The sequence below is a fragment of the Phasianus colchicus genome, chromosome 1 (genome assembly GCF_987193195.1).
Source record: "Phasianus colchicus chromosome 1, bPhaCol1.hap1.1, whole genome shotgun sequence".
Classification (NCBI taxonomy): domain Eukaryota; kingdom Metazoa; phylum Chordata; class Aves; order Galliformes; family Phasianidae; genus Phasianus; species Phasianus colchicus.
The window spans coordinates 104,093,105-104,237,283 of NC_143436.1; the positions used below are offsets into that span (position 1 = coordinate 104,093,105).

The window sequence follows — 144,179 nt, forward strand, 5'->3', positions numbered from 1 at the left end:
CATGTCATATGATTACCTTGATTTCCAAATTCATTAAATTCTAGTATCAGATAATCATTGCTCTACACCTTCTCTTCTATAACAAATTTATTCCTGCTTACAAAAAAAAAAAAAAAAATCTATAATCCTCACCACTCAGAAATTTAGCTTTCCAATGATAAAGCATGTAATGATTCTGTTTTATTGATCAGGTCTCAGTCTCAATCTCCCATTAGTAAATTACTAGAAACAATTTGCAGCATCCTATTAGGAAATAGTTATGCTTTTTAGCAGGGACATTATTAAAAGGGTTTTTCTTACAAGACCAATATAACCGCTAATAGAGAAATATGACCAAATTTATGCGTCAAAAATATCCTGAGAGTCAAGGCTGAATCCCTGGATGCATATAGATCTTGTAATCCTATTTAAATTTTGGGATTAAAAAATAATAACAGAAACAAACTAAAACTTTTAATTCAAATTTTCTGATTTAGCAAAATAATTGTGTTTTGCAGACATCACTGGGGTTAGGAAAACTCTTAAATACTTCAGATGCACAGGCATATCTAGACAAGTGTCTTGAATTTTGCCAGTTTTCCCACCCAGTCTCCTGCTGAACAACTAAGCTGAAAAACTTTCCAGTGTTCTCTGTTCTATACAGCCCAGTTCATGACTTTCAATGCCTTTCTATTTCCTTTCACCAAGAATGTCTAATCTTTGGGATATTCTAAATCACAGAGATACTCAATTTCAATAAATGTTAGAACTTGAACAGTACCATAGACAGTGAAAGGTTTGACATGGATCTTTTTAGACTTTCTCTTAGCATGACTACTCAAAAGAACACAAGTTTTTTATATAAAAAAGACAGTTTAGGTATATGCAATATTTTTGTCTCTTTTTGAAGAATTCAGAGACCTATAGGTCCCGTACAGCAAAAATATGTCTCAGAAAACTGCATCTCTTGAGGCACTGAACCTTTCAAACAAGTTCATTTTTATAGCAACAAAGAATTACCAAAAAAATTCTGCAATGAAAGCCCTGTAGTCTCTGCACTCCCTATTATTCCTAACCCTACCATTACTTTATATGGGAAATAACTGCCAAAAATCAGCGTGCCAAATGGGATTCTACCTACTACAGCTTTTAAGTTGTTAAGAGTTTTAAAAATATTCAGGCTGATTTCCATTTCTCCTTACCCGAACCAAGCTACAACCTGACTTGCAACCCTTCACTTTGGGGTACATAGCGCAGCAGTCTCACGGATGATACCATGATTCTGATGTTTACACAAGAATTCAGCTCTCCATAAAATGAATCAATGCTTCATCGGTAAAAATTGCCAGCCTCTCATTTAGACTTTCAAAACCGGTAAAATGAGACTCTTCACTCTCTTCCTTAACATTTAATTAAAATTAAAAAGACAAGCCTCTTTCAGAGGGCACATCTTTCCAGATTGTGGGACTTCCCTGCCAGCCCTCCCACAATAATTTCAGCTGCAATATTCTCAGGTACCCTCTATGTACTCTGTGGCTTTTTCAGCTACTTCTGGCACAAATAGTGGAGAAGCCAACTTCAAACTTGATGTGAGAAGGCTCCCTCTTCTAACAGCTGTGTTGATTTATTTGTCATCAGTATTGCTAGCAGATGTTCAGCAGATCCACCTCCGACACCTGACCACTGCACTGGTCTGGCAGAGAGGATTTCAGAAGGACGCCAGTAGACAGCTTCATCAACCCCTTCCTCTGTGCCACAATCCTGCAAGCTCCCATTTTGGACCCCTGAAGATGGCAGCCCACGAAGCAGCATTTTCTTGCCCTTCAGCCTACTCAGGTCTCCCTAGTGTAAGCTGCGCCAGCAGCTTGAAAATCTGCACCATTCACCTGCACAGCTGATTTAAGATGAAAGGCTGGGACCATCTTCAGAAAAAGAAATGTTTTGTGTGCAAGGCAAGCCCCTCCAACCACAGTGCCAGGCCTGGGCAGGAGGAACTCAAGCCGTAATACCTGAAAACCCTCCGCCTTCCACTCCAGGGCCCTTTTCAGAAAGTGCTGCAGCCTCCACTGGCAGCTTGCTCAGGTTCCCAAACTGATTCCATGATGACCTTCCCGACATGCACTACTTCACTCGCATAGAGAAATACTCTTCAGTAAGCAAGGAAACCAATCCAAACACTGCACCATGCTTGACCAATTGCAGAGCACAGGTCTGAGTGGAAGGGTAAAAAGGCCCTGTGCCATATGCTCTGCAGAAAAAAATAAATTTTTGAATGTTATTTTAAGATAGGAATCAACTTCGTAGGCATCCTATTCAGACTGGTGGATGGCAGGAAGTTAGAATTTTCACAGGAATCACTTTCACTTAGCCTCAAGCAGTTTCAGTGTGAAATGCTTTTATTTGGCACAGCAAAATCTTCTCATTCCTTCTCCAGGGAAGGTTTCAAGCTAGCACGAGGAAAAAGAAGAACTAGAAAGCATCAGCAATATCGGGCAAATACCAGATGGTGGAGTTTCCAGCTGATGCTAGCAGATCCCAGCATTTCATTATCTTTTAGGTAGTGTTTGGGGCCAACTTGGGGGTTACATACAATAGGAAAGGCAAAGCCTCAGTATTTCACAAAGTCTAGAGGGATTAAGTGCATTGATGGCATTATCAACTCACATTCCCTCTTTAGGGAGCTGCAGAAGCCTAGAAATTAATAGTCTCTACTCTTACTGCAAGTTTGAGGTCATTTTTGTCTTAGTAATACAAGCTTAAAGGTGTGCTTTGGAGAAAGGAAAAGGCTAAAGTGTCCTAATTCTTGCAGTGTTCTGCAAGCTGCAGTGATGAAAATGCAAGACTGGTATCAACAATCACATCTCTCTCTTATATCTATGCAGTACCTGTTGAGGACAGAATGTTTCTCTTCAGATAAGCTGCAGCTTAAGAAAGGACATCCTGCAGAACCTGAAATACCACACTACCCTTTCTCATTGTTTTTGCAAGCCTGTGAACAAGAGCAGCTACTCACACTCTCATGTGCTGTTTATGAATAAAACACCAATACTCAGATAAAATGAGTTTCTAAAGCCCAGGTTAATTTCATTCCTACAGCACCCAAAAAACAATGACTTACACACTTACTCTTCTGTGAATAACCCTAGGACCACGTAGAGTTATTCTGCAATTTTAGTTATGTTCATCTAAATGAAGGTTTACACCTGAGCCAAGTAGCTAAACCCTCCCACAGCCCCTCCCCTGAGCCTGACCTAGGGACTTCCTTTTCTTTCACTGTTATAGAAAAATCACTGTTCTGAAAGCAGAAGTTTCAGATAAAAACACTGCTTATCTGTTCTTTTTTTTCAGGCATTATGATAAGCTGCCTTTAGGCGCACTTCATATCTCTTTAGTACTTAATGTTTAAAGTATATATCTTATCATCCCAAGTAGTAGTTACAAAGAAAAGATCGCAATCTGATGGCAAATAACAAACATATATGCCAACCTTTTAAGGATTAAGGGAATGACAAAACTGTAAGCTGTTTATAAACTATTCAATTGATCTAACTGTTGGTTAATGCACTTGTAGCAGTGAGTGATTATAACCATGGGAGTCTGAAAACTGATACAGTTTATAGGGAGAAGTAATATTTTATTCTACGAATATGCTCTGACATAGCTGGGGAAAAAAAAAAAAAAAAAAAAAAAGCAATTCCTCAGTAAGGCAAGCACTTTTTCAGCTGTATTGTATTCCTACAAGATTCAAAGCATTCAAAGCGTACGAGAAAAGTAGGAAAGGTCAACGAAAGAAATAATATATGAGTGGATAAAAAGTTAAAAGGCATATGTAAAGATAGAGAGAGAGGGAAGTAGTGCATTATAATATTCTGGGTAAAAATATAAAAGGAGAAGTAATGATCATGTGAAACCCTTAGTAAGGTCATGAACAGCTTTGTTACTTGAATTTATACAGCAGAGACAACAGGTATACACATACCCAAAAACTGCACATGAATCTGAATATGTAAGAGATTGCAAACATGAAAGCTGAATTGAATATATCCATACTCCAGAATTAAATTAAAAATAAATAATAAAAAAAAAAACATTAAAAGAAGTAATGATTGGTTTTCACTTCCCTAATGCCAAAACCAGCTTAAAGTCAAGACTCCGCATTCAAATCAGAGCTCTCATTTATTTCTTTAAATTCTTAAAAATGACACCACATGCTTTTCTTTTTAAGTGTGCGGTTATATCAAAATTATTAAACACACAACTGATACTGACGAAGAAAATGGTCTTCAGAAAAAAATATGCACTAACTTTATAATTTTAGCATTTATCAGCTCCTAGTCACATAGCTTCCTGCGGTAGATCTGGTTATAGAGATTAAGTAAGGGTCCTTTATCTTAAAGAAGTATAAGATTCTCATTGGAAATAAGATTCTTTTTTATTTCAACAACAAACGTTCCTATCTCTTTAAGAAGTATGCAAATCTATTCTATCTCCGAATTCACTTTTTTTTTTTTTTTTTTTTTTTTTTTTAATTTGACAGTTTTACTAGCACATACAAGCACCCTTCTTTGTTTGTTTTTCTGAGCTGCTGCAGTGGAAGCACTGTTTTCAGCTCTGAAAACACACACTGAAATCCTATTTTGGGCTCAAGCACAAGAGCAGTTTATAATTCCATTCCGAGCCTGCCTTGTTCTCACAACAAAAGGCCCTCCACCATTCAACTTGACTCGCAGGCTCTGCTTGTCACAACATCAGTAGCGCAAACTGCAGCTGAGTCACTGCATCACCTCCCCACTGCTGTCAAAGGAAGGCAATGCTTTCACATGCAAAGGCGGTAACAGTCACAACACTAAAATCTACTCCCTGGGAGTCAATAAGACACCTATTACCAGGTCCCTAGAGCCAGCCCTCAGCAGAGGGCAGCTGCAACCCTACCATGGCCCACAGGAACTTCTGTGTGCATCACCTCCGCCCCTCTGAGACTCAGAACAATGACACGATTTTTTCTAGGTCTGACTACCTGTAGCAGCCTCCATCCTTCACTCATATGTGAAGCAAACACTGCTTCTTTACAATGAGGCAGCGTAAGCACCAGCAGGCTTCCCTGCCATGTTTCTCATGCTTTTAAACCTTTAGAAGGAGCAGAAGGAAAGCTGAGAGCACAGAATGTCAGAGTGAGTACAGCCAGAACCACTCACATCATCAGTTTGGGTCACTTCCACTCTTTTGCTATGAGAATTGTCTTTAAGTATTAATAAAGGGAGCATCTCAATTCTTATTGAGGTATTCAGGAAAATAAAAAAACATCACCAACTGTAACAAAACACTGAATGGAACTTTTTGTCCTGATATTATGGGAATCTGTCACACTTACTTTGCAGACATTGTTAAAAAGATGAGAATTACAGGCAAAAGATTATGTCATTTAAATCTAATTAAGCTTTTAATAAATTCAATATTTCCTTGTTAACCATGACACATTCTCTTTATTGCCCAATCTCTTTGCCTACCCCCAATAAAGAAAAATGTTTGAAGACAGAAAATTGAGGCCATGACACCATATAAATTTGGTATGTCAGATGCAAGAAGAAATGCTATAAAGACAGTACGTGCCTAGAATGTTTTTCACTCAACCTAATAAAATGCATGTGTAAAAACATTTCCAACTACTATTATTTTTCCTGTGTAGACATTATAGCATTTGTAGGCAACATCATTTTGTTCTAATTGAAGACAATAGTGAGAAAAAGTCTGTCATCAAAAATAACTGCAAATTATTTCTCATTGTTCATGATGAAATTTTTATAGTATTTAATATGATGATTATTGTCACAAATTAGTTGTGGTGGAATCAAAGCTCCTTGCTAAAGGCTGGAATGATGCAGCTGTGAGTAAGATACCCAAAATTACAAGGCAGGCCTTCCAGACACTTTCATATGCAACCTATTGTAGGGAACCTGCTTTAGCAAAGTACTGGACTCAATGATCTCTAGATGTCCCTTCCAACCCCTACAATTCTGTGATTTGGTGAAGGCCAGACAGAAACTAGCCCTCATTCCCACCCCTATGGGATGCTGTGGAGTGCCATTGTCCTTGCATGTCCTTTTTCCATGCAGCAGTCAAAAAGACAGCAGCTCAGAGGTTGGAGTGCTGCATTGTCAGCCCCACTTAGTCAGCAAGGTTCACTAAGTCATGTTTCTGAACAGTGCAGGCAACCAGAAAACTAAGTAGTCAAGTCAGGGAGTCAGGAGTGAGATCTGTTTCTGGCTTCTCCCATTCAATGACCTGCAGTGCCTCAGCTAGAAACCAATGGCTGTAGGCCCCTTTCATGGGCAGCAGAAAGCAGGCATCATCTGCAGTGCCTCAGATTAGGGAAAAACAACCATGTCACAGATTGAGCAAGCCATTAAATGAGTCTAGGACATGTTTACAGAGAATAAAGAGAAAATAACATTCATTTCTGCAGGTGAAATAACTCTGTGTGCACTTGGAGCTTCCCAAAGTAGCTTGCAGAAATATTTATAAAACTTAAACTTTTCCAATAATCTGATGATTCAAAACCTTTGATTGATTTTAGGAAAGTCGCCCAAATGTAACATCTCTACAGTAACACTCCATTCTGGCAGGACTAATTCCTCTGTGCCAACCACAGAGATGCAATTAATTAAGTAGAAACAAGATACTTCCTAACTGAAATTATTCATTTATATAGTGCCTGTATTCTTCCTTAGGTCTTGCGGCATTTCCTAAAATTTCATTATCCCAACTTCACCTGTTTAAAAACCAGAGTTCTCACATCGTACAGAACAAGCGCAAGGCTTGAAAGCAGACTATAGTCAAGATACAAACAGACACTAGATTATCTTGATTTTAATACCACGTATAATCAAGGCAAGTTTATTCCCTTAAGAGTGCTTAATGCTATTCAAATGATTGTGCTGTGTAAGTTACAAGAAATCAGTAACACCTTTACCATGTAATTTTTCTTGTAAGATGAAGCATAGTAGGAAACATGAAGGGCCTCCTTCTCATTGTCACCTTTAATTTGATTGGAAATCTAACACTGCAAACAAAAGGTAAGCTTTAATTTACCAGCTCAACACACTTTGTTGGAAAATTAAATCATTTGGGAGTCTACACCAGCAAAACAAAATTTATCATCTGTAATTAACTAACCTTTACAAAAGCCCTCCTTAAATTTCCTCTTGTCTAGATATCTGGAAGATAAAACCATGACAACTGTTTCCAGAGAAAACACTATGTCAGAGTAAGAGCTCTTATAAATGTTAGGTGGATAATGCAGCTAAGCCTTCAATTAATGAATTTCGTCATTATATGATCTCTATTTAGATGTAGAGAGATAAAATCATTGTTGCATAATTGCATCTGATAATAAATGGTCCAAGTTATGACTATTCTGTACCAGGAGTGCACTGTATATTGGTTTTGGTCGTCTTATGAAAAAATGCAAACTACTCCCAAGTTTAACAAAAAGATTGAATAATTTTACATTCTTCAAGTCCTCTGATAGAAGCAACCAGGGATTTTTGAAGAACTCAGACAATGAAATCTGTCAATCTCTAGCCTGCATTTTTCTATTTACAGTAAAAGTGAGGTCACTGCACAAGATTTTAACAAGTGCAGCCCCTTCTCTTTCAGTTGGGTAGAACATAGATGAAATCAGTGTTCTTGTTTGCTGTAAAAAAATCGTTTAGCTCTTATATCAAGAAGAGGCACCAATGTCACTGTGTTACATCTCAGAGATAAAATCCTAACAATATGACTAGCCAGTTGCAGTAGTTTAAATAGGGATTTACACTACATATAGATCAACCACCTCCTGTTTCAAAAAGTGTGTTTTTTTTTTTAATTAATTTTGAACAAAAAAAAACTTTTATTTAGAAAATCTATGTACCATATTATTAAGACTAAAGATATTCCATCCTCACATATGCTTCAAAGGTAGATGTATTCAATATAGTCTACCTTCTGTCTTGAAAAAAGAGGGACCTCTCAGGAATCCTATCATTGTCAAGACAGGCTACAACTCTCCTTTAAAGAAAACTTGGGGCGCTTTATAATAATAAAACCATTGATCTGGGTATTCAGAAAGACCATAAAATATATGGAGAAAACTAATGTGTCTTGTCTCTTATTGCAGAAGCGCCTTTGAAAGTGCTATGGGTGCAACATAAGAAAGTCAGAAAGAATCAAGGAGATGTCCAATAAAAGGTAGTATTTTGAATAAACTGGATGGATTTTTAGAGAGCCCAGATTTTAATGAGGTCAATGGAAAGACAGCCAAGGCTACCAAGCACTATGGAGTCTGCTTGAACAATGAAAGGAAAAGTGAGCACAGCTCCAAAGGCAAGTCTCAGACCATAGGATCTATGTACGCTACTCTCTCTCCCTCTCCCTCTATTTTGTCGTTGTTGTTGTTGTTGAATATTATTGCATGTTTATCATTTGTTGTCATATGTTCATGCATAGTTATGTTTAGGAAAACAACATTTTTTTTCACTTGAAGAGAAAAAACCTCCAGGGTTTGGTAATTTCTGTACTATACAGAGTACAGGGACATCATGTCAAGTAACAACAAAACATACCAAGTTGTATACATTTGTATTACTACTGGAATATTCTTGTGAATAATTGTGTATTTGAAATGAAAGCTTGAATGTCTCTTTCTTGTTTTATGCTATTTTCCATCTTTGCACTTCTCCTTAAATAAAGAAAATAAAGACTCCATTTTTTTTATTCTGACACATCAAATTACCCATTTTGTTATTATCTATTTTAGATTCCCACTGAACTGTTTCCCATTTAATTGGTGCTATGCTTTGTAACTGTTACATCTCCCACTGATAGTTCACGTGATCATCCTATATACTGACTCCCCTAATTCTGACCAAATTAATGTCACATAATTTGTTATTAGTTAAATAATACAGCTGCTGAATCAGTTTAACTCTTACTGCACTTCAGAACAATTCCAGTACAGAAGATAATTAAAGATGCTTACTGACCATTAACGGAGCAGGTACAATTTCTTTATAAGACAATATTGGTAAAATCTCTCGGTATATGTTCATTTCTCATATACTTGTTACAACACAAGAAGATTTGTACAAGCATGAAAAATTTGCAAATGCAAGTTGTATGCAATGTTTAAAAAAAAAAAAATGGTGACAGGAAATCAGCAGGAATTAGAATTTTATAGTATTTCATTCTTTGATGGGGTTCATGGTTTAAGGAACTCATATACTATCCATTTCCCTTAAAGTCTCTGGACTTCAAACTCTTATATCCATGTCCAGTGACTACTGACTTGCAAACCTGTGGTAGTTCTACATCAGCTTTCTGAAAATAAAATGCCTTTAAAAGCTACTGTCATAAATACGCAAACTAGTGACCTCTGCAAAATATTTGAGGCTTTATTTTTTAACTGAAATCTCTTTATCACTTTCTTACAGTCAATAATAGCTTCAAAACCTAAATGCTAAACCATTACTTTTTACTAGATGTCAAAATCTGCAGTTAAAGTGGGAAAGAAAAAAAAGTTCATTTTTCGAACCAGTGATCCTATTTACCTTTGTGACTGGTAACTTCATTAACAGCAGGCTTAGCATTTAGCAGTGCCTTGATGACCTTTAATTTTGGCTTTACTCTCTCTCTGACCTATGAGTAAAACTCCCTGATGGAATCTGAAATTTAATCTTCAGTGAAATTCCCCCTTCCAAATCTTGAGCTGTTTGTTATGAACTCAAGTTTTCATCACATGAAACAGGCTAAAAGGAGAAATCCTGCTTTAGAATTCTAGTATAAAAAGAATTTTTTTTTTTTTTTTTAAATGATAACATAATACTGCCACAATCAAATTATTTTATCCAGCAACTTTCTATAGAAACATCGGAAGAAATGAAGGCAGCAATACATGAACTGTCTGCAGAGACTGCCATAAGACAGTTCTTAATAGCTGACCCGTGCACCAGAATTTGTTCCTCCTCCACTCATTACGTAAAAGCAAGTAAGTGATAGTTTCCCAAGTTGCAGATCCCAAAAGTTTTTAACATAGACAGATAAAGCAGAGCAGAAACACAGCTTGTTTTCCAACTCCAAAAAATAAGGAAACTTTATTGTTTTCACAGTTTTTAAGCTAAACTTGACAGGAAAAACTAAGAGGATGTTAATATGTAAAAATAGTATAATATATTTTTTCCCTTCATAGATTTACACAAGTCATACCAGGATTAGTGATGTTCTAACAGTGACAGATATTGTATCATTGACTTGCATTTTGAAAAAATAGCAAGAAAAAAAAATAGAGCTTTTATTTAATCTCATTAATTCTCCTCTCAAAATGAAACACACCAAATAATCACAATAGTTCCCCATATGAATTCAATTATTTTCAATAAGCTTTGGGGCTTTTTTGTTAGGATCTCTTTACTACAAACCTGTAAAGACACATTCTCATATCAGGGCAAGATTTTCAGCCTGGTCATATCTGCAAATCAAGGTGGTGCTTTAAATTCTCACGGAGGATTATGTTAAGACCATGATCTCCTCTTCTAGGACTTTGAAAAGTCCTAGAAGATCCACCTTTTCCTTTACTTTGAATTTTTCCCCTTTTTGAAGGCTAACAGGAGTTGAAGTCCTGATGGACTGAATCAGCATCCAATACAAGCTGTGTAGCACACTGTTACCACAGACTGCTCTCAGAAAAAATGCTATTCTCACTCATCAGGGAAGTCTGTATTAAAAGTTAATAACCAGTGCTAAACAGTTATACATCCTAGTCTCATAAATATCCCAACAGTTCAATCCCATCAAGACTTTGGTGTTGCAATTTCATTGCTACATATGACTTTCATTGTCGTACTATGTTATGAACATAAAAATACTTCCATTAAGAGTAAATTTTTATGAAAGAGCTTAAACTGCATATTTAATGCACAATTTGTCAGGCTCATTTACAACCCTGCTTTCAGTAATTCAATCATCACCATGTGTACATATAATGCATAATTTAATTTAATTTCTTTTCATTGCTTAATGAAAAAATCCAATGGACATTTTGAATGTCAACTATATAATGACAATTATTTGTTCAGTTTTTATTAACCTTCATAGCTAAAGATGATCAAGCTTAGTATTATACAGAAAGAAAAAAAAAAAACAGCTCTAAAATTAATTTCTACTTCAGGCAAGAGGAAGCGTAGGTATTTTTATACAGCTAACTGCAGAACATTTCTCATGGAAGATGCAAGCTGAAAGATTCAACTGTTCCCTTATAGATCACTCCTCATATGGACAGTTTTAGATAATGAATTCTCTGCCACTTTTTTTTTCTTTTTTTAACGCATATTTATAGAATTTTAAACTTGATACAGGAAATTAAATCATGGTTGCCTGAAAATGGCAGTGCATTACGTTTGCTAACTGAAACAGGTAACCTGTGACTATCAAACAGTGTCCAAGACTACTGTTACTCGTCTGAAAGGGAGACGGTCTTTATTGGAAGACTCCAAGAGGTAAAGCATACATTATTTTCTTCAGAATGTCTTCAAATGTTCACACTTTCTGCATCAACAAGAACAAATAACAGAAGTCAGACCTACATTCTACACCAGTCATGTAGTTTCAACAAACAGACAAGCTTTGGTAATCTTTTTTTTTTTTCTTTTTTTTTTTTTAACTTCCCCATTTGTATTTGAATAAGCCTAAAATCCTTCTCTGAAAAAAAAAACTTAGTTTCATAACCAGTAAGCTCAGTTATTTTGGTAAGATGTGATTAAGAAACAATTAAAATATTGCATAATTGGAGTTTATGCAGATAGGATTAACAAGGTTTTTGTTTATTTAAAATATCTACAGACTAAAAAGCTAGTGCTTTTTCAAGTCAACATCAATGGTATTACTTCGTGAAATCATCCTCTTTTTTTTTCCCCACAAATACCAAAGTGTATTTAGATAATGAAAACAGCCTTGAGCTTCAGTGAAACTATTTCAAAGAGAAACATAATTTGTTATCAAGCAACAGGAACTTGCCTGTTGACAGCTGGATTATGTTTGACATTTTAGTGTGGTTTACAAGAACTGACAGTGTCAGGAGGGCTGCTACAGGAACATAAAATGCACATTCAGTTTTTCTGCCGAAAAGTAATCTAGTCTTCTGATCAACAAGGAAACTTACAAACTGTCTCTGGACATAGTAGCAGACAGAAAATTTGAGAAATTCCCATACGATCGCATTGCTAAGCAACAACATGGTTACCACTTATACTTAGAGGATACTTTAAGGGTTTGTGCAATTAAAGATGGCAAAGTACGTTCTTTTCATGATAGCAACTGCAAGTGCTAACAAACTGGTGATCTTATAAATACTGGAAACAGAAACTTTGCTCATGACCAGATTTTTGACTTAACAGTATGTGAGGCATCAATCTTAAAATCACTCAGTTTTCTCACCATGTATATTCATTTATTTTCTGGAGACTATAGACACCCTCATTAAGACAATGGCTCTCCCTCATTCACTGGAGTGTACAATTTCCTTGCCCCACTTTCAGCTATCCTTAAGGACGGAAAACTCATTATGTATGTGTGATTCCATCAGAAGAGGGGTGGCCAGCAGGGACAGAGAGGTGATTGTTCCCCTCTACTCTGCTCTTGTGAGGCCCCATCTGGAATACTGCGTCCAGGTCTGGAGCCCCCAGTACAAAAAAGACAGGGAGCTGTTGGAGAGGGTCCAGAGGAGGGCCACGAAGATGATCAGGGGACTGGAGCACCTCCCCTATGAGGACAGGCTGAGGGAGCTGGGCTTGTTCAGCCTGGAGAAAAGAAGGCTGCGGGGTGACCTCATTGCAGCCTTTCAGTACCTAAAGGGAGCCTACAAAGAGGAGGGGAATCAACTCTTTGAAAGGGTGAGTGACAGCAGGACAAGGGGAAATGGTTTTAAGCTGAGGGAAGGGAGATATAGGTTGGATGTCAGGGGGAAATTCTTTACGGAGAGAGTGGTGAGGTACTGGAACAGGCTGCCCAGGGAGGTTGTGGATGCCCCGTCCCTGGAGGTGTTCAAAGCCAGATTGGATGGGGCCCTGGGCAGTCTGGTCTAGCATTAGGTGGAATGGTTGGTGGCCCTGCACGTGGCAGGGGGGTTGGAGATTCATGATCCTTGAGGTCCCTTCCAACCCTGGCAATTCTGTGATTCTGTGATTCTGGATAATTGTAGTTAAAACTAAGAGAGTGCAAGAAGGACTCTTTTCTCATGCTGACTGGTAGCAAAACTAGCTGCTGTGTTGACAGCAACCACCACTGCTGCCTAAATTCTGGCAGAGGGACAAGTCTGCAGCAGTAGCTGTATCTAAAGAAAGCCTAAAACAGCAAAGTTTAATAAAGAGTAAAGGAAATATTTTGCCTTTTAAAAGCACGTGTTTACATTATTAGCCATGTCACTAAAGTGAATTTGATTTGAGAACAAAAAGTAAATACCAAATAAAAGTAGATCCAAAATAAAGAAAACTCATGTATTTGTGCATCTGTTAAAGAAATGGAAAAATGCCAGAGGATTACATATAAAACCAAACTATGAACACTTAACATTAGTTGCTGCAAAGCAACGTCTAAGAATAATTAAAATGCCAGAAGTGAAAAGGGTTCCAAACAACTTTGGGTAGGCAGGAAATCATTGCTCAGTTTCCTGAACCATGAAGGAGGAGAATCCCTATGCCTTGTTCCTTAAATATGTCTTATTTATAACTTCCTCACAATTTGATGGAGCCTCGCCAAGTTTATTAAGGTGGAAAAAAAAATGAAAAACTAATTTGAATATTCTGTTGCTGTTCACATCTTCATCATATCTCATAGTAATTTAAATATGTTCTATGCAGTGATGTTACACACTAGTCTAAGAGGGATAAACTAAAAAAAAAAATTCTGTTGTATTTTCCAGCTACCATTATTTTCAGAGCTAGATGACTAGATCTCTCTCAGAAAATGAGAGTATCATCAAGCTATTAGCTGGAAATTTGAATTACAAATAACTTAATATACAAAACACACATGGATTGATAAAAGAGAATTGCCTTTCCTAGTAAAAAAATCCATACACACTATTATAAGTTTTCCTGAAGTGCAGAACATAACTTGCATTGTATTCTTGGAAGTTTGAATTATGTTCCACTTATTCTCATATGACTGAATTTATTTATGGGGGTTTTCTTGTCATCAAAGATAAATCTCTACCATGGGAGTAAGGGTATTGAGAATAAAAACCTATAACCAATGATCAGTTAGAGACATTTAATAATAAAATTACCATTATTAGAGATACAAGTTACTCACTGTTACTCTCACTTTAAAATTATTATATCCCACAGAGGGATATGGACAATTCCTTGATTTTTCCAAGTGGATTTTATGAAGTCTGATTTTTACTAGTGTTAGCTCTATGTATAGTTTTCACTTTTCCCCTTGCATTACTTTGATTTAGTAGTAGCAAATAATTAAGTCATTACTCTCTACATAAGGAAAGCCCTACAACATCAGTGGTGGTATCAAGTCTGTGTGCTCTGTTATCAAACTACACCTGCACCTTGCTGTTCAACACAGTCAATCTTACATTTATAAAACTGTTAATGAACTGAGTGGATCACCTATCTATGTAAGCATTCCCTGACTATTCTACTAGACTACCAATGTCTGCTATTTGGAGGCCACAGTCATTTTTGAAGTACAACATTCTGTCCACTAAAAACAATTTTCAGTTCCTGCACTGCTCAGTCCTTTTTGTTTACAACACGTGTTACTACTCTGCATTTGCAATTCCAAACTCCTGTTCTCTGAATGGGAAATATGAATTTCCCCAGTTCTTTTACCTCACTTTTTTTTCTATTAATTTGACCAGAGTGAAGATGAGAAAATCATTCTACAGAGCAGCTCATGAGATGATCATGACAAAAAAATGTCAGGCATTTGCAGATAGAATAATGTATTGCCAAAAATAAAATTACTAATATCTGCTGCCTGTATATGGATGAGAGATTATTAGTGTTTGGCATGTGGCAGCATGATCATTTCCCAGTATCTGTCCCCTTGCAGCAGCTGCTACCAGAAACACTTGCACAGGGAAAGGCTGAAGCCCACTTTTCAGTGATCCATGGGCAAGAGAGAACTGGAGTCAGTGGCTGCTTTCCTTAATATCTTTCTTGTCTTCCCAATGGCCACGCCTGGCAGGCAGCAAACAGGAAGACACTGGGTTCAGTTCCTTACAATATTTTTTTGGCAGTACAAGAGCACCCTTGTTCTTCCCTTTTGCAGCAGTTGGGATAGCTGCTGTTTTTTGAGTCTGGCTCCAGCGGTAGCTTCTAAGGAAACCAAGAAAGACATAACGCTTTGAAAGCAACATTGAAAAGGCTGTTCACAGGACCTCAAATTTTAGATTTCATTATGAGAACTATTAACAGATAAATCTTGAGTGGGTTAAGCTCTACCACACTTACCTTCTCCTGGGATACTTTTGCTTCTTAAATGATGCGTAGGATTTAAGACAAAAGAAGGCAATTACTTTTCTTCCCTTCCCTTTTTCTGATGTGCTGATGGGGGATTAGCAGATAACTGCAAGAAATCTGTGACTAGATCTTCCTTTTGCCTAGATATTTAAAAGGAAAGATTTCAATAAATGGCATGGCTTGAAATAAAAGCATGAAATATTTATACCAGAAAATCCATAAATCTAGGCATAATCCATGCAAAGGCCATTTTAATGTTTGTATTAGCATGGACCTAAGAAGGCATAAAATATTCCCTTACTTCCCATATCTTTAATGCAGAAAACAGCTTTTGGAAAGTGTCACTAGCTTTGCCATGGAATTACATTGGTATCTCACTGCCCCAGCCTGCAAATCTATACCAGCTTTAGACTTAGTCACTCATAGTAAAAAAGATACCAATTATTTCAAGTACAGAGAAAGCTTGGGATGTAACTTTCCATCTCTGCCTCAAGATCCCTTTTCTTGCTTGTACTGACCCAACAGCAGTGTATTGCCCCAATATGCTAAAGTAGTAAAACTACAGTGTTTTAACAGTGACAGATCTTTTAATTAATATTTTGCTAATTTCTGTTAATACTGAACTAAGTCTTTGGTCTGTGGCTTAGGATGTACATTCTTCTAATACATTCAGGTCTAATAAATATAGGTATTACAGCATAACAACTTCCTTCCTCCTGCCTTTAAAGCTGCTGTATAGATGAGACAAAGGCCATTAGGAGCTCAGGCTATAAGGATGACCTCATGTCAAACTGACAATGAAACAGCGTATTGGAAAGGTTCCAGAGTTGATCAGAAATTAAATGTTTTGTTCTTGTTTTTGTTTGTTTGTTTGAGGGTGTTTTTTATTTTGGGTTTGTTTTTGTGTGTGTGTGGTTTTATTAACTAACTTAAATTCTACTCAGTACCAATCTATAGAAGAACTCATGTGGAATATGTCCAAATCATAACTCACTGGAAATAGAGCTCAACTTAGTTTGCAAATAAAGAATAAAACGACATAGCAAGGGACAAAGGCACTAGAATGTAGGAAAAGAAGATTAAACCTCATTAAAATGTCATTCCTTGGCATTAGTAATAGCTCTATAATTAATAACAAAACAGTTGACTGCACTAAGCAGTATAACAGAAATTAGATTTCTATTTATGTATAAGAATAATTAAGTTCCATTAAAAGTCTGAGGGATTGATTAATTTTTTTATTATTATTATTTTTATTTACCCTGTACTGAGGATTACTTCTTTTTCGTAAATTCATGCTCAGAAGTACAAATACGTTTGACTTTGTGGAATAATTCACTAGCTAACACCACTTTATTCAAGACTGAAATGACAGTATGAAATGGATGCAGTTCCTGTTTTGCCATCATATTCAGGACACTTGAGCCATTTAATTTCTAAGTAAGCACCAAGGAAAATAAAAGCTTCAATTTTCAGAGATAAAGTGTGGTGTAAACTGCCACAATAATTAAACTTTACATTTTTAATATGTAGCATTTTTTTCCTAGCAATAAAACTTCTCTGTGTGGTGTTGTCATGGCAGTTGATGAGTGTAGAAGCAGTACCCTGAAAGGGCTATTCTGCTTTACTGAGTGCAGACATTTAAGACCAAAGCAGAGCAGTAAGAGTAAAAAGAGTACTTAAATGAACCTCCAATCTCTGAGCCGCAGGCTAACATTTCATAGCTTTTTTCTGTTAGGTTGTCACAGTAACACTATTTTAAGAGTATGAAATTTCTAAAGCTCATAGGCTACGCCGAATATTTACTTTGATTCCCTTCTGACATGCATAGGGCAATACATCAGACAGATGTTTTGCAAGAAATAATAACATGTTCTGAGTGTTATGTTATTTACAGATATATTCACATCTCATATGAAAATCATTTCAGAAGTGTTTGATTAATAGGTAAGTAGAAAAGGATATGAATAGATGTGATAAATACCCAGTACAATGAATATCTTCACTTACATATGCTTCTTTTCAGTATTAGTCAAATTCTGTAAGGATTTTTTCCTTGTTATGGAAGGATTTTCAAAGAACAGTAAGTTATTTCAGCTGTCACTGAAATGATGCCTTTTTCCAGATCTCAGTTCTATTCCAACTCCTCTTCATCCACTGCCCAAATTTGGACAAGATTTTTCTACATTTCACATCCCAATTCTGCCCCTATTGGAGAAATAGTTTAATATTTACTTGCCTTTGATATGTATGGAATGGTAATTATTAGTCTTGTATGAACAAAAGCAGTAAGCAAGAAAATATTCCTCACTTACATAAAAAAAGTCTGTGTTCAGAGCTTAGATAGCCATAATTTGGTAGAACATTATCATATCAATTCATATCGATTACCCCAGCATTTTTGAGTACTTATTCCACCAGATCACTCAGTAGAGCTAGGAAGCTGTTTTAACTGAGCTTTAAGATCTGTATTCCTAGTGAACTCAGCTGGTATAATCAACAGAGTGGGAACTGTGGCTCTTTCACATAGTTGTTGGCAAGGAAAAGGAAGATGATTTTTTTGATGATGATGATGATGGTAGTTTCCCTGTAGTTATACTTCCTAAGAGTTTTGGCTTTGATTTTAAGAGCTGTAAATCACATCAGTTTAAGAAAGTATCATGAAGTTGACATGTGTTCTCATTGCTAAAATATTTTTCAGTACAAGCAAATGGTTTACTGGAGCACTCGGGGGCCTGGCATTTAATAGTGCTAACTGATCAGGAATTTTCTTCAGAAGCTCCTGAGAAGCTGGAAAAGGAGATATTTGTTTCTGTATTTTCAAGGAAGGAGCACCTTATCATTGTTAAAATATCAAAAGGTATAGAAGCAAAGAGTAAGGCAACAAAAATCTGCCTATTTATTAGCTTACTCCATCTGTGTATTTCAGATGGATTCATAGCCCTTCAGGGAGAAGGCCTCAATTTCTCTCTATCTAATTTTCACCATCAGTGAAAATCACAATCTGTTATCCACTGAAAATGCTATTTGCTTGGGATTTTTAAATTTCTTTTTTTTTTGCCCAGGTGCCTGACAGACTGATTAAACTCTTCTCAAGAGGACACCCAACGTAATCTCTCAGTAGCAAAAACAGAGTTTTGTTCATTGACCAACTGGCATTATAATTTTCTTCAGGCACTGCCTGAAGCCCAGGCAGCAGAAAAAAAGCTCGGATTATTTTTAAATCTTAGTAAGAAACTTGTCTATCATGACTATCTGTATGAACATTAGCAGAAGTATTTCCCACTTGATTTGCAAATTTCTTTTCTCTGTTTTTGTGTATATTGAAACTTTTGAGCATAAGTAAGCCTTTATCTTCTCCTGTTGCTTGTATCAGTATGACACACTGTTAAGGACACACTTCATTCATACTCAAGGCTTAATTCTTCACAACCTTCACAACAAACAAAAACATTGTTTTTGCATGGCAACAAGAATATATCGATGATTGTACCTCTGTAAAATGCTACTCTAATTTTTTCTAATTTTATTATTATTATTTTTTCAATGCTAGCACATTTCATCTTTTCAGTTTAATACCAAATAAAAAAGATAAAAAATATTGTATTGGTGTGTAGCCTGACTCTTGAATTTTTGTTCTTTCAAAACACACAACAAAAATCATGTTCATTACTTTTTTAGGATATTCATCTGCAGCTTCATTCAAAAAGGTCAGTGAGGAAAACTAGTTATTACATATCAGGAGGAAAGTATTTCAGAAAACTTGATGATTACTTAATAGGAATCCATCTGGTACTTCAAAGAAACCCAGATAATCTCTGAAAATTTGAGACCTTTTACACTTAAAGATTTTATCTTTCCTTTCTCATTTCTCATTTCAACCCTTCTGACTCATATTTTTAACACTTCTTCCTTCATAAAGCAAACCTCTCTAATGTCTTTGTGACAGGTCTTCCTTGGTCTAGGAAACACTTACCCTTCCAACACTAGATGTTTTTCCATAAAAATGAGAAGAGGAGCTGGCAGGTTTATGCTGTTATTATATTTCAAAATCAGAGTTACATTTCAAAGCACATCAAGCGGTATTGAGAAATTTGAATCTTTAGTTTTCCAGGGGAGGGTATAGAGTGGATGAGAAGCAGCAGGAGGGAAAGTGGTTATTTATAACCTTGCAGACTGGCCAGTTACTTTCTGTTGCACTCAAACTGATATATTCACTTTCTATTCATCTCATGGAACATTCGGTATTAAAGATATTTATATATTTCTCATTTCTCTAATCTTTTACAACTTTTCAACCATAACTGTAAACCAGATTAAAATTAACCATCTTCCAATTTGTCCTACCATGTAAATGCTTGTTAGTTTTATTGATTGTATAACACAGAGCTTATATTGCCTTGAAAAATGGTATACAGGGACTATAAAACAAGCCCTAAAATAGGCCATGAAAATTTGCCTGCAAGTCAAGCTTCATTGCCTGCTAGAAAATGCACTTGTAATGTATATTACATATATCCAGAAGATAAGGGCACAATTTCTATATAGCTTTCATAGTCTTTAATGGAAAATTAACAAGTCTTTGCATGGGAGAGAGATTCAAAAATAAGATTATAACCAGCTCAGATTCATTCCTTACAAAGTACATTCGATATTCATATGTTTTTTCAGACTCCATTATTCAAAAACTTTTTTTTTGCTTATTTGTTTCCCGCTGAAACTTCTTATTTATTATATTTCAATTTGTCATTTTGCTCTTGCTTTGATAGGAAGTGCTGGGTGGATGAGAAGAAGGGCAAAGTTGGATGAATAGAAGTTCATCTTTCCAGGTCTTGATCATCCTCTTCACCTTTCTTGGAAAAAAACATTGCACTTACTCTCTTTTCAGGATTTATGGATATTTACGCTCTAATTAAGAATTAAAGTACAAGAGATTTCTTTATGATATTCTCCCAACACAGTTTTCTCTGTTTATATTAAGTGTGTATTAAGCATAAGCATAAGTGGTGTTATTTACTCATCCCTCTCCTAAAATCTGACCTGAGTAGTTCAAGAATGTTTGTTCTAAAAGAAGACAAGCAATTTTCTCTCAAGTCAGAAAATGCTGTGAGATTGTCAAATATCCTCTTCATTAACCTCTAAATAGAAATCACTATCTTCTTTGACTAAGTTGTGGTCCACTGAACATGACCCTTGTGCTATGGATGGCAGACACAAGAGCATAACACTGCAATGCCACTAATTTTTATCTGTTCCTCTACACATTTTCCTCCTTGACTTTGGCTGCAATCATTTATGCTGTGGTGGCTTCTATGTATCTACCTTTTCTTTCCAGTCCACTGACTGCTGAAGTCATCTCATCACTTTCTCCAGATCTGTTTCAAACTAGTGATCTGATGTTGCCCACCAGAATTTCTATTTTCATTACCTTCCTCTGTGCCATATTTCATCTCAAGTTTCATCTGGTTCCTTTTGCTGCTTCTATTTTTCCCATACTCTCCCGTCTTACACTCCTTCTCACTGTTACTTGATATTTTAATCTGCTTACCTGTTAACATTTATTAGATGCAGTTTCAACTTGAGACAGTCTAATTTTTTAAGCTATCTGGGTTTAAAAAAGAACCACCAACTTCTTTTGCATCCCTCAGAATTTATAGGTAATATCTGATGCCTCAAATTTTGCTAGAGTCATGGTCCACAATGCACATACATGAGCTGAATAATATATGGTGAATAAATTTCTTTTGTGCTTACAATTTTGTAAAGTGTTAGATATTATTAAAAATAAAAAACAAAAGATCAAATAATACAAAACAGTCTGAAAATGGAGATGAGAAGGTATGTACGGTTAACACAGGTGTTCTGCAGCTGCCTTATTTCCTATGTACAACTGGAAAAGTGCATGTTCTTTGAGACTTACAGATAGCAGTACATCACAAGAAACTCTTGTGACTTAAGTCAGCTTTAAAGGCAAGAAAGATGTACTTTCTACTGTCTATAAAGAGCTGCCATGGGTATTCAGGGCCAGCAGTGTTGCAGTTAATGGAAGAGTTGTGAAGGATGTGGCAAAGGAAAATGAATTCAAGAGGAAGACAGATTAAACTGAATTAAATTTGGCTGCAATAATTGTGCAGTTCAGTGGTTCTGTTCTGCCTTCCTTTTCAACAGCCTAATTCTTATTTTTCAGATGATTTTGCCCCCTGTTTTGATAATTGTCTTTCAAGAGGCATGATTTTCTGTCATTTGTTCTGGACAATGGTAGCCAGTTTTTTGCTTCCGCCTGTAATCAACTGTGCTGACTATCATTATGCTAGAAAAGCACCTTTCTACAAGCCATTGCAAACCACTGCTGTGAAGAACAAACCACTTCAAATCACACAGTGAAGCTTACACAGCAGTTTTTTTAAGATAATTTGTTTATTTTTACTGTTAACCAGATAATGTTCTGGCAAAGTGCTGTAATATTGAAATGTCATCATTCATTTATGAACCATAGCAACATGCCCTAAATGAACCAAAGCAGTAGAAAGCTATTTGTATGCCTAATCAGATTCATAAATTCAAAGAACACGTAATCAATTAGCTATATCTGATTCACCACAGTTAAAAAGTTTCCTAAATGATCTCAAAAGAAAAATAAGCAATGGATCATAAATTACATATTTTTTTTATATATTAAACAGCTACAATCATAGTATTTTGTGTTTCAAATAATGAATAAGAAATTCATTGCAAGGAAAGAGTTTGTAAAACTATGTCTTACATATCCCTGGAATTTTTTTCCAAAGTGGGATGTATGATAAAAGTAAAATGTTTGTTTTCTGTACATATAGCATTTTGGCAGGATTTAATATACTTTTTTCAGATTAAAAAAAAAAGAGAAATAAACTATTTATTCAAGACCCTTTAATATTAGTAGAGTTCCCCAGTAGATATATTCTAGCAATTAAATGGAATTACATAAGGTTTTCTATTAAAAGAAAAAATAGATATCAAATTGCTACAGATTGTTCATGTATGTTTGTTTTAGCAGTTTTCACTCTCTAGTTACCAGCAGTATTAAAACAAATATTATAGTGCTTCTTTCTTTTGTTCTATTTTTTTTTTAAAGGAAAAGATCAACATCTCCGTATCCTTTATGCTACTGTTCAAGATGGGAAAGTGGAGCAATAGCGTAGCTCTTGATTTTGGCAAATAAATTTTATTAAATATTCAGAAATAGAAATTAGTTTGTCACAGGCCTCATCTAGTCCATGTCACAAAGACATAATCAAATCCATGCCATTGCAGGCATTTTTGTAGACAGCTGTTAATCGCTACCAATACATAGTACACTAATAACTCCACAGACTACCTATACTTGTCTAACTTTAATAGTAGAAAGACAATTTATATTCTCAGTCTTCTTGGCTGCAGCTAAAACCTGTTATTACATACATAAATAGAATTTTCTTCCTTGTTTGCAATGAGTTTACATACTGTAAGTTTGTTGCAAAAGACTGTAAAAAAACCTATCCTTGTCTTTTCTGAAAAAAAAAAAAAAAAAAAGTCTCATTTTGTGCAGAGTTGTTCACAGATTATGCTCTGTAGACACCTCTTTCCTCCTGTTCTTACATGCATTCCAGCAGACCCACCTAACAGCTAAATCTGGACAAAATATTCCATCTGAGTTTGAGTGAAATAAAAAGATCATTTTTATCTTGCCCATTATGCTCTGTTTTTTTTTCTTTTTTCTTTTTTCTTTTTTTTTAATCTATTTTTGAGTTGTCTGCCTTTCCTGAAGTAGTTTATAGAACTGATGAGTGCTATCTCAATTATGGTTTTTTACAACACATAATATTTTATTTGTTTTAGAACAAGCTCCTCAATCCTTTCAGATCAGTCTTTTCTAAATAGGAATAATGTGTATTTGTTTTTTTAGAAAGCATTGTATTCCTTCATCTTGATGTAAGATTTTACTGAATTCTCATCCTGATACAACGTCTTTATATTTTTCACTGTCATTGCTGCATTTAACAAACATCATCTCTTTTTTCATGAAAACAGTGAATGTTACCTGGTCCAGGACAGTCAGTATTTCCCTCCTTTTGATGGCAAGCCATGTTCATTGCCTTCCAGGTGTGATTTTCCTACTGGTTTTGATGTAGCATTTTCAGAAATGCCCTGCTTTCATAAATTGCTTTTAAACACGTCAAAGCTCAAGACATTTCAGTGCTCAAGACCTCTACAACATTTCTCCCATCCTCAAGCTGTCACAAAGAAGACTTATTTGTTTTTATGGGATTTGCTGTTCAAAGATTGCATTAAGTGTTATTTGTATCAATAACATTCTCAGCTACTGTCATACAAAAATACCAGATTTTCCTGGGAACCTGAGTTAAGCTAAGTCTGTAAGCCCATATATTTATCCATTGCATTTTATAAGTCACCTATCTCACAAGTTTTGAAACAAATATGTCTGCAATTTAGTCAGAACAGATGGTGTTCTATGAGCACATCACCATAGCTAAATATACAGAAAACTGTTTTGCATTATTCCAAGGCTGAAGTCTTGCTGTTTCATCATTGCTATTACCTGCAAAAGTCAACCAACTACAGCTGATCTTCTCCAGAAACAGTACAGTAAAAAGGCAGATATTGTAATTTATTACAACACAAGTAAAAAGAGGTGAGAGAACAAACATTTCAACATGAGAAAACTGCAAATGAAAACTAAATTTGGCATATGTCAAAAGCTTGTGATGAGGAATTCATCAATAAAATAACTAAACCAAAAAACAATCAAAACTTCCGCAACTCCATTGCTATAAAAGAATATAAGAATGAACCAAACAACAAACTTGACATTAAAAAAAAAAGGAGTTAGTGTTAAGTCAAAAATTTAATTTCCAAATTATTAAACCTCTCAGAGAACATTTTAACTTATAACCACTGAAACTGGAAATATATGAGTAACTTTTAAGTTTGGAGATATTTCTGAAACACATAAATCCTAAGCGGAGTACTTTAAAAATAAATACTTAGAGTCTCATAAAACAAGAAATAAAATAATGACTTCAAGATCAACAGAAATATTTGGAATATGGATGAACAGTGAAAATTTGCAGTCAGGAGACTGGAAGACTCAGAAAACATTAATTATAAGACCAGCCTCAGAACAAAAGCTTCATACAGTAACCATCATGTGCAAAAAACAACTTATAATGGGAACCAAAGGAGACCTTCAACCTCATTAAAAGAAGCTCCAGAGCTGCCTCTCACATACAACAAAGCATCACTTAGAAACATGCAGTTCTCCCTTCCTTCAGAGAAATGCTCATAAGTGAGTGAGTCCATATGACCACAAGCACAGCAGCCATACGGATGCTGTGTAATTTAAACAGAACTGAGAGTCGTGACAACACTTTCAAATCAGTACAATCCTAGTCAGTACATGTCATTCTTCCTTGTTTTGCTGAAGTGAAAAATAAAATTTCTACTGTCAGCAGTGGAGACATAATTTCATGATATATTAATAGTGAACAGTAGTAGATGCAAAAATTCTCTTATCTATTGAACCACACTGTCATAGATTCCAGCAGCTGGAAATCAAAGCTAGCAAAATTCATTGTGGAAATGGGTTGATTTTTTTTTTTTCTTAATAAAACTACTAACTACTACCTACTCAGGGACAGAGTGAATTCTCTTTCATTTTAAATATTTCTTGTCTGTCAGGTTAGATAGGAAATTTTGTTTGTAAGAACGTAAGATGTAGGAATCACTGAGTAGAGATACAGGTTAATATCAAATTGAGTCATTTTAGCATTCTTTTCTGTTGCCGCTCTCTCTGCAACATTCGTTTTCCACCCCATAAGATGCTGCTTTGCCAGCGAAACCGACCCCATACCAGGTCGGGGCCAAATGCTCACGCAGACCCCAAGTATAGGTGAAGCAAAATGGCGTTTATTAAAATGTAGCAGGCACTTAAATATTCTTGTCCTGCTTTGTCTACACCCCTTGCATACACGCTGTCCTATTATGGGACAGCACCTGGCAAGCCCTGAGCATAGGGAACCTGACCCCGTCACACACCGTCTCCTCGCCACGCCTACTACATCTCCCCCTCCCTATGCTCAGTAATATCCCGTAACAGCGCGAACGCAAACGCTACAATTGTTCCCGATACCTGTGATACTCTATACTCTATGCATTGGTCCATAAGCTACTACATAATCCTTAGCAAGCAATTCTGAAAGCACATAATCACACACGGCAGAATAGCGGTAATACATACAATTACTAAGAGTGCTAATACTATGTCCTTAACGATCTTCACAATCCAACTCCCGAAGTTGCCAAACGTCTTCTTGAACCAGTCTCCGATGGGGTCGTCGTCCACCTGGATCCTCTCCGTATGGTCTCGCAGGGCTTTCAGCGCTTTATGGATGGATACGCTGTGGTCGCTAAGATTGAAGCAACACATTCCTTCTAGGTCTTCACATTCATGCCCCTGTGCCAGGAGCAAGAAGTCGATGGCAGTTCTGTTTTGCAGCACCGCATGCCGAATGCTGTTTGTGTCTTCTAGCATCGCATTCAATACTAATGTTGTTAAATTCGCCTGCTTAACTGACCAACATGCTAGGCGTTCTATCTGAGCCAAGCTCTGTGCTGCAGCAACCCCAGGGTCGTTCAGAGATTTTATCAAACATGCCGTTTGGCTAGCTAGATCGGTGTTGTTACGGCAGCTGGAATGGTTTGTAGTGTACCTCGCAAAGGCTTCTAACGTGTATTGAGGGATGCCCATTAGGCAAGTGCAAAAAAGTGAGGTTGCCGATTGCAAGCTAAAGCAAAAGTCGTTTTGGCTCGTCTTATTTACCTAAGTAACCCATAAATTCCCTGACAGTGACAAAAGGTGAATTCCCTCGCTCCCTGTGATAAAGCAATAACCACCACACACACTAAACATAGCATTTGCCTGATAGAAACGCGTTTTCTCGTTGGCAGCAACGGTTGAGTTTCCTCCACGCTTCTCCTGGCCTTCTTTCGGGGTTCCTGGGCTGTCTCCTTCTTCGGCGTTCACAGGAGCCATACCTGCAAAACTCAGAATCCCTCGTTACTGTTCTCTTTCATCAGATCTGGTTTGACCTTTCTCGCCGGGATCCACATGACACTTCCCGTATTGACATGTTTTACAGCAGCATACCCTCTACCCCACACTAGAATCCTCCATCCTGGCTCCCATATTCCTGCCTCCGTTCTTATTTTGACTAGAGGGCCTTCCTCTAGAATTCTGGGTCGCCAATGCTTTTCTACTGGTGCCCTGCTGGCATCCCCTCTTTCATAGTGATTTAAGGCAAACTGAGCTTTGGCCAGTATCTCTCCTTGTCTTGCTATTGGGATTCTGTCGTTATATCCCTCCCCCTCCCCAAGAACATAGATCTTTTCTTTGAGGAGGCGGTTAGCCCTTTCAACAATGGCCTGTCCTTGTGAGTTTCCCGGAATACCCGTAGTATGCTGAATTCCCCAGGCCTCTAACCAATCCTTGGTGGACCGTGATGTAAAACATGAGCCGTTGTCCGTTTTAATTTGCACTGGCAAGCCGAGGACCGCAATAGCCACAGCCCAGTGGGCCTGGGCCGAGGTAGAATTAGCTTTTCCGTGTTGGGTAGCCACGATCATCGTGGAGGCTGTGTCAACAGTAACTGCCAACCACGACCGAGGTGACATTCGCGGCTCCCACGTAAAGTCCGTCTGCCATATTTGCAGCGGCCCTAAGCCGCGGGGGTTGACCCCCGCCCCAATAGCAGGAGCTGAATTACAGTGAGGGCAGGCCTGCACCACATCCCTTGCAGCTGTAATGGAAATACCACAGGCTCGAGCGAGTGCCCGGGCACCTATGTGAAGCGTGGAGTGGAGGTCTCTGGCCTTTCGGATCGTCAGGACACGGGACCCTGCAGCCGCATCTGCGGCTGCGTTGCCCTCTGAAAAGAATCCTGGTACATCCGAATGACTTCTTACATGTAAAATTGCTATAGGCTCTACTCGGGTGCACAAAGCATCTTCTAAGATAAGCGCTGCTTCCGTACTAGGGATGCCTTCTTGGCCCATTTTCAAAGCGAGCTTAGCTGCAAAAGCAGAATCTGTGACTATGTTACAGGGAAGGGAGGGCCAATAAACAATCGCCATCGCAACAGCCCTGACCTCGAGCATCTGAACGCTGGCGCCCGGATCTGTGAAGATTATGGAATCCCAGCGACCATTTGTTTCCCACACTACTGCCCCTTGCCCCGTTGATGATGATGCATCGGTAAACAGGGTAGGCCCTTCCACGGGCGAGTCTTGCACCCTGCACCGTAACGACAGCTGCAACGGTCTCGCCAGTTCGAAAATAGGGGGCGAGTCCGCAAATGTGAGGGAAGCTGACGTCCCTTCCAAAGCAAGCAAGATGGGCTCTGGGAGCGGTAAAGAATCACGAAATGATGTAGGGAGATAGATAATAGAAGGTTCTTGTCCAAAGATTCTGACAGCTGTATGACGGCACTTACGAAGAAGCCTAGCCAATATTTCCAGCCAGGAGGAGTACGCACGCGTGGGCTGAACGGAAAAATGCCACCACAATGGTTGCGGTTTGGCTCCCAAGTCATGGCCTATAACAGCAGCCGCCCCACTCTCGCATTTACAGGCAGCCACTTCCAGCTCCCTTCCAGGATCATATCGAGACAGAGCCGATTGACAACAGGATTCTGTTATTTCCTTCCATGCCTCTGCCATTTCGGGCGTGATGGAACGCGCCTCGTTCGGATCCGAGCCCTTAAGCTGCTCATAAAATGGCTGCATGAGGCGAGGAGGGATTCCCAGTGCCCCTCGAATCCATTGTAGGGCTCCCACTAGCTTCTGCACATCCCATAGCGTGCGTATCCGGGGTTTGATGTCAACCCCGACTGGGTGGACAGTTTTGTCTCCCAGCCGATATCCTAAAAACTGGACCCCCGATCCTCTCTGGATCTTTTCAGCAGAAATAGTGAAGCCGGCTGATGTCAGGAGCGTCACCACTTGGGCTTCTAATGACTGGAGCCCCGATGGGGTCGGGGATGATAGCAGTAGATCATCCATATAGTGCAGCAGGAGGAACTGCCTAGGGGACTGTCGCACCGGACTCAGGACTCTGTCAATCACTATCTGACAGATCGTGGGAGAGCACGCCATCCCTTGTGGGAGCACTCGCCAGTGATACCGACGAGCCGGGCCTTGGTTATTACGGACAGGAACCGTAAAGGCAAAAGCCTCCCTGTCTTGCTCAGCCAGGGGTATGGAGAAAAAGCAATCCTTCAAATCGATAACAACAACCCCCCAGCCTGCAGGCACGGCGGATAGTACAGGCGCACCCTGCTGAACTACACCAAAAGGCACTAACTGAGCATTAACTGCGCGCAAGTTGTGCAGCAAGCGATAGGATCCTGACCGCTTCTTTATCACAAATACAGGAGTGTTCCATTGACTAAGAGAGGGTTCTATATGACCTAAGCGAAGCTCTTGCTGTACTAATGCGTGAAGTGCTACAAGCTTTTCTGTCGGTAAGGGCCACTGATCCACCCAGACAGGTCGCACTTCCTGTCTCCAGCGCAGTGGGATCGCATACTGCGCTGACAATTGACAGATCGTGGCCCCCACTATAAATTTGTTATGCGTGCTGCCCCTGTTCTGCTGTAGCAGAACAGGCCTTTCCAGGGAACCATCCCTGCTGATTACGATAATCTCAACCATCTGGGCGGACCTCCGGGTGGGCGTTGTTCCTCCCACTCCCGCTATCATCTGTGCCGCCCCTGTAGGCCATGTAGAGGGCCAATCGGATTCCGCAATAACCCGATGCGATAGAGAAAGCGCCCGTGTTTGTAGGGCTAACTATAAACGCAGCTGGATTCGCTAGGCCCTTTTCTTTCGCTTTCTCTTTAACTTTAGCCCAGTCAGTAACCAGGCCCCCCCGCCGGCGCGGGCTCCCCCCCCGCCGCGGGCTCCCCCGCCCCACTCCGCCCACCGCCCTATCGCGTTCTTCAAGGGGCGGTTCTGGCTGAGACGTTTTGTCCAAAGAAGGGCATAAAGACGGGACAGGGTAAGGCGGGGGCGGAGCTGTCGGCTCACATGACTGACTCGGCGACTCCTTCTTCTCCGTCTCTCCGCCTCCGCTCTCTGCCGTCGCCGCCATCTTGGCCTCGTCGGATCTATGAGAAAGCAAAGACCCGCTCCCGGCAGCCCCCGTCACACTCCGATCCTCCCCGAACCCTCCTTCTGCCTTTGCCGCTTTAAGAGCCTCAAGTATCAAGCCCCACGTTTTAAGCTCTGAGGCTTTTTGGTCGGACATGGCGCGCTGGCACAGCGCCGAAGTAAGTGAATCCCACTTATTTGAATCGAGCACCTGTTGAGGGGAGTCCAGCTCACCCTCCTTTTCTAGCCGCGATAACACGGCCGCGATCTCCTTCTTAGAAGGAACGGTCTTACCGCAATAACTTTTACAGAAATGTAAAAATACCTTAATTACTTGATCCATAGTTACACACGCGACCTGCCAATACCCCACAGGTTCCACCGCAGTGTGTCTTCCGTAGGCGACCTGCCGCCACCTCACAGGTTCCACCGCCTTACGGGCACGCCGGGCAGCTACTACTCACAGGGTAGATCACGTCGGGGTCACCACTTGTTGCCGCTCTCTCTGCAACATTCGTTTTCCACCCCATAAGATGCTGCTTTGCCAGCGAAACCGACCCCATACCAGGTCGGGGCCAAATGCTCACGCAGACCCCAAGTATAGGTGAAGCAAAATGGCGTTTATTAAAATGTAGCAGGCACTTAAATATTCTTGTCCTGCTTTGTCTACACCCCTTGCATACACGCTGTCCTATTATGGGACAGCACCTGGCAAGCCCTGAGCATAGGGAACCTGACCCCGTCACACACCGTCTCCTCGCCACGCCTACTACACTTTTCTTTCTTTGAAACCCAACAGCTTATGAAAGCAAGATTATATGTGATATTTTGAATATTTTAATTACTTTTTTTTGAAAGTAGGGTGTGAATGAGAACACTGAGTTGCCTTTTAACTTTCCAAATTATGACAGTGGTGTACACAACTGGTCATTCTTCTTCATCAGCACCTCAGAGCCAGACATTTGCTTAGCATATATATGCAAATTAACTGTGGTTGTATCTCATCCCCCAACGCACAATTTAGCCATTTTGTAAGGAAGTTGGCAACCTCTTTGTTTCTAGTTTTGTTTCCACCATACCCATACTATGTAATGCAAAGCAGTACAGAAAATTCTCCACATTGGTATCCAGAAAGTTTCAGAGCAAATAGAGCCGCTTTGTCAATATCAGTTAAGTTTTTAACATGCCCTACTACTTTCAGGTAAGTATCAGCCTGAGCACTCCAGCGTGTTTTGCTAACATCCAAGATTGTAAAAGATAGTTCGAGGGGCTTTGAACTGATACTAAACATTGCCACTTAAACATATGGAGTTTTCCCAGTATGCAGTTAGTACTTTCAGCATTCCTGTATCCTGAATATTAAGTCATGAGGTCAAAAGTCCTTTAAGAAATGTCAAACCTTTAATAAAATGTAACTATTATTTTTATCTAATAACATTCTTCCTCTCATCAGTTACAGTTTTTGAACTTTTTGCCTAATTTCTTTTTTTTTTCTTTTTTTTTTTTTTTTGTCTATCATTAGTCTAGATTGCTTTTCTTTTCTTTCCAAAGATGTTGCATTTTATCACATTTAATAGTATCAAGACTTTCCACAGTAGGATTTACATTTGGATTTTGCACAAAATAGACAATTCTTAGGGCAACCCATAATTCCAATCCATTAGGCTAATGTATTGCAGCTGCTGTGAACAGTGAGCATGTCATCTTTTGTATAATGATGCCTGGTACAGCACAGAATATAAAGTAAAACAAACTGAAAAAATTACTCTATGTCCAAACAGTGTAAGTTGTTATTTTCACCCAGCTCCTTCATCACATTCTCAACAGAAGAGTCTGTTCTTTGAGTGAGTAACTACATATAGCTTACCAGTAACATATATAGAAGTAACCAGTACTCAACAGTGGTTTTCAGTTAGGACTTCTTTTAGAAACAGATAGAATTTACATCAAACTCATTTACTAATTCCACAAAGTTTTATTAATTTCTACTTTAAAAAATGAAGCTACTATCACAACGAAAGCCAGAACAATTCTTTGTGGTTGAAGATGGGCTATTAGTAAATCACTTATGAATTTACATATGGATTTATTTTTGCTTCTCTTTTCTTGCTGAAAGAATCATCCATATTTCCCAACCTCTCAGAGTGCCATTGCCACAATATCAGTCACTGTGATGTGACTCCAAGATCTCTTGTTGATACTTACATGGTATATTAGTCTGAGAGAAAAACAGAAAAAAATAACAAACAAAGCCTTCCTAATCTGCTCACTGAGTTACCTCCACAGAGCAGAACCCTGTCCCTACATTGTCACATAGAGGAAGGTACTAAGTCACACACGCTACAGCATGTTCTAGCTTAGTGATCAGGATAGTTCCTCACAAGAAAAGCAAAAAAAAAATTTAAATGTTGAATATCAGCTGCTGTAAAACCACGAAGAGCCATTTGCTTCAGTGCCACTATGATAATTTATGCCAGCAATGGCAAATATGGATGAACTCACTCCATAGAACAGTTCAAAGAGCCACTATAGAGCTCCCTAACTAAGCCCTTCTGCATGGCTAGGATGTCTTATCTTGCTTCATGACGCTGTACTCTGAAATGTGAATGATAGTAGCAGACTGGCAGAAGATTCTTCTATCTCAGTAAGTCTTTTACTGTGAAATATTTGTATTCCAGTGTACAGTGGAGAGAAAGGATTGAAAAAGAATATTTCTTTTAGCTTAAAAAAAGAAGAAAATTGGTAATGAAGCAAAAGGAGAGTGTTTATAAGATATGTGAAAAAGAATGGCAACAATGAAAATTTTAATTTGGGACACAGGATTTTAGCATTAACAACTTTAGCTGCAAGAGAGCTTTTCAAGGAAGGTAGGATCACCACTAGCCTACAAGTGGCTTGTGATGGTCCACGTAGGTCCATGCTTTGTTTTTTTTTTTCTACCATTTCCCAAAAATGCAGATTCTGTACTGTGTAATCAGTCTGAATAATTCTACTGTAATATCATTAGTCTGCACTTTAATATTGCTTCTTTCATCTTTTTCCAAAAATTTACAAAGTTTTACAGCACAAACTTCTTGCATATTTATTTTAAAGAAATTCAAATGACCCGTAGTGAAACTATGGAAGAAGTAGTTAACTTGTGGGCAATGATATTACAAGAAGCTAGTTTTTTAGAAAAGAATCTTCTGAGATGTATTTAATCAAATTGTAATATAACAACATGTATTGCATCCCTAATTACATTGTATCGTTTAGTTAATTTGGTTACTTCAATTATTAAAATTCATGATTTATCCTTATGAAATTCAAATGATCCAACATACTTGATAAAGCCACTTTTAGAAATAGATTAAGTCATTTTCTTCCATCATGTAATTATGCTACCACTAGGGTTCATTTTAATTATGACTGAGTGCTACAGAAAGTTAAAACACTGCATCAAATACAAGAATCAAACAGAAGAACTAAAACAACCACAACAATTTCTTATTAATAAACAGTAAGTCAAAAATTAGATGTGATACAGAAACAATCACACTACATATAATTTCAAATATATGTAGGTTGCTTTTTTTCCTATAAAGGGCAAAAGAAAGCTTTAGTCACTTCTTAAAGTATGCTTCTTTTTATCAGAGAAATTTATCATCATATTTTAAACACATATACATGCAGTAAAATATGCTCCTTTCAAGCACATCTCTTTGAAAGGAAATTCTGAAAAATGAGATTGATTGCTCATTTTCTTAATTGATGCCACTACATTTAGAAAAATGTTATAGTCATTGAAAGATAAATTGTATTAGTGGCACTGGCAATTAACTTTACATCTTTCTGAATTTTATGAAATATGAAACATAGGTACTTCGCAGGCATTTCCAGTAGATATTCACAGGTGTACTCCTAACTTCCACTGGTAATTTAGAATCAACCATCAGAATTTAGAAAAGAACCATAGACCAACTGCTGTTACATTCATTTTGCATTTGTTTTTTTTTAATAAACTTGTTATCTTTGCTTGCATGAAGCTTATGCAGAAGTATCAGCCCAGCCAGTGTTCTCTGTGTTCTTGGTTAGTCAGAATAAAAGGCCACCCACATTGCTAGTCATTGCAGTAACACCTGACAAGAAAGGAAAAAACAAAACAACCTTTTATTTCACAATAGCGAACCATTTCAAACACCTCCAGCTGTCTACACATTCACATTATCCAATAACACATTCACAAAACCAAAGTAATCTTGGGCAATAATCAAGTTATTGGCTAGGATGCTAATGGGAAAAGTCAGCATAGACTATGCAATTACATAGGACACTGGATTCCCCACAGCACAGGCAAGCATGCCACGAGTTCATACTGAAAAGTTATTCTTGAAATTTATGGGGAAAAAAAAGCAGATAGAATCATAGAAAAATTTATGTTGGAAGGGACTTGTTGAGATCATCTAATACAACCTCTGGTCAAAACAGAGTTAACTTTTGTTAGATCTGGCTGCCCAGGGCTTTGTCCTAAGAGGCTGTTTATAGGAGTCTGCTAGTGCAACCTCTTCTATTGATTAACCATTCTCATTATGAATGTCTTTTATTTTTTTCAGGTCCTTTTCAAATTTTCTTGTAGCAACCTATGATTTTCTCTTCTCATCCTTTCAACATGCAACTCTGAGAAAAGCCAGACACCATCTTATTTATCGCATTTCCTTATTGCATTCTTTAATCTGGGCTAAACAAATCCAGTTCCCTCAGCCTTTCCTCATATGATGTATGCCTCAGTCATACATCTGAATATCATGGCCATCCTCCCCTGTGCTTTAATCCCTTAATCCTCCCCTTTGTACTGGGCAGACACACAAACAAAAAAGAGTTTTAACTGCTTTACTTGTAACAGATCATTTGACAGAGAATTAATATGAAGTTTTAACTTGCGATCATTTCCCACAATTATGTTTGCAACATTAGAAAAGATACATTGACAGATACACAACCTTAAACCATGCTTTTGTTCCCTGGTGTGTTTTTTTGTAATAATACTCTTTAGAAATTGTGTTATGCATAAAATGTTCACTTTGTTCCTAAAAGGAAATACCCTTTTTCCTAAATAGCAAAGAAGCAGAGAACTATCAGAAAAGGGTCCTGCTTCATCATCTTTCAATTTAGGGATCAAAGAGGCACCCAAGCTAACAGGAAAGTTTCTCTAACATCTGACTATAGTCAGTAGACAAGACAAGTCATCTCTAGATGGGATCCATCCACCAACATCTGGCTCACACCAGAAACTCCTATCTTTAACTCAGAAGGGAAATATAGTGAGAATGTCTGAAGTTAGGCACCTTTTCAGAATATGCAAACTACCTAATAAAAAAAACATTTTCTAAGAAAATAAACTGCTGTTGCTTCTTATTCATATTCACTTATTCACTTATTAACTAGGCCTTAAGAGCCATACAAAACAAACCTCTTGCCTGTATTCTGCAGTGTTAAAACATGATATCTTCATGGAAGTACACAAAAATCAAAGTTGCTGTAAGCAAGTAAAATGGGTTAGTGAGAGACAAGATCGGGAAAAAAAAAAAGCACAGATATGAGCCAGAAAATTCCCTAAAGAGATACTGAATTGGAGAGAAGAAAGGAAGGAGAAAACACAAAGAGATACACCCAAGACTGGAATTTGAAGAAGGAAAGCTCTGACAAATTAAAAGTCACTTTACTCAAGCAGCGTCCCTTATGATCCCTTAGATATGCCTGAGTCATAAACAAATCATGATGACTTTTAAAAATATGGAAGGGAAGCCACACGTATAAAGTGTTCCCTATAAGTGTGGTTGAATTACACTGAGTGTTTTAATTACAGTGCAAAAATTACAGAGAGTTATGTCTTGTATTATTATACATACATTAAGAGGTGTTAACCTGTGCCAATAGCTGCAAAAGTGACAGTATGACCACAATCCACAGAATGATTCTTTTATTACTGAAAGCTCACTGCTTTTTGGTCAGAAACCAAAATGTCATTGAAGCATGTAATATCGTACAGGAATTTGCTTTGTTTGATTGCTGATCATTGCCAGATCATTGACTTGAAATTACAGACCCTGGCTACCCAGGCACTAAAATATTCCTCTGCTCACATCCACTTGAGTTTGGCTGTTAACTTACAACCCTACAAAATAACTCATGGAGATAATAGAACTTTACAGTTACTGCAGCTAGAATATCATCTTGACCTCAGGAGCCATGTAACAAAAGAAAGACAATTCTAGAAAATAAATGTTTCTTCCTAAAGCATATTTTTCTTCCTTGTACTTAGAGCAATATTTTAGAATGCATTTGCATGGATTTAGAGGTCACCGGTGAATGCCATTGCATATACAAACTAGTGAAGGTTGCCCTTTTCTGTTAAGCATTAAGGCTAAAAAGTGTCCTATTTGCTAATGTGTGTAGTAGAATATATCTCCCTTCTATCATCACCTAGATAGAATTCTATGTAACTGAAAGCAAAATGCAAAAAAGAACATTCCTTGGCACTCATTCCCCCAGTCATTATTACAGAGATAGCAGAATTATTCTGACCATGGTAGCAGGTGATTTATTATTTTGTTGCTGCAGAAACAGACAGCTGAAAAGGGGTTTTGAAATGGAAATTGCGACATTTACTGAGTAATAATCTTATACCGCCATTTACAGGAAGCAGGTGGTAGCTGTTTACCATTGCAGACAGATGGAAGTCCTGCAGTGGAGTTATTTTTTTCTGTTAGATAAATTAGCTTAAATAATTCAAGCATTTTTTCCTCTGCCTGATTAGCGTTTTGTGCAAATTTAAGTATTTAAAGACTGTTTTACTATCGAGCAAAATGTGGCACAGCTCATATTGTTTTTCTTTCTGAGCCCCTCTGAACTAGATTTAGTTTCCTATAAAGCATATAATAACTATTTAGCATCCCCAAAGGAGATGCTGCTTCAGGGCAAGTAGCACCATGAAGAATTCTGCTCATGTTAATCTGAAAAACAAAACTGACTTCCAAGTGAGCACAATTCTGTAGAGTTTTATCCTGAGTGCCACATTCTCTACATGATAGTCAGGAGGATGTGCCAGTGATACAAATCACATAGATACTCCTCGTTGTCTCAACCCTACGCTTAGCATTTTCATTAATAAATAATTTTAATCTCTCTTGTTGAAACAAGTATTTTTCAAAACACGATAAGGTGTCTTGAAAGTTGCCACAGTTTGTAGCACAATTAACTCATATGCCTAACACTACATCTCCAATGGTTATATCTCATGGCCAAGAATGATTTGCAATAAACCTCAGTTCAGAGCAGGATTCTGCTTTTTTTTTTTTTTTCCTTTTTGGCTTGGTCCCTAGTTCTTTTCTCTGAGAAAGGATGGGAAGAAAAGAGGCACAAATGAGGAAGTAGAAACTAAGAAATTACACTAGGAAAAATAAAAAGCTTTTGTTTTGTAATTTAATCATTTTTAGCTCACGTATATCTTAGAAGTAGCATGGCTAATAAACTTCAGTATTTATTAGTAAGTCATATTTCAACAAAATCTTAGTACAGTAATACATTTTACATTTCAGTTTAAAATGCTGGAGTAATTGAAAGTCCTCAGTGTTGAAGTTTTGTGTAGCTTTCCAGGAGCACTTAAATAATTTGAGGTACTAAATGGGAATTATAAATATGGAGAAGCGTGTATGAGATGCTGGAAACATTTTCAGATAATTGACAGATTATCCAAACCCTTGTCAAGTATTCTGCATACATTATTGATATTGGGGATCATCTAACAATTGTAACAGCCATAAATATTGATCTTGTAAACAATGCTATCATGAATCAACTCACTTGCAAGAAATAGGTAGGTGAATTCTTTTAGTAGCTGTATCACATTGATACCAGCTGTGGATCCTACTGGACACAGGAGCAAAACTCCTACTTTCAGAGGGAGAAAATTTTGTCCCATGATCTTAAAAAGATCAGTTTTCAAACTTCACTAATTTAATCTCTTTTTTAGAAGTTTGTAACAGTAATGACCCTAATAAATAGAAGATACAAGCTTAGACTGATACAAAAAAAAGAATCAGTGTGTGGGTATAACCCTAATGATTAATGTAACAGTACATTTAATATCTTTCAAAAAAGAAAAGCTGTATAGTTCTGATTCACTGTTTCACATTTTCACATATACTACCAAAAACATGTGGTCTAGAAAATCCAAAGTATTCATCTCCCTCATTTTTACAGAAATTGTACTGCTTAATGCAGGCAGTATTTTCTGTTTAACAGAAAATATGCCATATTTCATCTCACTTTTTCTTTTCCATTTGTGCAGGACTTTTATCAAGATTCTTTACTGTCAGATTTGATGAGCTCCTGTGGGTAGGCAAATATAGGTCTTTCAATACATTTTTAAAAGGCAAAGAAAAGAAACTGACTACATTTCTAGATGTAATTTGCCAAGACAGGAATTTATGCCCTTAGAATATTTCTTCCTGCTTGGTACGCTGCCTACAACAATTTTGTACTTATGCAAAGCATTCAATGTGTTTCAAATATCCAAGCTGAATTTATCTATCTCTGTAAACTTGCAAAAACTTACTCTTGCTCCTCACACTCTAAAAAAGTTCTACTTTTCTTCAGTCTAGCCCTTGGCTGCACATAATGTAGCTTAAAAAAATATGTTTTGAGGGCAAAAGGATAGAATATAATTAAGAGGCATTGTTGAACAGCTAAATTCTTGGTGGCTTTGGGCCTACATGAATGAGCACTGAAACAAGATTTAAAAGATTAAAGTATTAAAGTTCAGTTATTCTTTTTTACCAGCATGACTATACCAAGCCTATTTACTAGTTCTACAGTATTTTAGAGAAAAATCTGCACTAACAAATACAGAAATATTTTATTTTATATCTATGTGATGTATTTGGATGTCCACATAATGAAACAGTCTCTTCATGCTATTCTACCTTTTTCTTGTTCTAAGAATTAGAACAACTACTTTGTTTTCCTCAAGATCATGTATTTTCCTCTTTATTCATGTATGAACTTTATAATATTGACAAGTTGTTTATATAGACAGTTTAACAGGCATTCCAATACACAATGAAAAGTCATAAATCTCTTTTTGGGGTCTTTATTTGGCTTACTCTTCCACACTGCTATTCTCACCTACATTCTATCACTGGTGGTTTTGATGATATAGTTGATTTGGCCCATTTTGAGCCTTTTATGTATGAGGCAAATGTTAGAATACAAAAGCAAATACATGAACTGTCCATGTTAAATAAAAGATGAAAATTATAGTAAGACTTTTAGCTATTATTATCATAAGTCTCTGGAACAAAAAAATTCTTTCTGGTAAGTTAGTGTAGCAGAAAAACAATCTAATGAGAGTTTCAGATGAAACTTGATACAGTTCTGAATCATGATGTGATTGTCGTAGCAGAAAATTTGACTCAATGGTTCAAAAATTCAGTTTTACAACCCCACCCACTTTTACTACAGTAAAAGAGTGATGAATTTTTTTTTCCTAGATATCCATGGGTTTATTTTGCACTGAAATCTTTGACATTTCTGCATTTTCAGACATCTTCTCTACCACATGCATTATGCCTCACATGGAAAATTCTGTCTGATCCTGATCTTGTGCATTTTATGAGTAAAAAGAAAAGCAGAAAAGGACGCAATGCAGTGGATGCTTTCAACTATGCGAGAGAGTAGTAGCCATTTGATAGTTGAGCTCTACTCTAAAGTAGAGTAGAGTAAAACTCTTAAGTTTTTAAAATCCAATAGATTTTAAAGTAACATATTTGATCTATATAAAACATTTTATTTTATGTAAGGCTCAGGAAGTACTAAATATTACTTCCTCTTTTTAAAAGTACAATTTCAGTTAGGTTACAAGGGTGATTTCAATTAGATCACAAAGGTGATCTTATGTATAAATCCTGAATCCACAAAAACTTTCCCTAAATCTTTTCAATATATACTACTTAGCATAGCAGAGTATAGCATTATAATACTATTGTATCATAGCATTATGTAATATCGTGATAAAATACTTGATTCAGAGCTAAAATCATTTCACGAGAAAAACTCTGATGAGCAGTGCAGAATAAGTAGAAAATGACTCTTAGTAACTATTTAAAAAAGAATGTCTTGTTTTTTATCAGGGCAGGTACAGCTTTACAATCAGCCCTACTCATATAGACATCACTCTTCCTTGCAAATTTGATCCACCCTGAATGGTGTAAAGCTACAGTCTCTCAGAGCTTCACTGATTGCCATTAGTAGAAGCATTAATGCTCATTCTTGTTAACAATATCAGCTAAAAGCAGGAAGCGAATCAAGAATGAAGATTAATATAAGGGAAGTCAGCAGCTGACAGTTTGCAGAGCTGTACGGTTCCTAGCCACCAAGGTATTTACGGACTAATCTTTAAACACGTAAGTACACAACATGCTTAAACATGATTAAATACTTATTGAACTGTGAATTTCAAATTTATCATATTTTTTTTAATTTAGTTTTGTGTTGGTTTTTTTTTTTTTTTTTTGAAGACTGGGAAACTTATTTTCACTATGTTCTAGAATTCCATATTTGTTATTGTTCCAATAGTAGCAGTATCATTTTAAATCACTTTCATATACAATAAGATCTATTATAAATTAAGATATATGAGAACATGAGATTTTACACTTAGGATTATATATAATAAAGTAAATATTTAAGGAACTATGCTACAAAGACTCACAAAATATTCTATCAAAATAAAAATTGTTGTTATTTTGTAAATATTTCATGGTCACAGGACATTAGCATACATTTTTATTTCTTTTCAGAGACGTGAATCACAAAGATTGACTCAATATTTATTTGTAGTTTTCCTAAGCCTTATTTATGTACAATCAGCTCTTCATTCCAGAATGCTTTACAACTACAGAACAAAAAAATAGTATTTAGGGGCATTCAGAATCATCACAAACACATTCAAATCATTAATTTCAAGAGGTTGAAAGGATCATTAGGTATTGCTACTCTTTCACATTGCTTGTTAGGCTAGATTCTTCTATAGTTTCCACCACTACAAAATTATGTTGAGTCTACTCATTTCACAGTTAATGTGCAATAATATAATGAGAAGCAGAATCTGTATGACTATATTCTACAGTTCTGTAGTTGCAGTACGAAATTTTGCTTCTCCTAACAACTTTGCCCCAATTTGTTTCATTATTATTTCTTGTTATAAACTTTCATAGCATTTTCACAAATGATTCATTTTAGCCAGCATCTACAAGACAGAAGTAGTTCATTTGAAAGCAAAAAATAAACTGTTTTCACAGAACCACAGGATTACAGAATTGTAGGTTTTGGAAGGGACCTCAAGAGATCGCCTGGTCCAACCCTAAAGCCAGTTCTCTACAGTCAGTTGCATAGGTAGGCATCTTGAATATCTCCACAGAAGGAGACTTTGAGACATGAAGAAGTTTTTCTTCATGTTCAGATAGAACTTGACAAAGCACTCATCTGCTGGAAGCCATCACAATGACTTTAAATTTGCTCAAGGTAACCAATATTCATGCCATTCAGTATTCTAAAAATAAATGGTCCTATCAGTTCATTTAAGTATCTTTACAATCACAACATACAATAGATTACATTTCCCCCAGTTTAGCATTCCTAGTCTCAACTAGTAAAAAATAACTATGACTTTGTTACTTTTAAAATCCTGATTGGATTAAAAATAACTCAATAATAGACATTTTCCTAAAGCCTATACAGGCAGCAGTTTGAATTTATCAAAAGGAACAATGTCCCCAGTTCAACCAAACCAGAATGTCAATCTACTTCAAAACCAGCAGTTGTATGACACTATCACTGCAAGTTTGAGAACTTATATTCTATCATAGTCATCTGAAATAAAAATTAGCTCCATTGCTTACTCTCACCATAAAAAAATAGCTTTTCAATATGTATGTTGTCAAGGGTAAGCATATTAAGCTTAAACTCTATCATATCATTTTACAGGGAGAAGAGGATGCAAACAATTTTTTAAGGATATGAACAATTTTTTATTGTCATGTCAAGTATCAACACCAGTGTTAAATATTCATCTTTTATGAGTGGATTGGAGTTTTTACGTTACTTGGCCAAGTGATAATTCAAGAGACACAAGGTGCCCCACAAGCATGAATTGACCATGCCCAGGTGGCCAGGAAGGTCAACTCTATCCAGTAATGCATCAAGCACAGCACTGAGGCCACACCTTGAGTACTGGGTTCAGCTTTGGGCCCCTCACTACAAGAAAGACTTTGAAGTCCTGGAACTTGTCCAGAGAAGGGCAATGAAGCTGGTGAGTGGTCTGGAGCACAGACCTTGTGATGAGTGGCTGAGCTGAGATCGTTCAGTCTGGAGAAGAGGAGGCTCAGGGAAGACCTTATCACTCTACAACTACCTGAAGGGAGGTTGCAGTGAGGTGAGGGTCAGCATCTTCTGCATAACTAGTGATAGCACAAGATGTAATGGCCTTGAATGGCACCAGGGAAGGTTCAGGTTGGATATTAGGAGCAGTTTCTCAGAAACGGTCGTGAGGTACTGGAAAAGTCTACATAGGAACATGGTGGGGTCACCATTCCTGAAGGCGTCCAAGAAATATGTAGATGTGGTACATAGGGACATGGGTAACAGGCAATATTAGTGCAGGTGGACGGTTGGACTAGATGATCTCAGAGATCTTTTCTAACCTTGATGATTCTATGTTCAAGAGTAATCAGCAAATCAACTTTTTTCTGGAAAAAAGTTTTTGAAATCCCAGTCTGAACAAGTGGAAAAAGTTGAAATAACAAGGACTTTGCCCTGCATGAGTATCTACTTCAGAGAACAGAAGCCTGAGGACAGTGTTTGTGAAAGAACTAGTTCAGATGACACACTTCTGTAAACATCCTGACAGCTTTTCAATTGAGTGAAACAGACAAAAATTTATCTGATGGTAGATGAAATTAAAAGTCTTTAGTAGCCATAGATGTCACATATCTCCATCTGAATGCAATTACTTCCTTACATATTACATTTAGCGTAGAAATGGATATGTAATAAATTCATGTTGACTTTACAATATTAAAAATATTTAATCTGTTCCCAAGAGAGTGCCAATCCTGAGGGTGCTCATCTACCACGCAGGTCCCAGAGCTCCAGGAGATGTTGTGAAGTTGCTCAGAAGCTCTTGGCTGCATCCAGATTCATTCAATGTCACAGTTCATGCAAATTAAAAGATTGTAGAAAGTACAGCAAAATAATACCTAAATGGAGGCCGCTGCTGCAAATTAATGCTCTTTTCCATCCAAATACATAAAAAGTGACACAAACTTTCAAGGGGTAAATAAGCTATTAACCAACTGTGAATAATCAAAATTCAGTATTTGTCCCAGTTTTCTATCTTGAACTCAGAAATGATCACCTGAAGAATAAGATATCTTCAGAGTGCTTCAACCTGCTTTCTTACAATTCACATTTTGTCAAGACAGCTGCCTCTTGGACAAAATTTTAGGCTCTCTAGTTTGCATGTGTAGCTGGTTAGGTGACTTATATTTCAGAAATAAATTCTGCAGCCTATTTTTTTCTCTCGTTTATTTTTAAAGGGTTTACATACATCTTACTCTTGCAACTAGACCTCCATCCTCCCTAGAAACCTAACAATTTCAGTTCATTTAGAGGATGTAGTTATGTAACACTGACTCTTAACGGAACCCACTGGTATTTTCTCAATTGTTTGTTGGTTTTCTTTAAACTATGATGTGGAGGATAGAAATATAAGTATTAGCAGATGTTCAGAGCCAGCAAAGCAATGATAGTTTTAGACTACATTAAGCTGTTTAGGTAAGGAATGAAAGATAGAGAAAATCTGACTGGCTAAGCTTGGTATCAACTTGTCTTCACAGTCATTGTAAACACTTAGTTAAAATGCATGAATTACATGTTAAAATATAAGCATCTCTTTTAAAAATAAAACCATGGTTCCCAGCATATTTTCTCTCTAACTGCTACTATCTTTCCGCCTATCGTGCCCTTTAAAAACATCCATCATTACCCTGTGACATTATGCAACTTATCACTTCTTACATGAAGTGCAAATAAGCACTGAAGACAAACATTCAACTATGCAGGTCCATTAGATTCCTTTGACTGTTATTTTACAGACAGAGTTGATGCACTGAACAAGTGTGATGTGTGCTAATGCATTTGGGGTCTAAATAATACTCTCTTCCTTCTTTAGCAGTACTTCATCCATACAGAGGAGTACTTTGACAAATTACCAATTGTAATTTAAATAGGAGTAGTGTTGCTTTTGAAGGAAAACAAAGAAGGAAGGAAAACAGTTCATTTTTGAAGGACATGTAGCTTCAAAGTAAAAATAAATAATAATTTTAAAAAGCACTTTGAATTCTAGGAATATATATATATATATATATATATTTTTTTTTTTTTTTTTTTTTTTTTTTTTGAGGGATGGGGGGCTTTTTGTTTGCTTTTTGATAATGTACATACTTTTGAATATCAGAACAGAAAAATTGCCATTCACAGATCTGGAGAATCTACGTTATGTGTTTGGGTCTAATGTTGCCTGCAGAGTAAAGAGAGAGTTAAAGCTCTCAAGCATAGATTTTAGGCATTCTGACAAGACTTTGTATTTCCAATTGATTTTATGTATTCTCCTTACAGACAGCTCAGTTTCCTATTGCAAACATCTTAATTATATATCTCAAGTTAGTCACTGCAAATGTGCTTTGTGGCAACCAGATTCGAGTCCATCACTTTTTGAAATAAAGCAAAAATACATCAGAGAACGCTACAACAGATCCTAAAATAGTTAAGGTTTACAATTACCTTTTGTACTAACAATTCTTCTAGCAAGCATTAATGACAATTTTCTCAGCCATAACTCAGCTGGTGTAAAGATAAGTGTTATCATTTCTTTTGTGGCATGGATTTTCTTTCCTCTCCTCTGCTGATTTGTCATGTCTCTTTTTGACAAGTTTCTGAACATTTCATAAATATTTGGTTCCCAGATTCACGTAAAGGCATCTGTACTTTGATAGGCATCAGGTTCCCAGGCCCTTTTTTTTATTGACATAAATTATCAAGAGATATAAAACAGTTATTAAAGTGTATAAAGACCATCATAAAGCAGTTCATGCTTTTTCAAGACACAGGAGCAAGTCAAGAGGGAATCCTAATTTCAATCAGGAATTTGCAGTTTTGTGTTCTGCAGAGGCTCTTCTTGGGAAAATATGTATGACATGAATTTGAGACCAGTTGCATTCATAAAAAGATAGAATCATTAAGGTCAGATAAGACCTCTAAGATCATTTTGTATAACCATCAGCCACTTCCACCACATCCACTAACAACATCCCTCAGTGCCACATCCACACGGCTCTTGAACACTTCCTGTGATGGTGACTCCACCGCCTCCCTGGGCAGCCTGTGCCACTGCCTCACTGCTCTTGCTGAGAAGAAATTGTTCCTAATATCCAACCTGTACCTCTCCTGGCACAACTTAAGGCCCTTACCTCTTGTCCTATCACTGCTACCTGAGAGAAGATGCCAACTGCCACCTCTCCACAACCTCCGTTCAGGTCATTGTAGAGAGCAATAACGTCTCCTCTGTCTCCTCTTCCCCAGTCTGAACAATCCCAGTTCCCTCAGCCACTCCCCATAAAACATGTGCTCCTGACCCTTCATAGCTCTGTTGCCCTTCTCTGGACTCGCTTCAAGGCCTCCATGTCTTTCTCACAGCAAGGGTATGAAAACAGATCCAGTTTGGATATTTTCTAACTCTAACTACTGAGTTAAAATTCAAACTTTTAAAGACTGGAAATAAAGCTGCACCATTTCTACTTTGTAAGGGCATAAATTTAAGTACTATATTAAAAATTCATATGGGAAAAATGTTTTGCAAAGCAAGAACCTAAAATCCTGAGTCTGAGAGAGCAGTGCATAACCCATCATGTTTTGCTGAACTCTAAGAAATACAAGAACTTTTTAAAGGTCAATGGCATAATTTTGCCCTAAACAGAAGAACCTTTGATACAATGCAGTGTAAACATAAATAACAGGAACAGCATGATTATCCCATAGCTAAAATTAACAGGAATGGCTGAAATGCTATAGATATTTCCTGATATTAGTTATATATTGCATTTAGAAATCTAATAGACATCTATTAGATAATTAGATAATCTATTAGATAATTCTAACCATTATGTTATCATCAACCAAATTATATCTGACTCTTACTATGGAATCTTTATTTGACTGGTTAGATGGTTTACTTTATTCTAAAAATACTGCTTAGCATTTAAAAGCCAGTTTGGTTACTTTGAAGCACAAATCTAAATGGCTTCTAATATAGTGTTCTTCTGTTTTGATTGCAGGAAGGTAATAGACTGACGAAATGGCCTGATATTTTTTTTTTTACATCCTAGTCTATAACATGGATTATTTAGCTTCAAGTCACTTCTCAGAAAAAAAGAATGACATTAAACAGGATCTCTGATCAACTGTCTGATTAAAAACATCCATTCAAGGACTGAGCTGATCCCCTGATAAAAAGATGTGAGAGATCTGATGATACTCTACTTTCTCAGAAGTGATCTATGGATTGTGGTTTTTTTGGTTTTTTGGTTTTTGTTTTTGTTTTTTTTTTCTGGATTTGTACAGCCACAAGTGAACTGTTCTTATGTTACAAAAGTATTTAGTTAGTGGACTTAGGGATTCTGGAGTCAACTGCCAAATTTGATCTCAACTTTACCTGAGTTTTTCAACATCATTAAGATGGACAAGCACTCTTTGCCTAAGAACAAAAAGGTGATGGACCAAGTACAATGGCTCAGCTATCAGATTTTAGAAAGAAGCTTATTTCCTGGACATGCTAAGAAAACCTAAGACAAAGGGTTTACAGATATGAAAGCTGCCATAGTGTGGGCTATGGTAGCACACATGGTCCCAACAACATTAGAAACGCTTCCTGTGATCCTCTGTCTCACTCCTTACTCCTTATTATAAAACAGGATTGAGTAATTCCAGAAATCTTCTATGGAAATCTGGACCATATAAAAGTACTAGCGCTGTATTACAGTTAGGAAATAGTTTCCTGATATATAGAACCTCTGTCCTTATAAATCAATTCAAAATTTTCTGTACATTATATACTTCAATAATTACACAGAAAAGATTTCACTTTATATCTAGCTTTCTGAAGTGATTCTAAAATAGCTTCTGTCACACATCCAAAATAGGTTATTATACTTCAAAGATACCATAGTGTGTCAAGTGCGAGATAGTTCTAGACAATCATCTAAGCAAAAGTCATAAAAGTCGATACAAGTTCACTTGTACAAGCCTGCAATTTTTATTGAATAATATAATCATATTGCTATCACAGTATGATCAGCATAAGCAGAATTAATTTGCAAGTAGAGATTTTTTGAGGGAAGAAAACCTCACAGTGATAGAATGTCACTTGTGTGTTACCTACAGAATCAAGACTGTCTTTTTTTACCTCACCTTAGAAATTCACCATACTCAGTTTAAGCACTTGGCAGACTAGAATCTCTTTCACTGGCTTTAACTGGCATGTTCATTACAGTATTATACAGTTTCTGATCTTTTCCTATTTCACTACTGAATGCTCCCTTGTGTTTTATATGCATCACAAGCTATAAATCAACTGGTGTAAATGTCCATAAAGACTGGGTGCACTCAAGCTTTCTCCTCTCCCCCCCAAGCACTCAGCAGCTTACTCCTTGATGAAGCGTAGAAGAACATCTGTGGTGGCCTTCGCTTAAATTTACTTTGCCAGATTTTCATTAAAACAGTGACTCAATAAAAATGTTGCTTATCCTAATAAAGCTCTTTGGAGCTTTGAAAATTTGCATTTAATACTCTTTAATGTCATTACAGTATTAATAATCTGTGCCTAAAGAGCAATAAAACTTTATATTTTCTGGTTTATGAAAGAAGCTTCATAAACCCTTGATTTTCTTGTGACTCAGCTTCAGCACACCATAAATAGAGACACAAGCAGGGAAGCTGTATGACACCACTGATTTGTATAAATTTACGGCTTAGTCCTCTGTTAAATATTTCCTATTTCAGGGATTATATATAAAAATTTATAAAATTTAGTTGTGAATAAGCATATCAGGAATAAATTGATTGAGCTTTAGAAAATGAGCAAGTTTTTAGTACATGACGAATTTCCGCTCCCTTTGGCAGCCTAATTTTGTTTGCCTTTGTGGAAGAAAAAGACATTCACAATGCCTGGAAGCAAACCAAGAAAAATCCTCAACTGAATCTTCCACTGGTATATTTGCTGCAGCCTCTTCAAATACTGTCTCAGAAAATATTTGTCATTTTAGGCTACCTGTAGGTTTAGAGAGTGTTATGTGTAAAGGACATTTCCAATAACGCAATTTAGAAACAAGAGAATCATTATGAGGATTTCAGTAATGTCAATTTAAAGTGAGTGCATGTGGAAACAGACATAAAACCGAGATCTCATTTAGTCCTTCAGAGCATTTGAGCTGTTGACTGATTAAACAACATTCCAAGCAACATCAAATTTTGACCTAGATACAAAGATTCAGATTCAAACACCACTTGTCATCCAGTAGTCTAAACAATATTCAGGCTTATTAGAATATCTGGATGATGAGCTTGAAAAAAGTCAGATCAATACCATGAACCAGTGAAAAGACAGAAAATGCATTAAAAGTACATTTTTTAATAGAAAATGTGACTTTATTAAGTTTTTAGAGACTCATTCTCATATGAATGAGTGCAAATGTATGAAAACATGGGCGAATTGAAGAAGTCTAGGATTTTATCAAATCACTATTTCCCAAAGCTGTTAGGAAAATAATTTGTCACTATTCTAGGAGTAAATCTGAATAATCCACAAGATATGAAGCACTAAACGTATGCCAGACTGAGGATGAACTACTTTGCCTGACTTTCCAGAGAAATTGAAAATTTTTATAGCAATTTATCCCTCACAAATAGGAAAATAAAAATCAGTTGTCTGTTGTCACTGTGGTAAATATATGAAACACATCCATGATTCTTTGGGAAATTCAAAGCAAAAGAAGCAATTTCTTACAGGATTTTATTAGCACCTACCCTGCCAAAGAATGTACCCAAGACTACACAAATGCTCCAGAATAACTAAAAACCAGTGCTTCTGTAAATGTTATTCCTCAACTCTTCCACTTAGGTCTCTTTAAAAAGAGTGATTTTGAAGAAATCCTGCATATTTGCCTTCGTTAAAGGCATATCCTCAAGATACCTAAGAACATTTTGAATCCTACTTCCAAGATAATATCCATTTCTGATTGACCTAAACTTCTAAATATACACATGCTTTTCCAGCATTCAGATGAAAATAAATGACTTATTTATTAGTAGTAGTAATAGAAATTTATTATCAGCATCAGTAAATTTACTGGAAATCAAACTGACCTGCCTATGATCATTTAATTGTAATGGAACCATCAGACACAGTTTTTTTTTCAACTTTCATTCACAAGACATCCTTACTTTGGGAATGGGTCCACTGTTCTTTATTTTCCTCAGGTCTATTCAGTTTCTAACTGATCATCTTATACTTAATTTCACTTAACAATCTCAGTTATAACGGAAGGCTATAAATGATCTCAAAATGGGTGGGGAAATTTTCTGAAATGAAGTTTCATGAAGAAAGTGACAGAATAATAATGATGACCCCCAAAAAATCTTTCCTAACCTCTTCCCTCCTTCCCTTCTCTATCTGTCTAGATGAGAATTTATAGAGGGAAATGAAAGTGACCACTATTTTAGAACTGCAGAATTATCTTTTCAGAATAGTGGGCCAAAGAAAGGCCCCGTGGAAACAAACTCTGCAACATTGGATGCACAACTATTTGTAATACTCATATTAAAGTGACAATATGCTAAGAAAAATCTTCACAGAACCACAGAATCACAGAATGGCCAGGGTTGGAAGGGACCTCAAGGATGATGAATCTCCAACACCCCTGCCACATGCAGGGCCACCAACCTCCCCATTTAATACTAGACCAGGCTGCCCAGGGCCCCATCCAATCTGGCCTTGAACACCTCCAGGGATGGGGCATCCACAACCTCTCTGGGCAGCCTGTTCCAGCACCTCACCACTCTCATAGTAAAGAACTTCCCCCTGACATCCAACCTAAATCTTCTCTCCCTTAACTTAAAACCATTTATTCTACGATCTTGACAATAGAGCAGACTTCTTTTTGTTTTCTTAGACTAAAATAAGTGCCTTAATTAATTTACAGCCTTAATTGATATTTGGTGCATGGTGAAATATGCCCTCCTAGCTGGTGTAATTTGGTACACATCTTTGAAAATAATACTTGAAGACCATCAATTCCCACAGCAGCAAGTATACCTCTCTTTCTAATCTGAATAATGATGTGTTACAGGTAATACTCATCAGTTTGGCGTTTTTTCAGCATGACCATATCTGAAAAATTGAGACCAACGTGAACTGAGTAAAACATTGCTGTAATAGTCATTCCCTCCAGCCTATTTCAAATGTAACATTCTTTATGTTCATAGTGCATCATGCTCATGGTCAGAAAATGTATTTTTTGAAACATCAGGTAAATCTCAGAATGTCCTTAATTCGGCTACTTTTGAGAAAAGAAAGGATATTGCTGAAAGAAGAATCTGTTTCATAGGCAACTTTCCTAATATAACTTTAACCCATCAAACATATATATATATATGTTCCACATATCTATATGTCATACAGACATCATGTGAATCTTCATAAACATAATTCTAATCAATACCATGAGCCTGCAAGACAGAAATGGACTTTTCATCAGAATTTATTGTGAGAGAGTTCACATATATTCTTTTGGAAACAGGAGAAAATACAGCATAAAACCCCTCTATAATCTGTTAAAAGTGAAATCTCAGCAGTGTGCAATGGCAAATGAACTAATTTTAGTTGATTAAATGCAGCTGAACAGATCATTTGCTTTTACTAGCAACAATAAACAAATGTTATAATTCTCATAATATATATAAGTGAACATAATTTTTCTAAATATGAGGCCCCTTATAATAAACCCTCCTTCTAATACACTGTGACAGCTAAGGCAAAAATAATAAATGCATTGTTACGAGAAAGGAGATAGTTCCCTCGTGATGTTTGCAGCTTTGTATTGGAAGGCATTTTATAGTGACAGTAAAAGATAAATACATTTGCCACTCAAGTGAAGCACTGAAAGAAACTGATGATACAGTGGCAGTTTTCATTTAAATAATACATAGGCTTTACTGTTAAAATTGCTAGCTTATCTCAATTTAATACTCAGATAACTGTTCATAAAATGCCAGAAAACCAGATATGTAGTTGGATTCTAAGAATAAGCAGCAATAACACCTTTGGTTTTTCCGTTATAATCTCACTAAAAAAAAGACAATATACTAAGACACTTTTCTCCAAGATCCTTTGGAGCTCTTATTTCTGCCATTAAACACTGTTGCTCTTTTTTATTGCAAACAGCAACCAGGCTGTTAGACCCTACTGATCAATAACACTCAATAGTGCTTAACCTTCAGTTGAAATGCCTTGAATATTCATTCTCTTTAAGATAATTAAAGATGCTTTGGTACTGTACGTCCAAGAGTATACAGAATAAAGCTTCCTGCAAATAGAGGGAACTTCTGTCCCTCAGATATCAGTTATTTTCTTAGTATTACAAACATTCAATACTAAACAATTTTTTTTTTTTTTCCTCATGCAATTTTTAGTGTTTTGTAACAGTCACCAAAAATGCTCCCCAAGTCAAGGGAACAGCCACTGGTGTCAACAGTCCGGACTTCAGAAGGGCTTTTGACATGGTCCCCTGTTCTTCTCTCCAAATTGGAAAGATTTGACATGTGGCTTGTTCAGTGGATGAGGAGCATCATACCCAGAGAGTAGTGGTTAATGGCTTAATGTCCAGATGGATACCTGTGATGAGTGGAGTCCCTTGGGGGTCAGTACTGGGACCGGTGCTTTTTAATGTATTCATCAACATTCACAGTGAGACTGAGTCCACTCTCAGCCAATTTGCAGATGACACCAAGCTATATGTTTGCAGTAAACACACCTGAGGGAGAAGATGTCATCCAGAGATACTCAGACAGGCTCAAGCAGCAGGCCCAAGAGAACCTCATGAGGTGGATGGCAAGCTGGACATGAGCCAGCAATGTGTCTCACAGCTCAGAAAGGCAACCATATCCTGAGCCACATCAAAAGAACTGTGGCTAGCAGATCAAAGGAGGTGATCCTGCCCCTCTACTCTGAGCTGGTAAGACCTCACCCAGAGTACTGCATCCAGATGTGGAGTCCTAAATATAGAAGAAACATGGACCTGCCAAAGTGCATCAGAGGAAGGCCACAAAAATGGTCTAAGGGATAGATCACCTCTCCTATGAGGACAGGCTAAGAGAGCTAGGGCTGTTCAGCCTGGAGGAGAGAAGGCTCCAGGGACACTTGAGAGGGACTGTAAGAAAGAAGGGGACAGACTCTTTAACAGGGTCTGTTGTGACAGGACAAAGGGAAACTCAAATGGTTTCAATCAAAAGAGTGGAGATTTAGAGTGGATATAAGGAAAAGGGTTTTACAGTAAAGGTAATGAAGCACCAGAACAGATAATCCAGAAATATGATGGATAACCTAGCCCTGGAAATATTCAAGATCAGTCTGGACAGGGTTCTGAGCTACCTAATTTAATGTAGCTGTCCCCGTTCATTGCAGTGGAGTCGGACTAGATGACCTTTAAGGATCTCTTCCAACTCAAACATCTCTATGCCTGACAGTAAGACAAAAAAATGAGTCAAAATCAGAAAAGATGCTATGTTCCTATGTCTTATGCTGGAGATGCTTGACTGAATTTAATACCACAATACAGATGTAAAAATGGTAGAACATATAATAGAATTAGATCCAGTAGTTTTATTTTAAAAGCAACAACTAGCAGAAGAGTCCATATTTTCTTTTAATATTCATCCAAGGATGAAAAGCTGTCTTGCAAAACATCACAACAGTTACTTTTGAGGTCTACCTTTATCGGATTATACAACTTTTTTTCTAAACTCTGCAGCAATGGTGATAATTTAATTCTGCACATTTTCTGGAAGGGACATTTTCTGAAGGAAAGACTCCTGACTAAGCCTAGCATGCAGAGAATGAACATGTGCCTCAAGAAACTACTACCACCAGCAAGAGAAATATACACTTTTGAAATATTTATGAGAGAAGTTAAGCCAGCAGTGTTTCTCTTGCCTATTACTAGTTTAAGCTGGAAATCTTTTCAATATTTATTGCAGAAACACCTAGCCGTACCCCATTTTTTATTCTTCAAAACATATTGTCTTTAAATGCCAAAATGGAAATTGATGAGCTCAGAAGGTCATTTCATCCACTGCATAACTGGGACATTCATAACTCCAGTCTGTACAAATCTCCTTGTCCTAAAAAGAGTCAATTCTGAAACAATTTTAATAACGATGACTATTTCATCCCATAGACTTCAGCACAGGAACTCATTGGCAAGAACTGATAGCATACCCATTAGAGAGAGTGCCAACATACTTCACTGAAATCAGATTATGTAATTTTATTAGTCTAAACAAGCACCCTGGTTGCAGAACTGGATCTGGAAGTTGCAAACTGCTCAGATAGCACCCTGAATCCATTTATGCATTTCACTTCATTTGAACATTCTGACTTATGAGTCAATTGTTTCTTCTTCCTAAACGACTATCAAGAATGATCAAAGTATCCATGCAGATTATTTATTTCTGCATTAATACTCACATGAAACTGCAAGGAGATTTAGATTTTTGCCTCTCACTGCTACTTCAGGGACTGAATTACACCTGAATGAATTTATATTCATTTGTGGAAGTGAATATAAAATAATTGTGAATATCACTGAACACAGTTCAGCACTTAGCATTGAATATTTGTGAACATTTATTCTAAAAAAGTACTTTTTAGTACTCCTTCTACAAGAAAGTGCAGTACTCTTGCAGAGATTTTCATAGTAGTGAATTACATTCTTTCTAGAGGTCACATTAGAAAGAAATGCAGGTGGTACACTCCTCATCTTTTCTCTGGTTCATTCCAGTATGCTCATTTTTTTCTAATAAAATAGCATATAATGAAGAAAAATATGTTTTACACCTAAACTTTTGGAAACTACTTTTCAGAATTAATATCCTCTTAGCTAAAGGTAGCATTTCTTACCTCTTCAAGCTACTATTTCACCCAGTCCACAGATTTGCTGACGGCAGTTCATTTTTTGAAGCAAGCTTTTGTCTACAGACAAGTTATAGATCTCCCCCTCCTTTTTAATAAAAGCTTTTGCTCTACAAAACTTGAAAAGTTACTAGGTAATATGTCCATACAACACACTGCTTCACTCACAGTTATGTTGACAACACCACAAATCTGAAGTCTTTTGGTGGTTATCTACTATGTGGTTTCAGGAAAAAAACTGGTAGTATTATAATAAAATAATTTCTAGCAGTAACCAGTGAAGGCTTTTCTACAGTTTTCAAACACAGTATTAAAAAGAAATAGAAAATTTTGGAAAACATATCAACTTGGCTTATTTTATATTGATACTCTCTGGAAAAAAAATCATTAATGAATACACAGATAATACATTGAATGTCATGTTTTCAAAGAAAAATATTGTTTACTAATAAAAGCAGACAAGTAAAAGTTAACACACACTGATGTGCCTCCAATCAACACAGTAGCGATAAAAGAGACATTTGTTTCAAGGTACCATGAATTCAACAGGAGCACCGTATCCATGGCATATTGGAATATTGCAATTTTATTTTGAAGCGGGGAATATGAATTGGGGAAATTTCTAGAAAAAAAAAATGCAGCATTATGTAAAATACAATGTTATTCTGAAGCATACTTGTTAAAGCTGATACAATTTCTAATAGTGCAGTTGCCTGTTCATTTCTAGCTTCAGATATTTTAATGGAAGGTTTTAAAACTGGGAACGTCAGCCAAAAAAGTTGATTTTTTCATCCTCCTCTACTCACACAAGAATTTCTTGAAGAACCACTTTTCTGTTGTGACTGCACGTTTTACAGTCTTGTTAGATGTTTAAATCTTCTGCCTATCACACTTGTGGATGCAGAGACTATCATCTCAAAAATCTCAGAGCATCACTACTTCTGAGTTGAGATTTAATCAAGGATAACTGTATTCTTCTATTTCTTCTTCTAGTGATGGATGTAATGTGGCTAGCAGTATATTATGCTATCAGTCAATACTTTTAGTCACAAAAATCAAAAAATACGCATGCTTTTTCTTCTTCCAGTTCACGTTCCTGGCTGAAAGAATCCTCTCCACAACTACAGTGGGGAGTTCTGTAAATCTTCTGAAGATATCCTGAGCCAAAAAGGCTACACACCATACATAAATCCCCATTATCTCATTTTTGGAGACAAATCACAGTTCTTTAGAAATTACTTGTCATTTGTGAGCTACATAGGAATATATAAGCTTTTCTTATATCTGAATGTTAATTTTATTGCTTCCCACCTAAACTCACACTCTTGTTGATTTTCCTAAGTTAAGCTTTCAAATTTCTATTCTTTTTAACATTTCTACCACAAGTCTCACTAAAATGAGTATTATGAAAAATTGCGTTCAGTTAGGTAACATTTTACAATAAGTATAGGTGATATCGTATAATTTCTATCATTCTCCAAACTGAGAATTCTTTCTTATAACTTTTTTGCATATTTTTAATTTCATTATATCCTAGTGATATGAGTTATTTTATATATATATGATGATTCTCTATATATCCTAGATAGTTCTCAGGCAAGCAAAATTTGAAAAGTTGCCTATTGCAATCACCATTCCATGTTGAACTACATGGAATCAGGTTTTTTATATTATCTTTACAGGCAGTCATTATTACCCAGGAAACATAAACAGCATAAGTTAAAGCATCAGTTCATAATCATGGTCTGCTGAGCTCTCCAGTCTCATTCTTAAAGACATAGGCTACACCTATCTGGGCCTAAAAGAAGGATGGATGCTGGAGTATGGATATAAAGCCATATCAGGTAAAGTATCTCCTGATTAAACTTAGGAGCTACCTGGTCTGAACTAAGCCCTGCATAGACCAGTATCTATCTACAACTCAACAAAACACAGATATAAAATTCCTCAAGAATTACCTGAATTTTTTTTTTTTTTTTTTTTTTTGCTTGCACAAGTGCTGACAATATTATCAATATTGTTGCAAGCCAGCCACACTGAACATGCATCATCTGCATTCTGTGCACAAATGGAAAAGCTGTGAATGCAGCAGTTTGCACCAGTGAGCAAAACTACAGAAAGTCAGTCTGGTGAAACTCAAAAATAATTTTTTTTACAAAAACAATTCTGTATGTATTAGTAACATTCTAACCCTAAACATTACATATTTGTAACTGGTGAGTGGAAATGAAACGCAGTTAGGTTATTGATGTACAGCATCTTCTCCTCTGAAAGCTAGAGATAAGCGTCCAAATAATATAGAGTGTTAAAATTGCTAATCATTTCAAAAGAGTATTAAAGCTATGATTTACCAAGTCTTTTATACTCAAATACCATTGACTTTCAAGCCTTTGTACTCTGATGTTTTTAATATAACAAATTACTGTTGTTAACACATTAGCAATGAAACAGCTCCATACAAGCATCAAGTAAATGGTTCCATTAATTGCTAGCTTTGTGCTCTTTGCATTTCCTAGCTTTGTGCTCCTTCTCCATGAAGCTTTCTGTCTCCCTGCCTGTAAGCTCAGAACATGGTCGTTTTCCCTAAGAAGCTTACCAAAAGAAAACAGATGTTGCAATTTCATGTAACTCTGGGCATGAGCAACTAGACTGCTATAGCCAAAGCATACATCACAGCTCAGCCATTTCATTGCTCTCCCCTCAACAAGGACACTAATCTGGGTCACTCATCTATTCAGATGATCATTTTCATCAAGCAGGTAGAAAAGTAATTATCCTCGATGTCTTCTCCCACCCCCTTTCAAATTGGCAATAGATTTAGAAGTTACTGAGGGAAAGAGAAAGCAGACATGAAGATAGCAATTTAATATGCCTCATTTCCTTCACTGCCAAGAAAAACAGAGGATAAATAAGATAATGGAATCTGTATAAAGATACCCAAGCCTGATCTTGCAAGCACACAATTAGCATCTTTTCACTTAATTGGAAGTACTAACATGGAGAAAGTGACATGCCTGAAGAAATGGAAGGAATAGAGCATATTAGAAAGGTGGCTTTATTTGACCCTTCAGTGGGTCAGATGTAAATTTTTAAAATTATTTCCCCTGGTATTCTTACCTTACTTAATTAAGACTAGGATTTCATCTTTAGAATAATTTTTCCCAAGATAAATAGCAACATAATCTCCTTAGACATTAATCACACAATACAGAAGACAATTCTGAAGAAGAATGCAAAGTAACCCTAGACTGTCCGAAATGGAAAAATATGCAATACAGTTAAAAGGAACATTAAACTAGAATCCAAATCCAACTCTATTTCCATTTAAGAGGGATGCAGCTGGCCTTGGCTTTATGTAAGAACACGAGAATGTATGAGTTTCACATGACGTAACATTCCCAAGCTTTAGCAAAGCAGAAAAGATTGCCTTCTGCTGAAATTACCCAAAAGACTGGCATATTTATTATTGATTTATGGTATTGTCAAGATTTAAACCTAAAGAATGAAAATCACATCAGTTGCAAGTTCTCTGGAAGGCAGAACCTTCCCTGCCTGCAAATAAGGTGCAAGTTTTTGAACAGCTGAACAGGACACAGTAGATTCTCCTTTATTGTGCAAGCGATTTCTCAAAACATGCATTACCACAAAACTTGTATTACAAGTAAAAGGGATGGGGCAGGGTGGGGTGGGAGTGTTATGAGAAAAACAGTGATGATTTGTATTAACTTTTCAAAGGTTCTTCTTCTGTTATAGGGAAAGAAAACCTGCAAAGTACAAAACACTACCATTTTTCTAATCATAGTCCAACAATTCCCTTTAATATTAGTCCCAAATTTCCCTAGCCCTACAAAATGACCAGAAGGAAAAATATAAAAAGAAATGGGAAAGTACACACCTTTTTACTTTTGAAAGTAATTTATTTGCCTCTTCTCTATTTAAGTATATTTTCTACAGGCTCTGTGACAAAAGTAGACAGATAAGTATGTAAATCCCTAACTGTACGTACATACTTATTTATATTTTTTCTTTTTTACTTTGCACTCAGCTATTTTCATATTTTCACATCTATCCCCATCAAACAGGAGATAATTTTCTATAAAAAACAAACTTTAGTAGAAAAGAAATACCCATCTCTTTTTTTAATCTTATCATGTACTCAGGCAGATGAAAGTTACTATATATATTTTCAAATAATCACATAAGTTTTCCTCCACTGGATTTTGTCAGATTCTGCTCTTGTAGTATGCTACAAACACATTTATTTAAAGGCTGTGAGAGCTCTGCATAGTGTTATATGTAATCCAGAACATCTTCCCTTGGTCCACTGCACAGCTATCTTAGAATCATAGAATCATCAACGTTGGAAAAGACCACTAAGAACACCGAGTCCAATGTCAGTCCATCACCACCATGCCCACCAAGCCATTTTGAGATAAACTAAACTACATGAAGCGGCTTCAGAGGAGCTGGGTCCTACCTCCTCTAGAACTGTCAGGGCTGGCACTGCAGGCGTCCAGAACCAGAACTGCACAGGGCCTCCCAGGCCTGCGGTCTCTTTCTACAAAGACAGTAGTCTCTCATATGAAAATTCATGCTAAACACAACAAAGAAATGTTTGTTTGTTCAGAAACATTCAGACAATCTGAATTCCAGAAATTCCACATTTTCAAGAGCAGACCAAGAACAATTCTCTCCTGACTGTATCCCATCCCCGGGAGTCATTCTTTTAGAAATGTGAAGTAATTTTTGTGAATGATGTCAGCCAAGTATTGTTTTATTTATACATTGCCACATGAAAACAAGGCTGCCAAGGAAAAGATAGGACAGTCAGTGCTATGTAGAGTCTGGTCTTCATTAGACATAATTTTGTCATTGCTCTTTTTTCTGTTTATGTGCTCACATACCTTGGCTGTTGTCAGCACTAGATACTGCTTGAAAAAGATATGATTTGTGTTGGCAAAAGGGTGGCCTAGCTGACAAAATCTATACTTAATGTGCACAGCAGCTACTGAAGGACAACACGGCATCTGCTGTGTGTATTAGGTCTGCACCACACTCTCTGTGACTAGTGACGGCCTCCCAGGCTCTCAACAGATGGCTACTATGCAGATTCAGGACATCTATCAACCCAGGTCTTGGAGTACAGCCAGGAGCAACAGAGCAAGTATACTAGGTGGGCAATCAGCCTTTCTGTAAAAAGAATTAAGCTAGAGCCTTGCAGATACCGTAGCAGATTTCTCCTTTTCACCATGGGGTGAATCAGCTTCTCACTGCAGTCCTCATTTGCCTTCAGGGGTAGTTTGGTACGGTCATCTCTGCAAGGGAAAAGGAGGAACCTATTTCTAGTGTGGCATTGCTAAAGTAGTGAGCTCTCCACAGAGTCCTCTTAGGAGTTGTTCCACATGTGCAGGAAAAAGCACGCTGTCACACAGTATATGCTAGAGGATGTGATGAGGATTGGTGGAGTTGGGGTGCAATAACTTGTGTAATTACAAACCTTCCCAAAAGTAGCCAGGGCCCAGACCACTTTAGCATATGTATACTGAACTGGCATCCGAATCTTGGAAAGGCAGATTGCCAAAAGACTGAAACATACACAGCAGAATTATAATATCACCTGTGACAAGGGAGAAAAAGTAGTTCAAAACTGTGCTTTTCAAAAGGCTATTTAGTTCAAAAGCATGAAAAACTGTGAGCCAATAGCTCTCTGTGAAATAGTTCAACAGCTCAGCTCTGCTCCACAGAAAACTGTTCAGGCTCCCCCTTAGAATCCTTCAGGAAAAAAAAAAAATTATAAACTTCATATTGAACTTCATATTTTTACTTTTGTTAAGGTTAAAAAGGAAATTGAGGTATCAAGGTCTTTCTAAGATAGGGAAATGGGAAGAAGTATTGGAAGGAGGTTCCTATTAATTTACAGTAAGATTAGGGAGTTTTTGGAACTGCTGTTCAGTAAGTCTCACCGAGAGAGATAAATTAAGCATTTTCTACAGAAAGATTCCCATGTATCCACTGGAACAAAATTTGCTTTACAGTGGTGGAGAGGAAAGCTAGTTAGAAATTGCTAGAAAAGGTTTTATGACTAACACACATACACTTTAAACAGCCCTGCCAGGCAGTAAACCCTTGCAAAACAGCTCCTCTCTTTTGACCTCTGACTTACGGGATTGTGCCGGTGAGGCAATGAAATGGCAAAACTACAGACAAGTTCTTTGAACACTAGACCTTCTGTTTAATAGAGATATTCTGCTCCAAACTTTTGCCAGAAAAAAACAGGAGGCAAAATGGAACAGCATAGTGAAAAATTTGTCCATTCTGCTAAAAGACTTTTATTCAATGATCAGCATAAGTAGAGTGAACAAAGCAAACTGAGTATTTTAAATATGGTATCGTCTTAATTTGGATCACTAAAAACATTTGAGAAAGTACAAAGTGGATTTATTCTAGCAGTAGCCAATTTTCCCTTTAATTCAGAATATGTAGAAAGCACTGTTCCCTTGCCAAAGCAAACTCCTTTCTCCCTCAATGGACACAATAAACCACAATAGCCCCATAAGTCAGAAAAAACCTTGACTCTACCAAAGGAACACATAACTCCCCCTAATGGGGAAAAGGAGACTCAGGACAGTGACACTGTAGTGCTGCCACCTGATCTTATCACTCAGAAAATATTCAACTCATTTATAGGTAAAAGCCTGTATTTTTGGAGTAAAACAAACAAACAACAAAATTAAATTCCAGTGTTTTTAAATGTTCCTCATTATAGCACTTATGATCGCACAACCAAAACCATAATAAATGTGTGTTGTTTTGTAACAGTACAGATGTTACATTCCATGCACTGGCCAATTTACAACACACTTCGTCCTTTAATTATCTATCAGTTTCCAGAGGAATGTGTCATGTCCTTATTAGCATAAAAAGTATACTGAAAAACAGAATGGTAACTAGAGACACTCACCCTAGAAAAAAATGAGATTTTAGTAAAAATTGTTTAAACAGACCAAAATATTGTTACAGCTGTCTTTTCCTGCATTAGTTTTATGCCAGAGTATAGGGTAACACACTGAAAATGGCCATTCAGTAATGGCATTCTTAAAGACTTGGGGATCAGATATCTTATATAAACAGACATCCTTCTGCATTGGTAATGACATGAGTTTGGATTGCTGTTCTTACTAGTAGTCATATACTACTAGTATTTGGGAAACTGGGAGGGGTGGTATATTAGCAACAGTTAGATCTTTTCTATTTAACCCCACTATTTAACTCCTTCATACTAAAAACCTAGTCACTGATTATAAAATACTCCTTTTTCAACCACATTTGTGATTCTACATTCACTCTTCTCTTTCTCAACATAGATTATTTCACGTAAGTAATTTTCCTCTCAGTTCTCAAGTTCTTAATTTTCTCTGCTGGACAAATCCAGTTTCTCTTCTGTATTTTCTCTTATTATTAACAACTACTTGTCTCCTCCAAAGTCAAAGTTTACATACTTGGCTATGGAAAGCCAAGTAAAGTAAAGTAAAGTATAACAGTAAAGTATGGGGTTCTGTTCAGTTTCAATATAAACAATATAATCCACTTTGGTTTAAGCTAAATGATAGTGTTAGGAATAAACGAGCCAAGCAGCTCATTCATATTAAATTTACACATAAACCTGAATCTGAACTCTAGCTTAAAATATAACCATTTTTCCTACTAGCTGTAACCCAGCACTAAATCTTTCACATCTTCTATTCCAACACTGGACCTTAAAAGACAAGGTGAGATACAACAGATATGCACCTTGAAAACCTCTTTCTACATGTTTCAGACTGTTTGTTCCTCATCCTCCAGCAGAAGATCAAGTTATTCTCCTCTCTGAACATCAGCACTGAGACTGACCTTTGCTTAGCTGATCTTAAAAGTTGATGATAAAGAAGAAAGTGGGAGGGAAGGACAGGTTCACTGTGTTACACCAGCTCAGAGGGTCAGCTGCCTATGAGCAAGGATCCAGCTCTGACACAGCCCAGCTGTGAGATCTTGGCCCAAACTTCTGATGAAATTGCCTAAGCTGTAAGAAAATATGTAAAGCACAGACATGCAAGATAAGAAAGCTAAAATTGCAGAGGTAAGACTGCTGAGATGGAGAAAAGTAGTAGCTCGAGGATTCAAGAGGAAAGAAGCCAACATGAGAGGTATATAATCCTAAAGGGGAAACAGGGAACTGACAACTGTTCAGTAACCTTGAGGATCAGCTCACTCCAGAGAGCAGAATGCCATCCCTCCCTACCTAAAAACTGCGAGGTCAGCTGGGACTTGTCAGGCTTGGCAGATTAACTCATTGATTTTGATTATTTACTATGTCTGTGCCAGTAAATTGTGTTATGCTTTTAAGATGTGTTATCATACTTGCAGTATCTATACCTGCAGCAAAAGTGATCCAAAACAGAAATAAAACAGTTACTTAGGAATTTCTACCCTTTATTTGTTTACAATTTCTTTTTCTTTTTTTTTTTTTCTTTTTTTTTTTTTCTGTGGAGGGCTGAGATTTGTTAGGAGCAGGTAAAGAGCTGATGATTCAGTATTCTGCATCCATGACTGTGGATGCAAGAGCAGCTAGCATAAGCTAAATAAACCAAGGTACAAAGTTCACAAATTAGGACTTACGAAATGCTATGAACATACTAAGGAAAAATAATATGGAAAAGAATAGATAGAAAGAAATTCTTAACAGTTGCTGCTACTGACACATTATAGCCTTCACCTCTCACTCACCTGTCAGAGTTCATCAGTGATCACTTTTTGTTGCAGCACTTAATTACAGTGAAGTACTACAGGGGTCTACTGTGGAACCTGTTCTGTTTAAAAACTTTATCAACAGTCTGCATGAGGTAATGTGGTACACAATGTAAGTTTGTAGATGATGCTAAACTGGACAGTTGATAAATTTGAGGGAAGGCTACCATTCTGAGTGGCTTGGAGGAGCTGGCCAACAAGAACTTTATGAAATTAAACAAGGATAAATGAGAAGCCCTGCCTCTGGGCAGAAAGAAAACCCCAGGCAGTAGTACAGGATGGGAACTGACTGAGTGGGAAGTCAGCTATGCAAAAAAGGCGTTGGAAAGTTGGACTGACAGCAAGCTGAGTATGAGCCATCAGCTTCCCCTGGCATTAGAAGCCTCCAGATGCCACAAACCTCATCAGAGACTGATACTCCTGCCCTGCAAGGAGTTCAGACTGGGTATAAGGAAAAGCTTTTTCCTGAGAAGAATAAATTGTTTAGCAAAGCTGTGTAATCTCCATCTTTGGAGATTTTCAACTCTTCTGGATACTACCTCGAGCAGCCTGATCTGATCCTAGGGCTGGCCTACTTTTACAGTAGGTTGGATTAGTGACTTCCTTGAGAGAATCTTCCTACTTGAGTGGTCTTGCCATTGCTCTGCAGGCTCTGGTCAGAGCAAATGGCCCCTTTCCTGATCTAGCTCTCCCAAGGAAATCTTCCTCATTCTCTCCACATCCCACTTCTTCAAACCAGTCTGCTCAACCAGCTCAGTTTAAGGAAGAAAATAAATGAGTGAAGCTGGGTTTTGTTCAAAAAAAGAGTTTAGATTTGTAACCTCAGGCCCTAATACTTCTAGATAATATATTAAAATAGCAGCATTTATTTTTGAATAATTATTGTTTTTAACAAAACTACACTCTTTGAAAGTTATTTTATGTTACAGTGAACTACTATGTTTTTTGCAGGGAAGCAAAAGAGACAATTAGAGACAATAATAACATTACACAGCTTTATCTACAAGCCAAGTATGGTAAAAGCAATGTCTATATTGCATAAGCAGGCATTTTGCAGGCTACTTAATGTGCAGCAATTAGGAAGTGAGCTGACATATTATCACATGGAATCACAATTCCTCTGGTAGTAGGATCATTTGAAATCACCTTTTGTATTTATTTTGCTAACAATTATTTCAACATCATCAGGATAAAGACAATATACTAAGAAGTGCTGAACAGGATGCCTCGCAGATTTTATCTTTGCAGAGCAAACTGTGCTTCAAGAGGATTGCTGGTAGGAAGAAAAGAGATTGCATCCCTCTTACATCAAGGCAACAGTTTCACTGACATTTTTTTAGATAGACGTATAGGATATATGCTCATGTAAGTTTTAGGTTTGAATCTATCTCCTTAGGAGAGTATTTGGTTTTAAAGGCTACTAAAGATGCATATGCAGACCAACCCACACATAGACATACACACATACTGACACACCCTAAAAGCTTTCACTCTAAGACCTTTTACAAACTTTCATAAAATGATGCCATGCTAATCAGGGGATATGCTAGTGCAGCTTCTGTCATTAGGATCTGCTCTCATGGACTACACAATCTAGCTGAAATTAGGGAATTATATAAAAGTAACAGGTCTCAGGAAAACTTATTGTGTGGTGAGTATAGAAGGTATACTCTAGTATTCTCTCTATTGTATCATGCAAGCAAAATATTCCTACTACTGTATTCACGTCGCAGCCCTCTAAAATCAGAGAGACAACAATAGTTACATTTTTGGAGAATTTTTGTATTTTAATCCTGCTAGCCTGAATGAAATTAAAATAATCTTTAAAGTCTCTAGAGAAAGGACTGTTCTATAATTTGAATCAGAACTCAAATGAAAGCCCTGAGGGTCAGAGTTGCTTGGAAGCTGTAAGTTTGGGAGTACCTTCATATCATATGGTTCTTTATAGATAGGTGACAGGAAAAGAAGCTTGTGACAAAAATCAAAACAGAAACACATGCACTCACAAGGCTTTGCTATATCACAGTTTGATAGTGAGGAAACTGAAATGATCCATGTCAAATATCAGGAATTTAATATCAGCTTTCCCAGAACCTAAACTAGTACTGAACAAAACTTATTTGTCTTCATGTCCAAAGGTCACTGACTTTCAATCATTTGAAAGTTATGCTTTCCTTTGACTTTCCCACTTCATTTTTCTCTTTTTCCACATGCATACATAACGTCATTTCAAATTCTTCCCTCAGGTCACTTGCTTTCTATATTAAACATCTTTTGAGAGACATACATCTTCTGTTAGGAAAAAAAAATACTGCAAACATAGAAGGGCTTTATCAGATAAATTGATTTCTTTTTTTTTTTTTTTTTCCTAACAATAATGAAGTTAACTACTTTGCATTCTGGAGAAACCTCTGAAAATACACTTCACATTCATCTACTATTTCTAAAGGTTTTTGATTTTTAAGGAAAATAAACAGTATGCACATGAGTATTTCCATCAATTAGGTATTCTAAAGAAAAAAGGATACAAGGAAATATGAAAAATTACTCCTATTTCATCATCAATTTTTCATACACTAACCAAACTTATCTTGACAATTTTAAATCTATTTTTAACTGCAATGTGCTTATAGTCACTAGACCCACAACCTCAAGAAAACCACTGAGAAGCATATATTTGATGATATTTCAAGTGCACATACAGAATCAGGGGTTTCATCTTCAAAGGCAGCAACTCTGTCCCAGCAAGATTTTTCACTCAAAAATGCCAGTAACTTGCCCACTTATTTCACTCTGTATTTTAAAGAATATATTTTTCAGTTTCCCAGTTCTAAAGTAAATCCATGGCCCCTTCTGGATGATAGCTTAGATTTTGTACATATTATCTTAGTATTCTTCTCTTTCTCCTTTATTTTGGAAATTTCTTCTACCTACTTGTTCATTTACTTTTACTTCACTTGGAACAATGCCAGACAACTTCATGTGTATGTAAAATATATTACTCTCATTGTATTCTAATATAACTCATTTCTCTTTATCTTTTTTCTCATCCACATTTCTTTTTATTCCAAACTAAAGGCAGAATGGCATTTTCATTTTATTTCTTCCAAACTGGGGAATTTTAATTGATACGCAAAAGATATTAGAATGTCCTGAAGATAAGCAGTATAGCATAGAATCGTAGAATTGCTCAGGTTGGAAAATGCCTTTGAGATCATCAAGTCCAACCACAACCTAACCATACTACCCTAACTCTAACAACCCTCCACTAAATCATGTCCCTGAGCACCACATCCAAATGGTTTTTAAACACATCCAGGGATGGTGACTCAACCAGCTCCCTGGGGAGTCTATTCCAGTGCTTAACAACCCTTTCTGTAAGGAATTTTTTTCCTGATATCCAACCTACAGCTCCCCTGGAACAGTCAAATGCCAATGTCAGCTTTTATACTGCTTTCTGAGTGAAACAGGATCAGTGACTCAAAGACTGGAAGAACTTGTGGCCTTATTATTTAATTTGGAAACAATAATTTCTACTTATCCAATCACTATAGGTTAAACAGTTCCTGTTTTGATGTTTTATCTGTATCATGACAAAAGAGTGCCACGTTTTATTTGGTTTTCAGAAAGCCCTGTGAAAGGTAGTATTAATTCTCAAAATACGGGTTTTGAAAGCTTCTGGGTTTTTTAGATTTCTCACTAAAATTAAAATTTGTAAAAATTTAAGTACGAGTAAGCCAGAAGGCAAAATGACTGGTGTTCTGTTTTCTCCTGTCACTACTCTAATCATATGAAAACCACAGGAAAGAAAAAATAACACAACCTACATTGTATTGAAATTGTAAAATCAATGTTATGTTTTGCCTTGTGTTAACATGAAAGATACTTAAATTATGCAACAACTGAAAAACTCAGTTGCCCTTGTCAAAAACACAGAAAGCCTGCACACAGTACAAGTTAACTTGTAACCATGAAATCAGACTGCAGCTTCATTGGTAAGGAACCTAGGAGGAACTCTTCTGTCTATAGGAGCTACAATTGAATTTACTGAATAATACAAAGTGGTTAGAAGATTAGTGCAGATCAAGTAGAGGAGGGTAGCTGAGGCAAGATTTTATATTCCTGGGAACTGTCTGCTGATGCTCAACCACCTTGACCAGGACTGCAGTGGGTACAACAATAGCTAGGTTTCTGTAAGCAGCTACCAATGCAGTATAAATTATTTTTGAGTATTGTTTCTACTACCAAAGCAGTCTGCAATTAGGAGGCTGCATAAGCATCAATGAATATAGTCACAATACTAAGTAGATTTTAAATATATTTGAAAACCACCTCCAATCACTACAGATTCATGGGCTAAGTTATCAAGACATTTATTCTAACTGCTCAGTGCTGAATTAACCAGGTTAATTTTTAATTCCTCAGTTGCTAAGTGCACTTGTCACACAATCATCTTTAAGAATGTGCATCTCAAAAGGGAGCACAAGAGTACTAGATAATGACTGACAGTTATGTTTCCTGCTGTACTTCCTAAGATACTACAGAGCTGAAACTAAATCACCATTCTGCATTTAAAGTTAAAATTCTGAGTTTTGTGTGATTCTTTTCCTGTTCAGGATCAAGCTGAACAGTGAATAAATGAAAGATTGGGCCTAAAAAAATACATATGCTTGGTTTTAAACTCTTTGAGTAGAATGTGATTAGTAGTTAGGTAATAAAGTAGCCTCTTACTGGCTCACAAAGATGAATTTAGTGCTAATCTGGGAAGAAGTATAGGAAGAGCTCTATTCCTGCTGCCCTCTAGTCTGTTGGAAAATAGAACAGACTCATCTAGTACTTTTCATAGTCAAAATTTAGGGAACATAAAATTTGTCAACTAGTGATTTAGGGTGCCCTCCCCAGAAGGAACGTCTGTGTATACATACACACAAACTAATGATCTACTATACACTAAATAAGGAACCACTAAAGAAAACTCATTTGAGGTCTAGCTAGACTCTTTGTAAGCCTAGATTTGGGTGCCCTACAATTCTCTAATAATCTAATATCTTGAAAAAACTTCATCCTCACAAATGTAGACATTTAGTGATCATGCTCAGAGGATTTTGGAATAAAAGAATAGCAAGCCATGTGTACATAGAGTGAATTTATGTGTGTATAAGTATATGCACGCGGATGTGTGTATATGTATATACATATATATACTTCTTTAAATTTGAAATTTGGAAGTTTTCTAGTTTAATAAAACCAGGAAACTTTAGCAGACACCTTATTATAAAATCCTATCCATACCCATAGCTGTTAAAGATGAACAAAATTTGCATAGTATACGCAAAAAAAAAAAAACCTCTAGACAGAGTATTTGTAATTCAGATTTGGCTTACAATGTATTCATTTACATTTTATAATGACTTTAGCAGACAAAAAAGCCAAGAATGAAATAGGTTTTTTCCACAGTTACCAGAAAGTAAAAAAGACATATTCAATGCACTGGTAGTAAGAGCACAACTTCAATTTTGATCGCCATCAACAATAAGAAATAGTACCAGACAGATTAAGTACTTATTTTGCTCTAGGCACTTTATGAAACGTAGGTTCCCTGAGCACCACCCTGCTCTTAAAAACTGACATCTGAAATTCTAATGAAATCTCAATGAATAAGGGATTGGTCCTTTTTCCTCCAAACACGGTAACGCTATATTCATCCCTTCACCTAAAAACTCATTAAAGTTAATGGGAGTTAAATGCACACCTAAGAGGGAATAGCCCCATAAATACTTTTAAAGGGTGTGTAGAGTGTAAAAGAAAAGTCTTCACCAGCAGATTCTTTTCTTATGATGTAAAAATGTTGCAATTTGGGAATAAGTTTTAAACAGGAAGAAGGAGCAGTGGGAGAAATTTCCCACCTGGCTTTAAACTACAATTGCAGAAAATCAGGCTACTTCTTTCAAAACTGGAGATAATAGCAAGTCAGCAGAGTATATTTCCCTACCATTGAGAATAATTTAAGCAAATTTCTTTCAAGATAGTGCTGTGGACCTTGAGATTGATGAGTTTGACTAACCCTTTAAATTCGTACTTCCAATAGACTTTCTTCCCATTTTCCAGAAAATAGGACAGCACGTTTAAAATAAAATCTCAAAGTGTTCTGAGCATATTTTCAGTATTAACAGTAGTTTAGGTAAATGGCCTTTACTTCTGCTCTTCTTTTTGCTCACAGAAGAAACCAAAAGCTAAGAAGCTGGTTTCCTAGATTTGCTATTGTTTGCTGAGTCCCATGGATGTAAGTAATAACCATGTACATCCATCACTGGAGAAGAAGGGAATGGCATTGTGTTTTTCACAGAACTATGGAAACCAACTCAATGAATAATAAATGTATAAATTTCATAATGCTTCACTGAATCAGAGCCTATATTACCTCTATTTCCATGTTGGAAAAATGCCAGTACAAGACCTTACTAGTGCACAGGACTAAGAAACAACACTTATCATATTCAGAAGGCTGGCTGAGTGCTTCAAAATCCAAGTTTGTTGCTGCAAGAGTGGAGCCAGCCTTCTCTCTACCCTCCCAGGCCCTTCTTTTATCTTCAGTCTTTTGACATCTAGATCCTAGTATTCCTTCAAAAATTGCCAAATCTTAACTTTTCTCCAAAGGCTTATACTAGCCCCACTGTTCTGCTGACCTCAAATTTTCATTAAGACTTACTCTTCCTGTACTATTACAAGATCCTTCAGCCCTTCACTCTCACGGCACAACAAACTCATCTGATTTGTTTTGTTCACCCAATTACCACACTTTTCCAAATGAAGCCTGCACAAAGTGCCTCCTGCTTTTCCCTCCTATATATTATACTCTAAAACATCACTATAAATCTCCCAGTATCTCTTTGAGGTCTACATCTTCTACATTCTGATGCACGGAAAGAATGGGGCGGGGGGGGAAAGAAAAGAAAAAGAAGAAAACTCCTTGTTTTCTATTTCTATGTTCAGTCACATTGCAACTGGAATAAGGAAAAAACTCTCCAGGGAATTTTTCTGACCCAGCATGCCTGGTACAGAGAAAGATCTTCACATATGAATTATAGTGCATTTCCACTGCCATGTGTAGACTTGTCTCTAGTGAACATGGATAAACTAACTTTTTTTCCAAAGCTTTGTACTTTACCTAGATTAGGATAGGTTTGTTTGGTTGTTGAATTTTTTTTCTAAAGCAGAAAAAAATTACAACTTTGTCTTAAAGCCTAAAACCAAATGTTGCATCTTTGCATTAGCCGAAATGTCTGCTAGGACATCACAATTAAAGGGCTGTAAAAATGGTGACAAGCAATGTGTTTTTCCCCTAAGTTCACTCCTCTGAAATTGTTGAGCCATTTTTGCTGAAATTGTCTCAAAATATTCAGCCTAATTGAATACCCAATATGAAAAAAATGTACACATGGATAGGCAAAGTAAAGCAGCAGAAAATAAGGAGTTATAATGAAATCTGTCTGGCAACCTAAGTCTTTTGGCAGCATTATCAACCAAGCACTGAATGTGTGCTAATTATCAAGACAGAGTCTCCACTGCACCTTCTATTTTACACTCAGTTTAGCTCTTATATTCCCTCTCACTTCTTCTTTTGTTTTCAGATTTTCTGCTGACAAGGTCCTTGCAAACTTTGGGCTCATCTGTTGCTGGCCCAAGACTTCCACATCGTTGAATCTGACTGAGATTCTGAGTCAGGAGCCCAAAAAAAGCTATTATAAAGACAGACAGGGTGAACTGTATATGCAGGTGTTTGCTACTATTGGTGTAAGTGCACAAGAACTTACTCATGCTTCTACTCCTGTACTTCAAGGTACGCTGACAACAGTACAGAGTATCCAACACTCTCAGAGAATATTTAGACTACATGTCTCACAAAAATATGTTACCTGAAGAGACAGCAGAAATCTTCATAATTTCCTAAGGGTTGGATCAAACCACTTGTCTATCAAAAATGCAGTAGCTGGCCACAGCTATTAATTATGAGATGGAAAAGGGCACAGATCTGCAAAAGAAACAGATTATTTCTCAGTCCCTACTATCCCACCCTAGACACAAATTTCTTCCTAATGCCTTTTGGAAGAACCTTGTTCAAATGAGCACTTGAGTCAGAGTAATGATCTGACCTTTTCTGAGTGTTATCTTACATGAAACACAATTGCTTTAAGACTGGGGAGGTATTTTTCTGCTAATGGAAAGCAAACTGCCATTTCCCACACTGAGCAGCACCATTTCATAGCTGTTGAGCCCTGGAGCTTTCACTAAACCTTCTGTATCAAAAGCTCTACTACTGCACTTCTCCAAATCACTGAGTCCTGATAACTGAGAAGTATTTAACTGAAGCCCAAATCTATTAACTACAAATTGCATTGAAGTAACATTAAGGATTTGATTAAAACCTAGAATACCAACGGGAGAAAGAGAAAGAGATAAAACCACAGCGGAAAATCAGAATTAAAAAGCTTCCAAAAGGCAGAGAAGGAGTCTGTTGTCACGTAGCAGCTGTGATTTTTTGCCATGACATAACTAAGATAATAAAATTAAAAATAAAGTATGTTGATCAATTTGACTGAAAAGACTTGCCTATAGACCAATTACTTGTGCTAATTTTTAAGACTGAAAACATCAGACAATGACCTGGAAATTACTTAAATTTTTAACATAGCAAAATCAGCATGTGCTGCTTTCATTTACAGTACAGACTTTAAAACGCTGCATGTCTTCCTTCATCAGCTTCCTAATTTATCTTTTCTTTTCATTCAAAGAAAGGAGTGCTAAGTAACAAAGAAAGGGAAATCAAACGCAGTGCAAACAGGCTCAAATATTATATGTGAAATAAAATCTGATGCAATTGCTGCACATTTTAATAATATCCCAGTGAGCTATTTTAAACGTGACCTGAAAAAGCAAAAGACACTTGAGCTTTGGGAAAGGAGAGGAGGAATTCCACTTTTGAGTCTTCTTTCTGTTTTATTGTTGTTTGTTGGGGTTCTTTAATCTTTTGTTAATCTTATACTTGGTTTTAGAAACGTAATACCTGACATTAGTATTCCACAATGGATGGAGAGTCACGGAAATGACACCAAGGGAAGTAAGAATGCTCTCACTAATAATTAATAGGGACTTCTGATACTAACCACAATAACTGCTAGATATATAATTGTTACCATTGGTGTTTGAGCTACAAGGCTTTTCCACACTCAAAATTGCACAAGATCTCCTGATAAGTGGATACTCAATTGGCTGTGAGGATCTATCTATCCAGTGAACTTCTAACACCAATCCACAGTTCTTCATTATTTGTTTCACAACAAATTAAATAGAAATGCTTTCTTTTTTTTTTTTTTTTTTTCCAAATCAAAAAAGAAATACAATATAAAATTGTACTAGAGAAAAGGTGAAAGCTGATAACATAAGGATTTTAAATGGATAAAAATGCAAAATAATCTAACCTGATTTCAGGAGAATGCCAGCTGAACAATTGTGAAATACAAGAATTGTAACAAGATGAGAAGAAAAGAGGAGTTAGAGGACATTGTAGTGATGGTTGTTTATTCAATTTGTAGCTAACAACTGCTTACACCAATAACTAACTTTTTCTAAAACAGGAAAGATTAATAACTGTCATGTAATTACAGCTTTAACAGAGACTGATTAACTCAGAAAACTAACAAAAAAATCATAGAATGTTGTCTTAATTTCCAAGTATTTCAAAGATAATAAAACTCAGAGGGGTTATGCAATAGTTAAAGTTCAAAATGTTCTGTTACAGCTCAAAAAAAACCATAACCTGAAGTAAGTCTTCTGAACAGATCTTTCCTGATAATTGTTAGAAAAATGCTGCAATGCAAACAGTAACAATCTGCAGAGTCAAAGAAAGCTGCTACCTTAGCTGCTGTGTTGAAAAGAAAGATCATTATATATCATTTTGTGCTACAGAGAGGTAAAATAGTTCCTTCATCCAACAGGCAGACTAGAATGGTCAAAATCTGTTTGTTTGTTTATTCAGCTGTAAAAAAAAAAAAAAAAAAAAAAGGTTTTGCTTATCTTTCTCTAAAATGGTCAAGAGGAAAAAAAGTGTTGCTGTTGTTGCACTTTGGTGATATACAGCTCTAAAAAGGAACACTGGCTTCCTTAATTCCCACAGAATTTTAGTAGAATTTAGGCAGGTCAGCACTGGTGAGAAGTAGGACAGTTATTTAAAAAGAGATATCGAAAAACATAGTTTTCAAGTTTGTTTATTTTCAAAATTATTTCACTCAGACTTCTAAGAGCCTTTTATTTTTCAGTTCTTTTCCTCTTCTTCCAAAAACAACCTTTTTTGTCAGTTGTTTGGAGGAAGCCTACTTTCCTTTTTCTAAATCATCCTCCTCCAACAGAGGCAAAAAAAAAAAAAAATAATGAACAGTAGGGCACTGAAAAGTAACAGAACACCACTTTTGCCCATTGATGGAAAACACAACATTTTTAATGTAGCCAAAAAAGGAAAAAAATCTCCATTAATGCACCCATTAAAATTTTTAACACTGCAATGACCTATTTTCCACTAAAAACATTTGACATTTGTCAAGGTGACAAATGAATGGAACTAATGAACGTGAATGTATAATTTTCACAGAAAGGCCAAAGTACAGAATTCATGCAAAAATACTAGTTGTGTTTTCATAGAATCATAGCATTGTTTAATTCGGAAGGGACCTTTAAAAGCCATCTAGTCTAATTTCCCTGCAATGAACAGGGACAGCTTACAGTTAGATCTGGTTGCTCAGAGCGCCATCCAGCCTGACTTTGAGTCTCCAAGGATGGAGCATCCACCACCTCTCTGGAAAATCTTTTCCAGTGCTTCACCACCCTTATAATAAAAACATTATTCTTGTATCAAGTGTAAATCTCCTCTCTTTAGTTTGAAACCACTTCCTCTTATCCTATCACAACAGGCCCTGCTAAAGAGTCTGTCCCCTTCTTTCTCATAGACCCCATTTAGATACTGAAAGGCCATTCTCAGGTCTGCCTAGAGCCATCTCTTCTCCAGGCTGAGCAGCCCCAGCTCTCTCAGTCTGTCCTCACAGGATAGGTGTTCCATCCCTTAGATCATTTTTGTGGCCCTCCTCTGGACACATTCCAACAGGTCTGTGTCTCTCCTGTACTGAGGACTCCACATCTGGATGCAGTACTCCAGGTGAGGTCTCATCAGTGCAAAGTAGAGGGGCAGGATCACCTCCCTCAACCTGCTGGCCACATTTCTTCTGGTGCAGCCCAGGATACAGTTGGCTTTCTGGGCTGTGAAGGCAAATTTCTGACTCATGTTCAGCATGCCATCTGCCAGTAGTCCCAGGTCATTTTTGGCAGGCCTGTGCTCCATCCTTACATCCCCCAGCTTGTACTGATAGTGGGGATTGCCACGACCCAGATGCAAGACCTTGCACTTGGCTTTGTTGAACCTCATGAGGTTCTCCTGGGCCCACTGCCTGAGCCTGTCTAGGTCCCCCGGGATGGCATCCCATCCCCTGAGCCTGTCAATTGCACCACACAGCTTGGTATCGTCTGCAAATTTGCTGTGTGTGCACTCACTGCCACTGTCATTGATTAAGGTATTGAAGAGCACCAGTCCCAGTACCACCCCTGAGGCACACTATTCATCACTGATATCTATTGGTATCCAGACACTGAGCCATTGATCACTACTCACTGGGCACGATCTCATAGCTAGTTTCTCATTCATTGAACAGTCCACCCATCAAATCCATATCTTTTCAATTTGGAGAGAAGGATGTCATGGTGGACCATGTCAAAAGTCTCACTGAACTCCAGAATGATGACACCAGTGGCTCTTCCCTTGTCCACTGATGAAGTTCTAAAAGTCTTTTCTTAATCTTGTTCAAAACAGTAACTTTTTAATTAAGCTTGTACTATATTTCTGCTCAGAACAAACTGGTTGATACTCTGGCACCAGTAAAGCTGTGAATTAGGATCTCATAAGATTAAAAAAAGAATATGTGGAATGGGTAAAGAAGTAAGAACATACTGGCAGACCCATAAATGAACATCTTTCTTATGTGCCATCCAGTTCTAACCCCCAAAATATCATTTTCTTCACAAGTCAGATTGTTAAAGTGATATCTCTTTTCTACTATTGAACAAATTGAAAATATCAAAGGATGTGCAATGTGCTGTATTCTTCATCATTATGTTTGTAACCATACATAGTTTGTTGGAGTAGGTTGAATCTCACTGAAATCAAAAAGATTAGTCATGTGTTTCAAGAGAAGCACGCTTTTTTTCCTGGAACAAAGTCAGTACTGAAAAGCTCTGAGCATGGAAGAGCCACCCTGTTCAGTGTAGCACACGTAGACACTCACCAGCTGTTGTTGGTCTTGCTTTACTCCAAAAACATTGCCATTGCCTCACTGTACATCACATTTCACAATAAGTGCACAGCATGTGAGATGGAAAGCACAGTGTATCCAGGGAAGCTTGTCCATGTCATATCCTACCGCAGCCTAACTCTATGCAGATATGCTATGTAGAGCTCTCTAGGACTGAGGGACTGTCTTCACTGTCAGTTCCTCATAATCCTGCTTCTGCTAAAATCTCAGCTCACTGCCCCAAACAGCCCACGTTGACCCCTTCCCCAGCCTCACTGGCGTTCACTCCTCCCTTTTCTTCTCCTTCACTTCTTTACCACCTCACCTCAGGCCCTCTTGCTCCCAGCCATCCCTAGACAGCACCATTCCTCCCCTCACACCAAGACCTTCTGAGGAGCAGACAAGACCTGCACCAGGCATTTGAGGGCCTCCTGCCTCCCACTCTACATGGCTGCACACAGAAGCCCCTTCACAGCATCCCCATCACAGCATCCCTTTCATCCAGCCCTGGGAGCTGCGCAGTCATTTATCTCTCTCCTTGCTGACGCAGGGGGCCTCCTGCTTTGTGGCTGAAATATGCCAGCAGGTAAATGGTGAGTGCCCACCAGTACAGCGGCTGCTCCTCCAGATTCTCCTCTGTCAACCCTGAGGGAGAAGCAGGTCAGTGTGAGTTTCCAGTGCAGATCCAGACCCTGAGATGTGAGAATCCAGTCCTCCCTCAGCAGCTTCAGGAAAGCTCCATGCTCCCTACTCAAGGACTGCCTGTCCCCATGTCTCTTTCATGACTTGGAGAGAAGCAGGGCCAGCAACAGTGGGAACTGGAAACCCTTGAGCTTGGCAGGGTTAGATCTATGCGCACAGGTGCAGCCCTCCATGGGGAATGGCACCTCCCTCCCAAACCTTGCCACCTCTTGTCTTCCCCTACTCTGACCAGCTCAAAAGTGCTGCATCCCAACCTCCACATCCCCCTTTATACCCATGTCAGCTACATCATAGACTCCAGCGTGACATAGGCAGAGACCTCAATATAACACTACCACTGCAGACCTTCTGCTCACTCTGATGTGGCCATCATAACAGCAGCATAGACATGGGCAGCTCCATAGCCATGGATCATAGTCCAATGGGTTCATGCTTGCCTGCAGGACAATGACTTTCCTTCCAATCTCAAAAATGTTAGGGCTTGTTTAGCAGCCTTATACAGGAAGCCTGGCTTTGTCATATTTATTTTTTTATACTTTAACTGTCCATTTGGCCACGTTGCAGAATATTTTATACATGATCACACTATTATGAATATATGTATGTATATGCTGTATATACTCATAAATAAACATATATTATGTCCATTTATGTATATAGATTTATACATATTTTAGACTTTTTCATATATAATTTATATTATATATGCATGTGTGTGTTATTTATGTGTGTTTACACATGTGTGCATATATGTACTAGTACATATGCACATATACTTGTACATATATGCAGTGTATGTGTAATTGTTGTCATGGCTGTCATGTGAGGTCTCGGATGACTGGAGGAAGGGTCACGTCATTCCCATTTACGAGAAAGGGAGCAAGAAAGACCCGGGGAACTACAGTCTCATCTCTGTGCCTGGGAAGATCATGGAACAGATCCTCCTGGACGACGTGCTTGATCACATGAGGAATGAGCAGGTGATCCAAGACAGCCAGCACGGCTTCACCAGGGGAAGGTCATGCTTGACCAGTCTGGTGGCCTTCTGTAATGGAATGATGGCATCAGTGGACAAGGGGAAGGCGACCGATGTCATTTACCTGGACTTGAGCAAGGCCTTTGACATGGTCCCCCACCACATCCTCACCTCCAAATTGGAGGGATGTGGATTTGATGGGTGGACCACTCAATGGATAAGAAACTGGTTGAAAGGCCGCAGACAGAGGGTGGTCATCAATGGCTCTATGTCCAGGTGGAGTCTGGTAACGAGCAGCGTCCCTCCTGGGATCTGTCTTGGGACCGGTGCTCTTTAACATCTTTATCAATGACATCAATGATGGAATCGAGTGCACCCTCAGCAAGTTTGCTGACGACACCTGAGGGTGCAGTGTAAGGAAGGGATGCCATTCAGAAAGACCTCGAGAGGGTAGAAAGGTGGGCCCAGGTGAACCTGATGAGATTCAACACGGCAAAGTGCAGACTTTTGCACTTGGGCCGGAGGAATCCCAGGCATCCATACAGACTGGAAGGAGCGGTCCTTGAGAGCAGCAGAGAAGGACCTGGGGGTCTTGATAGCTGAAAAGCTTAACATGAGCCAGCAGTGTGCTCCTCCAGCTCACAAAGCAAATGGTATCCTGGGCTCCATCAGAAGAGGGGTGGCCAGCAGGGACAGGGAGGTGATTTTCCCCCTCTACTCTGCTGTTGTGAGGCCCCATCTGGAGTACTGTGTCCAGATCTGGAGCCCCCAGTACAAAAAAGACAGGGAGCTGTTGGAGAAGGTCCAGAGGAGAGCCACAAAGATAATCAGGGGACTGCAGCACCTCCCCTGCGAAGACAGGCTGAGGGAGTCGGGCTTATTCAGCCTGGAGAAAAGGCAGCTGCAGGGTGACCTCATTGCAGCCTTTCAGTACCTAAAGGGAGCCTACAAACAGGAGGGGAGTCAACTCTTTGAAAAGGTAAATAACATCAGGACAAGGGGAAATGGTTTTAAGTTGAGAGAGGGAAGATTTAAGTTGGATGTCAGGGGGAAGTTCTTTACAGAGAGAGTGGTGAGGTGCTGGAACAGGCTGCCCAGAGAGGTTGTGGGTGCCCCGTCCCTAGAGGTGTTCCAGGCCAGATTGGATGGGGCTCTGGGCAGCCTGGTCTAGTATTAAATGTGGAGATTGGTGGCCCTGCCTGTGGCAGGTTGCTTGGAGATTTGTGATCCTTGAGATTCCTTCCAACCCTGGCCATTCTGTGATTCTGTGAATTGTTTACATTTCTATATACGAGCACTTCCAGGTCCAAAAGAAACAGGTCACTAACCAGAGGGCGCTCTGAGCTCAAAAGAGCATGATAGTTCCAAAACACGGCAACAAGAAAATCATGGAGCAGAGTACAAAAACACTGTTTTGACATTGCCAAAACCAGTTCTCTTCATGTTAGAACAGGCTCACTCTTTGGACATACATCCTGGTAAACAAGAGGTGTGATGTCTCAGAAGCCAATCAAAGAGCATTATGAAAACATATGACATTGTCGAAAGTGGTGACTCCCTGACATAAAATGGTCATTAAAATAAAATGGTAGCCACAGTGTATGCAACAGCAAAGTACCACCTGATCTGATGTATGGCATGAGAGCTGCAGAGGTAGGTGGCTACACCAAACACAGTGACACACTTACAATGTTGTCCCCTAAACAAGCCGGGCTCTGCCACACTCCAGCCTATGCCCACTGTCTCTCAACTCTCCACTGTCTGCCTACAAGCAGACTTCATTCCTTCCCTGTGGAATCCTTTCCTCCCCCTTCATCAACAAGCAATGGCCTGGAGCCAGTAGGGTATGCGCTACAGTCAGTACAGAGCCATTTCTCTCTGCTCCTCCTTCCTTCTCACGGGTCCTCTATAGGTCACGGCTAATATCTGCTCATGCACCACAGAGTACTTCCCCCTTTTCCTCTGATCTTGGTCTTCCCAAAGTGTTCCTTACTCTTTTTTGTTCCCTCTTATCGCTTATGGGCATTTTCTGCCCTTTCTTTGCCTAAGGTGTCCTCCATGATGGCTGCTTTGGCAAGGGGAAGGGGCATTTGGAGCCATTTGCAACTCGCTGTGTCTGGCAAATGGCAGGCTCAGACTCTCTACGCAGATACCACTCCTGCATCTGTCCTTTAATAAAACCTTGTCAACTACACCCAGTATAGTGTCTTATGACTCCATAAATCTTTCTTTTTCTCTAATGTATAGTGCTACATTCCCGTAGATTCTGTCTAGGTACTGAGAACTGGGAGGCAAGAGGGCGGGCCTTGACAGCAAGCAAAAAAAGCATTGAGGGTACTCTCATCATCCTTTGTTCTTACAGTAGTCCATCTTGTTGCCTTTCACATCCTACACTGATTTCAACACCAGCTGAGCTTTGACTTTCTTAAGTATATTCTAACATACCAAAGCATCTTTGCTTCTACCTTCTGTGTACTTTCATTTTATTTTTGATCTCAGTTAGTAATTCCTTGTTTATCCATGTCTTCATCTACTTTGAGATTTTCCAAAATGTGGAAGTTTTCAGTAGTGCAAGGCTGTGCTTGTTTTTGATTACAAATCTCCAACCTATGCCTGAAACATTAAGCTTCAACCTGAAGTTTGTAATGTAAACTCATCACCTGCTGTCAAATCTTCTGCTAGGATTTTGTGCACCGTGCCTGGCCTGAAAATTGCTTGGCAGAACTGTATTACTGCCTTCTGTCATTAATATGAGTCACAGCACCAAACCTCAAAACCATTTCTGGTTAACCTTGGAAATCTATCAAAATTATATTAATATACATTTGGCATTCTCAGTATTGTAGATTTTGCAGCAGTCACTCTCACAATCAAATACTCACCAGAAATTTCTATGAGATGCTGAGCTACTAGACAGACAGCACATTTATCAAAGCATCAAAAACAAGCAAACAAACACACCATGGTTTGGCATCTGGTTGTGCGTGTCAGGACAGACAGGAGAGTTGAAGCTAAGAATTAATTAGCACTGCTTGTTTTGGCAGGATTTAGAACTGAAGGCAATTTCCCAAGCCACTTACTTGGTCTGGTCCTATGACATTACAGAGGTCACACTATTGCAGTTCCATCCATAAATGCATCAGGTACAAAGGTGCTAAGTCTAATCCAGCATTCTCCCAAGACAGAAATGCTATTTCAAAACAAAATTCCTCTGAGAGTTATAAACCTTCATCTAACTCCAAATGTGAGTTTTTAATCATGGCCAGTTTTCACCCATTCATCCTCATGACACTGACCTTTAGTTTAGATAGCTTTTCCTTTACTTGCTTTCATATACCTTTAAAAGCATATCTCCTTTCAGCTTTAATTTTGCTACACTCATTTAGTGTCCTCATACCGAACAGGATCTATGTTTTTCAAATCATGCTCATCCCTATCATTTCTATTAGTAGTTAGAGAAAATTTTTCTTGAACATAGATATACAGAATTGCCCCCACAGCATTCAAGATGAATCTAGCAGCATCTTTTTACAGTGGAATTACAATTTTCCCAGTTCTAGATTTTGCATTAGTTGTTCTTTTCTGCTCTTGCCTCTTTCCAGTGTTGGTTTTTGTTGTTTTCTTGTTGTTGTTGTTTGCTCTGTCTCATCCCACTGGTGACTTAGAGTTTACTCGTAAGGGGTGAAACAAACCTCACCCTTCAGACATTTTTCAATGAGCACCCAGTTTGTATAGAAAATCTTACTATTAATCCTTATTATAAGACTATAGCCATGTCACATGCATCTATTTCTATCCATACCAGTTAGTGTCTTCCAAGCATGTGTTATCAGTACATTTCAATTTCACTAACCATCCTGTGGCAAGAGAAGAATTAGTTTCAATGTTCTGAGCTGTATCATTCAAAAAACTGAATATTTTTCACAGTGTTTGCCTAACATGGTTCAGAAAACTACCGCAGAAAAATGCCACTGCCACTGCATTTCAGTAATAAATACTGACTGACATGTAGCTCATACTGGTGGGATTTCCTCTGCGCATTTGTTTTATATGCCAACCCTAGCCACAGAAATTATGTTTGCTGCCTGAAATGCTAACATACAATTTTAGTTTGAGTTTGTCAGAAAACAAATGATACACACCACACAGTGTTTTGGGCAAATAATGCTCAGAAATTAAATATTTAACTAATTCTTTTGTACGTTTAAGTAGCTCACAGTATTTTTAGAGAACTTTAGATATTGATCATTTTTCATATTTTATATAGTACTTTAATCTGAGTACTTAGAGCCCATCCTTATAATGTGCTAGATTACCCTTGCAAGGAGTGAATTTTGTGGCTCAGAACTATCTGATAATATCTTTGGATAGTTTTCATGCTCAGTAACATATTCATACCAAGTGGAAGACTGTTAACTTTACATTCTGTCCAAAGATATGCTAAATTGTGAACAAAGTCAGAAGACCTCACCTCAACTCTCTGTTACAGGGCAAATTTTGTTTTAAACCCCTTACATTACTGCTTGGTTTTACAAAAAGAAATGCTTAAAGTCCTATCCTGCACTATCCATATCCAGTTCTTGTATTTTTAATTGAAAATTAAAAATTGAGTGTTTTCAGGTAGTCCATAGCAGAGATGTAATAAAAAGCATTAACGTGTGGAAAATCCAAATTTGTACTTGCAGAAGTAATAGAAAATACACCCCCAAGATACTAAAATGCAACTAAAAGTATGTAAATATAAGTCTATCAATAAAACACTCTGTATACCATCATTCCATTTTAGCAGAATGTAGACACTTTTATCCATGAAAACCTGGCCTTTGTTCAAACATTCAGTGTTCAGGTTTAAAAAATGCATATATTATTTAAAATAGAAATGGCAGCAACTGAAATGAAAAGGTAATATATGTAAAAGTTAATGAAGTTCCTCTGCTGACTAAAGGCGAGGTCTAAATTCGCAAAAAAAAATAGTATTAAAATTTTGTGTGTCTGTCTTTTACAGCAAAGTGATTTGTGCCTTTGCAAGATTTCCCAGCTATTTAGTTAACTATATCTTAAATGAAGTCAAAATATATTTTTAGTCTCTTTTCTCTTTCCTCTAACTCTGCTGGTTTTGCAGAAACTTTACAAAGTATCTTTAGGAAGTCAGATTATAGCATTATCGATTTTTTATCGTATTTTTCAAAATGCGTACTGACCAGACTCAATAGACATATGTCTGAAAAATGAAAAGTAGTTTCTAATCAGTAAAGGAAACATTGTTTTCTGTACCACATTAACCCCTAACCCACAGACTCAACCTAAATGCTAGTTTAGAAAGCCACACGGAGTTTACTTTCCCATGCATTAATTCTTAGGAGAGCACACTGTTTAATACCACTCAGACTATCAGAGTATTTCAGACACCGGTGGAAGCAGAACAAAACACTACTCTTGCAATCGGTTTATAGCATCACACTCTCATCCAGAGCGAAACAAAGAATTGTGAGACAATCTGCGAGAGAGGCTGACCTGATTCTTCTTTGGCCTCCATGTAATTCCTCCTGCTCATGAGACCAAACCCGGTTTTCCAAGACTCCATGTTATCATGGTTCTGGGGAAGCATCTGGAAAAGAGACAGAAGGTGGTGTGGAGTGATCTGAGCTATGTTCATCTTTCATGTATAGCTCATGGAATTTCTGAAATAAAATCAAGCTATGGATGAGTACCACCCATTAGTGGTTTCAGAATGTCTTAGGGAAGATGATAAATCAAAACTCTACTCAGAATCATCAGCAAAGCCAGGAACTAAAATCCCTGAGTTTCTATCTCGCAATTGGGCCTCATGGAGTCATAATTAATCCTTCCGTACCTTCCACTATGTGTCAGACTCTAGGAAGAAGGGCTCATTTGCGCTCATTTACATCACTAAATGGAATCGTCAGATCAGCTCCTAGTGAAGTAGCACATTTCCAGAGGCCAATGTGATTGTAACATAGAGGGCATTTTAACAAATGCCCCAGAAGCAATATGCTCACAGTAATGTAATATGGCATGTTAGCTTTTACCAAGACTAGTTAGCTAGGCTATGGTATCACTTGGAATCATATATATGGCTTGCAGTTCTGAGGCAAGTTTTCGTATACATTACTTTTTGCATTTTCATTCACAGCAACAGCATTTGTGTGACATCTACATGGAAAATAAACTAACCTGAGTTGGAAATGCCACCTGAAAACAGCAGGCTAAAGTTTAAGCAGATCAAGTGCCTGAAAATAGGGGTATTCTATAAGGAAACGTAGCAAATGTTGGAGTCCTGGAAAATACGTAAATTATTATAGCATTCCAAAATTTAACTTCAAAATAGAAATGATTTATTATATGCAAATAGCAGATAAATACATAAGGAGGTGGGGGGTAGTCTTGTGTGAGGGGGAATATATTCCAGATATATTTTCATTGAGACAAAAATCTGAGCTTTATTTCTCTCCAATTTAAAAAAAAAAAATTAATGTATTGTATATGACTGTACAATATCTGTTTCAGATAGAGGTGGAAGGACTTGTTTTTTGGCATCCCTTTAAATTACATAGTTACAACAGTTATTTGGTAATTACAGATGCAATTATAGAGTAGTAACAGTTTTTGTTACTACCAGTTACCACTAATTCCCTGGTTGTATTGCTGTGAGACTAATTGTGGTGTAATTACAACAGAGTTAATTTGTAACACTAATACACATACTAAGAGTATTACAATGAGAAAAGACAATGAACAATTCAGTCATGTGGTGAATTATCCAATAATGCTAATTAGTCCTAGTAGGTATTAAAAAGAAACTTACAGAGGAATTCTGCTGTAGCTGTGCTGCAATGGTAGTATCTTATTATAAATCAAAAGAAGACTCCATCAAGTCTTGGATGTATTCCATTAAAAAATGAATAATGCTCATAAACTCTAAAGAAAGCATTTGGAGTGGCAGTGCAGCTCCACAAAACTGATATGAAGAAATAAACAACTACAAAAATAGTCATTCCAAATATTCTTGCTAGACAGGCTACAATGCAGTCTTTACCAGAAATTTCAGCTTTTTCACCTAACGTTAGTAAAGTGTCCAACTATCTAAGGAAACAAAAGCAAGCCATTTTAAAGAACTGAAGTCTCATGAGGGCCCATGCTGGCTACAACCCAGGCTTCTCTAAGAGACCTTGAAGACTCCACTTGAAACATTCATTTGCTACATGCCTCAGGCCAGAGTTGTGAGAGCTTGAAAAGCACATTGAAAGCCTTTTCAGTCAACCAGTTCAGTCTGATGAAGAAAACAAAAAAAAATAGGAAAAAAAAAAAAAGGAAAAAAGAAAAAAAGAACAGTGAAATCAACACACAGAAGTGATGATAAATTGCAACGTCTCAGGCACAATCCAAAACTACGCTGAATGCTTTTGCTGACTTCAGCTTGTGTTACTGTCCAGTGATTGTAAAATGTGATGGGCTAACCTTGGCTAAGGGCCAAACTCCCACCCTTCTCAGCAGAACTGGGAGAGAAAATTAGATGAAAAACTTTGTAAGCCAAGACAAACACAGGAGATAACTGACCAATTATTGTCATGGGCAAAACAGATTTGAGTTGGAGAAAATTAATTTATTGCCAATTAAAATAGGTTTGAGTACTAAGACAAGGGCAAACACTAAAATACCTCTCCTTGCCCTTTTCTTAGGCTGAACTTCAACCCCAACTTCTCTACCTCCTCCAGCACTGAATGGCTAAGGAGAACAGGAAAAGGGAGATGTGGTCAGCTCGTAACAGCTCCTCTCTGCTGCTTCTTCCTTTTTGCACAATGTTTCCTGGCTCTGATGTGGATAACTCTCCTCACAAATCTGGTCTTTTGTCTTCACATTCCTAGGTAGAAGATGTCAATGACAGGACTCACATGTTGGCATTGGTACAAAAAGCACATTATCTTTGGAGCATATTCTATGTATCAGTGACATAGGATACCACAATTGTATCATTTAGATATTAAGGGCACTTTGTCTTTACAGAACAGATTGTTGTAGCATACAAACATAGAATCACAGAATCATAGAGTCACTGAATGGTTGAATCTTAGAACATTTTGTGTAGAAAGGGACCCTTAATGATCACAGAGTTCCAACATCTGCGCCCTCCCTTCCAAGGATGCTCAAAGCCCCTTCCAATATTTTCATTGATTTTATTTTTTTATATGATTTTGCAATAGAAAAAAAAAAAAAAAAAAAAAGCATGAATTAATTCTATGGAGAATTGCTTTAAATTTCAGGGTGATTGGTACTCAGAGCTTCTCGTTCAGCTTCTTACAGCTGACAACTGATAGAACTGGCCCTCAGGTTGGCATTAGGTCCATGAGGTATTTATCTATTTTCTGTGTTGACTCCTCTAGCAATGATGGAGGAAAACATGCACTGAGGCTTCCTGGCTACGTTTTCAGACATCCTTTCAATATTTATATTTTCATCCTTGCATAATTCATAACAAAACTGGTTCTAGGCTTAAAAGACTAAAAGTAATACATTGACTGGATGACTTTAATAGAAATATATATTTTCCCATGCTATTTAAAACTTTTTGACAGTAACTGAAAAAATATCACAGATAAGAACAAAACCAGAAGACTTTCCAAAAAAAAAAAAACAATTCTGTCTGACATATTCTTTCAGAAATAGCAACTCTTATTTATGCATCTCTTTAGTAGATACCAAGCTCTATGGGGTGCTTTCTCTTTCCCAAAGGCCTGATACTGACAGAATCAAAACAGTCTAACCACTCCATTAAATGTTAGTCTTTCATTCCTTCCCTTTCCCTCCAGCTATTTTTCTTTGTTTATTTAAGAACAGGTTGGTGCAAATCTACTGAGGAGAGAAAAGGAGTTTATCAAATGTTCCTCTGATTAATCTGTATCTGACTTCTTGCACATACATGCCTAACATACCTGTGAACAGAATAATAGAACAATGCTCCTCTCTTCTGTAAGATGCCCTAAGGAGACTCCCTGGCCTTCCAGCTGTGTGGAAATCTTCCCTAGGCTTCCTTCGTCCTCGGACAGTAAAGTACTCCACTTTATTATCCTAGGAAAACACTAAATTTAAAGTTATAAATTTTAAAGCACTTAGCTACTTTCCTGATGTCTGATGTGTTTGGGTTCACAGAGACAGAATCTTTCCTATTGCATGCATTTACAAATTTGGGGGGAGGAAAGATCAGATCACAGAATTGTAGGTGTTGAAAGGGGCATCTGGAGATCAATGCAAGGTTTTAAGTATTTTCTTACTGCCTTAGAACAGGAGTGCAAAAATACAGGAATGAGAAGATGAAGGATTGGGATTACTTCAAAGTAATCTATGAAATTCTGTAGGCAGCTTGAAAATAATATTCAGGTTATAAACATGTTTACCATGACCTAATAAGCTACATAGTGCAGTTATAGTTTTCTCTTCAGCAGTACCCTATAAACCCACAGTACTACAAGTGTCTCCTGCTTAGCTTTGTACTTGGTGAAATAAACTAAGCATACTTGCATACTGGGTCTCAGTTGATTTGTACTCAGATTTATATTAAACAACCTACTCATTTCTCATGCCTCCCTCAAGCCTCTCCAATTTCAGGCAGAGATGGATGCAAATGAGATTTTAGGAAAAAAATTGTTCCCCAAAACCGCCATTCAAAGTGTTTCAAATTCCTCTTGGTGATTCACATATACAAAATTTCAGTGTTGCTAAAATAATCATCAATTTAGGTGTTGCTCTGTTTTTCTTTGTGTTAAACTTCCCACTGCTGAAAGGGGTATGGAATATATCTGTTGATGGTACTGGAATTCTCAAAGACTTGCAGCAAAGAAGAGACTGGGAAAAAAAAAAATGAGAATGAAGATGTTTTTATTTTCTGTCTGATAAGAAAATGACTGTTTACCTTTGTAATCAGAGCATGATAGTTATTTGGGTATAGTGGGTGAATATTCATCAGTATACATTTACTGTGGATATATGTTTATCAGTTGCATAGAACTATCTTTTTCGTATTTCTCACAGAAATATCCAAAGTATCCATGTTGAACTGCATCATCAACTCTTCTTTCTCTGCTTCTGTCAGTCTCCTATGTTGCACATGAAATACAAGACGCTGAAATGCTTTGAGACAGACACTGTATATTGTGAATCCCATCCTTTTGACTAATAACCTTGAGACTCTGACTGTAAATGGAATACATTCCTCTTCATTATACTGTCTAAAAGGATTGTGCTCTGAAACCCAGCATTATTTCAACAAAAGCAACTGCATTTGTTAAACTCTTAGAAAGAAAGAAAAATTGATGAAACTCTTTTGCCTTCCATAATAGCTGGTTTACCAGCTGCTATTTTTTTCTGCTCTGTTTGCTAACATGTTTTAATAGCTAGATAGCGTATTGCAATTTCTTTTCACTATAATCTTCAAATTAGAATACGTTTGAGAGGGTTCATTTAATTACATGCATATAGTTTCTTCTTCAGTCCAGAGCACTGATTTAAGATCTGCTGTTGAAATCTTATCAGTGCTCTATGCCAGAGACAGTTTGCCTTTCTACTTAGCAGTATATATACTTTATTGTTAATAAATCCATTACCAATTTAGAAAGGTGAAAAAAAGAGAGGTGTATCAGACTGCAGATCTCATATGGAACCCTCATCAGTGTTATCTTTTTTTACGAAAAAGAAAGAGTTAAATAGGAAGCGTAAACAAGAAAAATAAAGGATTCTCCTTGAGATGTAAAAAGTTGTTTTCAGACTTATCTACAACTAGGATTATTTATACCACTCTTCACTCTGAGAATTTAAATATTAGATCTATATATTTCAAAGAGAAAGCTATGTTTGAAAAGGGCAGTATTGTAAATTAATGATTTTTTAAAATTTATTTTAGGAAGCAATCGGAAAATCCAAATGATAATAAAAATGGATTTTGAGAATGGTCTTTGCCTCTATCTTTAAACTATTGTTTCCTAATCTTTGTCTTAGCCTGCCCATGAATGGCTTACTCTTGCTGCTTTGTTGCTGTGCACCTGCCCTGCACATTGCAGCCAGGGAGACTCAAGCTCCGCTCCTGTCGTCTAGATGAGCCTGAAAACAATCAGAGCCACTGGGCATTTGTGCTGAGATCAGCAGCACACAGGCAGATAATAAAACTGCATTGTGCAGAACATATTGCAATACTTCTCCACAAGTCATCTATCCCCCGCAGTCAAGCTCTCATTTTGTAAGGGATTTGTATGAAGGAGTCCACGTTGTTCTTTCTGACCATTTTACTGTAATTTTTTCTTGAATGAATGTTTTCTGAAAGTTCCTGGTGCTGTAGCCAGAGACATGAAAAAGGAAAATATAGTTTTGCTGGGATTTAATGTTCACTTCCAGTCTTAGTGGAAAATGGGTATAGGAAATGCTTTTTAAAAAGGACGGATTATTTGCATAATTATATTTTGTACATGAACTGTCTATATGCTATATACATGTCCTTATGTATGTTATAATCTGTCTACATCTATATGCATGTGATGAGTTTATGACTTTTTTTTCTCCCTCCTTTAAGCGTTTGGATTAAAAGTGCTGAAATTAATCCAAACTTCATTGTTTTTCAACTATATATTTAGATAAACTGCTATTTCTGCTTTAAAGGTCTTCAGCATTATCTCCATCAGTTCCCATTTTCCAAGTGTTCTAAAAAGTTTCAGAAGTACATAGTGTATACCAAAGGAAAGAAAAAAAAAGAAAAAGCAGAACTCTATCCTCTTGATTTGGCACTAATAAAAGGACAGAGCAAGTTAGATTTACCATCAAGGTTTAACCAAGAAGTTGTCTTAACATCAGTTAGTGACATTGTCTAAATGCCTATGCCTACAGCACAGAGTTTTCAGACACTGTGAATCTAAACCAACATAACTTGAAATAATTAGTTTGACAGAAAGAGCAGCACTTGATGCTAGGAATCCTGTGGAAATATCAGAGCAGGGTGGATCAGCTGTTCCCAAGCTCTTTTCCCTGGAAATGAAGGTATTTAAAAAAAAAAAAAGTGATATGGAGCTGATAATATTATAGATTGTAGAAAGATGGAACAATATGGCTACCATATTAATCTTGTTGCCATAGTAACATCCTATTCCAGCCAAAAGGTACATGAATTGAAGAGCTAATATTTTGAGAGGGATCACAACTGAAAGCTGGTTAGAAAAAACTAGCATACTAGCATGAGAAGGAATTGTAACACCTCAAATCAAGCAGAGGGAATACCAGAAAACTCAGATCAGCAGGTGTTTTACAGGAGCATGGCAAGTATGCTAAGTGTGTTTTTGCCATTAACAATGAATCCAGAGAAGATAAGGTGTAAGTAAAATAACCAGTCTTCATATCTAGTAAAATCTTAAATGATTCAACTACTTAATGTAATGAAGAAAACAATAATGGTGCAACTGAAAGTAGTGTTCAATAAAGATAAAATGGAAATCAAAAGATAAAAAAAACAGAAAAATATAGGATTGTTTTAAGAAAAAAATTCCTTCTTTTAAGTTTTTGGTTATACGCTTTAATATGGAGATGACTTATCATTTGATTGGAAAATGTAAGCAATAATGCTAGATTATTTGGCCTTTATTGTAACATCACAGACCACTACACAATAAGATCCCCTAGTTTTTATACCACATCTTGTGATGAAATCCCAGCGAACAAAACTACCTAATATGAAACTATAGAAACTCTTTTGTAATGTAAGCATAGGAAGCAAATGGTACAAACACAATTAATCGCAGAGAGCTTGTTTTCTAATCAGGGCCTGCTGTGAAAATCTTCCCTTCTGAGTTGCCCCAAGACTTATAGCCTTTGCTCCCAAGACAGTGGCTGAAAGCAGTAGCACAAATATCTCTGGTCAGAACTGCGTGTCCACACCATGGCACCACTGGTCTAAAAATACCAGCTAACACTAAACATTCTGTGCTCTATGATAAGAAATATGACTCTTCACAAAAAAAAAAAAGCATTTAGTTCCCAGAAAATTGTGATGAGTCTTAAACAGGGAAGAGACATACAGGTAAAAAGACAATCCAGTATTCTTTTCTACCCCTTTGCAGAACCACTTATATTATTTGAATTCTGGATAGAAACCTTCAGCCATAGTTCTGCTGAATTTCAGAACGGATTCTGCTCGCTGCTGTATCTGGCAGAGTTATCAAATTCACATTTTAAAAAAAATATTATTTGCATTGAAATGTTTTAAGCTGCAAGAAAGGGTCTGAATGTGAAATATTTTGTGTTACCAGTGGGAAATCTGAGACACAAAGAAGAATGACAGCCATGCAGTCCTTCATAAGAAATGGAAGTTTAGTATGAAATATACCCACAGGAAATCTTTGAGGTAGTCAGTTTGCTATCTCAAAAGGCAATATTCATGTGATCTTTGAAAAGTCAAAGTCTTTAATGTGCGTTTGGCATTTGTAAATGCAGATTAATTTGTACATACCTCCAGCATAATTATTTGCTCCATTTGGTCCCAACTGTGAGGAATTCTGAATTCTAATTGGATGGCATTAATTACCCACTGTTAGGAATAGATAGTATTCTAAAGGATTTACCCAGTCATTTACTGGACTCCCAAATCTAATTCTCATGCTAGCAATCGAAGCGATGATATTAGCAAGTAGCCTGGTATCTCATTAGTTAAGCCTTACTTTGGAGTTTTCTGTAATTGTCAATAACTGTGAGCTAATACTAAACTCCTTGGTTGTAGCTGCAACGGGAGATGAAAAACTGAGGGATATGTGAGAAGTTAGAGTCATGTCTGTTGATACTGAGTGGAATGCTTCTGCGTATTATCAAGACCAGGGACAGTAAGGAACCAAGGAGCAAATATTTAAAGGAATGTACAAGGGAGCAGGAGACTGAAAGGTAAAGGCTTCTAAGACTTGTAAGCTAAGAGAATGAGACTTTACCATGCAGAGCTGTAAGGTAGGGTTTTAGCAGTGAAACAGGGAAAGGCACTGCTCTCTAAATGTGGGTGAAGAGAAAAAAAATCAGTCCTGTGATTAGGTGATCCCTGCTTAGCATGTGCATCACAGCAGCATTCAAACCTGCCACAATAGAATCTAGATCATTAGAAAGTCTGTCACAATATCTAACCCAAGTTCAATACTCATCACATTGTGGACAAAGGTTTCAACTCATTTTAATTTTTTGTTATTAATTAATACAAACTTTGCTACTGTTTCAGATGTTCAGAAACCAAGAATGCAAACAAATAAGCCTGTCCATATAGAAGCACTTTTCTCGACTCTTTACCCTGACTTTAGCTTCAGTACAACTCTTCTTCCCACTTCCTACTTTCATTTCCTGTCAATGCCACATGTTACATTCAGTTACACACTCAATCCCTTTAGAGAAGCCAGCATGTAATGTTTTCTTTCTGCCATTCCTTTCTTACTCATTTTCCTCCATGGCTCCACATTTACTTCTGCCTCTCTGCTCCTGCTGGGCCCACCAGAGGCTGCAATCCCTGAGGAGTGTCCTTCCCCAGCATGGGCCATCAGTGGGTAACAGTCTTCTGTGTGGCCCTTGTGCTCTGGAACAAGTCCTGTGTGGATGATAGTTACTCAGGGATGTACCCACTTGTGGGAATTGCTCAAGGGCCACAGTTCTCCAGTAGCATCCTTGTCTCAGATGGGCTGCAGACTATCAGAGGTATCTCCTTTTGCACTGAACACCCTCTTCCAAGAGTTCATCTGCAGTTATATCCCTAGCAGTGTTCCATCTCATATGCTTCTTCCATTTCTTCTCCTCTGATTTATCCCCAGTAACCTCTGAACATCTATTTTCATGCATCTTCTCCCATATCTCATTTTGCACCTTTTCTTTTGAACTCTATTGAGCAGCAATCCCTGGTGCTCACCTGCACTATTGTAGCATTTGTGCTCCCCACCCATTCTCCCTTATGTTATCCTGTTCTTTCTTTGTAATCCACCATAAGTTCAGAGAGTATGAGGATTTTTACATCCTCAGTCATTTGTTGATCCTCTTATGATCCTGTCCATTTTAGCCACTTTACCCCTGAACATCTTTGCCCAAAACTCTCTCAGCCCAGACTCCCCTATGCCTGGGAAGGCAAATACCTGTTTCTCATGACTTTCATATATTTATGAATTTGGTTTTACATTACTTCTTTCACAAGTTTGATATTGAGTTATTTGTTGTAATCTCAAGATCTTCCTCCATAGAACTGTCACCAGCTAATCTATCCTGATTCTGCAAAACATTTAGCTAAGACTGCATATTTGTCAATGTCAGACTGCATTTCACTTATCTGAGACCACCTCTCTAAGTTGTCAATATCATTCTGAAGTTTCATTTTACAGTACTTGCAACCATCCTATTGAATGTGCAGACAGTCCCACCCAAGTGCACTCTCCTGTCCCTCAGATCTCTATGGAAATAATGACTGATGTTGTCAAAAGCTTAAGGTCTCTACAGTACTGGTTCTGGAAAATATCACTTAATATAATTTCTGTTTTACTTCCTCTAAATCTGCAAGCATAGTTTTCTTGCAAAAATCTTTTCTCTCCATTATGACTCACGCAGTGCAACACCCTTCTGATCACATAGACAGCAAGAATTTGTGGGATTTTTTTTTTTAAAGACCTAGCACCAGTTAGCAGAAAGGTATCGGTTAAAGATGGTGCTAACAATCCAGAATGAGGATAATAGTTTTAGAAGGGTTTGCTAGTAGTTCCAATCTGCTGCAAAAATTTTTACATCACATGCTCTGCCCCTCAGTATTAGCATAGGGAGATGAGACTTAGCCAAAGCATAAAGCTTTGAAGACATCATGAGGGCTTGAGTAGTATATCCCACAGAGCAAGGATTGAGGTTCATTTTTCTGATTTGCACTTTGGAAGTAAACTCCTTGTCTGCTACTGAAAATTTACATTGTTTGTGTTTCAATCAGTCTATTCTGGTATTCAAAATATATCATCAAATAGGTGATCACTCATGAAATAGTATAGCAGTGTTAAATTTCAAAATAATCCCCTCCTCCTGATTTCACTCACCCAGGAAGCAAATAAGCACAATGAAACATATAATGACATGAAAATAGCTGTTTGCTTTTCAAGATTGGAATTACTTCATTTTTGAAATAGATGCAACTATGCTTCCTGGTCAAGAGGTTCACTTTGCTACTGCCTTCTCCAGTTCCATAAGTATAAAATAAGTAAACACCAAATAACTTCCTGCTCCCCAAGCAGATTCATTCTGTACTCCTGTACTTTGCTATGTAATTTCACACTCCTCCCACAGCTCAGATCTACTACCAGACTTTTGAGAGAGCAGGGAAGCTTATTGTCATGTGTTTGAACCATCTTGTGACTTCTATTTTTAAAGTAATGTACTGGTGTCTCTCAAATGAAGAGGTTAATTTTTCAGCACATTTAAGTGGGACATATAGGCTATGAAAGAGTCATTTTGCAAAGACTTTTTTTAAAACGTCCCTTTTTTTGTGTATGTAATAGCAATTGGATCATACAGCACCACTGAAAGTTTAATGATGTAAGATATCCACAATTAGAAGATATAAAACCATTGTTTTTTTTCCCCACATATGTAGTAGCTTAAACACCTTGTTTTAGTCTTAGTTTATTTTCCTCAATTCAAGAATAAAGTGTTTACTAGATATATGTTAAATTCAAAATACAAGTGAATCCCTGATTGGCTGGATTGATGCTTTAAAAGCTTGTAGCCATGGGGAAACATCAAGTGACAGGAGGGAATATGACAGTGTCATAAAACATGTGAAGTACAGAATGAGCGATCTCTGAATCTTTACACCAACAGCAGTTTATGTGTCTCCATATGTCATACACAGAATGCTGTTCCTTGGGGTGAAGAATTTTTTATGTTAAAATGAAACATTATATAACTTCTCTCAGTACAATGATGGGCTTGGAGTCAATTAAGTTTACCACAGTGCTATTGGAGACAGAGGCTATGACACACGGCAAATGGAGAATATTGCCAGAGCAATGAGAGAGAATGTGGAAATAAAAACTGCAAAGAGCAGCATGGTCAGGCACATCTAGAGTGTACATCAAAATAACAAACTGACACCAGCAACGACTTCCTTTTTCACACGCAAAAAGTGCTGAGAACTTCAGTAATATAATTTTCTTTACAAGTCTAATCAATAGACTAGCAATATCGCAGTTAAATGGCAACCATGTTTCTGATTTGCCATGACTAAAGCTCAGCCTGTATAGATATTTTCCTTCTAAAACTATAATTGCTTCAAGTTGTAATTCACAAATGCCATATGTGCAATCTCCTCTGCCCATATTCTATGCTATTTAAAATACATTCTGAACAAAGTTCTTTGCAAAAGAAATAGCACTGACTTTATCAGTTCATATAATTCTTCCACAAGATCACCATTAAAAAAAGTCAACAAACTCTCCAGAGATAGAATGGTAGCTGGTTGGAAGTACTGAATTGAAAGCTTCTGTTATCACTGCTCTTCTACAAAATAAAAAAAATACAAATAAAAATAGTTGTCACTTATCCCAAAACCAGTGTATGAACAGGTCTGTCTCCCCGGTATTTTGAACATCATTTTCTATGGTCCCAGGCATATTCACACACACAAAAAAAAGAATGACTCTAATTGAAAATAACCTACTAAATAAATAAGCAAGTTATTTACATGACTCTGCAAACTTTGTCTGTTATGTGAAATAGAAATCTATTTCATAATCATGAAAGTGAACAGGAAGGACTGGATTGTCTTTCTGCTGCAACTGTTCTTATATTTATCTTTAAAATGGATCACTCCAGTAATTTCTGCATCAGAGCCTTAAAACAGGGATATGAATTGCCAGTTACTACAAAATTAAAACAGGCTCCACTAGGAGAAAAATAATTTTATTTATTTCCAATTAAAATGAAAGGGATGGTGAGAAGCTAAAAATTAAAGATTAGGTCTTTAGGGTCAATTTTAGAATAGGGTAGGGTAGAACAGAACAGTTGGAAGGGAGCTATGAAGGTCATCTAGTGCAACTGCAGGACATGAATTTGCAAGATGTCATTCCACTGACAAAATCAAGTTCTTAGTTCAAAGCACACTTTTCAGACCAATAACATCTTTCATAAATCATAGCCTTATGCAGAAATACTAATCAATATAATTGTAAGTAAAGGTTCCATAAAACACTTACTATATTGCATGAAGGTTCATCAGAAAACACACAAGCTAAAATCCAAGTTAGGAAGAGCAAGAAAGTCAGTAAGCCCTCTTCTGCACCCTCAACCAAAGATATCTATGAAACTGCTCTTGCCAGAGTTGAATATATTTCCAGAAAAGCTCCCACTTTGGCATATTTGAAAGGTTTTAAAGAAATCTGTTAAAGAGAAAGAGTTAGTACAAGTATGATACCTACCAGCATAAGTATGAAACTTTATTCAAGCCTTGTGAATTTTTCCTCTCACTTTTTGATACTTACAATTTTATCTGTATGTTAGTGCAGTTCTGTACAGGTCATCCACTAGGTATCTCATCCTCAAAGAAATTCCTTCCATTTTTAAAATTTATCACTTCTTATTAAAGAAGAGCTAATCGCATGGGACATCTCAGCAGAATAAGATAGAAATAATGTATTTCATGTTGTTCAGCATCTCCTTTTCAACAGTTAGACTTTAATTTTATTACACTAGTAACTATGAATAAATGCTGTAATTCTACTCAATTTTTCATTAAAGAAGGTATGATCTCCACCACCTCAACAGTAGTGCTGTTGTCCTTTTAGGGAAAACATTTTCTTCTCTCCCCATGGAGGTTAGCAAACTAACAAGACAGACTTGATTTTTCCTCCACTGGAAAGCTCTGTCTTTTCTGTTTCCTTCCAACCCAGTGATACTGGATTGACAAGAGAACCAGCTGATGGACAGCTGCAGGGTGGGCTGTGACAGTCCAAATTGCAGGGTTATGCTCTTGCTTACGCTCCCACACACAAGCTCTCAGATCACAATTTCTCCTATAAAAATAGTCAATATAATCTTTTTCAAGCTTAAAACTTTATGGAAACCCACATAATCCTTGAGAGAGTAAAAGGGAAGCTCTCCAGTTCCTGATAACAGTCTTGCAACAGTACATCAGTACAAATAGTACAAATACTCACCCTTTCTTCTGTATGCACTATTGCTTTATATGATCATCTGCTTATTGTCTCCCACATTATAATTTGTTACCTTACAGTATTACACACTATGAGACTATTTTCTGGGGAGATTGCAGAATTGCAGATTTGCAGATTTTAACTCCAGATTGAGTTATAGGCCACTGAAAAGTGATAGCAGCCACAATAGAAAAATATTGCTAGCTCCAATTCTGCCGAGCCAGGTGAAAAAGGCAATAGCTTTCAATTCTCAATTCACTTATTCTGCTTGCTGGAATGAAAGAAGGAAATGCTGTCTCCTTTACTTCATAAAACACAAGATGTGAAAACAAACCTCTAGAAAATTCAGAGGAAGAAACAAGTATTGGCATTATTGAAAAAGAGGAAAAAAATTGCATTGAAGAAGAGTGGCTGAGGTGCACTGTGAGGAAGAATTTCCATTGCAGGTTGGAATGCTACTTCACTGTATGTCATGTTTGCTTCATTTCAAATAGAAGAGGTCACCTGAACCTCCAGGAGAACCAGCCAGTTGATTGAAGCTGAACTTCAATTATGACACAATGAATACTGTGTCCAAATAAGATTACTCGGGCCTTTTACTGGGCTACAAAAGTTTTGCCTGGTTTTAGGCTGCAACATTCTGAAAATTTAACTTCAAAGCAATATACACACACTCTTCTACAAAGCAGCAACTTTTGTAAAATATTACCATAGCTATTAACAATAGCAAAAAGCTTTTTGGAAAGAACTGCCTTGTCTGTATTGGCGAACACTCTTTTCTTCCCTCTCTATGAGCTTTTGATTTGAATTCACCCCTAACCTCAAAGGCATACTTCACTTTGATCCAAGTACAAAGGTGAGGTGCTCAGAGGCTTACTGTAGATTCTAATTGACTTTAATACAATGTATTTCAGTAGTGAGAAAAAGAATCGAAGCCTAGCAAGACTTAAAGGTATAAATTTTATCATTAAAACCATTGTATGTAGAGATAATCTGCTATGAATTGTATCTACAATACATGAAACTTTATAATATTTAGTCTTCCACTTCATTTTTTCTTTAATTGATAATTGTATAATTATCCCTATTCCTTCCCACATACATAAAAAGGCAGGTTCCCACAGGGTCTTATTTTAATTACTTTTATTTTCCTACTCTTTTCCTGACCTGCCTCAGCCTTGAACAGTAGCTATACACAGCCTATAACAATTCTACCAAAGTGATTGTTTCCTTTTGCTTTGTCATTTACCTGTGCAGATTTATCTGTTATCCTCTATTAGCAAGCATCCTGCTATGATCTGAATAACTTCGTTGTTTGGTACCTCAAGACGAATACCATTAATTTTCAGGCAAGTACTATCTTTCCAGCTTGTGTCACTGCTGAAAAGGATTTGAATCTGTGATCAGGATTACAAGGTACTATAAAACGATTCTAATAACTTAGGTCCTTAATCTATTTGAATGCTTTTGCATTTGTTTGTTTTTTTTTTCCTCCAACTATTTAGATTCTTCTTTATTTATATGAAAGCATAAAGCTTTCAAAGCTCGCATTCTAGAATTTGCTTTAATATACAAAATTTGATCCCTGAAATCATTTACTAATTGGGACTTGAAATATTTTCTATCAAAAATGCTGTGTTTTCTGTTAGCTTTTTGAAAATAGAAAAATCATAATTTAGGAGGATGAGAAACTGTCACATGAAAGGATTCCCTGGAAAAAAACTAATTGATTTATAGACTCCCTCTGTATAATGAAAGAATATTAAGATATCATAATTATCAAGTTTAAGATGTTATAATTATGAAATAAACAAGAGAGTTAGGCAAAGCAGATTATAACAACACAAAGAGAATAGATAGGATGCTTACCCATATCCTGGGCTCACTTATGAAACTCCAGCAGAGTGGGTCTCCAGAAGAGATCCTTCCCCACTGGTAGTCAGCTCTTAAATAGGTCTAGGAGAGGTGGAGCCAGGCTCCACCCCTTTTGGCAGCACAGGTGAATTGCCTTCACCTGTACTCCCATGGCTGACTCATTGCCCACCTCAGGCAATCAATCAGAGGTTCAGGCCATGACTCAGCAGTTCCCATACACCCTCTTAAAAGTCTTATAAAACATAGCTAAGGAAAAACACACATGTTCAGGTGTCATTTCATTTCTACCACCACCCCTCTAAAGATTGACATTCTTCCTGAAGAAGTCTTAATTATTTCCAGAAGCAATTTGTTGAAAAGAAACCAAAACCTCACTCTACTTAAAATAGAATGGTTCTGATATTGCAAATCCTTACATTCATTTTAAAAACTGACAGTTTATGGAAGTTCAATCTCTTATGACACTCATGGAAGCAAACTAAAGAAATATAGCCTTAAGGTTGTTGACATCAGGTATTGCAGACACCCTTTTTTAGGTTTTATTCTCATTTTAGTTGGTAAACAAAAGCTGAGTATCACCTTAGGATTACAAGCTGCAGCACAGCCTTCCAATTTCATAATACTAGAAAGATGAATATAATCAATAATCAGATGAATTACATCTTCTTAGAAGTCCAATGGGAATGCAAAGAATGGTTTTGGAAAGCACACTTTGAAGAACATTGTAAATCAAATGAGGTGAACATAAAGAACAGCTAGTGTGGCCTGAGACCTAAAACAGATGAATTGTATTTCAAAAATGACTCAAAATGGCTGATATAAAAATAAGAAATTTTAGGAGGGTGTATAATCAAAGAATATTAAGAAAGCATATAATCAAGGAAAACTGTATAATCAAATAATATTAATACATTATAATAATGAAATAAACAAGAGAGTTAGGCAAAGCAAGACAAAGAGAATAGATAGGATGCTTACCTGCATTGTAGGCTCACTCAAGAAACTCCAGTAGAGTGGATCTTCAGAAGAGAGAACCTTCCCCACTGGTAGTCAGCTCTTAAATGGGTCTAGGGGAGGTGGAGCCAGGCTCCACCCCTTCCTGCAGCACAGGTGAATTGCTTTCACATGTGCTCCCCTGGCTGACTCATTGCTCGCCTCGGGTAATTAATCAGAGGTTCAGGCCATGACTCAGCAGTTCCCATACACCAAAAGTTCTTGCCAAGTGCAAGGAAGAACGTTGTGTTTGTGTCCATGGTAAATAGATAAATGAATGAACTTAGGTCATAGCAAAAAAAGATTTGGCTTGCACAACAGAGACACAACAATACAAATAGTGGTAGACTGAAATATATAACCTGGAAGGCTTCTCTCTCACTAGTGAATTTTAAGAACAGGATAGATAAATAACTGCTAGGGATAACACAGTTACAGCTGATAGCAACCACAACATGGGGATGGACTGGGCATCTTCCTAAAATCCATTCCAGCCTGGCAGGTCTTCAAGGACAACGGTCAGCAGAAAAAAAGGAAGTTTCCAATTAACTCTCAGAAATCATGCTGCTCTTATTTTTCAGATCTGGAACCTCTTGTGATTGAAAGGAGGAGCCACTTGATTTGACAGGCTCTTGTGTTGCTTCAGTTCTTTTCATGGCACTTCTTAGCTCATCAGCTTGACTTGCCTTTCTTGGCTTTGACAGCAACAAGTCTCAAGTGAGTGAAATGGGAAGTACTAGAAAAATTATTACCCTATTTACAAACACTAGCAGACCATTACAAAATGAAGCATCATCGACCATCCATGCTCATTTTTTTCTAACATATAGATAGCATAAAATCATTAGCAGTCATGACTTATTTTTCTGTAAACTACAGAGAAGGATGCACAATTTTTCATAACCTGAGCACTGCAAAAACATCAATACGGACACAAAACTGTAAAGAGAGCAGAATTAGGCCAATCATATAGAGTCTATTACATAGTCCAGAAGGCATCTTAGCTTGAAAATATTTCTTAGGTAAGAGTTCTCAGTTTTAGACCTCTACATGAAAAAAAAAATTGATTGGTTCTGATTTTATTAGATTGAAAAATCTTTAAAAATATAGCAATCCTAATATATTACAGTAAAAAAGCAGATAGCTGCTTGCACTGAGGATGCACTGAGATTGCTCATAGGGTACGGGAGACAGGAAATGTATTTTAAATGCAAGAACAGACTTATTTTATACAATGCTATCACGTAGAGCACAAAGAAATCAAATATAAATGCCCTTTTGGAGTGTAGTTGAAGCTCATGAGAATAGTTCATTTCTGAACACAACATAAAGGTGGAGACGAGCCTAACACACTATCTATCTTTTCACCTATGATGGTCCCATGAACTAACATTTTTCCTCACGCTGCCAATAACACACTGGAGTTGGTAAGACCTTTGTCAGTTTCTTACATGAGAGCAGAATCAAGGCCAATTAGGGTAAAATATTCTTCTGCTAGGCATGGCATAGCATTACATAAATTCATTTATGTACTTAATAACATATGCTGTGAGAGATGTGATTCCTCTCAGATTATTTTGCCAAGACATCCACTGATTCAGTTTACATTCCTACTGTAATGAGCATCTAATTAGCCCCTCAGTTGCCTACCTTACATAGGCAGCACAAGATCATCCTATTTTATATTTCCATAATTCCTCCAGAAACTGCCTTTCACAACTCCCACTGCATACAAAGAAAATAAAAAAAGAACCAGATACATCTACTTGACAAAAAAAAGAAAAAGAAAAAAAAAAAAAAAAAGAACCCAGTAAAATTAATCTTTTTTAAGAGATGATGAACCTTAGAAGTTAGAAGCATTTCACAGGTAGCAATATGGAAAAATCTAATGTGCCATAACTTTACATTTCCTTTTCTGCCCTTTCAGAAAAAAGAAATAGCACTCAGAGATAAAATACAGCATGCAATATTTAACAAGGAAAAGCACTGTATGTAGCAAAACAGAAATAAAAGAAAAAATTACGTGTACACGTGCATTTTTAAATACATGGTTATTGTCCACTCATACCAGAATAGAATGAAAATTATTTAGATTCTTCAACTTTTTGATTTATTAATTTAATATATTTTTAATATGTTTTAAGTGTGTCTGAACTGTCTGAATTTACAACAGATAGCCTGAGGATAGTTGTAATGTTCTTTAAATGTTTTATTTGTTTGCTTTGTTTTAAAGGACAAAATTATTAATAGGCACTCTCCACCTTGACAGAGGTCATTCATAATTTTATATGGAATGTTCAGCAAAGCATCATGTTTTAATAAATTGTGGTTACTCTTTGAAGTAGGTGCATTCAAAGCATAAAAATGTATTTCAATAATACAAGTTGATAGAGAAATTTAAACTAATTTTATCACTGCAACACAATTCTCAGACATTACCTGGGTAACACTGCATTTTAACTGATGGCAAATAGTACAGGATAACAAAGACAGAAACCTTGGTCTTTCTGAGGTACATATTAGACGAATTATGGGGATTACAAACTTCCCCCATTTCATTCTCTTGAGGTGAAGATACTGTGAGTTATTCTATTAATTATATTTGAAACTCAAAAGATTGTTGTAGTACCTTTGAGCCCAAACTATTATGTATTTGCTTGTTTGTTTCTACCAGTTCAACCATATGTGACACATCAGACATAGTTTCACTTCTAGGGGTTAGAAGTAAGACACAGAAGACAAACAAAAAGATTAAGAAAAATTAAAATACTGGAGTGGGAGGGGAAAAAAAGAAGACAAATCAATACTTTAGATCCTGTTACAAGATTTTATCATCTCATATACACAAAGTACATGAGTGTCCTTCAATGGATCCTGAATGTCTAATGACTGAGACTTTTGGCCATCTTTGCTGCCTTTTGATTAATAAGATAGGATATACCACTTTCATTAAGTGCAATGAGCATAAAATGTAACACAAAACTCGGGAACACTGGATAAAAGCTTCATACCTACTGTTACTGTATAACAAAGCTTTGTAATACAATATATTCCAGGTACTGTCGCTATTAAGAGCTCTTAACCATCCTTACCCAAGCCCATTAATTATCATGTATCACCATGCAAGGCAAAGATAATTGGCTTTAAAGTGATCTTGAATGAACTGCAGGAGACAAACTGCCTTTCTGAAGAGGGATCAAAGTGCTGAGGATGAGTGTTGGGCAACAATCTCCTTCTCAGCCAGAGAAGAAAGAGGGAGCATGTAGGATCACAAGTCTTTGGGAGGAGCCAGGTTACCATGTCTAGAAGGCAAGTTAATTGTGTATGTTAGAGGTGAATGGAAAAATGTACTTCATACAAAACACAATTACCCGTAAAGCAGCTTTTCCATACTCAGGTAATAAATGCTACCCTTACTTTATTTTTTATGGTTCATTTTAAAGTGAAAAGAGTGAAACCAACATATATGTTCTGCTTTGCTGCTACGAGAATTTATGTCAATAAATAATTAACAACAGGAGTCTGAATGTGTATCAGTTACTGTTATATTACCTTTAGGATGATATAAAAGCTTTGATTCCTTTCCAGAGGTGCTCTGGATGTCATTTCAACTATGATGTTTTTGCTGTTCAGGAAAGCATGCTTGTTGCAATGGCCAAGTTAGGACAGTATACATCTTTCTCACTGTCTTGTGAGCCAGAGGATCAGACCAAGGGGCACTGAACAAGAGCTGAAAGGAGTAAAGCTCCCTGTGTTACGCTTATCATAGAACTGTGGAATATCCTGAGTTGGAAGGAACCCATGTGGATCATTGAGCACAATTCCTGGCTCCACTCAAGATCATCAAAAATCAGGCCATACGAGCATTCTCCAGATGCTTCTTGAACTCCTGCAAGTTCAGGGCTGATGACCAGTGCCTGACCACTCTCTGACAAATAACCTTTTCCTGATATCCAAGCTGAAACTTCTCTGTTGCAGCTCCGTGCCATGCAAGACTAGGGAAGTAATCCTGCCCCTGTACTCTGCATTGGTGATGCCTCATGTCAAGTCCTGTGTTTAGTTTTGGGCACCTCAGTACAGAAAGGACATGGAGGTGCTGGAGCAGGTCCAAAGAAGGGGGCAGGAGACTTGTGAAGGGCTTGAAGAATATGCCCTGTGAGGAGAGACTAAAGTAACTGGGGCTGTTCAGTCTGGGGAAGAGGGGGCTGAGGGGAGACCTTATTGCTCTCTTCCAATACCTGAAAGGTGCTTACAGTGAGAGTGGGGTTGGTCTCTTCTCACTGGTGACAGGTGACAGGATGAGGGGAAATGGCCTCAGGTTGCACCAGGGTAAGTTTAGATTGGACATCAGGAAATACATCTTTACAGAAAGGGTTGTTAAGCACTGGAATAGGCTCCTTAGGGAGGTGGTTGAGTCACCACCCCTGAATGTGTTTAAAAACCATTTGGATGTGGCACTCAGGGACGTGATTTAGTGGAGGGTTGCTAGTTAGGGCAGTATGGTTAGAACATGGTTGGACTCGATGATCTTTAAAGTCTTTTCCAACCTGAGTGATTCTATGATTCTAGATTCCCTCAGATTCCATTGCATAGCTGGGTGCTTATTACCTCTAATATTAAAAAGACGATCCTCTACAAAAGCAGTTGCATTATTTGCATAAGTGCATATTCTGAGTATTGCCTATTTCTGAACTTTTTATTTCATGACTTGATGAGTGCTATTTTAAGAGTAAAGGAATATTTTTTTCATTTAGTTGGACCTCTGTGAAAACAAGGACCTGTTTGCTTCTCAGTTTACAGTTACTGCTGTGATTCATGAGGGAGCCACAAACACAGAGACAGCCTAAACAGTCTCATGATTAAATCTCACACAACTGGTATTTAAATGCTTCGAGATAGAATCTCTGACCACAAGTGAGTGTCTGCCCATGGAATATACAGTATAAGCAGGGGATGAAGCCCAGCCAGCCAGAGCTCAGTCTGAGCAACAAGGACATTACTATCTGCTCTGGTCAGATGCTCAGCTCCTTAACTTGCATGAGATGCTCAGACTCCCTTCAGTGGCTCTCTAGTCCTTTTTTGCCAGGCAAACACTGCAGTTTAAAAAAAAAAAAAAGAAAGAAAAAAGAAAAAAAAAGTGCATAAACGTTTGCTTTGAATGACTTCATTCTTCTTACAGATATTCAAATGATATAGCTTCACTGATTTATAACATTTACTTTGGTTTGGCATAGAGAGATTGTACTCACAGATCGATTCTGTCAACAGACCAATTATACTGAAATGTACTTCTTGGTCTGCAGCCAGCATAATCTATAATATATTTATTCTTTGCTTCCACATTATTTACTTCCATGGACAGCCTTGCTCATCTGTAATGGTTTTGCTGTGATATAGAACAGAATTTCCTTTTGTTTTTAAAATAAACTGGTTTATTTTCAATGGGCTCACAGTTGCTTTAGCAGCATTTCACATTTAAGCATCATGTTACACTCAGTGGGCAGTCAGAGACAGATCTGTATTGCACCAGCCCTGATATACAGATAGCAGTAAGATTATTTAATACCATGCTGGGCATCCTTTACCAGGGGATTTGTTTTTATAAGTAAGGTTTCATAAATACATTTTACACAAAGTGCATGTATTTTATTTACTAGAAATTGCTGCAAGTAAGCTGTACTTTTTTGAAAGGTATATTGTTTTTGTTTTTTTGGAAATGGGTGGCCACTCGGAATTATAATCATTGTAGTTAATTCAATATTTTCTTGTAGTTGCAGTTTGGAATAAGGGCAACTCAATCATCTTTCAACTAGTCTCACTCTGCAGATACCTTCCTCTCGATCTGCCCTACTTGCTTCTGGAAACACCCTCTTATGCCTTCCTTTGCCTATCCCATCTTACAGCAGTTTCTGGACCAAGTATCCCATGCTACTTAATTCCATCCAAGGGCTAGAGAGAGTTATTAGAAAATTTGGGTCACTTGAATCTCTCCTGGCCTTCAAACACTTGAATGTGCCTCAAATAATGGACATTTTATTTACTGCAATATTACCACCCCTTCATGCTTTCATGCTTTCACGCAAAGTGAATTGTTTTGTACTCATGTAAAGAAGACAATAAAAAAATGTAGCAGTTTGGTTTTATTTGTATTAAAACCACTTGAGGAGTATAAAATAAATGCCATCCTTTCCTCGGTTTCAGCTAACAAAGCTGTTCAAGAGTATAAGAAAAAATAATTTGATAGAAATGGTAATAATTAGTAGTCATTACAAATAGGCCTGCTCAGACACGGACGAGCAGAGTTTTTGAAGACAAACTTCAAGAAGTGATCTTTTCAAGATTTACTCAGATGGTGAGTACTCAGGTGATGGAATATTTGATGAAGCAGGAAGGTTATTTAGGATTGCAGTGGGAACAACATTGTTGCAGATCTAAAGGGACAATGTGGATTAGCAATCTGACATTTTAAACTGCAGTATTGTGTCCGGTTCTCCTGTTTAAAGTTACTGTTTAGTGTTGGAATACATTTCATGGTCTGCAAAGGGTGAATTTGCATTTTGCTGCGTTCTCCCAGAACAGAAAAGAAAGTGGGCATGGATGTATCTTTGTAACTGAAACAGCCTTGCACTGATGGTTTTCTACTTTATTCCACTTCTGCATAGACATCTCTGCTTTTTCCCTCTGCTTAGAGGAGGCATGAGGCACACAAAGTAACAGGAATTTCAGAGCGGACTCTTCTGCAGCCCACCCTTTCCAAGGTCTGCATAAGGAGTCATTCTTTACAAAACTTTTACACTGTGCAAAGATGACCTGGGCTGATAGTTGGCAGAAGTGTAGCTAATTGTAAAGTGGAAGTAGTAAGAATCATAATAAATGGATCGTTGGAGAGGCAAACCAGCCAGATGCTTCCTCACATTCCCAAGACATTGGACTTGACTGTATACAAGTGTCTCACTCTTCCTAAAATGGTACTCCTAAATTATCACTTCCCAGCAGTTGGCAGCAAAAGACAGTCACAGAATCAGAAGGGTTTGGTTGGAAGGGGCCTCAAAGCCCACCCACCCCAGCCCCTGCCATGGGCAGAACTGCACCCCACCAGCTCAGCTGCCCAGGGCCCCATCCAACCTGGCCTCAAACACCTCCAGGATGGGGCACCACAGCTTCTCTGGGCAGCTGTGCCAGCGCCTCACCGCCCTTCTGAGGAAAAAATTTCCACCTAATATCTAATCAAAATCTTTTCTCTTTTAGTTTAAAGCCACTCTCCTTTGTCCTATTGATATCAGACCATGTAAAAAGTCATTCTCCAGTAACTTCAATGCAACAATGCTTATAAAAATTGTTCAGCTACAGGTGTCAGGAAACCTTTAACAAGTGCTTTTACACACTGATGGTTTTTACTAATCTTTAAAGTATTTTAACCATAAAAGTATCTTGTAGAGAACTGCAGAATCCCCACATGCTTTCCATTTACAGACAGAAGTTATGCTGTTTTGACCTCTTTTGTACCAGATGACCTCTGTCAGAAAACTAATACATTTTGACAGCTATGGTCAATAGCCAGTTTGCAGAGTGGCTCAGAAGAAATGTAGGTAACAAAAAAGAAAGATACGCTGCAGCATTATCTGGCAAATTCTTCAAACGTTTTGATATGCCCATGCTTTTCTGTCCCCCTGGCATGTAAAGTTCAAGTACTTGCATTGAAACTTACAGTCCCAGGCTTCATTTTAACATAGTAAAGTCAGTTCTAAAACAGCAAAAGTCAGTTCTAAAAGTAAACACTGCAAAAATACACTCCTTCCAAGTCTCCTTTGAAAGGAAAAACAGAAATGAAATGGCAAAAAAAGAATGGTATTGTAGTTATATTTTGCCAGCTTCATGACACATTTTCACTTTGAGAAGGAAACCTAAGAAACTTAAATTTGGAAGACAGCTAAATCCCCAAAGATTTCAGTCATAGCCTACTGCACAATGAAAATGGGATATGGAAGGTACAATGAGTTTTATTTTGTAATACCTATTTTTCCCCAAAACGTCCTGCTGTATATTTAATGAGGATCTTCCCAATACTACTGATGGGTGAATGGGTGGATTTGAATATCACATGCATACAGCCAATAACTCAAAGCTCAAGCAGGAGTACTGTGCTAATTTATGGAAGACAATTTTTGCTATAGGAGAACAGTCTGAAAATGATACAGGTCCTGCATTACATCTTCAGTGAGTTATATAATGAAGAACAAGAGAGACAGGAACAAGAAGACAAAGGTATCTAGCACTGACCTTAAAATTAAAGGTAATTTTAATTGTTTTGGTGAATCAGACCTTAAGGTCTATTGTGCAGTCTTCACCTGGAACATAGACAGAAATTATGTTTCAAAGAGTAACCAGCTTTATTTAAATTGAATCTTGAGTATTCCTAAAGCTTTCAGGAATGACTCACATCTTAAGTAAAATATTCTGATGTAAATTGAAGATAATGGTCTTGTGCCATTAACGATATTAAAATGATAGCATAGAAGTGTCTTGTTCATCTGAACAAAAAAAAAAATCTCTTAAAAAGAAGCTGGAGAAGAGGTGAGATAATGTGAGAGCAGTCAGATATGAAACACAGAATTAGTTTCTTTTTTCCAAAAACAGTTCAATGTTGGGACATATAAATAATTTTCAATATATTTACATTTCAACTAATGACCTACAGAATAATATTATGCACAGTATTTGCATGGAAGTTAGAGGATGTCAAAGGCAGATCATTAAGCACATAGAAGTTGTGTATTATGTTAATATTAGAAGACAATGAGTAACTGCAATTACATAGTCAAAGACAATTTTTTTAACAGATCTTACATAGTTCTATCTTGGCATAAATCACTCATTTCAATACGAACATACAATGAAAATGCTAAAAAAGTATGATTAGATGGGAAGCAGGAGAAATAGGATCACAAATGAAAAACATTACAATGTCAGGAAGAAGGATTAAGGCATGCACAATATGCCACTTATAAAGTTCAGGTCATCTGCTCTTCTGAAAACATAAAGCCTATACATGGAAGAAAAAAATACAATAGAAGGCATCAGTTATGTATGCTGCATTTTGTCAAGACTGACAAAGTGATGTTCCCACAATTGTTCTTAATACAACCGAAATGAGAAATCCAACAGAAAATTAGGAAATACTTTGGGGAATAACAGGAATTTTTGCTACTAAACTTCAATAAAAAAAAAATGTGTTTGGAGAATATCTTCGTATTCCTAAATAATATTGTGATAATTATTTCCATTATATATATCATCTACTATCATATCCTGTTCCCACAAAACAGTAAATTCAGAGTGAAGAGAAAAAATGATGGATGTGTAGATTATACATGTAGAAGCAACACAGCTGCTAAAAAGAAAGATTGTCTTTGTTGAGCTATATTTTAACTTTTTGTGAAATGCTATTTTCTGCTTTTCCCTTTGTTGTTTAAAGGAGCACTGTCAACATAAAGCTAAAATATATGTTTCTCCACCTCAGTTACTATAACAACGGTGTATGCTATTAAATAGAATAACAATGTAAGAAATATCTTTTTGCATATCCTCATGCTTGCAGCTGGGAACAGAGCAAGAGGAAAGCAGGTTGTTTCAGCTACTTTTGGTTTAATTAAAATTCAGTTTTCATGTGCCAGAACCCAGCCAAGAAACCAAGGAAGAGTCCAGCTCTAGGCAGGGCCAAACATTCTCAAATCCCATTAAAGTCTGAGGACAAAATCCTAGCTATGTAGAAGCAAATTGAAAAATATCCTCTAGGCAGGAATTTACTCATCATTATTGTTTAGTTACTTAATACCAGAGATAGTGCTTGAGCCATGATTAGGGGAGTGGATGTGCTGAGAAAGACACCACAATCCAGTGGATGCCAGTAGTCTCTCTTACATGGAGTCTTAACAGTTTGACTTCTCTGGTACCCGTCTTGGCTTCATGTGGAAAGCACAACTTCAGAATCAAAATTCGTTATTTTTTTTTATTCCAAAAAGCAACTAACAGTCAAAGAATATCTGGAGAATGTTTATTTTACAAATTATGCAAGCAAGGTAAATAGTAAAAATGTAGCTGTAGTAAGGCTTTAGCTGTAGTACATAGTGAAATGGATTGTCAGTGTTGTGACACTGGTAAGGAAAAGTCTTATTTCTTCATTCTAGATTAGTGTATCTGTGGTTGGAAGTCCTTTTTTCTGTTACTGAGAATGGAGAATTCAAGAGCGATCGTGCATAGCTGTCCAAGAGCCAATTAGTCATTCCATGGTATAAATGCATCTTTGAACAATGCAAATTCTTACAAGCCTTCTTAGGTTAAAATAAAATAAAATAAAATAAAATAAAATAAAATAAAATAAAATAAAATAAAATAAAATAAAATAAAATAAAATAAAATAAAATAAATACACAATTAACAGAAACAAAGGAATTATCATCTGGTGCCAGCTGATCATCATTAGATCACCATATTATATCCTTTCTTTTCCACTGGTAAATCAATACCTGGTCTTAAGTGACTTGATGGCACTCACATTAAGGAATTGTAAGACTAAATGATACAGAAAAATTCTGCCCTGTCATCTTAATAACTGTCAATATCTTATTAAGCAGCATTATAATACATACTCTGTGTACTGAATTTACATTTCTTAATGTATTTTTCTATATTGTAAGCTGGAGGCATCTATTATTTTTGACATTATATATCATAACCCATCATATCCTGTTCCCACAATATAGTGAATTCAGGTTCTATCACTACTCTGAACAGAACTCTTGGAAATTTCTTTGCCAATATCTAAGGTACCCTTAAGGAAAAAAAAGGAAAGCGTATTAAAATTTATGTGCTATTCCGACACGTAGTAGGCAATACTAAGTGCCTACCTACTACTGCAATACCAAGGGGTTAAAGAAGAGTTCCTACAAACTACAGACCAGAGATCTCACCATTTCTTTGTAAGAATAAAGTATATCCAAAATCTCAATTTATATTGTTCTTTGTCTTTTGCAATTGCCTCCTGAACCTGTACTTCATATTAGAACATATCCTGGGGACAGACAGACAATCATTTCAAGCACTAACTTAGCAAGTGACCCCAGCTTGTTTCTACAGAACAAAATAAAACAAAACAAAACAACAACAAAAAAAAGGTGAGATTATTTTTCCACATATAATTTCATTTTCAAGTTGCTACTAATGCAAATGGGAGAAATAAAACTATGCTTGCAGATGACAAAAGGTAGTCTTCTGTTCTGAATGGGCCTTAGGAGGAGCTTTCTCTCTCCAGTAGTTTAATGAATCTGTCTCCTAATTTGGCTAAGGTAGGAGCTGTTAATGAAACTACAAGAACAGCAGCCTATGATGTCTTTCTCTTCTGCATCCAAGTATGGATGAATGTAGAAATGGTCCCGATGGATTGAGCGAAGAGTGGGTCCTCAAATCACTGCTGTGAGGATGATGACCAGGTATTCAGGACAGAGGGAGAAACAGTGAATCCTTAAATCTGTAGGATGGGTAAAAGTCAACCACTTGAACCATCACAGTTTGTGGCATGTCTGATCAAGCAATAGTATCTGAGCCTAAGGCATCTTCTAGGGACCGCTGACTAGCTGAAATAGGTAGCCAGGTTCAAGGCTGGTCTGAGGATTATTAACCCACAACCATTTATTTGCCCCAGGAAATGCCATGGGCGCAGACTGTTCTCGCAGCCCTTCTTGCCTTGTGACAGCTTAAAAAGTTCTAAATTAAGTTTTACATTTTTTGCAAGACTGAAACATTTTCTCATGACAGCATTTTTATTTTTTTTTTTCAGTACCAAGGAAAAAAGCTTTAGCATCATGGTCAGATAAAAATAAATGTTCTCTTACTTTAATCACTAGGATTGATTCTGAAGGAACAGTAAGTGGTTTATTTCCATGTTATTTTATTTTCCAGGTACGCATAGCAGAAGTTCTAGCTACAATCAGTGAAGGAATAGATAATGAGAGGATGTCAGAATACACAAATGTAGCTTTGATTGCACATGATAAGCTTTGAAATTTACTTGATCAGAGTAGACTTTTGGATGGTACGTTTCATTAAAATAGTGGTTCAAAAGCATCATCTTAGCAATTCCTTTGTTTGATATCCCTGTGTATAGATGTGGGAACTTACATGCAACTCTGACATTACCTTCTATCATCTCTGTGCAGCTTTATATAAAAAACAAGCACGAATACTATGTGTCTTATGAAATCTGATTGTATTCTGGTTGTACCTATGATTTCAAGGGTTTTAATGGCCAACATGGCAAGCAGCTAGTCGGATTTTACATTTAAGAATTTATACAGATTGTCAGACTTATAATTACGTTTGGTGTAGACCACAAGCATTTTCATTATTTCTAAAGCTGCTGAATCAGACTGCCTGTGCAAAGCTTCTCTTTTGTTCCTGCATCATATTGCTTGGCCATCATTTGCACTAAATATGCATTTTGCTTCATTTTAACACAGCCTTTTGCAGAAGGTCATTTATTAGGTAATCAGTTGTCTATGAAAAAGCCTAATTACTCCGTGTTTGTCAGAAAGAGGAAATGGTACTACATTTGAATACTGAATGGGCTACAAACTACTCTCCAGATGAGGAATACGGAAATATTCAAAGGCTTTACTTATTTTCAGTTAAATGAAAATAGCTAAATAAACCTATACATCTATACATTCAGTGTTCAAACAAACAAATACTGTGATGAAAAAGCATAGAGTTTACAGCATTTTCAACTTTAATACGAAAGTAAGTACAGAAAATGATTTATGACTACTGCAATATGCTTTTTCTGTATGGAATAATAATGCCCTCTACTGGTGCTTCAGGAGCATTGTCTGAATATTTGTGTTGATAAAAGCTGCTCTACTCACTTTCTGTTGCATTGCAAAGAAAGAAAAATTCTTTAGCTTCCATCTGGTTTTTCTGTGGTCCACACCCATCAAAGATATACTTTCAGAATTAGAGCTTTTGTCCAGGATTTTATCTCCAAGATACATTCTGCAAGTGCTCTTGCTTTTTGAGATTCACTGCTGTCATGGAAATTACTGACTACAAAGAACCCATGCACTGATAACCTTTTTTAAAACCCTTGTCAATATTACCAATGAAAGGAATACAGATTTTGATGAAAAAAAATGTCATGACAACAAGCAGCAGGACAATAAGCAAAAAAAGAGTTGTTTATTATTTCAAGTGTCATGAAGATTTTTGTGACATCTGGTCCTGAACTGCCTTAGCCCAAGAGGCCACCACTATCCTTCTGTGTGACATTTGCCTTGATTTGTCCAAATGTTCTGAAAATTTACACCATGTACAATACCATTCTCTTGCTGCTACATCTAATCTTTTGCTTGAGAGATAAATCCATGAAAAGTAAATTTAAAAATTACTTTCTATCCTGGCTTGACAAGGACATGAAGTTCACATAATCAGAGTCTGTTGGCCCTCAGAGGGCTTTGAAGCCTCTGATCAATTTTCAGATTGACACAGAGAACTCAAAGTCTCAAGTTTGTCCAAAAGTTGTAATCAAGTAACAGAGAGTCAGCACCCAAAGAAAGGCAGCTGAATCTCACCTATTCATACACTGAGGGAAATGGGAATCAGCTGATAAATCAGAGGCACAAACCAGGTAACTCCCCAGAACCATGGAGACAACCACTTTCTCCTCTTTGCCCAGCCAATGGAAGCTAGCAATACCTTGGACCAGAGAGCTGAGCAAGACATGCATCGCAGAACAGGAAAATGTGTTTCTCTATTTCCACTCCTCCTTTCAATACAACATGATTTAAAATCACCACAAATTGCCTCATAAAAATTATCTCCTGGCTATCTAGCCATGAATATTGCTTGTCTACTTCTACTTATGGAGTAAACTATATCCCCTCCATGTAATCAATACTTCTTTTTTGGGAGCTGCCATTCCCCCATCCACTACAGTGCACAGGCATGTCCAATGGAGGAATCTTCAGTGGCTGCAATACAAGCTATTAGGCCTGCAGTCTTCAAAGCACATTAAGTTATACAGCATTATACAAGAAGATGGTACAACTTTACCATAATTCATTTCAATTATCAAACTAACAAGTTTGACTAAGAACAGGAGTAAGCCAGAAACTGAGCTGCATAAGCTAATGGAAATAATTATTAACAATCAGATTGGCCTCCATCCAAATACCATTTAAAATAGAAAATATGGTGGAAAAAGCAGACAAAGACTCTGAGAGCTATACAGTTGCATTTTCTTTAAAGATATGATTACAAAAATCTTTCAATGTGCCACTCCATTAAAAATAGATGTCTCTTTCAGAAAGTATCAACATGTAGCCTATAATATAATATGAAAGAAATATGAAAGATATACAAATAAGGAAATGGAGTCTTACAAATTGCAGGGTCTGTATAAGTATGGATACATCTGTTTCTTCAAGATTTCTTTCTTACAACCCTCAGGTAACCTGGCAGAGAAGGCATATATCTAGAGTTCTTAAAATGCCCTTTACAGGAACACTTTTTTTTTTTTTTAGATAATTCTTTTTCTGTGTAAAAGCCTAATTACTCAGCGCTAACTAGACAAGGAAAATGGAGTTCCATTTAAATTTAGAAATGGAATTCAAGCCAAATTCCAAGGAACTAAAAGAAACATTTTACAAATGGAGACCTGCCATCTGATTGCTGAGTTAGGTAATACAAATGTCCCAAAAGTTGAGAGGAAAGCACAATGTTATGTTTAAGCAACCTGAATGAGAATGAAGAAACCTGAGCCTATCTTCAGACAAGAGACAAATTTGTCACAAATGTGGAAAGACCTTACATAGTTACATGCAAAAGAAGTATTGTTAAACTAACACACAAACATTTTAGTGTAACAACCATCATTACGCAATAAGTGAGCATTTAGAATGATACATCTTTAAAAAAATGAAGCACTCACAGTAGAACTACCACTATTATTAATGTAAATGGATAATTTTGTCAAAGTCAAATAAGGTGGTTATGTACAGGTTGGTAAGTAAAACCCTTGTGAAAAACCCTTTCAAAAATTCTAAACCATTTTTGAGCCAAAAAAATTTTTAAAATGGCTTAAATTAAATTTTTCAATGATACATAAATGATCAATATTGCAGATAAATGTTTGATAGGAATTTTATGATGGACAATCAAGGATAGATGCTTAGTTCCCAGTGATTTCAACATATCTTCTTTTATATGCTTAGATGCCCACCTTTCATTGACAGTCATCAGATTCTAGTCTCTTTAAACATGGCCAGTACTTTCTGAGAACTGGGCAGTTAGGTACTTTTGATACTTCTGTTTTTCTTCCTTGACAGTCTCTCCTCTCTCTCATCTGTCATAGAGTTTACCTTCACCGATGCTACTCTACTTAGAAAAAATATATAATGTTTATGATCTGCTTTCAATCTGCCTTTCGTTTCTTCATTTCTTTCTCTCCTACCTACCTTTTTCCAGCAGTTTTTGGCCACATACGAACATGCCCTGGCATGTATTATTCTAATTATGACTAAGTATGCTTCTACTGTCAGCACTGTCAAATTCTGTCAATTTTCTCTAGAGAGAATCAGAATCAAAGAATTCAGAAGATAATCTGGATGTAATACGCTGTCGTTTAACCTGAAAGACAGAAGAGTCAAGGACTATCCTAACAATCTTTCCTTCATCTGTGTACCAAATCTGCTGTTTCTGCCAAGTCATTCTGCTTTCCCAGCTTAGTCTACAGTGTAGAAGGATGAAATAATTCTACATAGGATGGTACATTTGGGTTGTCAGCTGTCTTCTTCAGGCTGAGAAAACTTGGTTCCTCAGTCTCTCCTCACAAGGAAAGTCCCCTACCTTGATGGTCTTACAATGACCTTGTTTTAGTTTTAAAATGTGTTTCTTACACTGGGGGAGGAAAACTGGACAAAGAAGCTAGATTTTGTTCCACATAAAGGAGGATAATCATGTTAGTCAATCCACTAGTTGATACAAACCCAGTTTGATGGTAGTCTTCACTGCCAGTGGGCTTTGCTTGCGTGTTCAGCTTCCCAAACACCAGGATGGGGTCTTTTCCATAGAGCTGCTCTTCAGTCAGTAGCATTGCAGAGAGTTATCTCATCCCTGGTATAGGACTTTGCACTTGTTCTTTCAAGAAAGTGGTAAATGAAATACTAATTAAGGTGAAAATTTGAGTAGATAAAGGAACTGTAAGTTGAATAACTTCAGACACATAGGTGTAGTTCATGTTTTGCCATTGAATCATTCTTGACTATAGGCAAGTAAATTTTTCTGAATCATGAATCTTAAAATATAATTAAAGCAATTTCTTTTTTTACATTGCTTGATAGTCTCTGGAAGGTTAATTATTGTACGTTTATTATTATTACAGAAGGGTTATTACTATTAAATATGCATGAAGTACAATTTGAAGACATTTTTTCTGTTACATGAAAAGCAGTTGTTTTAAACTTCTGATCCAAAACTGGAACAAAACGCATATTATCCTTTAGAATTTTCATCTAAGAAAATCCTAGAAAAATTTTAGAGTGAGTGAGTAAAGAAACAGCAGGGGAAAATCTACTGTAAGTAGATTACAATATTTTGTTCCCCTAAAATTGCTCAAAAATACTAAACAAAAAGCTTATGAATTCTAAAATACTGAGTTTTTATCCATAAAAAGTTGAAAAGGAATATTTTTTTAAATTGCAACATGAAATGAACTGCTTTTAATGAAGGAGATATTCCAGTAGAATTACATGCCATGGGAAAATTGTTGACACATTCCAGTAGGTCCTTTCTGTTGACAAAATTAATTTATATTATTGTCATTAAAGGCATGGATTTTAATATACATAGGAATGACGGTGTTGTTTTTTCAGTTTCCTATGAGATAGTTTGAAACATGTCTGTCTTAAATGTAAGATCCAATCCCAAGCACATTAGCATACAGCAAATTATACAGGTTTACTGGTATTTACACCAATTGTAAGCAAAGGTGTCAGAAAGCAGAGAGAGCTAATATATAAATGTACTGCCTGAAAAACATATGGCAACATTTCTTGATATAAATATGATTAGTCTACTTATTTTCATTACAAATGCTCAAATATTTTTGAATAAAATTTCAAAGAAAAGGTTTCCTCCATGAAGCAGAACTATTTTAATTCTTTATTACAAAGAAAATTCCATGTTCAAAAATTATCTAGAGAAATGTGTTTATGTTGGTGGTTTTAATACAAGGAGATGCTGTTGAGATTCACATCCTTGGTACAGATCCAGTCATGCTTCAGTATACACACTGACAAATTACAAGAAATTTTTTGAAGTGAGCACTATTGTCCAGGTTCAGAATTGAAATCCTAGCTCTGTGCAAGGCAACTTGTTCTTTGCTATAAAGTTCATAAGTTTGGAAAATAAATACAGGTCAATACTACATGCTACACAAACCTGTGCATTTCTGTACGAGACATATTACTAAAATTCTTGTACAATTTTCTAATATTCAGTGACTGGCATTCAAAAAAAATCTGCAGGTAATACTGCACAGATACTAAAGACTAAAAATTAAACAAACTAATGATTTATTCACTTTTATTTCTGGTAGGAAAGATTCAGATTTGCATTCACTAATTTATTTTCACAGTATTAGGCAAACCAGTTGAACATGATGTAAACACAGAACTCCCAGGACACTTTGTAGAGATAAATCAAAACATCTGTGCTTCAAATCAGGCAGCTCCTTTTAACATGCTGGTAACAGAAGTGTAACAGAATCATTGTATAAAGCGCTAGATAGAGTACATTTTCAGATCTCAGTGCCTGACAAATCCCATATTTTGAAATACACTGAGAAAAACACATTGTTGTAAGCAAATTCAACTGTCATCATCTTCAGAGCACTAATTTACAAAGATGTTTGGCCTGTGTTGGTTACACAACAGCAAAACTAATTCATTAATGCCGAAAGAAAGGTTCACTGTGATAAGCCATGGGACTCATTATAAATATGCAGCACAAGGAATAAGTGCCATTCTTACAGTGGAAAAATAAAAGAAAGCAAGCATGCAGAGTTCTGTCTTGGAAGTGGTGACACTGTACCTTCCCAAGGCTCATATTCTTCTCCATAAAAGTACTCCTTGAACAAAATACATTTCCAGAGTTGGTTACCAGTCTCCCATTGTGACAAACGAAGACCAGAGCTGCTAGTCATAGTTCTTCCTAAGAGATGGAGTTAAGACGGGAATGTGACTTTCAGAAGCAAATGGCTTCAAGTAACAATGATTCATTAGCTTTTCTGTTATCAGTTTGTCCTTGTTTGTTTTTAAGTGAAACGTTTTTCTTTGTAACATATACACTTTAAAAACAATGGTTAGAAAATTAGAAAATTTACTATTTTTTGCTGAAAAAATACATCTGCAATTGCAAAATTGCTATCTGCCTTAGTCTTTCAATCATACCTCTATATAAAGAATTTGAACTAGAGAAACTTTATCATCCCTTTATCCATCAACTTAACAAATGAAGTAAACTTATTCCTTTCTAACAAAGCAGCTGATCATCTTTTTGTATTATTATTTTAAAATAGAAATAAGGTAGTAGAGTGTCTCTTCTACATCTATGTTCTGACTTACCCTGCTCTACCTAGTGGCACGCATGCACATTAAAGAGAACATACAGTCTAAAAAATCATAATTGAACACACCAGGATGCTCAGTGGGACTCCACTTGCAGAGAATGAGCTCTTCACTTCTCAGTAAACTCCCCACAGGAATTTCCAGCTGAGGAAGGCAGTCTGTTTTACACACCAGAAATTACAAGAAACAGTGGAAAGACTGCTCCAGATCAGCATCGTTAGCATTTATGCAGTCAAATAATTTCAGACAGCCAAATTACAGGAAAACAAATCTATCTTCACAACACCTCCCTGAGGCAGAGACATCTTATTGCCATTCAATGAGGGGCAGATGGGTTATGTGTCATATCTGATGTCATCCACTGAGTCATGGGCAAATCCAGAATATTGTCTAAGAGAAGTGAAAAAGACTGAAAAACAGTGTTTGCCTCTTTGCTCACTCCTACTGAGTCTCCACAGCTGATGGGAAAACTAGTTTTTCTGCCTTCTGCCTACTATCAACCTTTTTTTTTTTATTTTTTCTGTGCAGCTCTGTTGTTAATTATAGTCTAGACCTCCTGGGACCAACTTCTCTGGAACACTTTTTTTTTTTTAGCAAAACTTGACCTTTCAAAACAAGAGTATACGGAGGGACTTTTGGATGACACAAGAACAAATTTTATGGCTGAATCATTCATGACCTGGTTTTATTGTTTCCAAATCTACACCTAAAACTGTAATAATCTATTTGACACTGCTGGAAAATACTTTTTTTTTTTTTTTTTTTTTTCCTCATAGTTTTATATTGCATTTTTGTTGTTGTTGCTGAAAATTTTGACAACTCAAGTAATTTAGAGGATTCATATTGAAACAGTTTGAGGATTTTTGCAGAATATCTTTATAAAGAGATGGCAATTCATTTTAAGAAGGTATCTAAACATTAAATTGAAATGTAGTTCTTCCAGTTTCATTTAAAAGTTTAATTCTCTAGAGAGAAAAACTGTCTTATCTTTTGCTGACAGAGAATGGTCACAGTTAAAACTTTCTGGTCTCAGCACTGCCAACTTTCACAGTTTTATCAAGCACCTTGGGATATTTCTTCTCTCATTTCTTTAAGCCGTGGCATCTAAAATTACATGAGTATTTGGGAACCTTATTTTTAATTTGAAAAGCATCATTTTCATCTGCTATTACTGCTGTTCAGGCAAGTTTGAAATATGAATCCAAAGCACATAAATAAAAAGACGCATAATAAAGAACTTGCTATTTTCTAAATCTCATTTTTAAAGCAATTTCATGATGGAACAGCAAACCATGAGGCTGGACAGGTGAAATCTTTATGCATTCATCTGATTCTATTGTATGGAATTTTCAGAATTACAAGGGAATAGTTCTAGTGTTGACCTTGCAGAAGTTGAACTTCAGTCTTGAAGAAGACAGTAGGAATTCTCAGTCAGTAAAAGATGGACTTTTTACGTTAGGATGAAAGAATCTGCCCCACATTTTCTTCCATCTCAGCTTTCATCAGAGTAATAAGGGCAATGCAGTCTTGGAGCTCTACACCTCCAAGTCAAGGCACTCAAGTCCATCAGACCAGAAATACACGGAAAGAGATGGATATAGGATCAGCATCTAAAGGAGTTTTAAAATATTAAATTCATATTTGCCACGATGAAGTAGCTAATCACATTAGATTCCATGGGGAAAACTTGCATTTGGAAACCAACCTACGCTACAAAGACTCAAATCTCATTATTATGCTCTTGTATATTACCTGGCTCCATAGATTCACTCTCAGACTAGCACAGCCAAGCACTGAAACAACATAAATAATAGCAGTTTAATGATAACAAGAGTGCACTGACATGAAACTAAATGTCTGTCATGAGAAAGAATGAGTACCACCTGTGATATGGCTCAATACAGGCAAAAATGAAAATGTTACAGGATCTGATTCTTGTTTTGCCTTACTTAGTACCTCCAAAAATAACATAGTAATGTAGCAAGTACTCTAATAGTAAAGTTGGATGACCACCTTTTTAAAATATTTAAACCAATATTTACACATTTTTTACCATGTAAACATTGATAAAATTATGTAAATGTTATTTAACTATGAAAAATTGTTTCAAAGGCATTAAAAATGTCATTCTGTGAAACATTAAGCAGATAGGAAACTGATTTTGCTTTGGATAGAGTCAATTTTCTTCATCCTAGCTTATATCTTGCTATGTTTTGGATATGCAATGAAAACAGTGCTCATAACACAAACTGTTTTTGTTGTTACAGAGCAGTGCTTGCACAGAGCCAAGAAATTTTCATCTTCTCACACTCTGCCCTGCCAGCAAGGAGCTGGGGGGAAATGAGGAGCTGGGAGGGGACAGAACCAGAGCAGCTGACCTAAGCTGGACAAAGGGATCACACAATGTGGCATCATGCTCTGTAATAAAAGCCAAAGGAAATGATCATTTGTATTCCCAAGTACTGCGTGATGAGCTTTGCTTTCCTCAAAAACAGCTAAGCATCTGGCTGCCATTAGGAAGTATTGAATGAATTCCTTATTTTTCTTCAGTTGCATGTGCAGTTTTTGCTTTACCTATGAAAGTCTCTTTATCTCACTCCATGCGTTTTCTCACTTTTACCCTTTAAATTCTCCTTCACAGCTCATGGGAAAGTATAAGCAAGAACTGTGTGGGGCTCAGCTGCTCACCAGGGTTGATCTACAACAGAAGCCAAGTGTGGGGAAAAAGTCAGTTGTAAGGAATTAGTTAACTTGAATAAGGTATGGAAAAGCAGGAAGAGAACAGAGACAGCCTGGTTTGGAAAAGAAACTCTGTTTTAACTTAATGTTGTCCTTCAGTCAAAATATTTCTCATGTGATCTAGAGATGAGACAATCACAAGTATGATGTGTAGAAATCTAAAAATACAGTTTTCTGCAAGGAGTTAAGCAACTATGACATTTTTCCACTGAAGATGGAACGTACAATGTTGAACAGAAAGCATGTTTAAAGATCTAACAAGGTCTTAAGGAATAGGAGCATCCAGAGACAATTACTTTGCTTTTAATGACTGTTTGTTAAAATGAGCTAAAAAGTCTACACACGGCTGGGGCTAGTAAAAGAGGGAAATTAGGAACATACATCTCCACAGTCAGCTTTCTAAAACAGCTCACTTAGTTATTTCAGATCAAAACGTTCAGAAACAAAAGTGTTTCAGCTCACAAAAGCATACTTTGGATTACAAGACAGAAGCCTTTCAATTAGATGCTAGAGTGACACATCATGAGCATGTGGCAGACTGAGATCAATAAGCTGACCCTACAATTTTTTTTTAACCTTCAGACTACCAGGATCAGAAGAAATAGCATCTGAGGGGAGAAAATGTGCAGCAAAACAAAGCATCTGCACAGTATAAACAGAACAATGGTGACGAACATTTTTCAATACCTCTCTCTGGATATTCTTCCTTGACCTTTCTCCACTCTATTACATTGCTTTGAAACAAACAAAAACATTTCTGCAGTAATTCAAAGTCAAAAGCATGATGTTTTTCAGCTTTTTTTCACATATCTTCTAGCAGTGGTGATCTTCTAATTGTAAATTCTTTTCTGTATGTACATTCCAGCTTTTTTCTCCTTTCATTTTCTTCTTTAAAGCATAAGGAAAATTGACAGAAATGAAAGCTCAGCAGTCACCTAGGAGGCACAGATATTAGAGAGTTCTTCCATTATCTCTCCTTTGCTGTTCCTTTTCTGTCAGTGCAGACACTTCCAAGCAAGCTTGGAGGCTTTCCCGTGTATTCAACAGCCTTAAAAGTGAAGTTAATTCAACACTGAAATTAAACAAGGAGACATCTGAACTAAAAATGAAAAATGTAACTTCACTATATTTTTCATTGCTTCACTTTCTTCTGGACTATAAATAAAAGAAACAAAATGTGCAAAAGGCTTTGGCACCCTCTTTCTAGACCAACCAGGGGTATAATAACAACTGATAATGTAAACAGTCAGAAAAATAAGTTCAGAAATTTAGGTGAAGTGTCTGAGCTAGATCCACCAGCAAGTGACAGACATGTGGCATAGGGGTTAAAAGAAAAGTAATACAGCAAACGCATCTCTTTGTAAAATCTAAACTAAGATGCTGGAAGCTCCCTTATCCCCACATCACATTAAATGCACCAAAATAACAGAAGAATGAATGGTGTGGTAGACTATAAAGTAAGATTTTGGCAATCAAATATGGGCATGGATGCTAATGAAACCTGCTGTTGCACAGAAGCTGAGATGGGAGGAGGAAAGGAAGACTTGCACTAACAGCGACAACAAACCTGGGGGCCTTGGGTGGATATGGCTGGGGTGCAGACCCTGCCCAGAAGAGGTGAAAGTAAGGGCCAGCTGTGAGACTACTCAAAATGCACACACCTCAATTACCAGAGGGAGTTTCTGCATGACAGCAGAAATTGCAGACAGCCAAAGAGCAGCAGGAAGTCTCCTCTCCTGAAGATCCTCGGTAAGGAATACAGGTTTTGTGTGGCTGCGGCCAGGCAAAAGTACAGAATTCCTGGAACTACGTTGTCCGTGAAGAACAGCCAAGGCAAGCCTTCATCTTGAACGATGGCCCCACATCTTGCAAAATTTGGCCATGAAAATGAGATTCCAGTATCTGGTTTTCTGTCCTCTGCACTGAATTCTGACCTTACCCTTTCATGGTCATCTGGTACACGACACTTACTCACCTGCCCTAAGCAGAGAAGACCAGCACACAGTCTGGACCTCACTTTTTTAACCACTTGCTGAAAAGATATGGTAGAACTGACAAGTCACGCACCTGTACAATGCATGCAAGACCTGAATCAGAGTCTTAATGGTCACATCAGCAAGCAGAGCAATTCCTGGACATGAGCCTGCTCTAGCTCTGAGGCCACCAACCACAGTACACAGTGTGCTCCACAAAAACTGCACCATCCACCAGAAAGCAAATGGGGATCTTTCTGCATATAAAGGCTCACCTGCACTTTGCAGCCTCCAAGCAAAATTACTAGTATTGCTCCCACAGAGAGAAAGATAAATATGATAGTTCATTTCTATCTTAAGCCAGGAATTTCAAATGAGCAATAGAGATTATTTCCTTTTTAACACATATTTTCAAGTTTGAAGGGAGATGAGGGAGAATATGTATTAGGGCCACAGGAAATTTATTTCTTGAGCTTATATAGTGAGAAAAGTGCTATTGAGCTGCCACTGACAGGTTCTACTTTCCAAAAAGAAAAAACTCATTATAGTGTGCCAAGATAGTGCTTTGCCATATCCTAGATTTCACAGCCTAAAATTATGAGCAAACTTGCCAAAAAAACTGTGAGAGTAAGACAAAAGGCAGAGAGAACCAGAAGACAGAACGCTGTCAGAAAAATCACGTAAAAGCCATAAACTATACCATGGGACTTAAGCATCACAGAGCAGCATGAAATGAAAAAGTTCCATTGATTTCCTCTCAGCAACATGAGTGGGCTCCTTTATCAAACGTCTTTGAAAGAAAGACCTCCCGCTGGTTTTCTTATATTAAAAAGGGGAAAAAAATATATTCCCATTCAGGTTGCTGCTAGGATGTAATCAGATGTTTGGCATTCCAACTTACAGAAAACAAGCAAAATAATTAAAAAAAAAAAATCCCCATACTTATTGGTGCCATTTTTCTTTTTTAATAAAAGATTGAATGCAATTACTTTAAAACTCACTGACATTGGGGAAAGATAGCATTGAAACAAATGACCTTTCTTCCTACTATGCATTTTCCCCTCATAGTGATAACGTGATAATTGGCTGGAGATTGCTTCTTGTAAATGCAAGCTCTTGTCACTTACAAATTATCTTTTTAGGTCACTAGTCCTCACAAGTAGAATCATTTACAACATGAGCCATAAACCTGTGCCACATTTCTATTCAGTTGTACCAAAAATTAATATGACAGCAGCTTAAGGAGAAAGATTGAGTGAGGAAACTTCCATAGACTTTGGGCATCTGGGGAAGTTACATCATTATCTAAATGAATGACTGCCATCATCCATCTCATCTCAAAGCCAAGATACTGTGCAATCAGTATGAGAAAGAAAACTATCCAATTCATTAACTGATTAGGAATCTTCAGTCCAAAGGGGACAAACAATTAATTATGGTTTCATGCTCATGAAAATTATAGTTTTTGTGTTCTCAATATTAACTCATGTTTGGGAATAAGTATATAGTTAGCACATCACATATGGATTTCTATGAACTCCACACATGGGCAGACATGGACTTATTGTCTAGGCAGAATAGATGAGATAGAACAAAAAATATCAACAGTATTTTCCATATGCAAAATGCAATCCAAGTATATTTATTTATAATTATGTTGATTTTTCATAAGAGGGAAGCAAAGGAACGAGAAAGAGAACGTGTTAAGAAGACACTAAAACTTTTCCTTTAAGAGAGCTTATGTGAGCCAAAAATTGCAGCGGCTTACAGCAGATAACTAAAAAAAACATGCAGGTGTAATAGTAAAATCATTTTAAATGTAGGTATGAACATTTTTACATGGAATAGATTTTTTGACCTTGAAACAAAACTCTTCAACATGCAGAAGGCATGGCAACTACAAGCTGGCATGAGAAAGATAGGACTTATTTGGCTATTGCTTATTTGCCAGCTTAATCAGAAAGATTCACTACTGTTGTACAATCTCCCACAGGAAGAGATAGAGAAGATGTGAAGTAAGGCAAACTATGTGTGGCTCAGGTCCCAGAAGCAGGCTTGTCTGAACTGCAAACAGCTTCAAGGTTGCTCTCACTGCACTTAGACGCTGCAGTCTTGGAGGGCTGTACAATGAAAAGAGGCTACAAGAGGGCAGTGTGCTTCAGAACTGAAGGAACGAGTCAGAGAGTGCACACTTATGGCACTGGGCAATTCTTCTTCCCCGAGCAGAAGACTCAGGAGTTTACTTGTGCCTGCTATGCAAAAATTGTCAGTGACTGTGGTGGAAGGGCAGCCATAGGAATGACCTCACCAGATATGGTGAAAATTCCACCAGAAAGGTCAACATTATCTCATCAGTTAAATCACAGTTTTCCAAAATTCACGAGTCAGAGAGTGCTCAGTCTTTGATGCAGAAGTTTGGCATTGTTTTACAAATGAGACTGTGTAGGGTTTACCAGGAGTGTGCAGTTTGCCAGCCATGCCACAGGTAGTCCATCAGTTTTCAGTGTAGCACCAGAGCTTCCCTCTGAATTCAGACCAAGTTGCCTGAATCTCTGGCATTTCTGCACCATGTTTTTTGCAACAACTGAGCATAACAAATGGGCCCTTTTCTCATTTGGTGAATCCTGTGGCCCAGCACTGTATTGTTCCTGCAACCCACGCTCTGCATTCTAAACATGTCTGTGTTATAATCAGTTTTCTGGAAGACACACTCATATACGTGAAAGGAACCTCTAATTCCCCTTTCAATTCTTTTCCTTTCTAGTTAACATAATTATTACCATTAAGACTACCTATAAGTGCAATTCTCTGTGGAAAATACAGATAATGTTCTTCAAGCAGTCTGCTTCTACAGGCTGTACTAATAGCACAGAAATTCAGGTTCTAAGTGACTTGATTTGAACAAACTTTAGCAAAGTACTGCAGCTTTAAAAAATATTTTATCAGAATGCCTTTAGATGTTGTCAACACCTCATTTTGGTTAATTAAATCTACTTAAAGAGGTTTGACAACACTGAAGACAGATAAGCATTAAGAGAAAAAAAAAAGATAGAGAAAACTGGAAAGATATGAAAAGATAGTACAAGTTTTCTTTTTTAAAATAGTAAAAATAAAGTATATTATAGTTACAAAGTTTTAGGAAAATAAACACTGAAAAAGAAGAGGGGAAGACTGATAACAATTTAGAAAGCAACAAAAAGTATGTGGAAAATTCCTCTTGAATTTAATAGGCTAAATCTTAATTATTGCTATTATTATTTCTTCTTCCAAATGGAGGTATATTTAAGATAAATATGAATCCTAATTGCATTCATCTTTTTTACTGACTCCAGTTCTGGGCTGCTCTAACAGTAGTTAGAATGATAGCTTTAACTACAGTGTTATATACAACCTGTTCTTCATCTTTGCTTTTCAGAAACTATTTAAATTTGAGAGTGGAAAGAAGCAGGAAGAAACACCACAAAGCCAGTTTTGTCAGTGGTATATCAGTCAGGTATTTACCACTGCAAAAGTAAACCCGTTTAGGATAATTGCTTGGACTACCAGAGGTTAACAGGTAAGCGTGCTCTGCATATTTTTCTTCATTTTTAGGAAACTGATAAAATGTTAGTATTTCCATCACATCGTGCTGACATTTCAGTATTGTTCCACTATGGAATAAAAATAAATAATCCTGTGAAACAAAAGACTTTCTAAAATCTATGCAAAAATATTACTGCATTTTATTTTGAGTCTGTTTAATGTTGAATAATAGCTGCCTGCATTAATGTCTTTTCTGAAGACAGTCCTTGTTCAAGCTATTTCGCATCCTTCATTCTTTCTGTTTTCTAGCCAAAACTGCGTTTGTCATTATGCATCAGAATTAAAGGACTCCTACAATGTTCTGCTTTGGTGCAACAAGACCAGAGACTGTCCTACATTATGGAAAACAGAGTTAAGGTTAGTAGCTCATTTGATGCTGGAAAAATGAGAGACATTTAAAATATAACTAGTAGGTTGTGCTATCACACATACAAAGTAATGTAGGAGAATATGATTTTGATTTTGACTTAAAATATAAATATTTTGTTTTAATCTTCCAAAGAAAGTTCAAAAGGAAAACCCTAATATATCCCACAGTCACTTCTGGTTTTCAAAACATAAGGTGAGGCACAAGTGAATTTGAACAGGACAATTAGCACTAAGTATTCTGTACAGATTATGTAATCCTACAGATGATAGTGTCTGCAGTCATTTAGGAAGACATTCCAGGGGACAGTTCTGCAACCAGCAGAGACACTTTAAAGGACAGGGATTCTCATAGCTGGAGGACAACACAAGGCACTATGGGAATCACTGGGCTCACCCATCTGGCTTGTCTTCTTGCCTGCACCATCTCTCACTGAAGCAGGAAAGTTGGTAACTCTTGCATATATCTGTTGTTTGGGTATCTGAAACTAACTTCTGCACTGACGTTTAGTCTTAAAACTCAAAGCATTAACTTATATATGGCTGCACTAGGTAACTACAATTTTAAATCTAGAATATCCTGAAGTATTTGTTAAAATACTTTTGATCAAGTTCTCCTTCAACAAAAGCAGAACAAGGTTTTGCTGATGACAGGAAAAACTGTAGGAAAAGAACTGTAGAAGTCCACAAAGCATAAACGGTACATCATTGGAAATTATCTTGTAAATACTCCAAACATTACATTGTCCTTCTTCAAATATTTCTTTAGCAATTCCTACCAAAAAAAAAAAAAAAAGTACAAAATTAATTAAGATGTATTAAACTGGCAAGACGTTGATGGTGCTAACACGACATTCAACAATTTCTTCTAGTTTTCTGTTTCTACTGCATATAGTCTTATTCATACACTGTTCAACATCTCAGGCTAGGAATTGTCGTACTTTTTTAAGACCATATGAGCCATAGTAAATTCATGGCATTTATGATTACCTCAGATGAAAGGAGACAACTACGAACTAGGTTCAACTTAGGTTTGCAAATCAACATTGTAATACTTCTAGGTTCAGGACATTCCTTGAGGTTTAAGCAAACAGAGCGGCTACATATACATCTCAAGGTTTTATCCTACAACTGTTTCTCTAATGCAAGTTATAAATAGCTAATTTCTCCAGGAAGAAAAAGTCATGGCTTTTTGAAGTGTTCGGTAGAGAAGAATCATGGACAATATTAGTCATACACTGACAATTTCACAAATATTTACTAACTCTGTTAATTTTAAGCTACTTCTCAGTCTACTAGAAAGTGTTTGCTGGGTTGATGGTAATAATTCCCAAGAATGTTACACCCCTTTCGTAGTGTTTCCACATGAAGGATGAGATACTGCACTGTACATGGAAGGTATATGAGGCAATATAGAAAAGACTATACATGGATTTAAAAAAAAAAAAAAAAGTGAAAAAAAGGAAGAAACATCATTAGATAGGCTAAGAGAATCAAATCTTAGGTTGTAAGTGGTATAAGGGACAACAGCTACCAGTGAGCTACCAGATGCAGGGAAGCAATAACAATTAATGTGTTTGAATTTGTAATTCAATCGAATTGCATTCTTACCTATAATAGGCCAGGAAGGGAGTTGCTTGGACTACAAAATCTTATTCAATTTCTTAAATTATGAGAAAAATACTGAGATCTGGAAAGAAAGAAAGAGACTGAAATATCACATTTCTGGTATGTAACAATCTATTACTCTTCTGTGGTTAGCTAAAGCAGAGTTCTACATCCTCTTTCCATTATGAAAGAATACATGGCCATTTTGAGTTAGTCAGACTTTTCAAAGAAAGAAAAAATATCTATTTTCTTCACCAAGCAATAGATCAGCTGATTCCAAAAGACCACAGCCTGACAAGAGTTCTGCTGTTAATAGAGACACAGTCTGAGCCCAAAATGAGGGCTCAGATGACTAGAGGAATTTGAGCCCAACAGAGAAGTGCATCACTCTTAAAACTCTTCAGTTGCCCCATGACCCAAATATTGAGCCCAGCCAAAACAAGAAATAAATAGCCATGCCTTTTGATAATTTTAAGTAAATAAGGTGCAACAGACAATAATAGCTAAACACTAGCTCATTTCTTTCCTTGAGGAAAGACACAAGAGGTGGACAGAGAAGAAACTTCAAACAGGAACTTCAGCTGCAACTCTGGAAAATTCAGTGCAACACATGGTATAAATGTAAATTAACACATGGTACTCTGGAACAGACTTGATATTTGGTTTCCTTTCTTCTTTTTAATCTGTATGGATTTATTTTGAATACTGAGACTGCTGTCTGTAAAGTCACAAAGATATGTGTCTCTGAAGGGAAACTACACAGCTAATAGTTTCACCCACGTGGCTCAGTATTTCTGAGGTTTGCCACAATCTGCAGAGAGTCCTGGCTGATCCCTCCTATGATCTCTCTCTTTCTGTTGTCTATCAAGCTTAAGTGCAAGGTTCTTGTCCTCTTCAGACTCTGCCAGACTTAAATGCTCACACTTCTACTTTACTGATGTATCCTTGCCTGTGCTTCCCAGTCCCAGAATCTCTGGCATCTTTAATCTCCTGCTTAGAAAGCAGCACACTCCTGCTCTTTCTTCAGATTGTCCAGTCTTCCAGGTGTGTTCTTATATTTACATCCCAAGAGCACAGAAATAAAAGAGGCACTTTTCAATGCCGTAATGGAAATAATTAAGATTCATCACTCTTGACTGTCGTCTTTCTGAATCTTGATTTTTTTGGTGAGTGATAAGTGATTTCTAAGATCTCAATTTACAATTCAGTTTCAAGTGGAGATACTCAAGCTCCTACCCTGCTATGAAAGGGAATCGATTCAAAACAAAAACAAAAAACTATATATGCAGCTATGCTATCTCTGAGCTAACTTTTTAATGGAGTTTTATATTTAACATGCTCATTTCAGGCTTTTATAAAGATGAGGTCAAAAAAGGTACTTATCTAATACAGTCCTCTGACCATTTCCCAGTTATCTCTGAATGGAGCCCGTCAACTAACTGTACTTTGATTTCTACTGTTGGAGGTTTCATCTGTGCTCATCAAGCCAATTCTAAACACGTTATCAAGGTAGCATGCACTCATGTCATGATATTTTACTTGTAGCAGTCTATAAATGTCTTCAATCCATTTTAAATTTGTTTAGCATAATCAAAATATAAAAGGCCATGCATGGATTTTATACAACTTTAAATGGTTCAATTTTATAATACTTGTTTAATTTTCATAATTACGACACATCTGTCCACTCCATTTTATGAAACAAGCCCATAAAGCTAGCACTCATTAGTATGCTGAGGTTGCTTACATGCCTCATGTGCAAAATTGTTTTGATAAGTGAGACGAAAATAATTATTTACTTAATCAGTTCTCTTGCACATCTCTAGATTCCCTGCTGAAACTGTAGATCCTTCAGTATGATTTTTTTTTCTCCAAAACTCCCTCAGAACAGACTCATATTTACTAGCCACTCATGCAAGTGGTGATTCATAATGGTTTCATTTCAAAATGAAAAAAAAGTGAATAAATATGCAAGCATACACACATGGTGATAAAATAAGAAAGTGTTTTGAAAAGAATTTAAATAAAAGTAAAAGAAAGAAGGGAAAACATTGAAATTCCTATTCTGCTGTCAGGTATCCTTAATGCAGGATGATTTAGCCTTGGAATGAATTTAACAACTGCTCTTTCATATGCTCACAAAAGTTTTGTTCCCATCTCTCTCATCATTCTTTCTTGATAAAACTAAGTAAGTCAAGTGAATTGCTCCATCCTTCAACTTGTTAGCTAAGCAGTTACCACTTCAAAAATAAATAAATAAATAGATGGATAGATAAGAAAAAGATATCCTTGGGGTACAGAATTACTTTTTTTCACATGTATCAATTTTGAGCAGACATCATTCCATATGCATTTGTTCGTTTGTTCAAGGATGATGTACATTTTATATGGTTTGCAGCAAAAATCAGAGTTAATTAGCAGAGGAATAGAAGCTGTTGGTATGACTGCACTTTTTAAATGCTACAATTGAGTTGAAATAAAGTTTGTCCCTATGTTAAGGGCACATCAAAAACAAGCCCACATCCACAGCAGCAGATGGACAAATGTCAAGACTCACAGGAAAAATGCAGTGGAGTGACATCACAACACGCTTCATTTCACAATCTAAACAATAAAGGTTGCCACTAACTGCTATAGATTGTACATAAAAAGGAAGGCACATCAGAGAACTTCTGCTCAGGTATTCTCAAATATACTGTGGGCATTTTCAAGAGTCCTGTGCATCTCCCATATGAACTGGAGTCAACAGAAACTGCAACCACCTGTCACTTGAGAGATGTGTTTGGGGTGCAGAAAACGCAGCAAACTCAGCTGTCCAGGGAGGTGATTCCCCTGCTATAGTTAGGGTTGGTGCAGCCTAACCTTGAATACAGTATGCAGTTCTTGGCTCCACAATACAAAAAAAGGATGTTAAGGTACTGGAAAGCATCCACAGGACGGAAACAAAGATGGTAATAGGGATGAAGGCATGTTCTGTGAACAGAAGCCAAGCACATTTGGGCAGTCCAGTCAAGAGATCTGGAGATAAAGAGGCAACCTTATTGCTCTGCAACTTCCTGAGGAGGGGAAGTGCAGAGGACGGTGCTGGGCTCTGTTCCCTGGTACCTATGCCAGGACACAGGAGAATGGCACAAAGCTGCACCAGGAGCCTGGACATTAGGAAACATTTCTTCACCATAAGGGGTGATCACACACTGGAACAGGTTTCCTACAGAGGTAGTTGATGCCCCATACCCATGAGTGTTCAAGAGGCATTTGGGTAATGCCCTCAATAACATACTTTAACTATTGGTTAGCCCTGAAATGGTCAGACAATAGTATTTTTAAAGGTCCATTCCAATTAACTATCTATTCTGTTCTGTTTTGTTTTGTTCTATTCTGCTCTATTCTATCTCATTACCTGTTCTCCTTTACCATAGTCTAACATTATGAAAAGAGTCTACTGTAACACTCCCTTTCACTATCAGAGCACTTGAAAAAAGCACCAGCATAGGTATATATGTAGACTTGCTGCCTGCAGTACCCAATTTAAGTGCTTTGGTGATGAAACAGGTAACTCAGGATAAGAAGAAAGAGAAGACAACTTGTAAAAACCACATAAACATTAGGGGAAAAAAAGTAAAAATAAAAAAGGTCACTTTCAAAGCTTTGGAGTAATGGAAACAAAGAAATGGGGGAAAAGTAATAAGATCACCCCGTGGATGCTGGAAAAATTGAGAACTTCAATTTCATTTTATTTTCTAGGATTAGATTCTAAGATTCTATCAAACTAGTTATTGGTTTTGGTTTTCAGCAGCCATACTTCATTTGAGAGCAATAAACTGATTAAACTTACTTCCTCCGCCAGTGTCCCACATACTCCTGTGTTCTGTGTCTGGTTTTCATCCAGCTCTTCCATCAGCATTTCAATCCTTCTCTTCCAGGTCAAGTTTATTTACTTGGATTTGTCTCACACCTATTCTGATTCAAATGCAGTGCAATCCAAACCTTACACAAGACATCAAGGGACTGTGAAGATACAACTCGTTTTGCTGGTTTCTTTGGGAAGATGATAACTTCTGGTTTGTTGTTTGCTTTTCTTCTACTTCCTTAATTTCTAGATTTTCCTTTGTCTGGCTCCAGCTTCACTCGTTCAGTTCTTGTTCTGTTTTGCCCATGGGACCACAGAGGCTTTCTTCTGCCACTAACATTCCTCTTTAATGCACCGTATCTAAGAGTGGGAGCATGCTTTTAACAGTCATTTGACAAAATACCTCAGGAAATGCACTTTTCTCTTTCAAGAATTTCCAACCAAATCTTCCCATTCTCTTCACTTTTCCAGGGAGGATCATCCTGCTTTGAAGAAAAATGTTCAAGAGAAGTTTATTCCATGGGAACCCCACAGATTGCTCAAGAGCTGCAGAAATGCCTGACAGTCAGAAAGCACAGGCTGAATGAAACCAGAGAAGCAAGGTGCAGGGCTAGTGACAACCATCCCCTTGTCTGAGGGGTCTGGCCTCCTCCAAGCCAGCTCCAGATACTCCTTTTTATTGCATCAGTGAAAAATAGTGAACTTAAGTCCAGACATGGCCACATGAGTTGGGGTTTTTATCAAGGAAATTATAAACACTGCTGTTAGAAATTCCTGACTGTGACAATGGGAACTCATTTCACAGAATCACAGAATCGTAGGGGTTGGAAGGGACCTCCAGAGATCATCGAGTCCAACCCCCCTGCCAAAGCAGGTTCCCTACACCAGGTCGCACAAGTAGGCATTCAGGCGGGTCTTGAATATCTCCAGAGAAGGAGACTCCACAACCTCCCTGGGCAGCCTGTTCCAGTGCTCCATCACCCTCACCGTAAGGAAGTTCTTGTGCACATTTGTGCGGAACTTCCTATGCTGCAGTTTCTGGCCGTTTTTGTGGTGGGAGTGCTTGCTGAGGAAGATCAGCATACCTCATTGTACAAGCTGTTTTCATCCACTAACTCCTCTGTCTTTCCCTCTTCTCCTGATGGTTAAATCTTGCCCCTTCCCCACCTATCTCCTGCTCTGTTCTGACACTCAGAGGCCCTTTTAAACCCTCCGCATGCCTGCCACACCTCTTACTTTCTGTTCACTTTGGGCTGAACATATAGGGCCACATGCATATGCACTAATGCATCTTTTTTAGCAGCAGAAAGTACACTCCTCCAACAACTATTCAGCCATGAAAGCTTTTTTCATAGAATCACAAAACAGAATCACAGAATCATAAAATCATTAAAGTTAGAAAAGACCTCTAAGACCATCTAGTTCACATCATCAATTCTTCTGAGAAAAATGTTTTCCTAATATCCAACCTGAAACTTCCCCTTTTCCTTCCACATGACACATTCCATCTAAGACAACAGTACCTTGTCATGTCCACTTTCCATGAGCCCAACGTTTTCTTCCTCCTCTGTCTATTCCAGCAGGTAGAATGCAGTGATTCAAAAGCCCACAAATCATTCTGTCATTATTTATGTTTGTTCATGAAATTGCCAACAGATGGGTAATGGTTTTCCAAAATAGTTACCTTCAGGCACACATACAGACAAAATACCATTAAATGCTTTTGTTTATACTCTTCTTTATGATACAGGAATACTGCTTTAAATGATTTTTGAAAGTGTTTTTTACTTAATTGCTATTCCACAGTGAAATCAGTTTTCCATAGTGTTGCAGCTCTTATCCCCCATGATTTTTCATTCAGAGACAGGAAGCCAAGATTCGGTATTTCTATCTCTCTGTTTTCCTCACAGAAGCAGTCAGAATACATCACTGCTTGCAACACTTCAAAAAAAGTTTTCAAAAATTGATGTATTACAGAATCACACAGAATCATAGAATTGCAGGGGTTAGAAGGGACCTCAAGAGATAATTTAGCCCAACCCCCCTGCCAAAGCGATTCCCTAGAACAGGTCTCACAGGTAGGCATCCAGATGGTCTTGAATGTCTCCATAGAAGGAGACTTCACAACATCTCTGGGTAACCTGTTCCAGTGCTCTGTCAACCATACTGTAAAGAAGTTCTTCCACATGTTAGTACAAAACTTCCTATGTTCAAGTTTTATGCCATTTCTCCTTGTCCTATCACTACACACCACTGAGAAGAGCATGGCCTCATCCATTTACCACTCACCTCCCTTTAGATATTTATAAACATTTATCAGATCCCCTCTCAGTGTTCTTCTCCCCAGGCTGAATAGACCCAGGTCGCTCAGCCTTTTCTCATACAGGAGATGCTCCAGGCCTTTTATCATCTTTGTGGCCCTCCACTGGAATCCTTCGAGGAGATCCCTGTCTTTTTTTAACTGAGCCCAGAACTGGACACAGTAGTCTAAATTGGACTCACCAGGGCAGAGTAGAGGGGAAAAATCACCTCCCACAACTCACTGGCCACACTCTTTTTAATGCATCCCAGGATACCATTGGCCTTCTCAGCTGCAAGGGCACACTGCTGGCTCATAGTCTATCTGTTGTCCACCAGAACATCCAAGTCCTTCTATGCAGAGGTCCTCCCCAGCAGATCATTCTGTAATCTGCACTGATGCATGCAGTTATTCCTTCCCAAATCCAAGACTCTACATTTGCTCTTGTTAAACCTCATGAGGTTCCTCTCTGCCCAGTTCTCCAGTCTGTAAGATATACATATATATACCCAAAGACAGTCACAAAAGAAATGAGAAAGAGAACAAATTTTTAAATTAATGGACTAAAATTTTATATATTTTAAATAAGCTCCAAAATACACACTCAACACATTTAAGACCTAGATTTTTCCACAAATCACATACTTTCCATTATATTCTGTGTGGGTTTTTTACTAAATAGAGTCTAAATATAGTGGTGTCCTTTTCTACTATATGCCTCTTTTATATACTGGCACTTTATGTCTCTATGTGAACCCAAAAGTAATATAAAGATTAATTAATTCTGAAATTACAAAAAATATTCCAGTATTGCTTTATGGCTTGCCCTGAAGGTAGAATAATATGCAAATACTTACTTTTTCTTTTTTCCTAGAACTGCCTATTTTGAGAAACCATATCTCTCTCAGGTTTTTTCAGCTTTATGCAAGACTGGTTTAGGGATGAATAAAAATATCCCTGGAAAAAAAATAAGAATTAAACAAGAAATATTAACTCACCATTAATAACAGTACTTATTCAGCATTTTTACATAACATATTATTAAAATATCCCTGAAATCCATTTCTGACCTCACAAGAAACTCAGAAAGGTAATGTAACTCACAAAGGCAGATTTTGCATGTCATTTTCAGAGTGGTAAGTAGCTTTAGCTCATTTCTGATATAATGAACCTCCCAACTTAGAGGCAGAAAGTCTTATCTTCACTGCATCTAATGGATATGTTTCAAGTTTCTCTGATGGATTTTTTTGTATATCAGTTATTGTATATTTAAAGCGAATAATATGCTTTTTTCTTAATACATAATAAATACAGTATCACTTCGGAGTGAATTATGCAGTCTCAATTATACTTTTCCTTTTTTCCTGTCAGTGAAAATTCCCAAAATTCTGAAGGTACAAGCATGATTTTCCTGAAAGCTCTAAAATCCCCAAAAATGTGTTTATATCTTCATAATATATATTTAAAAAAAAAAAACCCTGTAGGTTAGTATCTACAAAAATAATTGCTAAATAGTCAATATTTTAAAATAATAAATAAATAAATAAACAAAACAGCAGAAGTCATTTGTATCCTCCAGCAGCCCTGAATCAAGATGTTTTTTCAGCATATTTAACTTTCAGATCACTGCAAGACAGTAAATGACACACCTGATTGCATAGCTCCCTGTTTATCCTCCCTGGTTTCTCATAAACATGCTTTTTTTTTTTTTTTTTTTTTTTTAATTTATGCTTTAACAATTTCTCATCCATGTATTTAAAGACTGTTAGTAAATGCAACATTGACAGAGACTGACCTGGATATTCAGACCAGTCTAGTAAAAAATAAACTGAAGACTTAAAAATCATAAAATTCTTTAACAATAACAATAAAATGCTAGATAAGCTCAACACATCTATTTCTTTATTGGTATTTCTTCACAATATACATACTGCAGAAACCACCAATTGGATAACAGACCAATAAGAAAGAGTAGTCATATAAAAAACAATTCAAGAAGATCCCAGTTGTAAATACAGTATCTATCATAGAATCATAGAACCATTTAGGTTGGAAAAGACTCAAAGATCATCAAGTCCAACTATAAATCACATTGTATAAAACCTAGAACATCATATAAAGTCCAGTTCTAGACTTGAAAGAATATAATTCTACTATTTGGTGCCATGTTTGTTCAAATTAGTTTGAATTTAGAAGTAGTCTGTAGATTTCTAAAAGGGCTAAGGGACTCATCAGCATAGTTTTTGGCTCATTGCTGCATGTTTTAGGATTCCAGACTGTCAGAACCACATTGCAGAATACAACAATAACTTCTGAATATTGTAATAAATAGGCTTCCAGAGAACATAAAACAATAATAAAAATGGTGGAGTGTCTTTTTTATAATAACACTACAGAAAAAGCCAGGAATATAATGCACAATTCATAATTACTATACTAAAATATCACATTAATTACCATGCTGTACGTTGAAAGATAACTTCCAAAAAGACTCTTATCTGCATTCTGCCATTTTTGAGTTCTTGGCAGGACTATTTATAGTGCATATGTGTGAAAAATTGACAGACTGTGCATATTTTGTGCTCTTTTTGTGATGTTTGCTACATTCAGCAAAATACAAGATTTCCAAATTAAAATCTGTTTCCTAGTTCATCCCACTGTGTAAATCAGTGTATTAAGCCAGCCTAGCAGAAAGCTAGGGTCAAACAGATTAAAAAAAAACATGATGTTTTTTTATACAAGTAACAGTGAATAAACATTTACACTGTGGGCTACTCACTAAAGCATAAGCTATATGCCATGTGTTTCAAAGATACAGAGGAGGGCAGGAAAGTTTGTACTATGAAGAAGAAAAAGTTTATAGAATAACAATAGATTTATTGCTTAAAAAGAGAAATATGCTGTTCAAATGAGAAATGCATCTATATACCAAAGACATGCACTTATCATAAAGATGGAGAAATCACTATTTTAGAGAAAGCAAATCTGTCTCCAAATTACAATACAGACACATGACTGCAGGAGGTTCATATAATCATAGAATCATAGAATGGCTTGGAAGATCACCTCCAATATCACCATGGGCAGGGCTGCCACCCACTAGATCATGCTGCCCAGAATCCCATTCAACTTCCAAGGATAGGGCAAACAAAAATTCCCCAGACATCCTGTTCCAGGGCTTCACCGCCCCCTGAGTAAAAAATTTCATCCTAATATGTAATCTAATTCAATTTTTTCAATTAGTGGAAGGCCATAGTGAGCTGTCCCTGAAGTTCTCTCCAAGCTAAACAAGTCCAGCTCCTTCAGTCTTTCTTTGTACAAGAGGTGCTCCAGCCCTTTGACCACATTCATGGCCTCCTGTGAATCTGCTCCAAAAGGGCTACGTGTTTCTTGCTTCTTGTGCTGAGGGCCTCAGGCCTGATTGCAGTACTCGAGATGAAACATCACCAGGGCAGAACTGAGTGGGACAATCACAACCCTCTTCCTGCTGGCCACTCCTCTTTTGATGCAGCCCAGGATGCAGTTGGCCTTTTGGGCTGCAAGTGCACACTGCAAATTCACATCAAGCTTTTAATCCATCAGAAGCCCAAAGTTCTTGTCTGCAGCAAGAGAAAAACTATCAAAGGGTTCTTCTCCCAGTCTGTACACCTTGCACTTGCCTTTATTGCATCTCACTAAGTTCTAAACAGCCATCTTTCCAAGGCTGTCCAGGGTTCTCTGGATAGCATGCCTTCCTTCTAATTGTATCAACTGTATCAACTCAGCTTAATGACATCAGCAAACTTGCTGAGGGTGCACTCAATCCCACTGTGAATGTTGTAGAAGAGCATTGGTCCCAAAAGGGACGCCTGGGGGACACCACTTAAGACCAGCCTCCACTTGGACACAGAGCCATTGATCACAAACTTCTGGTAACAACCATTGCATTCCTTTTCTCCTTATCCTAACCCTAACTCCTCATCCACTGAATAGTGGGTATTCGACGGATAAGGGGTCCATCCTTCAAATCCACATTTCTCCAATGTAGAGATACGAATGTGATGTGGGACCATATCTAGGACCTTGCAGAAATTCAAGTAGATGGACTTTGTCTACTGATGCTGTCACTTCATCACCAGATGAAAACCACCAGATTAGTCAGGCACAATCTGCCCCTGGTGAATCCATGCTAGCTGTCCCATCATCTTCTTGTCTTGCATGTGCCTTAGCACAGCATGCAGGAGGATATGTTCCATGATCTTCCTGGGCACAGGGAAGCAACCTGTTTCCCAGATCTTTCTTTTTATTTTTCTTAAAAACAGAAGTGATGCTTCTCATTTTCCAGTCACCAAATTTAAGGAAAGAATATTTACTTGTAGGGATATTGTGGCCAGCTCCTATCTAAAACGAAGTAGAGACAAGTGTTCATTTCTGGAGATGATTGCTTTGGCACATTTCATAGTTCTTTGCTTTTTATTATTATTATTATTCTTTTGAGATATTCTCAGAAGATAATAGGTCCTCTACACATAGAATTTATCTATTCCTTACTGTCTTTCTGGCTCATACTTTTCCAAGGAAAAGAATCTAAAACACAGAAAAAAAAAAAAAAAAAAAAGTTAGAGTAGGAGGTAGAAGCATATGCTGTATATTATGCACAGAAAGAAGAGGAAATTGTGATTCACTATCAAATATCATAATAGATAGGAGAACCAATTCATAAATTCAAGGTAAGCTTGTTTTCTTAAGCATCATAAAAATACATGACTGCTTAAAGCATGGATTTGTTATCTTTGGTATCAGCCAGCCTTGCAAAAGAAAAATGCAGCATTCTCTGAAGGATATTTGATAGCAGTGGACCACAGTATTACTGCTACTAACAACAATACCAGTTCTAATTATAATAACAACAGCAGAATATGAACAAAAAGGAGAAACAAGCAGATATGAAAATCTGATGCTTCTATGAACAGCATCACTAAGGAGAGCAACTTCACTATGACAGAAAGACAACAATAATTAACCCACACTGCTACTTTAAGAGTAAGAAAACAAATGGCAAGGCTTATCATTTTTTTCCTTCATATGCCAAAAGTACTCACAGAATCACAGAATCATTGAATATCTCAAGTTGGAAGGGACCCACAGGGATAACTGAGTCCAACTCTGGGCTCTACATAGAAACACCTGACATCACACCCTATGCCTGAGAGCGTTGTCCAAACACTCCTTGAACTCCATCAGACCTATGGCTGATCCCACAGCCCTGTGCATCCCGTTCCATGCCCACTACCCTGTGGTGCAGACCCTTTCCCTGACCCCCATCTGCCCTCCCCTGACACAGCTCCATGCCGTTCCCTCGGGCCCTGTCGCTGTCACACAGAGCAGAGCTCAGCGCTGCCCTCCGCTCCCTGTGAGGAGCTGCAGCTGCCATCAGGCCTCCCCTCAGCTCCTCTGCTCTGGGCTGGACACACCGAGGGATCTCAGCTGCTCCTCATACATTTTCCCCTCCAAGCGCTTCACCATCTTCATACTCCTCCTTTGGATGCTCTCTGATAGTTTTATGTCCCCCTCATACTGTGGTGCCCACAACTGCATGCAGTGCTTCAGGTTAGTCAGCACCAGCACAGAGCAGAGTGGGACAATCCATTCCATTGAATACCTAGCAGTACTTATGGGCTAGATAAATTTCTTTTTGCCCAAAAAATTAAGTCTTAGTATTTATTTCGATAGTTGTTTAGGCACTCTGGACAAGTCTGAAAAAAACAATAAGAAATGACCATTTGATGGTTTTTTTTTATAATATGTCCTTTTTGTATTATTTCACTGTGTAAGAGAAGTTGTAAGGAAAAGTGAAGCAACCTAAAGGGGAAAAGGATCAGCATTATCAAATACATAAATTACATGGAAGTTAGAAAAAATATCCAAGAATTTATTCTAGAGCAATAACTGGAATTATAGAAAAAAGAAAAAAAAAAAAAAGAGGAGTGTCTTCTGGACAAATATTACTTCTAGTTTAGCAAGACAGAGAAGATTAAATACCCGCAGATCTGGGAAAGGAGAAAAGAGAGAAGAAACTAAGATGTTATCTTGACAGCACTCTTCTTCCAGCAATGTGGTAATCAGCGAGACAAAGCAGACAATGATTTTAGTGCTACAAAAGCAATTATCTCTCTGTGGCACTTGTCCAAGCCACACCAACTCATCACAGACTAGATCAGACTTTCTCTAAAAGCCCACGTCTTCTATTATTATCAGTAAGATAGAAAGCTGTGTACCCTTGCCTAAAATGGGTTCTATGCTGTGGAAACAGCGACAAACAAATTGAGCCGAAGAACCTTAAGGGCCCTTACAGTTTAGCTGAAGAAAATACAAAAAATACGATCTGAAAGACTGACTGAGCTCTGACAGTACATAGGAAGATATAAAAATAACAATACGCTGTTGTGAAAGAAGGAATGGGAAAAGAAAGAAGAGTATGATATGAGTGAAACAGACTTTGGCAAGGACAATGTGAAGGACTCTTGCTGGGGTGAGATGGGGAGGAAAGAGAGAGACAAGGAGATAGGGAGAAGGTGGGATGAGCAGGAAAAACTGACACACCACAAAAACTTCTGTAGTTTCCACTCAGCTTTGTCTTCTTACCCCTAGTCTTTCACTTATCTGATTAGGACGGTTTTGAAGGATATCTGAGGAAGTTTGGCAATGTATATTGGCTTCAGTGGGACTTGGCCTCCCCATTCAGTTGCAGAAGCTCTCTCGAAAATTCATAGTGTCCCATGTGTGAGTAATGGAAGCACAGAAAGTACAACAGAAGAATCAAGAGTTCTTTTCTTATTAACAAAGAATTATCTGAAAGTTGAAAAATTGTAGATGCCCTAGGTGAGAAGTAGAATTTCACTGTGAAAAAAATTGTAATCATTGGAGAAACAGATTACATTTGTCTGGAAAAGTTTTACTGCAGCATGTGCATTATGGAAGTGTACCAAAAGTACAATCAACCAGATTAAGCAAGCATTTTCACAATTAACATAGAGTTCTTATAGATAATTTTCTTTTCTCTTTTAAGTTCATCTGCATCTGCTCTCTTCTCATCTGGCTATGTCCATGACTCACACAGTTCTAGAACACTTAAGATGTCAGTTCAATACGTAGATTACAATGACATGCTTTCTCCACAGTACAGTGCAGTATCAGTATTTGTCTTGTTGTTGTCACAGCTTAAACATCTATAATTTGTACCACATAATAATTTTTTGTACCTCTGTCCCAGTTCGATATTTTCTTTATTGTGGTGAAGCAGATGAACACGTGGACTCACACAAGAAGTTTCCAAGATACTTCAGAGTGGTTTTTTACTTCAGAAATGTCTGTAATGAGTCAATACAAGCTCAAAAGATAAGAGATGATAAGTATATTTATTTCTATACCTGTCCTGAATTTGAAATTGTAGCAGTGGTGGCAACTGTTGAGTAAAATTGTGAAGTTGTAGCTGGTATTTCACTATGAACTGCTTCAAGTCCCTGACAAGGATGAATTCTGTACCATCATTTTACTCCGCTAAGTCCATCCTGGAGGTTAAATACTCTTTTAACAGCATTTGGAGGAAGGGGGGTTCATTTTCAAGGCTGAAAAGGAGACAAAATCTGTCTTTCAACAACCTCAGTGGGTAGTAAATGTCAGTGTTTTATTTTGCTTACAGAATAAGACTTATATGCTTTAGCACTTCTTTTACTGGTGTCTGACAGTGGTGACACAAGGACATTGGATGCTGGATTGACTTTTTGGAGATGTAGTCTTTGCCATTTAGTCAATGCTCAAACCTCAACAGCAAGTAAAAAAAAAAGAAAGAAAAGAAAGAAAATTTAGTTTGTCAGGAGAGAAAATAGGCAAAGAGATGCAAGGATTACTTGCTTCAACCTCTACCCTCATTATCCTCTAAAAGACCACATTGCACTTGCAAGTAACTTAATTAAAAAACTTGTTTCACAAATACTTCTGTTGTTATGTTCATTTAAAGTTTCACAGTCCTTTTTTTTTTAAAAAAAAAAAAATCTTTGCATTCACTGTTATCCACATAAGCTTGCTAACAAATATTTTATTTTTCCATCGCATTTCTAATTAAGCCTAAATTATGATGTAGAATCTCCTTCTCTGGAGATACTCAAAGCCCATTCCTGTGCAACCTACTGTAGGGAACCTGCTTTAGCAGGGAGTTGGACTAGATGATCTTCAGACGTCCCTTCCAACCCCTACAAATCTGTGATTCTGTGATTTAATCTTGCAAAAGCAACAGAGGCACCACTGTACCCATGCATAATTTGCTCTGGGTTTGTTTCAGCTTGGTCACACTGTAAATAAGATATGCATGAACCTAAAGCAAGGCCAAATATGATGTGTTGAGTGAATTTCAGAGCTCTGCACGGGAACATAGAGCAGTGAAGAAGGCAGAGTCGTGACATCTAGAAGACACTGTGAGCAAGACAACGACAGACTTCTAGATGAACAGTTAGAGAACTGTGGACTTTAGCACTCTTCAATGCAATATGACATGAACATTTTATGACATCTGGAAGTACAGATGCTGCTCGTTATGTGTCAAGCACCTCTAAGGGAGCAAACTGGAGGTGACTCTTATGAATATGAGCAAGAAAGCCCATAGGTTAAGATAAAGACATAAAGATCATATACCAATCACCATCGCTGGCAAAGCAGACACAACCTGGGGAAATTAGCTTAATTTATTGCCAATTAAAATAATGTTTTGTTAATGACTCAAGTAATGAGAAAGAAAAACAAAAATGAAAAACATGTTTACACATTTGGAGAAAACATATTTCTACCCCTCTTTCCATGTTTTGCAATATCTCAAATACCTTTCTAGCCTGCTTGTTACCACCTCAAGTTGCAATTTGTCCCTTCAGTGAGACAAAGGGTGGCTCAGAAGGGGTTGTAGTGAAGGCATAGGCGTTTCTCTTTGTTCCTTCTTCCTAATCAACTTTTCCTCTGCTCCAGCCTGAGTTCACCATAATAAGCAGAAGCCATGTGAATAATTAAAGCATAAACAAACTAAAGGAGATGCAGGATATTCTGCCTGGAGAACAAACTTTGATTGTATGCATCACATAAATTTTATTCATAATTACAAATAAAAAAAATGTGGATGACCTCTTTTACACCTATGTTAAAGAATGAAGTAATATACTTTAATTAAGAGAATTAGGAGGGGATTTTTTTCTGCACATGCAGGGAATTCTTAATGGAAACGTAATCAGTAGAAAGGTGATCAGCTCATTAAATCATAATCAGAATTACTTGGAATAGCAACAATTCTTCCTATTAACAACATGTCTATTTTTGAAGTCAAAAAAATTATAGAGGCTAGTAAATCTTGAACACATCATGCATTTGTCAAAGAAGTTTAAACCAAAAGGACATCTAACAGCAAGCAAAAATTTACAAAGTAGTACAGCCACTGTTAACTGTGTCAGATCCAAGAACCACTCAACAGAGCCATATTCCCAGAGATACAGAAAAAGTCATTGAAAATGAGAAATCCTTGGCAGAGTTTAACTACTTCAAAGTGGCAATCCTGAAAATCTTGACTCAATTACTACCTTCTGCAGAAGCAGCTTAACTCAGTGCTTGTTAATACTTCCCTATGGACCTGAAAGTGCCGTTTCTACGTGTGTGTACTTTTTCCTGACTGCAATCCAAAAACCAAGCACTCCACATCTTATGATTCCTTAAAAATGCCTCATGCACACCAGCACGCTCAGATACATTAGAAGATGCAGTTGCTACTTACCCATTTATTTTGTAATGGCAGTGGTTATTCAGATGCTCAATGGTCAGATCATTGGTGCAACAGAACGTGGATTGAAGATCTGAATCTCTTTGAAGATTCCCAGGAGCCAAGAGAGCACTTTCATCAGTGGGTAACAGATTGGTGTTGTTCTGGGGCACATCCCACCTATCACATTCAAATCTCTGCAGAGATCTCACCAAAGCACAGCACTCTAGTTAAGTTTGCCCTAAGAGAAAGAACACTGCAAAAATTATACTTACTCTTTTCCACTCCTCATGGCCGAAGAAATCTTTATTTCCTGTACTGAGGCAAAACAACAATAAAAGAAATAGACAGTTATTGCTGTAACTGTATTTCTACAGAGACATCTGAATTATAAT

General features: G+C 37.2%; 1 long non-coding RNA gene across 1 annotated transcript; it reads right to left on the reverse strand.

Annotated features, from left to right (window-relative positions):
- Positions 1-33,665: 33,665 nt before the first annotated feature.
- On the reverse strand, positions 33,666-98,962 carry LOC149919922 (uncharacterized). Its single transcript, XR_016463837.1, has 3 exons — positions 98,904-98,962; positions 82,375-82,468; positions 33,666-33,787 (listed from the first exon to the last, which is right to left on the reverse strand). It is a non-coding gene; the product is annotated as an uncharacterized LOC149919922 (long non-coding RNA).
- Between the last annotated feature and the right edge of the window lie 45,217 nt (positions 98,963-144,179).